General features: G+C 40.5%; 1 protein-coding gene across 14 annotated transcripts; it reads right to left on the reverse strand.

Annotated features, from left to right (window-relative positions):
• Positions 1-293: 293 nt before the first annotated feature.
• Positions 294-103,899, reverse strand: LOC129634852 (uncharacterized). Of its 14 annotated transcripts, XR_008705949.1 has the most exons (6): positions 102,945-103,017; positions 96,856-96,924; positions 91,079-91,156; positions 12,192-12,359; positions 11,419-11,503; positions 294-1,168 (listed from the first exon to the last, which is right to left on the reverse strand). XR_008705949.1 is itself a non-coding variant. In XM_055557230.1 (3 exons), exons 1-3 carry the CDS (start codon positions 103,269-103,271, stop codon positions 26,072-26,074), a joined length of 411 nt encoding a protein of 136 aa, XP_055413205.1. In that variant the 5' UTR covers positions 103,272-103,887; the 3' UTR covers positions 25,757-26,071. The 14 variants fall into 14 exon arrangements, 6 of the variants coding, with proteins under 6 accessions (XP_055413205.1, XP_055413207.1, XP_055413202.1 ...); XR_008705948.1 differs by lacking the exon at positions 96,856-96,924 and having other exon boundaries at positions 102,945-103,065; XR_008705951.1 differs by lacking the exons at positions 96,856-96,924; positions 102,945-103,017 and adding an exon at positions 102,778-102,935.
• Positions 103,900-104,844: the final 945 nt, after the last annotated feature.

The following is a 104,844-nucleotide window of genomic DNA, read 5'->3' on the forward strand; positions in this document are numbered from 1 at the left end:
ACTCTAGTGCATGACAGGTGGAGGCTCAGAGGAGACCCAGCTTATCTAATAAGTAGGTGTAAGATAGATGCTAACTGGCTGAATGATAATTGGTCATAAAGCCTAGGGTATCTGCAGGAAAAGAACCAAACAAACTTTGAGAGAAAGATCATCCAGAGAAGCTGAGCATATCATAAATGAAACATAATTTGAGTCCTAAATTCCCCTTTCCTCATTCCATGTAGGTATTCCCTTTCATATACAATATTTCTATTTATGATTTTTGTATTCTTTTTCTTAAAGGAATGCCCCAACTGTACAAGTTCAGGCCCCACAGACCTTGGCTGTGACTGATCAGCAATAGTGTCAAATATAGCATCCTGTTACATGTAACCTCTTCACGTAACATATGAAGAAACTGAAGATTGGAGAGTCATGACTTGATCTTTTTTGGCCCCACAATAAGGGTTGATAATAAGAACTTTAATCTCTGGTCCCTATATTTGTATCAGCAACAGTAATGAAGCAACAGATTCAGCCCTTCTTCCCTCCACCCCAAGAAACAGGTAAGATTTCTGAAGCAGTTTTGGGAAATAGTTAAGTGGTGGGCAGGGGGTTGGGGGTTGGGGGGCTGGAGTCAGACAGAGTTCAAAGTTCAAGCCTTAGTGATAACTGTACCTGTCTCATTTAGTTACTACAAGGATTCAATGAATTAACTCAATAAATGTTGGGAGAAGGATTGGAGCAGCATGCTTCTCAACTCTTTTTTTCCTTCTGGTACTAGATCAACCTGCACTGGGGATGAAATGAGTATTTTAAGCTCTATTCCTAGATAGTAGGGATGTAAGAGATGAGCCCCAGAGAAGGCAATGGCACCCCACTCCAGTACTCTTGCCTGGAAAATTCCATGGACAGAGGAGCCTGGTGGGCTGTGCAGTCCATGGGGTTGCTAAGAGTCGGACATGACTGAGTGACTTCACTTTCACTTTTCACTTTCATACATTGGAGAAGGAAATGGCAACCCACTCCAGTGTTCTTGCCTGGAGAATCCCGGGGACGGTGGAGCCTGGTGGGCTGCCATCTATGGGGTCGCACAGAGTCGGACACGACTGAAGCGACTTCGCAGCAGCAGCAAGAGATGAGCCCAGGACTGGCTTCAGGAATCAGGTTCAGAAGTTCTTTCTCTGTCCTAGAACAAGTGCAAAGCAGTAATTCCATGAATGCGAATTCTTGCTTGATGAGATGCATCCAGGTCTAGACTTGAGCAGAATACTTATGAAGTCTAGAAGTGGCTACAGATCAGGCTACTTTCTTCCGTTAACCTTTACCAACAAAAATAACTCTATTTAGATTTACTTTTTTCTCATAGGAGTCCATCTTCTCCTTACTTACCAATTGAGGGGAACAAAAGTAGGAAGAGAGTGCTGCTCTTTGGTTTCCTTCAAACAGAAGTCAAATCAACTCTGTAATTTAGGACAACCAATACCAAATGGAGTGCTCTTTTAATAGTTGAAGTCAGAGGCTTTCTGCTTCCCTGCTATGTTGCAAGGCAGAGGAATCTGCTGTGGCCAGAGCTCCAGGGCGAAGTGTCAAAGTACACTTGGTGCCTCCCAGGCCCCATAGAGCCATTCCTTGCTGAGGTCTTGCCAGCTCCACACTCCCCACCCAGGGCATGGCCCGTCGGTGAGCATGGGTTCTAGAGGTACTGGTGGGACACACAGATCCTTAGTTGTTGAAAATGCTGTTCCTTCTCTTTGGTTTTTTTTAAACACTCCTAGCACCTAGTATCATCAATTAGTCATAACCTAACTATTCTCTCTGCTGTGTCTGGCTGATTTTACCTCCCATGGGATTTTATCAATTGCTTCTATCCCAATCCAACCTTCTTCTTCTTTCCCTGAGTATGAACTCTGCAGTTGAACAGCCTGAGTTAAAATCTGAGATCTGTTTCTTACTAGCAGTGTGACTTAGGCAAGTCACTTAACCTCTCCGTGCCTAAGTATCTGGATCTGTAAAGATAACAATAATAATAGGGTCCATAGGGCTGCAAAGAGTGACACAACTGAAGCAACATGCACACAGTAGGGCCGTTGCAAGGATAGTATGTTAACATATATATGCGAAGCTTTGGGAACATCCTGCTATGTAGCCAGTTGCTGACTATCATCTCTTAGTCTGCACCAAAACCCCAAGAGGTAAGCTTTATAATATCATTTTATAGACTGGGGTGAGGATATACTGCTACTCTGGGAATTGTGTAGACATTGATTTCATTTATATTAGGTACCAAATTCCCATAGAGGTTTTTTAAAAGGGACTTAGGCAATATCCAAGTTTACTTTTTAAAGCTGGAGCAAATTATTCTTTAAGTATAATTAAGCACTTTTGAGAGTCCAGTAGGGATGATTATTCACTAATAAATGGTAATCTTAGTAGTTCAAGATAATTAAAAAAAATTTTCCCTCTGACTGATCCTCAAGGAAAAACAGCTTTTTCAAACAGCTGGAGGATAGTCTGTAAAGCTCAGGTAATGTTATTCCTGTAATTTATTATTTATTTACACTCGGGCAGGGGCTGACTCAACTGGCAGGAGTTAGGCCATTACTTCATTAATGTCTCATTATTAATCTCATTACTTCCAATATCTCTGTTTTGGTGACAGGTCCCCGGATCTTCTGAGACAGCTCTAATTTTAAAGATCCTATTGTGTTCTCCCTCAAATCATCAAAATCTCTCTCAATACAAGTGCCAGTATCAGAGCATCTCAAGTCATCTCCGAGACTGATAGAGGCACACACAAGTAGAATTGTCTTTTTACAACGTGTGCATGGATTTCAATTTGGAAAACACCCACCCCAGGCCCCATAAATTATTGAGGCAGTAAATTTAAGAGCAATCACAAAGGATGTCCCAGTGTTAGGAGTCTGGATTATGGAAGCTGAGACTCTCTCTTGGCCAGTTAGTTGAGGGACCATAAGCAAATTGCTTAATTCAAGTTTTCAACTTGGAAAATGAAGGTCTGTAGGCCCCTGCCCTTTGCCCTTTTTCTACTTTAAAGCAAAATGTCCACGTAACTCTATAAACTGGTAACAGAAAAACAAACACAGAAGCAAATGCTGTGTTTCTATCTTGGGCTTAGTCAGGAGTTCTTGGTTAAGACGGAGCTGATATTTATCTGGTATGTGCTGGTAAATAACAGCTGTCTTCCTTTCTGGTTAGGCCAGCATCTCTGCTGTCTGCTTATTCTCACCCTGCCCTGAATTTTATATATTTTGGTGACACCCCTCTTCTCCTCCTCCCCTCCCTAATTATGAGAGTTAAGGTGTATGTAAACTCTGGGGTCAGAATGACCTGGGGCTGAATCCTGACTCTGCATCCCACCAGCTCTGTGATCTCGGTGACTTAAGCTCTCTTGCTTCCACTTCTGCAGAGTAGGGACAACAGCAGGCACTCCTGGACATTAAATGAGCATCAAGCTCAGTGTCCGGCAAAATGTACACAGGTTTGCCATTATCATTAAAGTAAAAAGAAAAACCCTCAGAGTCTTCAGGTATAAAATGATAAGCAAAAACCTGTCCAATAGGAGGATTAAAGGAAAATCTAACAGTTGTGGAGAAAATCTACCATTATAAAAGGGAAAATTACACCAAAGAGAATAAGAAAGGTAACCAAAATTTAAAATTTGCCTCATCAGTAGATAATATTCAGTTCAGCATATCAAGACAATTACAGAATATCAACTTAACTAAATATATTGTAATAGATTTATATTGGGAGGGTGAGTGAAGGAAAATTTTAACAGAGCGAAGTTCATATGTGCCATAAGAGTCAATCATTAAATACCAAAACTGATTCATCAATAAAAAGCAGCAGGGCTTCCCTGGGGATTCAGTGGTGAAGAATCTGCCTACCAATGCAGGAGGCACGGGTTCAATCCCTGATCCGGGGAGACTGCTCTGCAGCCCATCCTCCGCAATGAGAGGCCACCAGTGAGAAACCCATGAACCACAACTAGAGAGTGGCCTCCACTCTGCAACTAGAAAAAAACCCATGCAGCAACAAAGACCAAGCACAATCAACAATAAATAAATAAATATTGTTATTTTTTTAAAAAGAAAAAGCAGCAAAAGCAAATCATTTAGAAAGGTGGATGGAAACACAGGAAGAAATAGCAGAAAGTGTTGCACATCGCTGGTGAGCTAGACACGGGTCAGGCAGCTCCTATTTTTTTCATCATTAGCCTCACAGCACAATATTAGTTAGGATTGTACAAGGCTGCAACAAAATGCATGCCAGTAACAATGTTTAAATGTAAGAAGGTCTATTTTTCACACCAACAGAAACAGAATGTATGCAGGTAACAATCACTTAAATATGAGAAAGTCTATTTGTTGCTCAGGTGAAATTTCATAGGAGTATACCTCAGTTCTGGTGTGGGAGCTCCACTCCATGAATAAAACTCAAGAGAGCAAAACTCCTCCCATCTCACCACCCCTTGGAAGCAGCCTTCCTTTTTTCAATCCAAAAACCACCTTTCTCCAATAGGGTGGAAAGAAAGAAAGTGAAGTTGCTCAGTCGTGTCCGACTCTTTGAGACCCTATGACTGTAGCCTACCAGACTCCTCCATCCATGGGGTTTTCCAGGCAATAATACTGGAGTGGGTTGCCGTTTCCTTCTCCAGGGCAATAAGGTAGGGAAGGGATGAAAAAGAGACATGTCAGGTTATGCCCACATTGAACTGTGAAGGAAGCTTAAGCACAGTCATTAGTGTTTATCTGGGACAGCCACATGCCTGCCTACAGATTTCCTGTTGTGGAAGAACAGGGGATTGGATATGGAATACAATTAGTTGTTCCCACAAGCACTTACAGACTACTTTAAATTTCTGAAACTTTAAATAAAATCTAAAGCAAACCAAATACAACACCATGTGTTATGTGGTAGTTAAGGGTTCAAGTTCTAGGATCAGAGGTCTGGGGAATGAATCCTATATTGTCCACTTAGCATTCCAGTTTTTTATCTGAGCCGACAATTAAAGGAGTTGATCCTAAAAAGTGCTTACAATAGTTGCTGGCATATCGTAAACATTCCTTTAGTGTTTGCTTGTTGTGTTGTCATAAACATTCCACAACTATGAAAATAAACAAGCACCTAAGCCTGTGTTATCTGAGAAAAACCAATAAATGGAAAAGCCAAGATAAACAGAACAACTGAATCTCCAAGAGACATTTAGAGACTCCTTGAGGGAGTAGATTAGATTAGCAAATCTCAGTAAATACCTTAATAATATTCAAGAAGATATGGTATGAGTAAAAAAATAAATAAATGCATAGAAAGGGGCAACGCAACAGTTTGAGATACAACTAATACAACTAAGGCACACACCCAGCTTCTCCAGGCTTTCTCATTTCCACAGACTCACAGTGGCATCCTGGGCCTCAGCCCACCGAACATTATAGCAACTGCCAGGCAATCACACCACGCGAGGTCAGCCAATCACAGCCCACAGTTCCTGGCTTCTCCCGCCATTTCTGGAAATGGTGTGCATTCTGGTTTCCCCAGAAGGGATGGATGGTATAACTAGTGCTGGAGGTGAATTAATTCCAGTGGAGTAAACTTTGACCAGTGAGTGATAAGAGATAGGAGAAAGTCGGACCACAAATATGATAATAATAAACATGCAATAAATGAGTTCATGAATTTTCTTTTCTGCTGAGTATGAAAATGTTACTAAACATGTTCAAAAATGTATATATTAACAGTGGAAACTTATATATACTATTAGTCAAAGCCCCTAAATTAATCAGTAGAAGAAAACCAAAAACATCAAGTTAACAAAAATTGGGACTGTCTTGGGTAATAACAAGCTAGCAAAGAGACAACAGCTATGCTGTGAAAAACTAACAGTTTAAACATAATATGGAAGTTATAATGGTAAATGCCAGGGGAAAAAAAATCCCAAATATTGTTTTGGCAATTTTCTCTAGGTAGTAAGACCAGAAAGAACATAAGTTTTCATAGTATATTATTCTACATTGTTTAGTAAAAACTTATAATACTCAGATATTATGTTTCTATAGCTTCAGATATAGATAATTATCTTTTAAATTATGGAAAACTACATAAAGTCTCATGCTGGTTAACATGCCAGGGGGAGGTTTTGTCTAAGTTCTGTTCCACGTTATATTGTTTTGGTTGTTTGAATATTGATGTGGATCAGGTATGACATTTATGAATAAAGTTATTAGGAGGGAAATTCATACAGCAATATAGACAATGCCCATCACTTCTAATACAGCAACATAGACAATGCCCATCATGAAGTGAGCAAACAGCTAAGAAGTAAATGACACAGTGTACGTGAAGCATTTAGTCCAGAGCTTGGTGCCTCTAAGTAAACACGGCTATTACTGTCATCTTGATATTGCTGATCTTTGGGGTTCTAGTTTCCAATTAACTGAATAGCATCCCACATGAAACTTTCAGAAACAAATCTAAAAAAATGTCTTCAACTCAGGGGCCAAAGATTTTACAAAAATTCTATGACAAATCCTGGTTCCTACCTTCACTTGTGATGAGGTTTTGAGCTTCAGTCCCCTTCTGAGAAACGGGGACAAGATGAAACTCAAAGGCTGTAAATGCAACAAGCCCCTAGTACACAGCTAAACCTTAGTATGTGAAAGCTACTGTTGTTGCTTTTGTTACAAAGAGCCGTGAATCCAAATCCAGCAAACATACTAAATAAGAAATACCCTGACAAGCATGCAGGTCAAAGACAGATTTCTTGAGTCCCTCCTGTGCAACTGGGAAGCACAAGGGATTCATTGTCCAAACTCCCCAAGGCTGCCATTCCCAAGGCTGCCAAGGCTAGGATCTGCTGCCTCCCTGTGGAATTCCACAGACGACACAGTCAGCAGACAGGCAGGGTTTCTGGACTGGGATTTCATCACCAAGCCAAGCTCAGAAAGACCCCCCCGGGGGCTTCCGACTGTTTTGTTTGCGGGTTATTAATACTTAAGTCTTTACACAACTGTCACCTTCTCAATGAATCCTATTCAGGCTCCTCTGTAAAAGGGCAACTCACACCCACTTGCTTGTAATCTTTCACACTGTTCTAGTGTTTCCCTTTTTTGTTGCATTTTATCACCTCGCAATATATTACCTAATTTACTTATTCCTATGCTTATTATTTATTTTCCATATTTTTCCTTTTACTTCACAAGGGCAGAGATTTTTGGAGTTTGGTCTAATTTGATTCCAAGTGCCTAAAACCCTGCCTTCTATACTGTTTACGGCAGAAAAGGAACTCAGTATTTCTTGATTGAAAGGATGAATGAATGCCTTCTCCTGGACCATGACATGAATTGCTTGGGAACTTTGAAGATATTAAGTGTTTTCGTTGCAATGAACATATGTGCATGGAAAGCCACAGTCCATGGTGCCACATGTAGCTTCTAATACAATCCATACTATATAATGATCAGCAACAGAAATGCAGCAGAAATGCAGTGACATGTATTCAGGTTTTGCTCCCCCAGGCAGACCCTGCTTTGTGTGCTTGTGTGTGTATGACCCATGCAGGATTTTGAAGATGAATAAAATGTGAAATGAAGAACTAATTTCTTCCATGATGATTAGAGGGTAATAAGAGAGAAGAGGGAATTTCATAAATCTTTAAGATTTTTATCATATACTTCTAGCCAATGTGAAAAACATATGAAACTGGCTTTTAAAAAGCACAATCTGAAAAAAAAATAAAAAATAAAAAGCACAATCCGAAAGGGGACAGGCAGATCTGAGTGAGATATGAATTCCTTTCTAGTCTAACATAATTCAAGTCCAGGATGTATGGCTTCAAAGTCAGGGCTGGGTTGAAATCTCACCTTGGAGATCTCACATGAGTCACTTTCACCACCGCTGAACTTCAGTATCCTCATCCTTCAAATGTGTATTACCATTTAATCACTGAGAAATACGTGAGATAATGAATTTGTAAATCTGCCGTTGGTGAAACCCAAACCCCAAGACATAGCTCTTTTTCTCCCTAATTATTAAAAAAAAAAAAACAAAAACTGGCTCAAGTCCACCTTCCCATCTACACTGTGAAATTAAGTCTATCTTCCCTGGACTCTTTTTAAGTGGGAGGAAGAGGTCACTTTTCTGGTAGTAGTTTCTTACTCTGGTTCCCTGTTTCCAATGAACTGTGACTGGTCTTTGGCTACTGTTTTCCTTTCTCTGTCCCAAGTTGAAAGAAATATGGAATATTTTGTCACTTGTCCCCCACACAGGGCAACTCTGTGGCTCATGTCCAGTAAAAACTGGGGGGAGCAGAAGGGATCCACCTCCCAGCAAAAGGCAGCTGCCGAGTAAACGTACCTGTTCTTTAAGTTTTATTAAACATCCGCCATGGAAATCTGTCACCAGATGTGTTTTGCTGGGGGTAACCGCCTCCCAGCTCCCATCGCCCCACCCCCAGCCTCATCCACTTTTTCTTTCTCTCGGCCACCTATAACCTCTTCCTGAATGTTTGTGTTTCTAGCTTCTCGTGACCCACCTTAAGTGAATACTGAACCTGTGTCTGTATTTTCAGACACCCATAAAGAGTGTCTGCTCTACAAGAAGCCATCTCACAGAGGACCTTCGCCTCCTCACATGGCGGAGCAGCCACAAAACCTGAGACATACATCCACTGTTTAACACGAGTACAAACATCTCAGGTGTGCTCACCATACCCTTTGCTCTCAGTATGAGGAAGAAGGTAGAACACTTATGCCAGCACCATTAGAAAAAAAGTTTCTTTGCAGTTACACTTTTTCCCTCCTCTGCACCTTGCTAAGCACATGGTCGGTGCTCAGCAAATGGAGCCCTTATGATGATGCTTTCCTTGGGTTGAGATATTTGCAGCTCTGAGAGCAGAACGCAGAAAGCAAAGCCTAAGAGAGAGAAATCAATGCCGCCTTGGCTGGGTTTTCCCAAACCAGGACCTGAGATAAGGACTCTGGAGCAGGTGGTTTATGTGGAAGCCAGGAAGCAGGGGGAGAAAATAAGGGGGAAGTGAGACAAGCTGATAATAGGCCTTGAAGACGTGGGTGAGTGCTCCAGGCCAAGGGGCTCCATCACACTGGGGAACCTTGGAGGAAGCAGGACAGAGATCAGGGGCCATTTGTCCATGACTCCTGACCTTCACAGATTAGAGTCTGCCTCTGGGGCACATTAACCTGTCTTTCATGCTGCATTTACAGGTTTGTCTTGCTATACGTGGAATCATTGCCACTGCTGTGGACAAGTCCAAAGGGGAAGGGCAGGGCCATTCCTTCACTTGAATCGGGAGCTCTTGTTCTACCCCAGGTGCAGGGGAACACGGAGGTGGGCACAGGGAGGCGGAGCAGGCTGAGAACAGTATCTGTGCTGGGAGGGAAAAGCAATAGCCCTGGATCTCAGTCCAGACGTGGCTGCTAATTACTGTTGACTAAGAACTTGAGTCTTCTGTATCCTTCACCATTTCTGTCCTACTATGGGCAAGAAGAAAGAACGACTTTCATTGTGAACACACACTGGGTATAGATGAATCAATCCCCTGGGAATTCCTGATGGGGATCTTGAACTATACAGGTAATAAGACAAGATATTTTTCTCTGGTCTACAGACAAAAAAACTAAGACCAGGAGAGCTAAAGGTACATACATATATGCCCAAGGTCACTCCGCTATACTACAGGAAAAAACTAAGCTTTGAGGCCATGCATTTAAAATTCCCAAGTCCTTGCTCTTTCAGTCATCCAATATGAAATGGGGAAATCCATCACAATCTGAACATACACAACAGAACACTGCAACACCAGGCAAGCAAAGGTTCTCTCAAAATGGTGCAGATCTGTTGCTGTGCTCAATAAAGCAGTCGCCCTTCTGCATTTCCTTCCTTCCTTATTAACTGTGCTGAGTGCAGTCTCAGTCCATCTGTGCTACTTGTAACATCTGCAGTCAAGAAGCAGGTGCTATTTACTCTAAGTCCATGCAGGCCCTTAACACCTTAGGGGCCCAGGAAGAAGGGTCTGGCAGGCAGAAGGACTGAGATGGACTCAGGGAGGCTGGGAGTTAGGTAACTGATTTGCTGAATTTTGGAAAGCTCCACATTTATATTACTCAGCTCTACACACACACACACACACACACACACATTTCCCCCAGCTAGCTGCTTCTGGATACACACACACACACACACACACACACACAGTACACATTTCCCCCAGCTAGCTGCCTCTACATACACACACACTACACACTCCCCCCAGCCAGCTGCCTAACCTTTCCAATCCAACGCAGTGAGTTGGGCTGGAAGCAAGGCTGGCAATTCTGTCCTGTGTCTGAGATTCCATAGGCCACAGAAACTTTCTGCTGGACCAGATCCTGAACTAGTAGAATTCATATTACTTGGATGTTTCTGTTTTTCTGTTAACTTTCCTTTTCAAGGGGTATTTTTATGAGTCATTTGCTGGCTTGTCTTCTCCCAAGTCATCTGATTTCCATTTAGATGCTGCTCCAGCTTCAGGATGAATTTTCTTTTTCTTTTAAAGTTGTTTTCGTTGGACTTAATTGGTCTGGTACTGTCTCTGACTGAAGTTTTGTTTCTGCTCGTTTTATGGGTGCTGGATGTGAGATTCATTTGGCTTAGTCAGCTCTGTATTTTCTTGTGTACTTTCTTACTTTTCATGCCTTTCCCCCCTACTGTTTTGCAGTCAAGTAACTTTAAATTTTCATAGATTTTTCATTCGGCTTTATTTTTCCTAGTTGAGTTTTACTGTTTTCTAAGTGTTTCTTTCTTCTTTATTCCTCAACATAGGTTGTTCCTCTCCTGCTTTGGGACTTTGCTGAGGGAGTGACGGCTTTTCAGTCTTCTTGTAAGAGATTCCTATAGCCTCATTTGTCTTGGACAGCCCTGTTGTTCTAGTGTCTGGTCCAATATTCTTTTGAAAATGTCCCAGTTAGTGGATAAATTACATGGTTGTTGTATTTGAAAGTGGGTTTGTTCCACTTTAATATGCAGACCAGGACTGAACATGCTTTGATTCTATGGATCCAATGCATGAAGACACATCTTTTTACATGTTACTCTCTGTGGGTTTACCTATAGTCTGAAAATGCTCCCTTTCTTTTCCTGAGAGTATATAACAAGGTAAAGTTGTTGATTTACCTTGTGAGTAAATTTAAACTTGTGACTGGGCATCCATGGAGAATATGTCCTTAAGAAAGTATGGCAACTGACTGAAGATGGGAAATGAAAACAGGTAGGGAGGGGTACACATTATTGGTTCATTTAAACTAAAGTGCTGAAATTAACACTGCAATATCTTAAGTTCTGTTTCCATATTTTCCAGGAAAACAGGGAACCCTGGGGTCCCTCCCTGCATTTATGCATTTGAAAGGGCTTTAGTTCACTCACCTGAATCTGAATCCCAGCTTCATTCCTCATTAACTGTCCAATCTCCAACAAGTTACTAATGGTTTTCTAAGTCTTCTTCTGCCACCTGAAAATGCAGATAACAAAGGGCTGACCATTCAGAATGTTGTGATGATTAAATAACATATAAGTGGTACCAGACAGTGGCGGCAGTTGCACAACACTGTGTATGTACTAAATGCCACTGAATTTAGACTTTGAAATTGTTGCTTCTATGTCAATCCACCTCAACAGAAATTTTTAACTGAAGGAAAAGACAATGTATGTGAAAAGTTCTAATGCATGATGGTTGCTATATGGCCCATTCTCTGCTCTTAATAAAGGGTCAAGCTGTTCTGGGGCCTGATTGTCATAGAGCCAGGTTAGCCCATGTGGGGCACCGCACAGGGTCAGCAGATGCCATTCGCGTTGCAGAGCAAGCAAATAGCGCCCCCTGTTGTTCTGTGGCAATCTAGCCCGCTGCTTATGAATCTGGATGGTTTGTATCAGAATTCCCTGAGTCAACAACTCATTAAAATGACAAACATGCAGATTCCACTTCTGGAAAATCTAATTCAATAATTCTTGGGTGGGGCTCCTGATTTTCATTTTCCAACTCCCTCCCTGGGTGAATCTTAAACGTGTGAGAATCAACAATTTAAACTCTTTACATCACCCTGTGATCCCTGAAACATAGTCCAGTGAGCACAGTAAATGCGTCGGCTGGTACTTTAACTAGGATACTACTAATAAAAATAGTTGTACTTTATACTCACGTGGTCCTCACAGGCCTTCTCTCAAGCACTGGGCAGCGCTTCTGATCCCGTTTCACAGATGTGGAACTGAGGTGCAGAGTTCCATCCACAGTCACACAGCTCTCCAAGGGTGGACCCAGGACCAGATCCCTGACCTCCTGACATTCATCCACTGAGACTTTCCTTCCTCTGAAAATAAAATTATTCTCATTAACTTCCAAAGCACTTTTTCTTGTTTATGCTTCTTGGGAATTTTTTCCCCATAGTCTTTCTATCTCTCCTCAGTTTTTTCTCTTTAAAGTGTTGACTTCCTCCTCAAATATCAGCATTATTCCTCTTCATTTATAATACTTTTTTTCTTTAACAGAGCATTCAGTTGTTTAGTTACTAAGTCATCCCCAACTCTTTGTGGCCCCAGGAGAGCATTCAGAGGGGGTGGTTATGTGAGTGACGGTTCAACTTTACAATCAATGCACATGCAATCACCAAGAAGACAGGCAGAGAAAAGGACTGCTTAATACATTGAGACAGGAGAAAAGTCACAGAGGCGTGTTTATGTGTGTGTATGTGTGTGTGTTTGCAAACAAATTTATGGAAGTACATTTATGCATTCATGTTATCTGTGATGCGCCTTCTGGGTGAGGTAAACAACTATTCCAGTGTGCTGGTTCCTGGAAAACAAGACTTGGTTCCAAAACTGGGAAAGTTTCAGGCAAATAAGGAAGCACTGGTCACCTTACCCCTGGGCCATGATGGGATTGCAGGTGGGGTGGGTGGGTGAGGGGCAGGCGGGAACAGACCTGTGGCCCTTCTACTGTTTTCATTAAAACAACCTCTACAAGACTTCAGGGCGCTCCAGCAGTTGCTTTGACTTAGCTTTGACTCCAACTGCCTGGGTCCAGCTGAGATGCTGGATGATCTTATCCCAGGCAACTTTCAGCTCAGGACATCAATTGCCCCATTTGCTAAAGTGGGATTAGTGATAACAAGCATTTCCATAGAATTCAGAGAACTGGATCAATTAAATCACTTACAATATTATTTGGTCCATAGCAGGTACTCAAAAAGTGCCAGGTATGCAACAGTTAGAACTGGACATGGAACAACAGACTGGTTCCAAATAGGAAAAGGAGTACATCAAGGCTGTATATTGTCACCCTGCTTATTTAACTTATATGCAGAGTACATCATGAGAAACGCTGGGCTGGAAGAAGCACAAGCTGGAATCAAGATTGCCAGGAGAAATATCAGTAACCTGAGATATGCACATGACACCACCCTTATGGCAGAAAGTGAAGAGGAACTCAAAAGCCTCTTGATGAAAGTGAAAGAGGAGAGTGAAAGAGTTGGCTTAAAGCTCAACATTCAGAAAACGAAGATCATGGCATCTGGTCCCATCACTTCATGGGAAATAGATGGGCAAACAGTGGAAACAGTGTCAGACTTTATTTTTCTGGGCTCCAAAATTACTGCAGATGGTGAATGCAGCCATGAAATTAAAAGACGCTTACTCCTTGGAAGGAAAGTTATGACCAACCTAGATAGCATATTGAAAAGCAGAGACACGACTTTGCCAACAAAGGTCCGTCTAGTCAAGGCTATGGTTTTTCCTGTGGTCATGTATGGATGTGAGAGTTGGACTGTGAAGAAAGCTGAGCGCCAAAGAATTGATGCTTTTGAACTGTGGTGTTGGAGAAGACTCTTGCGAGTCCCTTGGACTGCAAGGAGATCCAACCAGTTCATCCTAAAGGAGATCGGTCCTGGGTGTTCTTTGGAAGGACTGATGCTAAAGCTGAAACTCCAATACTTTGGCCACCTCATGGGAAGAGTTGACTCATTGGAAAAAGACTGATGCTGGGAGGGATTGGGGGCAGGAGGAGAAGGGGATGACGGGGGATGAGATGGCTGGATGGCATCACTGACTTGATGGACATGAGACTGAGTGAACTCCGGGAGTTGGTGATGGACAGGAAGGCCTGGCGTGCTGCGATTCATGGGGTCGCAAAGAGTCGGACACGACTGAGCGACTGAACTGAACTGATACCACATATCTTAGCTATTTGAATATTTCATATGTGGCATTTATTAATTGCATAATTTAAATCACAAAGTTTTTTGTTTTTTGTTTTTTGTTTTTCACTTTCAGGGAAACAAGCCTTTTAAAAAGGAAAACTGTCTGATATCCTGGCACCGCTTTTTGGTCTAAGTTGTAATGATAGCTGTGTGTGTGATTCTCTGTGCCTCATCTTCTAAATATTTTCCACAGCTGTTCTTCTTTACTCTGTCATTAAATAATCTGTTTGACTTCAATTTATTTCAGTTCTCAAAATATAAAGCAGACCCTCTCTTTTGTCACATGCAGGAATGGGTCCAGTCCTACTTATTTGCTTATTGAAAGACTATTGGTTTCCTTCTTTATCCAGTAGAAAGGGATGGCCAAAACAAGCACATTTCTGCTTTATTTAACTGCCAGCTGTGGCACTTCCTTTGTCTTGAAAACTGTTTCTCACCCAGAGGTGCTTTGAGCGAGACTCAACAATGGAAAACAATTCACTCATCCCTGCCTCGGGGTCCTGTTTATCCTTCCATTGTCCAGGAAATGACCTGTTTGCTTAACCAGAGGGCTTTCGGTTAAGCCTGTTCGTAAAAGTCCCCTGCTTAGAGATCACAAACATGTGACAATTTTGAATCTGGGGTTTCCTTAAAGATTCCTTACTCCAAATCTCTCAATGTTTTTCAATAGGACGGAGGGATTCAAAAGTAGAAAAAGTACAACTATTTATTCAAGCTGACAAACATTTTTTTCTTCACAATAGGACTGCAAACAGAACTTGATTTCAGGAGTTTGCTGCTCATTCCAACATTGCCTTGAAGGCAGAACCTGTTTCATACCTGTACTCTTAAAGAAACAAGTTCTTTTTTTAAAATCCAATACAAATGCCACCTGTGCAAATTGCCCAACTTCTTTCTTATCTTTCCATTACTTGTTTTTAATGGCTCTAAAGCAGAAGACAACAGAGCTGAATGGCTGAGAATTCAGTTTTGGAGACAGGTTGCCTGAACCTTGGCCTGGCAATAACAGGCAAGTTCCTTCACCTCCCTCATTTCTAATAATAATGAAACTTTAGCATACGGGGTCTCTGGAAGAACAAATGACATAGTAAACACAAGAGACTTAAAACTGGGCTTGGCACTTAGGGAACAAACAGTGCTAATTTCCACTGGACACGTGGATTGTATTTATACCAGACATGTTGCCGGCCAAAGCCTTGGCTTTCTCTGCCCACTGAAGCCAAATAAAAAACACGGAGACAGAATCTGGAGGAAATACAGGATATAGAAAGGTGGCTTTAATTCTCAGCCAGCAAAGAATTGTTGGGGGTGTGTGGCGCACGTGTCTCCAGATCTGCCCCCACCTTTCCATGAGGAGTCTAGGGGCTTATATAAAGAGGAGGGCTTGCAGTTAGGGGTCTGTGGTGTGTAAGGATCTTCCTTACACCTTTGTTCTTTACACCTTCTTCTTCTTGCATTGTTTCAAAAACAGTCATAGGATGGTGTCAGTTACCCAATAATTGAGTCTGGTGGCCCTGCTGCCACCTTCTTTCTGTAATGCAAAAAGAGAAAAACTAGAGGGGTGGTCTGTGAAGAGAGTGTTGTAAAGGAGAGCACCAGATACAGGATGTAATTAGCATCGAGTCAAAGGATAATAGGTGCAAAATGTAGTTCATGCAGAGTTAGGGGCAGAAAAGCAAATTTAGTTACAGGCCACAGATTAGGAACAGTTAAAGTTAAAAACTAGGAGTGACCAGGCCTGCTCACGGTTTCCTTCTTTTTTCTCAGGAAAGAAAAGAAGAACTCATTCGTCTTTTTTTTTTTTTCCTTCTTTTCACTGCAATGGACAGAGTAGGGATTTGGACACTCTCTGAAGCAGGGGTAGGCTACTGGGTAGCTAGTGAGTGTTCATGTCTGCCCAGCTCCCTCATTCCCATCCTCTGGTAACAACTTCAGTCTTTGTGAGAATTGCTTTTGGTGGGCTTGCCCACTCCAGCACCAAATGAATTCACTGACCTACACTTGGCAGATCAGGTCCTTCCTCTGGATTTTACAAATAGACACTATGATCATGATAATGACAGCAATGATTAAAACAGTGAAATCTTTATAAAAGGCACTTACTGTGTGTCAGGCTCAGCTCTAAGCACTTTATAAACTTAACCATCATGACTACCTAAGGAAGTACTAGATCCTACTGAAATAGGCTGGAACCCAGAACCCTTTATCGGAGTGCCTGCAACCTGGACAAAAGTCTCCTCCAGCAACTATATAAAGAATCTAAAGGGACTGAGAAATGGAGTATTTCCTGTCAAATCAGTAAAGAAGGATGTCATTGTTATCAGTGATTGCAGCCCTCCAACCTGAGCCAGAGAGCCCTGAGAAAACTAAGGAAGGAAAAGAATACCTCCCATCTAGCCGTCAAACCCTGCAGCCACTCTCTATGGTGAGCCCCGAGGAAGATCAGGATGTGAAAACACAGAATACTGGCCTCAGATAGGTGAGGTGCATATCAAAGGGATGACTTCAGTGTGCCCAGACTCTTGTGTCTTCCCATACAAAGAAAAGTGTTAAATTCCTTGAGATATCTGGTTCTCCTCTAATTAACAATAACCTTTTCATGTTCAGACTACCTGCCCTTTGTCACAAAACTGCTATAAAACCTGGTCCCCACCTCGGCCCCCACCCCCACCTCCTCGGAGCAGCTCTCTCATTGTTATTTGAGATGCTGCCTCCTGGCTTGAGGTCCTACAAACTCTCACCAAATAAAACATAACTCTCAACGTTTACGTTGTGAATATTTTTTAAGTCTACAGGACTAAAAATAACTGTCCACATACACAGTTGGGGCAATTATGAACAATCAGATACAAAAAGACCAAAAACCAATTTCTGAGGTGCTGGGAGCAAAAGCAAGGTACCTCCCTCCAACCCCTGGCAACCACTAACCTTCTTCATGTCTCTATGGATTTGTCTACTCTGGGTATTTCACATCAACAGAATCATATAATAAAAAGACTTTAAGAAATTATTATTTTCATGCAAGGAAAGGCTTTAGGGGTACTCAAAGCACACACCGACATGCATGATACAGAGTTCAATATTTAAGCATCTTCCTTCTGTAAAGCTCTTACTCAAGCTTTGGGTGTGACATAAAGAGGGATACTATTCACTTTCAGACTTCAAAAAGCATGTATATCATACAGACTATAATTAAGCTACCACAGTTAGGTTAAAAAAAAAATGGTGTAGTACAGACCATTCTATACAGTGCAACTTAATACATAAGCAGTTATTAAAATTCATGTGATTTTAAGTCTTTGGTGGTGTGCTATTTTCAGAGAATTTTATTGCTTAATATATATACTTGGGCTTCCCTCGTGGCTCAGGGGTAAAAGAGTACACCTGTCAATGTGGGAGACTCTGATTTGATCCCTGGTCTGGGAATATCCCTCAGGGCAACTGAGACCTCGCACCACAACCACTGAGTCTGTGCTCTAGAGCCCGGGAGCCACGCCTGAGTGCTAGCGCTGCAACTTCTGAAGCCCATATGCTTTCGAGCCTGTGCTTTGCAACAAGAGAAGCCACCACAATGAGAGCATTGCAACTAGAGGTTAGCCCCCACACACAGCAACTAGAGAAAAGCCTAAGCAGCAAGGAAGAGCCAGCACAACCAAAAAATTTGAAAATACATGTATTTAATTAAGGACATATTCAACCAAGTAACAAATATCTGGGGGAAGAAATGCCCTCCAAAAGTGTCAGACATGGTGTAAAGTGCTAAAAATACAGATCCCCAAGAGCTTACTGAGTCTAGTAAGAATCTGGAGCATTAGCCAGACCCCAAAATTTTCATTTAATGAAAAGAAGGGAAATATGCTGAAATGTTAGGAGGATCTCCTTCTACATTACTGGATTATGGGTCATTGTTACCATACTCTTCTTTTTACTCTCATATTTTCTAGGTGTTTTTTAGAATGAACTCACATTGTTTTAATAGAAAAACAGACTTTGATAAATCTATTCTCTACAGCAAGCTATATATAGAGAAAAAAATCCAAATAATTTGTGGTATGGCTAAATGGACATTTTTTATTATTAAGATGATCTTTCATAAAAAGGATTAATGTTTTAAATGAACTTTTTTCTTTTTTGGTTTTGTTAAGCCTAAAACTAACTGTTATTCTGTTGTTGGCTTTTAAGAATTAAAAATCTTTGAAAGTGTTGCCTAGCTATGGGATTGATATGTCTCAATTTCAAACATTTGTTTCATTGTTCCCCATACATTCATACTTTGGCCTCTTTTCATTCTGATGCTTAAGAGATTATTGCTTTGAGGAATGTGGTTACTCCAATTAAAACCTGGGAATAACTTAGGCTGTGTAGACCAAGTTTCTTGTTCGAGTAAACATCATTAATAAAAAATTTGCTCTGGGAAATGTGTGTTTTATGTAGTTTTGCAGATTTCTATTCCCTGAGGGGGGAAAGCAATTAAGAAGTTAAAGAAGTACATTTACAGTAGAATAAATGCATTCAAACATATATGCTTTCTTCATACATCCAGTTACTATTTATTGAGGGGTTCCTCCGCAATTCAGGAGCCACGGGTTCAATCCCTGGCTCAGGAAGATCCTTTGGAGAAGGAAATGGCAATCCACTCCAGTATTCTTGCCTGGGAAATCCCATGGACAGAGGAGCCTGGAGTGCTACAGTCCATGGGGTTGCAAAGAGTCGGACATGACTGAGCAACGGAGCATGCATGCATCCTGTGTGTCAGGCACAGCACATTGGTTAATTTGTGCAACCCACCTCATAACAAACCAGGATTTAGTTACTGCCATTTCAGACATGGAACTGAAGTCTCTAGCAACCTGTTAATCCCCTAAGATCATAGCGCTGGTTTGAGGAGGAAGTGAAGTTTAAAATCAACTCTTTTGGATTTCCAAATCTATGTTTTTCCTCCATGTTGTATTTTCTTTCATGGAGCAATGAGTAAAAAATATATTTTAAAGTAGACTGGGATTTCTTGATTAACACTACTGACATGCTGGACCAGAAGATTCTCTACTGTGGGGGCTGTCCTATGCATTTCAGGATGTTTTGCAGCTTCCCTGGCTTCCCTGTAAGATGCCAGTATCATCCCCATTTATGATAACCAAAAATGTTTCCAGACATTGCTAAAGCCCCCTGGGGTCAAAGTCATCCCTGGCTAAGAATCATGTACTAAATCATATTCACATTATTCAGTGGGAAAATGATCGGTTTTCAGAAAGATAGAACATAAAGGAATTTCCAAAGTCTGCTTGAAGGAGCTCATGATTATGTCAACATGAAACAAATAGAAACAGATATTGGAGATTTGACAATAATTGGTCTGGTGCAGACAGCTCAGTGAGGTAACTGAGACTTCAGAGCAGCTGTCTGCCAACTTTCCCCTTTCATTCACCACCCTGCCTCTGGGATAACAGCACTGAAAAGTAAGGATTATGTCATATTTACACAAGGAAAGAAGGCTTTTCATTATAACATAAAGGATAGCATAGTCCTTCAGAAACATTAAATCAAGTGAGATAAAAACCCAGAAAAGCAGTCAGGCAGTTAACAACTTTTTTAGAAATGCCAACTCAATGACAGTCATTAGTCCAGACCCCTGGGAATTCTCAAGGAGGGGGGAAAAAAGTAGACTCCTTCATAGAGTTTGAAGTCTAGTAAGGAAGAAAGATATTAGGCAAACGTATTGTGCACAGTTAATTAAATAATTAATAAAAATGTGTGGGCTGCAAAGGATGAATCCTCGTTATGTGTTTTGATGCCCTGCCAAAAAGCACACGATCACCATTTATGCTAGGTATTAAGCCATTATGTCTGAGCTCCAAATTCTTTTCTTTACATTATGCCCTCTGGCTAAGCCTTTTCCAGATGCTTCCATCAGGTGGCTTCCTGCTGGATTCTGTTAACAAGAAGCTTACAGGGAGCTCTGAAGGCAGGAGGAACTGAGAAGACAGTAGGCTTTGCTGGAGTAGGGATTTCCTTCTCTCTCTTTGCTTAGTGTTCTTGTCAAAGTTGCCCCAGCCTTTCAGCCCAATGCAGCAGCTAGTTCCAGCCTCCAGTTCTTTCTGGCAACCCCAGAACAGCTCCATACTCTACAGAGAAGCCAGAAGCAGATGGGAAGTGTCCTTCCTCAGAGCATCTCAATTCTGATAACCTCAAACTCTTTCCTTTTTTTTTTCCACCAGCTCCAGGGGATAATTCACTGGATTAGCTCAGTGCTATGGTTTTTCCAGTAGTCATGTGTGGATGTGAGAGCTGGACCATAAAGAAGCTGAGTGTAGAAGAACTGATGCTTTTGAACTGTGGTGCTGGATAAGACTCTTGAGAGCCCCTTGGACTGCAAGGAGATCAAACCAGTCAATCCTAAAGGGAATCAACTTCGAATAATCACTGGAAGGACTGATGCTTAAGCTGAAGTGCCAATACTTTGGCCACCTGATGCAAAGAGCTGACTCAATAGAAAAGACCCTGATGCTGGGAAAGATCAAGGGCAAAAGGACAAGGGAGCAGCAGAGGACGAGATGGTTGGACGGCATCACCAGCTCAATGGACATGAGTTTGAGTAAGCTCTGGGAGTTGGTAATGGACAGGGAAGCCTGGCGTGCTGCAGTCCATGGGGTCACAAAGAGTCAGACATGACTGAGCGACTGAACTGAACTGAACTGACAAAGTAGAAGCACAGGTATCCTTGTTGTGAACCAAGGCAAGGAGAAGACAATGGCTTCAAGTCATCTGTATTCAACGGGGCAACTTCATAAGACAGAATCAGTGGGCAAGGGGCTTGGGGACAGAGCAGTGAATGAGACAAAGTCCCTATCCCCATAAAACTTGTGATCTAGCAGAAAGAGCTAGACAATAAACAAGTCACAAATGAGTCACATGATTTGGCAGGAATATAAGGTCCACAAGCCAGGTGGTTTACAAGATAAATTCATTTTCCTACAGTTCTGGAAGCCAGAAGTCCAAAATTAAAGTTCTGGGAGGGCTGGGCTCCCTGCAAAGGCTCTAGGGAGGATACTTCTTAGTCTCTTCCAGCTTTTGGGAGCGCCAGGCATCCCTTGGCTTGTGGTCACACTAACTCCTATCTCTGCCTCCATTTTCACATCACCTTTTCTTTTCTGTGTGTCTTTTTTGAGGACACTTTTCTTTGGATTTAGGGCCCACCTCAACAATCCAGGATGGGCTCATCTCAAGATCCTTACCTTAACAACATCTGCAAAAATTCTTCTTCCAAAATCAGTCACATTCATAGCTTCCAGAGATTAAGATGTAGCCGTATTTTTCTGGAGCCGCCATTCAACCCATTACATGAGCAAAGGAAGAAGACAGTGATGAGGCCGGATTAAGGCAGGCAGTTTTAGGTAAGGCTAGGACACACCTCAGTGAACACGAGGGGCAGTCATGGACATCTGAGGGAAGAGCATTCCAGACAAGAGAAAGAACAGGTTGGAAGAGCAGGGTCTTCCACCCCTCCCTTCCTTTCCCACTGCACCCTAAATACATATTTTTTCCTGATTCATGACATATTAATGTTCCCTCTGCATGGAACTCTTTAAATCTGTCTCCATGTAGCAGAAACCTATCATACTCTGCTTTCCATTCCCTTGGCCATGTAGTGCCTTTGGCCCCAGCTGCAGTGGACACTCCTGTAAATTCAGATTCACCTGTGTTCACAGCATTGTGCCCCAAGCTCCCAGTCTCTCCTTCCTCTTTGTGCGTCAGCCCACCTCTGACTCTGTAGGAGCTGCTCAGCCAGAAGTGTGAGGAATTAATGCCCCCAGAGTCTGGAGCCGCTTGATAAATGCTCTTGATGCTTCAAGTAGACATTCTGGCTGGCATTTTATACACTTCCATCTCTTTCCACAGGAATGTAAGCACTGGGAGGGCAGGGACTTTCTGACTCTGCAAATCCAAATATCATCTGTTGAGTGACTCTGTGTGCATTGGTTATTTCAATCCCTCCACAACTCAGGGATTAAAATCTTGATTTTATGAGAAATCATCTCAATATTATTTAATCTTTGCTATTCTGAAATACACTAAAAGTATTATCTACTACACTTTATTCTGGAAAATAAATTAGAATTTCAATGTAAATTGCAGTAATTACACCTCAACCTAATCTTTATTAAAGTAATATAGGGAAAAGTGGAATAAGACTAATGCTATTTCTGTCAAATTAATTTATTTTTAAACTAAAACCCAAAGATTAATTTTAAAAACTCACCTATAAAGCTGAATAACTGGAGTCTTAGGCAACCTGTTAATTCACCAATTATACTCCAAGATCTTCTCCAAAACAGTAAAAAAATTTTTGGCAGTACCACACGTCATGTGGGAGCTTACTTCCCTGACAAGATATCAAAACTGTGCCCCCTGCAGTAGAACTGCAGAGTCTTAACCACTGGACTGCCAGGGAAGTTCCTAAAAAGTGAAATTTAAAATCAAGTTTTCTAGATCCAAATCAATACATTTTTCACTGTATTACACTTTCTTTTACTGAATAATGAAACATAACTTTGGACAACACAGGCCATCAAGTAAAACCTGATTAAATTGTGGAGGCTGAATTCCTTTTATTAAGCTGTGTTTTTCCTAAACCAGGATGCTGCTAAGTTGCTTCAGTCGTGTCTGACTCTGTGCGACCCCATAGATGGCAGCCCACCAGGCTCCCCCGTCCCTGGGATTCTCCAGGCAAGAACACTGCAGTGGGTTGCCACTTCCTTCTCCAATGCATGAAGGTGAAAAGAGAAAGTGAAGTCGCTCAGTCGTGTCCAACTCCTAGCAACCCCATGGACTGCAGCCTACCAGGCTCCTCCGTCCATGGGATTTTCCAGGCAAGAGTACTGGAGTGGGGTGCCACCGCCTTCTCTGAAACCGGGACAGGAAGTAATATTTATTAAGCATCTACATCAGCGTTATTTGATTTCCTCACTAATCACATAATGGAAGATGCACTTTACAAATCCTTTCAGTGATCTGGAAGCCCTCTATTTGACATAGAAGCACTTCCTTTTGCAGGGAAGCTAGGATAGCTGGTTTCAAAAAAAAAAAAAAAAATTAACCTCATCAAAGGCAGTTCAGCTGCCTTCAGTCAAATCAGGCCCAGTTATGATATGGCAGTAACATCATCAGAGCAGTTACAGGAGGTACCATGTGGCCACATGAGAGAATGCTGCCAATCATTAACTGACTCAAAATAAGTGCTAATACAAATGACATTCACTCTGGCTCTCATTTTTAACTATAGTTTTAATCCCTGTTCTGATCTCCTTTGACTCTGTGGATCACAATAAACTGTGCAAAATTCTGAAAGAGATGGGAATACCAGACCACCTGATCTGCCTCTTGAGAAATTTGTATGCAGGTCAGGAAGCCAACAGTTAGAGCTGGACATGGAACAACAGACTGGTTCCAAATAGGAAAAGGAGTACATCAAGGCTGTATATTGTCACCCTGTTTACTTAACTTATATGCAGAGTACATCATGAGAAACGCTGGACTGGAAGAAACACAAGCTGGAATCAAGATTGCCGGGAGAAATATCAATCACCTCAGATATGCAGATGACACCACCCTTATGGCAGAAAGTGAAGAGGAACTAAAACGCCTCTTGATGAAAGTGAAAGTGGAGAGTGAAAAAGTTGGCTTAAAGCTCAACATTCAGAAAATGAAGATCATGGCAGATGGTCCCATCACTTTATGGGAAATAGATGGGGAAACAGTGGAAACAGTGTCAGACTTTATTTTTCTGGGCTCCAAAATCACTACAGATGGTGACTGCAGCCATGAAATTAAAAGATGCTTACTCCTTGGAAGAAAAGTTATGACCAACCTAGATAGCATATTCAAAAGCAGAGACATTACTTTGCCAACAAAGGTTCGTCTAGTCAAGGCTATGGTTTTTCCTGTGATCATGTATGGATGTGAGAGTTGGACTGTGAAGAAGGCTGAGCGCCGAGAATTGATGCTTTTGAACTGTGGTGTTGGAGAAGACTCTTGAGAGTCCCTTGGACTGCAAGGAGATCCAACCAGTCCATTCTGAAGGAGATCAGTCCTGGGATTTCTTTGGAAGGAATGATGCTGAAGCTGAAACTCCAGTACTTTGGCCACCTCATGCGAAGAGTTGACTCATTGGAAAAGACTGATGCTGGGAGGGATTGGGGGCAAGAGGAGAAGGGGACGACAGAGGATGAGATGGCTGGATGGCATCACTGACTCGATGGACGTGAGTCTGAGTGAACTCCGGGAGTTGGTGAGGGACAGGGAGGCCTGGAGTGCTGCGATTCATGGGGTCGCAGAGAGTCGGACACGACTGAGCGACTGATTTGATCTGATCTGATCTCCTTATCTAAAGTAATATTTAAAGGCACCTGGCATTCTATCCAGGATATTTACCTACCTTAAACTATCCCCACAATCATCTAGAAGGTGTGTAACCATTAAAGTCCTCATTTAACAGCAGTATCACAGAAAGTCTTAACTATTGGTGAAGAGAGGGAGATAGGAAAAGTCACAGGCTACTCTTAGGGACACTCTGGGAACAAAAATGTATATAATCAGATGAAGCACAATCACATACACACACACAATGTATATACTTTCAAGGGTGTACACGGAACCCGATAGGTCCAAATATAAAGTTATACAAGAACTTAAGAAATCTTGACTAGGAGATTCAGGCTCAGAGAACCACCAGCAGCAGTAACTTGCCTGAAGTTACCTAAACATGAAGGCTCTAGGTGTGTGGAGATGCATATCTGTTTAACCCCAAAGTCTGCTTCCAAGGGGGCAATACTATGTAATTTCCCAAGAAATGTCAGTTAATTGAAACCCAAGCACATTCAGATTAACCTAGACAGCATAAGGGAGAGCATAACAAATATTAGTCCAACTTCATTAACCTTGGCCCAAGTTCTTCTAACTCAGGAAAGATCTGAAAGTGGGAGCCCTTTTGACTGGGGTACACCTCACGGCGGGACAGTCCGCTTGGCCAAGGGGCAAGTCCTGGCTTTGTCTCATCAATGCTGGTCTGTGGACCCCAATCAGGAGCGGCCAGCTGCCTTTGCTGTTGATTGACGTGATTCCCGTGGTCTGAACATTAGCGAAGCGCTAAGACACCGTGGACACACACCTCCAGGAGGAGACGCAACCTAGGACACCCTAAAGACCACAGTTACCAACAGGCTCTGGATCTAGCTCAACAAAGCCAAGCCTTTTATTTTAGACTTGTCAGTTTTCATTATCTCCACATGAAACGAATAGGGAGCCCCGTGATGGGCACTTGACTGAGAAAATTAAACGAATTTAGCTCTAATCTAGGAAACTGTAGAGAGGCTGGGGCTCTGGGATCTTTTAATTTGCTGATTTAGCCCCATGAAGATGCTTAAATTATAATGATGATTTTTTTATTAAGATGGGAAAAAAAAAACAAACACCAGAGATTGGCATTTCTTTCATAGAGAAACCACGCAGTTGTCTTGGTAGCTTAACATTTTATTTATATTACCTTAATATTCAAGCACACACACAATATTCAAGCATAACTCATTTGGGTCCCAGGTTTTACATTAATATGAATAACAAGAATTTTGAGTCCTGAAATATAGTTTTGTATAGTCCAAAGTTTCATGTTAGAAAATTACCAGCAGATGGCAGTATCTGACAAGGAGTTGGGACAGTTTTCTCCCGGCTCTCCCTCCAACGTAGCCAAAAGTTGCACTTAAAAGCCATGTCCAATGGATGCAAAAATGTAGGCAATGCCTTACAAACACGCACGGTAGCTGATATTAGTTGTTTCAATCCTTTTGAAAAAAATTTAAAAATAATTATTTGAATCCTTTCTCTAAATAGCCCAAATAATGGGTTCAATTTATTTCAATAAATACCATTAACTGTGACATTAACTTATGGTAATATAAATGAATGTCCATCAATAAGAACACTTTTTTAAAATATAGCTTTAATGGGAATGTTCCATCTCTTTGCCTCATGAATTTCTAATAACAATATCATCAGATTTTTTTCAATTCATTATTAATGTGTACCAAGCACTAAATTATATATATACATATATATATGTGTGTATATAGGTATGTGGAGCTAGGCAAACTGCTACACATCTCTCTTTCCCATAGGCACCAAGAAATAATAAACCAAAAGATAATAACCAAGGGTTAGGAGAAAGGAATTTGGAATTTAGAGTCTGTCGGTTCTGATTAGAACTCCAGTTTTAATTAACCTGAAAATTACATTTTACTATTACTACTTTTTTTCCACAGTGTCCTTTCTTTCTGTCTGGTTGAGATTATATCTCAGTAACTGTGCTTTGCAATAAAAAATGACACTATTTTATTCAATAAGTATACCTGAATTTGAGGATACAGTGGTGAAAAAAGCCAAGCCCTTCCTCTATGAAGCTTCCATGCTGGTTATCAGAGACAAACAATAAAGATGTATACAAATAACATACCGGTTGTAGAAGTGATAATTAGTACAAAGAAAATTAAGGTGGGAAAAGAAATGCATAGTGGATACGGAGGTGGGCTGGCGGGGCCTTTGAGAGTTGTTGGCTTTGGGGTTGAGTCCTGGGTGGTCAAAGTGGTGAAAAAATCTGACAGAAGAACATCCATGCTGAGAACAGCAAATGCAAGGGCACTGAGGCAGGAAGGGACTGAGTATAATTAAGGAACTGTGAAGAAGCTCATGGGATGCAGCAAACTGAGTGGGAAAGGGCGACAGAAAATGGAGCCGGAGAGGGAGGCTGAGGTCAGACCATGAAGGGCCTGGAAACCTAGGCTAAAGAATTCTAAGTAAATTTCATTCTACATGTGTGGGGAGACACTGACGGTATAAAGCAGGAGGGTGATAGGGTCTGAGTCACCCTTTGACAGGATGTCCCTATGAACTAGCATCTCCTCATTTTAAACTTAAAGAGATTGAGGTATTCAGTGATTAAGTGATTTGCTCAAGATCACCAAGCTAGGAAGGGATGGGTTCACTGAACTTCACTCATACATGCAGCAAGCTCTTACCACAGCCAGCTGTGAGATCCATACTTATAGTATTAAGAGATGCTATCCTTGCCTTTTAGTTTTAAAATCTAATTGAAGAAATGAGAGAGATTCAGAAAGAGGACACAATTTGAATAAAAACTATTATGTATCAGTTGATAGAAACAACAAAATAACTGGATTAACCAGAATGCAACCATCAATTAATCAGATTTGGGCTTCACCAAAGAAAACAAAGGCATATCTAAAATTTTTAGAAATGTACTCTGATGGACTCACCCTAAGACGATCCCCCAAAGTGCACACCTTGTATAATTTCCTTGCCTTGAACAAGTCCAGGACCTCTGACTTACTTCTAACCAACAGAGCAAAGCAGAAGTGATGAGATGTCACTCCTGTGATTATATTTCTTTATTAAGAATCTATCTTAACAAAAAGGGTAAAGCCTCTCCCTCGAGCTGGCCTTGAAGAAGCAAACTGCCATGATTTCTAAATGGAAATAAATTCTGCCAACTCTGTGAATGAGCTTGGAAGAGAATTCTTCCCTAATTGAGCCTCTGTTGAAACTTCAGCCCCAGCCAACCACTGGATTGCACCAAAGCAGAGAATGCAGTTAAGCCATGCCCAGAGTTGTGAACATAGAAATAGTGAAGTAATAACGTATGTTGTTTTAAGGCACTAAATTTGTGGCAATTTGTTATGCAGCATAAAAAACTAATACTTTCACCAATGTTGAGGAAACCACCGAGGGTTCATGTAGCTTCATCCTAGCTTTGTCTGCATCTCGTGATACTTGAGTGATGGGAATACCAGACCACCTGACTGCCTCTTGAGAAATCTGTATGCAGGTCAGGAAGCAACAGTTAGAACTGGACATGGAACAACAGACTGGTTCCAAATAGGAAAAGGAGTACGTCAAGGCTGTATATTGTCACCCTGCTTATTTAACTTCTATGCAGAGTACATCATGAGAAACGCTGGACTGGAAGAAACACAAGCTGGAATCAAGATTGCCGGGAGAAATATCAATCACCTCAGATATGCAGATGACACCACCCTTATGGCAGAAAGTGAAGAGGAACTAAAAAGCCTTTTGATGAAAGTGGAGAGTGAAAAAGTTGGCTTAAAGCTCAACATTGAGAAAACGAAGATCATGGCATCCAGTCCCATCACTTCATGGGAAATAGATGGGGAAACAGTGGAAACAGTGTCAGACTTTATTTTGGGGGGCTCCAAAATCACTGCAGATGGTGAGTGCAGCCATGAAATTAAAAGACGCTTACTCCTTGAAAGGAAAGTTATGACCAACCTAGATAGCATATTCAAAAGCAGAGACATTACTTTGACAACAAAGGTTCGTCTAGTCAAGGCTATGGTTTTTCCTGTCATCATGTATGGATGTGAGAGTTGGACTGTGAAGAAGGCTGAGCGCCGGAGAATTGATGCTTTTGAACTGTGGTGTTGGAGAAGACTCTTGAGAGTCCCTTGGACTGCAAGGAGATCCAACCAGTCCATTCTGAAGGAGATCAGTCCTGGGATTTCTTTGGAAGGAATGATACTGAAGCTGAAACTCCAGTACTTTGGCCACCTCATGGGAAGAGTTGACTCACTGGAAAAGACTCTGATGCTGGGAGGGATTGGGGGCAGGAGAAGAAGGGGACGACAGAGGATGAGATGGCTGGATGGCATCACTGACTCGATGGACGTGAGTCTGAGTGAACTCCGGGAGTTGGTGATGGACAGGGAGGCCTGGCGTGCTGCGATTCATGGGGTCGCAAAGAATCGGACATGACTGAGCAACTGAACTGAACTGAACTCCACAATCCTCAGGTAGGAAGACCCAGATGTCGTCCAACGAATATAAAACTCACTGGTATTCGAGGGAGGAGAGCAGTATTACTAGAAAAGATCATCCCAAAACAAACATGGAAACAAATGAACTAAAATACTTTCTGCTTAAGCCCAAACCCGTCAGGACTTCAGATAACATACGCTCTCCCTTTTCAAAGCCTTATGCAATGGAAATTGTTATTCAAAGTACAGAATGCCTACATGCTAAGTTGCTTCAGGTGTCTGACTCTTTACAATCCATGCATTATAGCCTGCCGGGCTCCTCTGTCCATGGGATTTCCCAGGCAAGAATACTGGAGTAGGTTGCCATTTCCTACTACAAGGGAAATGGCAGATTCCTCACTTACAGACTGAATCCGCATCTCCTGTAGCTCTTGCATTGAAGGCAGATTCTTTAACACTGAGTCAGTAATAGTGGTAATAATGTTTCCCCAATTATGTTGGGCAGAGAAATGTCCCCAAAGATCTCAGTAAAGAAGGCAAAAACACTTCATGTTACATAGTCTTTGTTGGGGATTCTCAATGCACATAATAAGCATGTTAAAGTTTAGCCTGGCAAAATATACCTTGTAACATGGGTTTATGGACTTCCCTGGTAGCTCAGCTGGTAAAGAATCTGTCTGCAATGCAGGAGACCCCGTTTCAATTCCTGGGTCAGGAAGATCCTCTGGTAAAGGGACAGGCTACCCACTCCAGTATTCTTGGGCTTTCTTGGTGGCTCAGACAGTAAAGAATCCACCTGCAGTGCAGGAGACCTGGGTTGGATCCCTGGGGTGGGAAGATCCCCTGGAGGAGGACATGGCAACCCACTATAGTATTATTGCCTGGAGAATCCCCCCATGGACAGAGGAGCCTGGTGGGCTACAGTCCATAGGGTCACAAAAAGTCAGACACGACTGAGCAACTAAGCACAACATGGATTTAGTCAAGAATTTTCCAAGTCTAATGTGGAATATCCACTTCTTCTCTTTTCAGAATTTCCTCTTGATATTCACCAGAACTAGTGTTACACGGGACATATTTTGATAAATGCTGGTAATAGTCATGGGTATGGCCTGCCTGACTGCACATAGAAGAAGTTTAGGTAACAGGAGAAAGAGAAAGAATTCAAAATTTGAAACAAATGTCCCCATGAAGTAGATGAAATATATGATGCAAAATGTGCTGAGATTATGCTCTGTACCTTCCTCAAAAGGTCAAAAAGTTGACTATTGGGTTATTTATGTTATGATGATAAGAAGTTGATTTGAAGCAAGACAGATTCAGCTTAACAAAGAACTAATTTTATGATTACTTACCACTTACATAGAGCTTACCATGTGCCAGATGCTACTCAAAGTATATTCAGTTCAGTTCAGTTCAGTTGCTCAGTCATGCCCGACTTCCTGTGACCCCATGAACCACAGCACGCCAGGCCTCCCTGTCCATCACCAACTCCCGGAGTCCACCCAAACCCATGTTCACTGAGTTGGTGATGCCATCCAACCATCTCATCCTCTGTAGTCCCCTTCTCCTCCTGCCCTCAATCTTTCCCAGCATCAGGGTCTTTTATAAGGAGTCAGCTCTTCACATGAGGTGGCCAAAGTATTGGAGTTTCAGCTTCAACATCAGTCCTTCCAATGAACACCCAGGAGTGATCTGCTTTAGGATGGACTGGTTGGATCTCCTTGCAGTCCAAGGGACTCTCAAGAGTCTTCTCCAACACCACAGTTCAAAAGCATTATTTCTTTGGCGCTCGGCTTTCTTTATAGTCCAACTCTCACATCCATACCATAGCCTTGACTAGACAGATCTTTGTTGGCAAAGTCATGTCTCTGCTTTTCAATATGCTATCTAGGTTGGTCATAACTTTCCTTCCAAGGAGTAAGCGTCTTTTAATTTCATGGGTGCAATCACCATCTGCAGTGATTTTGGAGCCCCCCAAAATAAAGTCTGACACTGTTTCCACTGTTTCCCCATCTATTTCCCATGAAGTGATGGGACCGGATGCCATGATCTTCGTTTTCTCAATGTTGAGCTTTAAGCCAACTTTTTCGCTCTCCATTTTCACCTTCATCAAGAGGCTCTTTAGTTCCTCTTCACTTTCTGCCATAAGGGTGGTGTTATCTGCATATCTGAGGTTATTGATATTTCTCCCGGCAATCTTGATTCCAGCTTGTGCTTCCTCCAGCCCAGCGTTTTTCATGATGTACTCTGCATATAAGTTAAACAAGCAGGGTGACAATACACAGCCTTGACGTACTCCTTTTCCTATTTGGAACCAGTCTGTTGTAGTACATTATAAACATTTATTTTCCCTATCTTACAGATCAAAAAAACAGCAGCAACACACCAGCTTAGGTACGTATGTCAGTTTCCTATGCTTATGAATCTGGAAAGTGGCAAGATTGGGATTTGAACCGGTGCAGTACAAATATAAAATCCAGCCCTGAAACTCTGCTGTAAAACTGCCTCTGCCATGTGAAACTCTCCTAAGAAGCTGTTAACATGAAGCTGGATTTACAGAAAGTGCCAATTTCCAACCAAGTACTACCATGAAAGAATAGAGTGAAAAAAAAATCAGAATTAAACCTATATGATTCTGTTTTTATTTACAAATAAAGATATATTATATATATATATATATATATATCTAAGACATTAACTCTTTTTCGTTTACTTACATTTTCCAAATTTTTCTCTAATGATTTTACAAACATTGTAATTTCTGTACAGTACTAGAGAAAAAATTTTAAAATGGTGTATGTATAGTGAACACTCCACTAAACACCTAGTCTAATCATCATTCAGAAACACTGTCATCCACACTGTCATTTGTTTCAGATTCTTTGATTGAATAAATAATACCTATTATAGCTCCACTGATATTTGTATCATATTCATTATAGAAAAAAGAAAATATAGGAAATCAAGAATAAAAATTAAATAGAACAAATTTATTTTAATCAGACTTCCAATAGGCAGCCATGGCTTTCACTTTAGCTGTTTAGTTTTCCAATCTTTTTCTATGCATTTTTCACATATTAAAAATAAAAGCCAATAGTCAATACTGTCATGTCAATTTATTTTTTAAAACTTTATATTTTGAAATCGTTTCTCTTTGATAGTGAAGGGAAAATACAAGTTTTTGAAGTAAAAAATAACAAGTTGTTTTTGATGCCTAGACCTGTACTGCTCACGGCAACCACTAACCAACCATATGTGACTCTTGAGCACGGAAACGTGGCTTGTCTGAATTGAGTTGTGCTGTGTAAACTACATGCTGGCTTTCAAAGACTCCGCACACAAAAAAAGAGAGAATATAAAATATCTCAATAGTTTTTCATGTTGATTACATGATGAAATGATAATATTTTGATGCACTGGGTTAAATAATACACTATTAAAACTGTTAAAATTAGTTTCACCCTGTTTCTCTGCGTTAGATAACATACTATCACTCATTAATATGTTACTGGGATTATTTTCACCCTGGTCCATCTTACTTTGTTTAGAGTGGGCTGCCAGAACACTTGCAATGCTCTATGTGCCCACATTCTATATCTGTTGGACGGCCCCCTGCTTTCTACATCCATGTGCTCGCTCATGTACATCCATGGCAGCCTCCATTCTGGGACGTCCTCTCAGTTCCTGTTCAGCACTAAAAAATAATGCAGAAAGAATAACCCCATTTCCTGATGTGGAAAATGGTGGGTCTGTTATCCTGGTGGATCCTGACTTTGAGGTATAACAGTTGTATGAAAAAACTCTAAATCTGGAGACTTCCAAAAAGTCTAGCAAACATACAGAAAGCTTACTGGCATCTTGGCTCCTAACCCTGGACCACATCACACCACAGTCAACCCGGCCACCTCAGGATCTAAGCCAGTCCAAATAATACTAGAGTGAGACACGGCATATCGGCTTATACTTGGGTAGCATTTGGGGTCTTACTGCCTCTTTCTGGCTAATCCCCAGCCCAGGAAGACAAGTGAAGGTTGTGCCAATGTGCAGGGAAGCCTGGCGCTCAATACCCACCCTAGGGCATTATCAGGATTTATACCTTCCTGCGATTCACACCATTTCCTCTCCACACCCAGCACACTTCCTACAGTGCCAATGGCAGGTGACAGCCAACTGCACCTCCTTCCTGCAATGCGTCCTCATTTTCCAGAAGCCAGAGGCAAAGAGCCCTGATGTTTGCTAGGAAACTAGCTCCAGGGAGCAGACAGAGGGCTCCAGAGTGTGCTAAATCTTGATTAATATCCCTACAGCTGCCAAGTCACCCACTGTCTCCCCCAGACATAATACAAATAAGCACTTCATGCGCTGAGAGCCCTCACAAAGACACACCACTGGTTTCCAGTTGGCGACTGGGAGCAGATTTCTGTTAACTCTCAGTGAATTGAATTAAAATAAAAAACAGAACCTGATGAATTTTCCAAAAGTCTAAATTTAATCTTTTGAAAGCCTTGTCCTTTATCCCTTTATTTTTAATACTAAGATGTCCTTACTTTTATGAAATAATGATCATAATAAATAGCATGGATTTGTATGTTTAACATCTTGACAACCTCATATAAGCCCCCAAATTTGGAAAGTGTCATAACTGCTCCAAGGACACAAATGTCTGGGAATCACTGGTCCAGGCTGACATTGAGCGGCAGCTTCTATACCTAATACACATAAAATCTCTGTTTTATATAACAAAGACAAGCCCTTAGATTTCCGTAACATCATTATCAAATTATTGCAAATAGAGATTGTCCTTTCCCTCTGCCCACCTTATTCCCACAAGATGGCTAGGACAGTGCCAGGTACATGAAGGTCCTCAGTAAATATGTATGGACATTGTGTAATGTGTCAGGCTTCCCTGATAGCTCAGTTAGTAAAGAATCCACCTGCAATGCAGGAGACCCCGGTTCGATTCCTGGGTTGGGAAGATCGATTCCTGGGCTGGAGAAAGGAAATGCTACCCACTCCAGTATTCTTGGGTTTCCATTGTGGCTCAGCTGGTAAAGAATCCTCCTGCAATTCAGGAGACCTGGGTTCAATCGATGGGTTGGGAAGATCCCCTGGAGAAAGGAAAGGCTACCCACTCCAGTATTCTGGTCTGGAGAATCTGATTGCAGAGTCAGATACAACTGAGCAAATTTCACTCTGTGTAATGCAGTAAGAATAACTGACAATGTTTCAAAACTCCATTCGACATGCTGATTTTCTTCTGATTCTACTTAATATTTTTGCATCCCAGAAAAGGCAGATTTAGTATAACAATTCCTTTTATAGATAACTTTTGAATATCAGTTGTCTTTACTAAAATTCTGTGTATAAATAACCAAATATAGACATAAAAGGTATAAATAACAAAATGCCTTGAGCAGTTTTCAGTAGTATCTTTAACTCTTTACAGATGCTGAAGAAGAGCCAACCACATCTTTATTAAGGGCCTAAACAGTTTTTTAAGTATCTATGGGTGAAATAAATGTTAAGCAAGTGATATCAAGACATTGTGCTAAGTTTTAAAGTGGTGGGATGGAATAGATCTGAGTTCAGAAAGCTCCTGGACAAAGTTATCTAGTTTTTAAAAAAGGGGGTGGGGGAATGAAATGGTTTAAATGAATATCTAATTAGTTCTCAGGTGAGTAGAGAAGGGAAAAAAAAAGAAATTTTGAGATGGGACAGTAGGATCTCTAAAAAAGAGAGAGGACTAGAGACTAGCGAGGTCTACTTTTATATCTTGTGGTTCTCTTGGTTGGAAACCTGCTGGGGGAACCAAGGGTTACTTTGAGATTTCAGTTTTGAAACCTTGAGTGAATGCAGAAGGCTGCCCAGCTGTGAGTGGATACATCTGTACAAACATCTGGAAGAAAAGGAGATTAAGCCAGATCAGTCGTGGACAGCTGTCCCTCGTAGTAAGTGTCGATGATGGTCACCTCTGCGCCGCAGGGAAAGAGACACATGACCTTAAGTCGACCTGAGTCCCCAGCTCACTCCCAAAAAAGCATCACTGAGAAGGCTATCATTTGGCAAAACACATTTTAAAGATGTGCTAACATACTGGATAACATAAAGACTGTTTTGTCTGAGTTAATTCAATTTTCCTGCATTCACGCTCAATAACAATGAAGTTTGGGAAATAACAGAATGATATTGGCATAAAGCAACTTCTTGGACCTATTTAGTAACATTCATGAGAGACTTTGATGTCTCCTGGTTTCTATCTGACAGCTGCTGGAGTTTATTTAATTACTTTGCTTATTCTCATCAGAGTGATGGTCTAATGAAAAGAGGAGGAAGAAATAATGGATCCTGCTGTCTGGATCAATGGGTCCCCTGAAAGCCTGCCTTGAAGGTGATAGGAGTCTAAGCACTGTAGGGGAGGTGGTCTGTTTTATCTATTTATTGTAAATTGGAGTAGAATCGACACTATTTACAAAGCATCATGTACTTTTTCCATGTTTGTGGAGCAATTAACCTAGTAAATAAGCCCGAAAAAGTGAAAATATAAACTGCTGGAGAACGGCTGGGGAGGCAGGGGTAGGACTTGTGTGACCAAGTGTGTGACAGGGAACCAAGGTTGAGGCCGTGGCTCTATGTGGCCAGCGATATGATACTGGACACAGACTCTCACTGGGCCTCAGTTTGTTCACCTACAACATGGGGATGAAAATCCCATCTCCCTCTTGGGCCACTGTGAGGAGTAAATGATATTAATATGCACATGATGCTCCTGCTGCTGCTGCTAAGTCACTTCAGTCGTGTCTGACTCTGTGCGACCCCATAGACGGCAGCCCACCAGGCTCCCCCGTCCCTGGGATTCTCCAGGCAAGAACACTGGAGTGGGTTGCCATTTCCTTCTCCAATGCATGAAAGTGAAAAGTGGCAGTGAAGTCGCTCAGTCGTGTCCAACTCTTCGCGACCCAACGGACCGCAGCCCACCAGGCTCCTCCGTCCATGGGATTTTCCAGGCAAGAGTACTGGAGTGGGGTGCCATTGCCTTCTCCCATGATGCTCCTAATGGTGCCTAATTTAGTAAGTACTCCATAAACTACTTTTAAAGATTGATTAAAAAAAATTTTTTTTAATCAGGGACTTCCCTGGTGGTCCCAATGGAGGGGGGCCAGGCTCAATCCCTGGTCAGGGAACTAGATCCCACATGCCACAACTAAAGATCCTTCATGCCACAACTAAGACTCCTGTGCAGCCAAATAAGTAAATAAATATTTTTTAAAAAAAATTTTAATCAAAAACAGGTTTTTTGTGTGTTTTTTTTTTAAGTTTTTGGTTGTGCCACAAGGCATTCAGGATCTTAGTTCCCCAATGAGGGATGGGGAATTTGAAGTGTGTAGTCTTAGCCACTGGACCACCAGAGAAGTCCCCATAAATGATTTTTATAGCGTCATCATTATCACCACCATCTTCATGCAGTTCACTGGGTTTTATCCTGTGTTACCAGGATCTCATAGGCGTCAGAGAGGATGATGACACCACCCTCCCTGAATATCTCTCTGGTGGTGAAGGGTCACTGCTATCTTTTAGTCTTCCCTTTCAAACCATGCAGCTGTCCTTATATTTGTTTCAGATATCGAACTTCTGTAAAGAGCTCATTTGAACAAAAGTATTTTTTGTTACAAAATTTTTAAAGTTTGTAAAAGCACTGATCTACCATAACTCCTTCAATTATAAGTAAAGAAACTGCATGAAGGAGTTAGGTCTTTGAGTTCCTCTTGGCCCTGACTTTGCACCTCTCTCTTTTCTTTATAACTTTTTATACTGAACTATTCTGAATAAACATAAAACTTGGTAGAATAATGAATGCCCATGTTTCCACCACCCAGCTTCTATAATATTTACTTTGTCATAATTTTAAAGTAAATACTACACAACATTACCATTTCATAAATACCACAGCATTTGTCTCTAAATGATTAAGGACTTTTAAAAACATAATCACAATGGCATTATCTCAATAGTAAAATTAAGGCTATTTCCTTAATACCATGAAATATCTTGTCAATGTTAAAATTTCCAGTGGTCCCATTACATTAATATTATTTTAAAATTTTGAGTCAGGATCTCAATGTAATCTACATGTTAAATTTGGTTAATAAGTCTAAATTTAAAAAAATACTATGGTTTTCACTTTCCCTGTCACTATTTATTTGTTAAACAATCATATCTTTTGACATTGAGTGTAGTAATAATAATTTGTAATTATTGAAGGACATGGCCATGTATTTTAATAATTACAGTGGTGGTTGGCAAATTTCATGCTGTGCCTCAGGGTTAAAAATGAGAGCCATCTACTTTAGCTTTTATGGAATGCTGATTAGATGCCAGGTTCATGTAAATGGGTTCATGTAAATCATTGTGAGGAAAATGTTGGTATTATCCTAATTTCACAGATGAGGAAACTAAGAAACAGAATGGTTCAATCATTTGCCCAACAGGTAAGGGAGTGATCCAAGCACTCTGACTTTAGAACTAGAGTCCCCAACACAAAGAGAGACCACCTTTTATATTTCCGGGAGCTCTGCAGGCATACACAGACTTCTCAGTCTTTTGGTTTTGTTGCTACCTTTTACTTACCCCAATTTTTCACTGAGGGATCCATTTCTCCCTCAGTCTCACCCTGGGACTCAGACAGTGAGCACTGGATACAGAGATCAAAACTGGGCATGTCAAGTCTTCCCTGGTGGCTCAGTGGTAAAGAATCTGCCTGCCAATGCAGGATACATGGGTTTGAGCCCTGATCCAGGAAGATTCCACATGCTGCAGATCCTACATGTGCAGCCTTCTTGGAGCCCAAAAAAATAAAGTCTGTCACTGTTTCCCCATCTATTTGCCATGAAGTGATGGGACCAGATGCCATGATGTTAGTTTTCTGAATGTTGAGTTTTAACCCAACCTACTTATTTAACTTATATGCAGAGTGCATCATGCAAAATGCTGGGCTGGACAAAGCACAAGCTGGAATCAAGATTTTTGGGAGAAATATCAATAACCTCAGATACACAGATGAAACCACCCTTATGGCAGAAAGCAAAAAAGAACTAAAGAGCCTCTTGATGAAAGTGAAAGAGGAGAGTGAAAAAGTTGGCTTAAAACTCAACATTCAGAAAACTAAGATCATGGCATCTGGTCCCATCACTTTATGGCAAAGAGATGGGGAAACAATGGAAATAGTGAGACCTTATTTTGGGGGGCTCCAAAATCTCTGCAGATGGTGACTGCAGCCATGAAATTAAGACACTTGCTCCTTGAAAGAAAAGCTATGACCAACCTAGACAGCATATTAAAAAGCAAAGACATTACTTTGCCAACAAAGGTCCATCTAGTCAAAGCTACGGTTTTTCAGTAGTCACGTATGGATGTGTGAGTTGGCCTATAAAGAAAGCTGAGCACCAAAGAATTCATGCTTTTGGACTGTTGGTGTTGGAGAAAACTCTTGAGAGATACTTGGACGGCAAGGATATCCAATCAGTCTATCCTAAAGGAAATAAGTCCTGAATATTCATTAAAAGGACTGATGCTGAAGCTGAAACTCCAATACTTTGGCCACTTGTTGTAAAGAACTGACTTATGGGAAAAGACTCTGATTCTGGGAAAGATTGAAGGCAGGAGGAGAAACGGATGACAGAGGATGAGATGGATGGATGTCAATGGACATGAGTTTGAGCAAGCTCCAGGAGTTGGTGATGGGCAGGGAAGCCTGGCATGCTGCATCCATGGGGTCACAGAGAGTCGGGCATGACTGAGCAACTGAACTGAACTGAAGAATTTTATGGAAATGTTGGAAAAATCTTTCTTCTTTTTTGCATTTGAAATTACTGTCCCTATCTTTCCATCTCATGCAGGCTGAGAAAGAAAGAAACACAGAGAGGACATTTAGGCCAAGCTGAGAGATGGAGAGAAATTAGATCCCGGTCACTTTGTTTAAGCCCTGAGCAAGCCATGCCTGCAAAAAGACCGGCCTTGGTCTTTTGAGTTACATGATTTAGTAACTTCAGTGCATGCGCGTGTAGTCGCTCAGTCGTGTATGACTCTTGCGACCCTCGGGACTGTAGACTGCCAGGCTCCTCTGTCCATGGCATTTTCTGGGCAGGAATATTGAGGTGGATTGCCATTTGTTCCTCCAGGGAATCTTTCCGACCCAGGGATCAAACTCACATCTCCTGTGTCTCCTGCACTGCAGCCAAATTCTTTACCTGCTGAGGCATCAGGGAAGCCCAACTTCCCTTTTGGCTTAAAACAATTTGGCTGAAGGAATATAAATAAACTAAAATGGACTCTGACAGAGAACACCGCATAATTAAAAAGGGGAAATCCTCATTCCCCGCCTTTCATGTGGCCATTCAGATGCTGGCCAGGGGAATCACATAAAATTTTGACCTCAACAGGATATTGTTAAATGCAAAGGCTAAAAGAGCTGTAGGAGAATAGCTAGTGACACCAAAAACACAATCAAAGGACATTTGCCAAATCCAAGTCCTTTATTGCCTTTCTCTTGTTGTTAGGTTGAGATACGGCTTTAATATCTTCTCCCTGTGAACTGGTTTTTTTTCCCACTGTGTGACTAATCATTCTCAACTTTGTGAAGTCCGTACAACACAGTTTGCCTCTTGCAGTAGATCTTAATACGATCTGTCCTGAGTGAGCGCAACCACAATTTAGTTGTCAGTTTGCTAAGTGTTGCTTGAACGTGTCCTAAACAAGGCACATATTCATTTTGGCTCTGTTTTTTTTTTTTTTTTAAATACACTTGCATTGTGATTGCTCATGGACCCTAGGCATTTTTGCTTCCTGAGCTCCTTCCTTCTTAAAAAGATATTAAAAATTCTGTGTACCCAGTGCTCCGTGACAACCTAGAGGGGTGACGGGGTACAAGGGAGTTTCAAGAGAGAGGAGACATATGTACATTTATGGCTTATTCATATTGTTGTATGGCAGAAACCAACGTAACATTGTAAAGCAATTATCCTCCAATTAAAAAAAATCTGTCTTATCACTACACTGGTATTAAGGCCAATATAGCCACACTGGGCTACATTCATTTTTTTTATGAGTTTATATTTTTTCCTTTTTTATTGAAGTATAGTTGATTTGCAGTGTACATTCATTTTTAATTCTTATTTTAAAATAAGTAACATTTTTGTGGGCTCTTAGAAATGTATCCTAGGGCATATGATACAAACAAGTCTGGCCTGAGTAATTGTCAAATGCTAATCAAGGTATTTTAGGATTAGCACAGTTGGAAAGCCCACAGTCTAAACCTGAAATAAGCTCCCTCTATGTCTTTTCCACGATGACTATTTGACAAAAAATTTCTCTTTTCTTGGTGTAAGAGCAGGAGCTTTAAAGTGAAATAGCACTGGGTCCCAAATATCAGCATCCATTCTCTTCAACTCTGTCAATCAAACTTATCTGGGTATCACTGAACTAAGTGTAAAGATCAAGATCATAAAGTTTGAGAGAGCACATAGCACAGCATCTAGCTCATAGGAAGTGCTTAGTAATAAGGGTAGTAGCATAATACCATTCGTGATCATTCCACGCAGAGGCAGCACAGCAAAGAGAATGAAACTGGAAGCTTAGGGATCAGGGTTTGAATATGATCTCTGCATCTAAGGGGCTTCCCAGGTGACTCAATGATAAAGAATCCACTTCGCAATGCAGGAGACTCAGGTTCAATCCCTGGGTCATGAAGATCCCCTGGAGAAGGAATGGTAACCCACTCCAGTATGCTTGCTTGGGAAATCCCAAGGACAGAGGAGCCTGGCAGGTATAGTCCAAGGGGTTACAAAGAGTCAAACACAATTTAGTGACTAAACAGAAACCACCACCTAAGTAGCAGAGTGGCTTTAAGCAAATAACTTAATCTCTCTCAGTCTCTGTTATTTCCTCTTTAAAGAAGCCACAGTAATATCTGTCTAGATTATTATTCTAAAGGTATGTACCTTAAAGGTATATATAGTGCTTGGTACTAAATAAAAGAAAAGTAACAGTGTTATTTATTTTACCATTTCTTTAACTGCTCTGTTTCCCCTATTTATTTAAGCTTTTTAAAAATGATATTTTTTAAAAGATACTTGAAAACTTTAAAAAAAATACAAAAAATGTCCTAAATTTCCTTTTCTTGGATTCCTTAATTGTTACTACTCCATCATCCATATTCTTTATACATATTCCCACTACCATTAGTCATGATAATGATAGACATGATATTCCATTATCCCTGAACAGTCTAGTGTGTTTCCAAAAACAGGGACATCCTCTTACAGAATCAGCATCTAAAGTTCCCAATCAGCACAGCACAGATTCAATGTACAGATCCCTTTCAAATTTGTCAGCTTCACAATAATGTTTCTTTGCCTTCTGGTCTGAGAATATGCTTTGCATTTAATTATCATTTAGTCGTCACTTCAGACTCCTCCAATTTGGAGCAGTGTTTTCCTGTACTGTACGTCAGTTATACTTGAACGTATAAAAGTATAGCAGACTTTTCATTCTGCAGAATGACTTTCAATCTGGGTCCACCTTTCTCATGATCAAGCCCTGTTTGTGCATTCTTGTCAGGAGACAATGTTCTTTTCTGTGCATTACAAAAGGGATTGCATCATGTTGATCTGTCCCCTCACTGATGATATTAACCTTGATTACCCGATCAAATTGGTATCTATAGTTTTTATACCTTAAGTTCACTCATTCCTCTTTGTTAATTGACTAGTATTTTGTAACTACACCCAAATCTTATTTCTTACCAAATCTGCACTCACCATCATTAGCATCCATTAAAGACTCCCACCTGAATTCCCACCTCTATTCCCTCATTACTTACTATTTTTTATGTCAGTATTGCGGAGAAGGCAATGGCACCCCACTGCAGTACTTTTGCCTGGAAAATCCCATGGATGGAGGAGCCTGGTAGGCTGCAGTCCATGGGATCGCTAGAGTCGGCCACGACTGAGCAACTTCACTTTCACTTTTCACTTTCATGCATTGGAGAAGGAAATGGCAATTCACTCCAGTGTTCCTGCCTGGAGAATCCCAGGGACGGCAGAGCCTGGTGGGCAGCCGTCTATGGGGTCGCACAGAGTCGGACACGACTGAAGCGATGAAGAAGAAGAAGGAAGAAGAAGGAAGAAGAAGGAAGAAGAAGAAGAAGTACTCAGTATTGTGTCATAGATTTCCAATTTATTCAATGGATTTGCACTGATAATTTGGTACCATCTTTATTTTCATGCTCAAAATGCCCCTATTTGCTATGTGGGATCTCCTTCAAGCTGGCTCTTGTATATTCTTACCTACAGACACAGTAAGATATTTCAGGTTCATCTTAAACATTTCCTGTCTCCAAACCTTGGAATTGGCTATTTGTCCAAGAAGCAGCGGTTCATTTTAGAAAGGAGGATATTTAAGTACCAAGATCTGAATACTCAGTGTACTCACTGCTCCTAGGGTGTCATTGCTTTTTGGCTCTCAATAGACAGAACTAGAAAATATATGTATATATACACATACACATATGTGTATACACACATACATTTAAACATATTTATATCCCTCTGTGTATATAAATATATTATAAAATCACAAGTGTATACTGCTATCTTCAGTTCTAAACCAACACCACTGGGTTCTTTCTAACCTTCTTTCTTCTGCATTTGTCAATATCTTCTCTGGCAGTGAGAAATTTGGCTACCATTATCCTCAGTATACTTATCTATTTATTTGCTCAGCCACCATGCTGACTTCAAGCCAGGGAGGAAAGGAAAAGGAAAGAAGAGCAAGAGGAAAAGGAAAGCAAAACAGGAAGAGGAAGAATTTCCCTTTTTATTTAAAAATAAATACTGCATTCTGGCTTCTTAAATTCAAACTTTACTCCTAAAGTTCTGCATGAAACTGGAGGGTAATTGTATCATACTCAGTTTAAAATTCTGCCTTGGAAATTTCTAGGTAAGGGAGGCATTCTTCACAAACACAAGTAATTATCTTAAGCAATGAAGCGAAAGAATAAGCTGATTCATATTGACCAATGTGGGAAAAACATTTTCATCAGTGTGGGTATAATTGGTTTCATATTTCCCAGGAAATGCTTTGAGAAAATCTGATTAATTTCAACAGAAATAAACTTGATATGCCTAAGAGTACACCGAAGGTTCACTGAATTTTTTTTTCAAAAAAGACAGCTTCTTTTATTTTAGAGAGAAATCTGAATATCTTTAATTGGTGTTTATTTTAATCTTCTCTCAAATACATTCACTGCAGATATTATAAAAAATTTTTTCACTATTAGCACAGCAGAGATAATAAATCACAAAAAAATCTATTTGTCCTAAAATGGTAATCTCAAGGTCCTCTCCTGATGTGTTCACTGGTCCCAAAGTACAGAATGGACACTGTACATCTTCAGGGAGGCATCAATCACATAATGTCTCGTAAGTCTCTAATGTAATGGTCTCCTTAATTCTAGATGTAAAGAGTGCAACCTGCAGAGATGTACACAGTGGCCCTGATGGTGATCATTATTTTCTCTGTCAATGCCTTTGATGCTTGTTGAGAGTGTATCCTGTGTATGGGGCAGGGGGCGGGGGAAAGCTCTTCTCACCTTGCCTTTCCATGAAGTCCTCCTACACTTCATGGTAATAGTCAGCCCTCCATATCTGTGAGCTCCAAATCCTCAGATTCAACCAACCGGGGACCAAAAGTATTTTTACAGAAAATTCCAAAAAGCAAAACTTGAATTTGCCACAAATGGACAACTATTTATTTTGCATTTACATTGTATTTACATAGCATTTGTGATTATTAGATATTATAAGTAATCTAGAGATGAATAGGAGGGTGTGTGTAGGTTATGTGCAAACACTATGTCATTTTATATACGGGACTTGAGCATCCTCAGATTGTAGTTTTCCCAAGAGTTCTGGAACCAATCCCCCACAGATACTGAGGGAGGCCTCTATTTTGTTCTTACTCCTCCTATCTTATGGCACTATTGCCCACGTGAGCATAAATTACCTTGCATTTATATTTAACTTTAAATCTACATGTTACTGATTCTCAATCAGGCCAAAGCTGTAATTCAGTATATTGAGTACAAGTCTGAAGATTTTGTGAGACAGGCCTAAGAAAAATCTATATACATGAATGACTAAAAAATTTTTTCCTAGAAAACTTGTCCCAAGTGGAAAAGGAAAAAGAACATGGTTCTCAAAGGTGAGTCTGGGTCTTGGCTTGAAATGAACTTAAGCCTTAAGTTAGTCACTTTTTTTTCTATGAAATGAAGAAGTTGAATCTGATCATTTGAAGGCATTTTCTAAATCTAAGATTCTTTAAAAATAATTTCTGTAAAAATAAATTAAGAAATCAACCCCATTCACCATTACAACAAAAATAATTAAATATATAGGAATAAACTTATTGAAGAAGACAAAAGGACTGTACACAGAAAATTATAAGACACGAACTAAACCAATGTTAATATTTTGGCATATAGCCATCCAGAGTATGTTATTAATTTTACTCTATTACTCCTTGGAAGGAAAGTTATGACCAACCTAGATAGCATATTCAAAAGCAGAGACATTACTTTGCCAACAAAGGTCCGTCTAGTCAAGGCTATGGTTTTTCCAGTGGTCATGTATGGATGCGAGAGTTGGACTGTGAAGAAAGCTAAGCGCTGAAGAATTGATGCTTTTGAACTGTGGTGTTGGAGAAGACTCTTGAGAGTCCCTTGGACTGCAAGGAGATCCAACCAGTCCATTCTAGAGGAGATGAGTCTTGGGTGTTCTTTGGAAGGACTGATGCTAAAGCTGAAACTCCAGTACTTTGGCCACCTCATGCGAAGAGTTGACTCATTGGAAAAGACTCTGATGCTGGGAGGGATTGGGGGCAGGAGGAGAAGGGGACGCCAGAGGATGAGATGGCTGGATGGCATCACCGACTTGATGGATGTGAGTCTGAGTGAACTCCAGGAGTTGGTGATGGACAGGGAGGCCTGGCGTGCTGCGATTCATGGGGTCGCAAAGAATCGGACACGACTGAGCAACTGAACTGAACTGAACTGAACTGATTCAATTCTAAATGTACATCCTTTAGCATCACAAATTCCTCAATAAAGTGACATGTGACAATGAAAAAAAAAATAAAAAATGTACATAAAACTATTTTGGGTATCAGGGCATAAATGGAGTAATCACAAATGGGGCCACATTATGTATACTCTTTTACATATATGTATATGCACACATATGTACAAAATTATATATATATAAATCATATACATATACACATGTTATATGTATATGTATATATAAACACACATATCACTTTTAGGTCTTTTGTATATTTTAAAAATTAATATATCTTGGAGATCTTATAATAACAGCAGTAGATACTATTTCACAGCTTAGTCTATATCTTAAAGTATTTCATGTTTATCTTTCCATATTAATATATATTTCCATATAATAATTTGTAATTGTATCATAGTGTTTCATTGTGTAAGTGGACCATAATTTCTTCAATCAATCCTAATCAATGCACATTAAAAATTTCAATGTTATAATTAACAGTGACATGGACACTGTTTGGAAGGAAAGCTGTTATCAACCTAGAGAGCATATTAAAGAGCAGAGACATTACTTTGCCAACAAAGGCCTGTCTAGTCAAAGCTATGATTTTTCCAGTAGTCATGTATGGATGTGAGAGTTGGATTATAAAGACAGTTAAGTGCCAAAGAAATGATGCTTTTGAACTGCGGCATTGGAGAAGACTCTTGATAGTCCCTTGGACTGCAAAGAGATCCAACCAGTCCATCCTAAAGGAAATCAGTCCTGAATATTCATTGGAAGGGCTGATGCTAAAGCTGAAGCTCCAATACTTTGGCCACCTGATGCAAAGAACTGACTCACTAGAAAAGACTCTGATGCTGGGAAAGACTGAAGGTGGGAGGAGAAGGGGACAACAGAGGATGAGACGGTTGGATGGTATCACTGACTTGATGGACATGACTTTGAGTAAGCCTCAGGAGTTGGTGATAGAGAAGCCTGGCATGCTGCAGTCCACGGGGTCACAAAGAGTCAGATACGACTGAAAGACTGAACTGAACTGAACTGGACACTGTTATGCATAATATATAGAAGTATCATTATATGTGTATAATATATAAATTAATTTTAATGTATAATATGTTAACAATATATAATATGACATTTATCTCATTCCCAAACATGTCCCAAAGATGGAACAGAATTTCCTGGAGAGCTATTCAGGATTGAGAGCAGTAGGTTGGTTTATCAGCAGTGGGAACGCATGGATTCCTTGTCATTACACTGAACCCCTCTGTCTCTTTCCATCACTTAGCAGCTTTTGCTAACTCATGTCTTGGCTTCCCTCATAACCCCAGATTTTTTATGGCCTTTCTCTGGACACTTCTGTAGCTTCTACTCCTAAAAGTAACTACCAGCAAGCCCTCTCCACGCATCTTAGTACTTGACAACATTTGAACACTGAAAGGAGTTTGGGGAGTGGCTACAATAAACAGAATGAAATTCTGAGTAACCATCAGAATTGTCTGGACAAAGCTTTCAACAGATCTCGCCTCACTGTTCTCAGGTGAACCACCCATTCAGTCTTAGGTGAACCGTCCATTGCGGTTAAGATGATCTGGCTATAAAATGTGTAAGGAATAGCTGGAGTGGAGATCCCCTAGAAAGGAGGGATGGCAAGTCCTATCTGCATGTCCAGTGCAGACTGGTGATGAGAAAGGGGCCAAAACAAAGGAGAGGTGGAGGCCTTAATGAGGGAGAAAACCCATGGATCAGTGATCTAGATAAGGACATCAGACAGCAGCCATGGTTAACCAGAAAGTATTACTGCTGTTCCCTGGACTCTGAAGAGAGAGGTAAATTGTACTTATAATCTAATCTCAGAGCTGAATCCCAGGTCTATCTCATACTAGCTGTACAATCTTGAAGCAAGTTCCATGTAGACTGTGAAAAGGGCTTAAAAATGCCCTTTTGCTGGGCAGGCGAGAAGGTTAAACAAGGTACGAATGCAAGGCACTTGCCTGACAGGAACCTAATCAATGATCTTGTTCTTTTCAAGCCAGTCCTTCTGGCATGTTCTGTGTGACTCCCAGCCTTCTGAAGCCAAATCAGAATCTGAAACTCAGCAATACCCAGGGAAAGCTGTTATGAGGCAGGATTCTTGCCCATCACTGTACAACGTGAAAGGGCTCAACTAAATTTAGCCAGAGGCTCTCCTCCCATAAAATGCCAAACCTTAGCCCTCCAGAGGTGAGCTCTCAACAGCTGCACAAAGCCAGGCCCCAGAGCCTCTAGATCTTCTTGGCTTTCCAGAGTTTTCTACAATCCCTTCACTTCTGAGCATCCTCTTCCACTTTCTATTGCTTTAGTCTTAAACATATCTGGGAGATGATGAAGGACACGGAGGCCTTGTGTACCACAGTCCATGGGGTCGCAAAGAGTTGGACACAATCCGTCAGTTGAACAACAACAACAAATACACACACACACACACCATCTTCCCATGAAGCAAGAAGGAAAAACAAGGGTATTTTTTAAATAGGGGAAAAACAATGTCATGTGGGTCTTGGAGATGAGATGTCCTTGTTAAGAAAAGAGTGTAGCCAGCAGTCTGTATCCTTTAGGGTTGCTTTTTTGAGGGTTTTATCTGGATTCTTCCTAAAAAGGAGAATTTCTCCCAGGAAATGGGGCTTAGAGTTAATCAGATGTGGGCTTAAGCATCACCCCTACTGTGTGTGGACGTTGGGCAAGTTACTCCATCTCTCTGAGCCTCAGTTACTCATCTGAAAGACAGAAAACAAGCACAAACCTGATCCACCCGCAGGATACTGTGATGCTTAAAGGAGGGCATTTATGAACACTTCCCAGAACTGTGCCTGGCAAAAGTGAGCCCTCAGTACACAGGAGCTTTTATTATTCACTAAGGGTTTCTTAGGACTTCCCTGGTGGCTTAGATGGTAAAGCGTCTGCCTGCAATACGGGAGACCCGGGTTCGATCCCTGGGTTGGGAAGATCTCCTGGAGAAGGAAATGGCAACCCATTCCAGTATTCCTGCGTGGAGAATCCCAGGGACGGAGGAGCCTGGTAGGCTACAGTCCATGGGGTCGCAAAGAGTCGGACACGACTGAGTGACTTCACTTCAAGGGTTTTTATCCCCATTGTTTTCATTGTGGCCTTAAAAAATCTTCAGATACGCTGTTAGAGTAACCTCAGAATCCTCAGGTGACATTGCTATTAAAATACAAGGTTTTCCAATAAGATAGTTCTGGGTTTGGGGGCTTCCCTGGTGGCAGAGTAGTAAAGAGTCTGCCATTAATATAATGCGGAGATGTGAGTTCAATCCCTGGGTTGGGAAAATCTTCTGGAGAAGGAAATGGCAACCTATTCCAGTAGTCTTGCCAGAGAAATCCCATGAACAGAGGAGCCTGGTGGGCTACAGTCCATGGGGTCACAGAAGAGTTGGATGCAACTTAGCAACTAAACAACAAAATAACAACAAAATTCTGAGTTTATGCACTGGCTCTGCCACTTACTAGTCATGTGATTTGGGCAAAGGAGCTCCATCAGCTGTAGTTTCTTTAACCATATTGTGGCAGTGACCACACTTACTTCAAAGGTTTGGCAGAGGTAAATGGTACCCAATATAGGACCTGGCATATTTATTAAGGGCTCAATAAATAGCAACTCAGGTAATGATGACAATACTGATGAGGAAGAAGAAGGCAAGAATGATGCTGTTGATATTTGCATAAAAAAACAATGGAATTTCATTTCTGGATCTTTCCAGCACGTTCTATAGAGATTGCAAGTTTTTGAAGGCAGGGACAATCTGGCTTGCTTTCACTTTGTTCTTTATACTTAGCAACTCACATATAACAGGTGCTCTATAAATATTTGTTGAATGAATCAGTGAGTTGATAAATAAATGAATGCTTTGGTGATAGAAAAACAAATTGTTCTACATATCAACAACTGTGGCTTCGGAGTCAGACAGATATGAGTTTGTATCTTAAGTTAATCATTTAATATGTGAATTTAGCTAAGTTACTTGTTTCTGTCTCACATTTCCTACTTGTAAAATGGGAATAATAACAGAACCTACCTCATAGGGATGTGTAAGTTAAATAAGAAACATGTATATTAAGAGCTTAGCACTGTGCCTGAAACAATTATGTGCTCAAAAAAAGTCAGCTACTATGTGCTCCATGGACAGATGGCCCTTTGACCTGAACAACAACCAGAAAGGGGATTAATGTAACTTGGCTCATTTGAAGTATGCCATGTTTTTTCCTAATGTGCCAAAACAGCCTCCCAAGTTGGAGGGGCACGTTTAGAAAGCCTCATCCTCTTGTAATACCCAACAAGATGGCAAAAATTAACGTGGAGGCCAATTACCTTCTATGAAGCACTCATAACCCCCACTCAGAAACTTGGTCTCAATGCACCATTACAATTAAACATGCAAATAGCAGGCCTTTTGATTCTTATCATTTCTGGTAAGGAAGAGTGTTTTCAATCTGCTGCATTTGCATCCATTTAGATAATGATGATGATGCCAAGAGATTCCTTCCATTCCACTCTGCCTTTCATTCAAAGAGTCAGGCCCAGGGGTGCTTTTAGAGACCACATTTATAGATTAATTCTATCATGATGGAGCTACAGGAATCCCTGGGGTAGCGAGAAGCACATATTAACTTTTGCCAGCGATACTGCACAAACACCAGATTATGAAAGCCAACGGCAAATAACTCACCCCATTGAAAATATAAGGAAAATTTATGAGGCCAGAAAGAAAGAAAGAAAAACCCACAACCAGTGGTACTATAATTTAGCTAAGGGTTTCAAATAACAAGGAATCCACAAACTAATGTTGCTTCCCCTGGCACTCTAAACATCATGGAGAGATTGTTTGGGGAAATGACTCAACAGGAAGAGAGACGAATTCAAATCATTTGTCACCACCCATACCCCCGTCATTCTGAAATTCCACAATGAATAAGACAGTGAATGAACTAAGCCTCTGGGCTTGCACTGCATGCTACTGAGGTATAAAATTTCCAAGTATGGATATTTTGAGCATCCCCTTCTCTTAAGACGGATACAAGGCAGTCCTGTTGACTTCATTCTTCAAGGACACTCGTGCCCACTTGCACATCTCTCAAAACCCCCCTTTTCCCGGGATTTGTTGGTTGTTTGTTTTAGTCATGAAATTGAAAAAAGATGGACCTTAGTTTACCGAAGAGATTGAATTATAGCAGTAACCCAGCTGTGACATCACAAATGGGAATATGATGGACACGTGGACCAGCTGCTCAGATAAAAGTGCACAAATATCCACACTCAGGTTCAATCACAACGTAACATTTATTTTAGAGGAAATTCACTGAACCCCTGCAGTTTCTCTGTGGAAGCCCTGGTCAAAAACACCTATGGCCAACTGAGTTCTAAGACTGTGTCTCTTGTGTTTATGTATTCATTCATTTATTCATTCACCTAGGATTTACAGAGCTACCATGTTTCAAGTGCCATGCCAGGTCCTGGACTTACAAAGGTTAAATAAAACATTGCTTCTGCTTTTGGTGCCCTCACAGACTGATAGAGGATGGTACATATGGTAACTGCCTCAGTCAAGGTATAACAACATAATGAGGACATGTAAGATAAAGGTGTGACTTTGACTTCCTGACTAAGCCTAGTCAGGAAGCCAAAGATGGCACTACTGAGAAAGTGATATTGGATCACCGTGCTTAAGAGGTAACCCATCAAAAGCAGGGGAACAATGACAGGCATTCCTGGCAGAGACCACAGCAGGGTCAAAGGCTTAGAGCTGTGAAAAACCCAGGCATGACTCAGCAATGTGAAGAGCTGGGTTGACTAGAACACAGAGTATGCAAGGGAGAGAAATGCTGGGAGAAGCAGCCAAGAACACACAGACATGATTAAGTCATGCTTATATGAAATTTAAACTTCATCCTTTGGGTAACAGGGAGTTCCTGAACAATTTTAAGGATGGAAGAATAACAAAATCAGATTTAAGTCACACAAAGACGATTCTATAATCTGTATAAGAAAAACAAGTCCAAGTGTATCTGATGTCAGTGTAACTATTATCATCCTCAACTGCCCAATACTAGTTATACAAAACAAAAGCAGGCAGCTAAACCAGTCTTCAGACTACTCAAAGAGCCCAGTGGAAAAGGAAGTATATTTTTAGAGTAATGCTGTGTCTCGTACCCGTGGGGATGGACATGCAATATTAACAGATGATGACAGGAGAGGCACAAATTCAAACCAAGAAAAAACAGCTGCTACCTTGAACTAGTCATGAATAATATTTAAACACCAGCCGATAGCATTTTGTGGATTCCAGGCCACCACTGAAAAGTGTCAAAAGTAATTTGTTATAAACACAGTGGAATTTCATCTTAAGATAGTGGTGGTGGTGGGAGGCCGAGGGGAGCTGTTGCCTAAAGCAAAAAATGGTTAGGGCCCAAATTACCCTAGGAATTTCCTTAAATTGCCCATAAAGCACAGTGAGACACACGCAGTATGGATCTGGAGTATTATTTATAAATGCAATCTGTACACAATAAGCTTTCTAAAGAAGCACATAGGAAAATGTAATTTTGCAGGACTTTTGCTATATCAATGGATATGGGAATTTGCATAAGTTAAATGCATGCATAATGTGAATGCTGCTGTAACACTTTAACAGTAAAACTGGCAAATAAATGTAATTTTAAAATATAAATTAGTAATGCTTCAAGGTTGTCCCCACAGTAATATAATGTCCTGCCAGCTGATACGCTGACCTGAGTGGGAAAACAGCATGGCCAGAAACTAAAGATACACAAGGATCTCACATTGCTCAGAACTGCCTTAGAATGTAATGAGGTTAATAGTTATTACGGAGATCAGAGATTACTGTGGGCCTTTATTTCCCATCAAAATATTTTGAGTTTCACCGAAAAAAAAACCTGGGTAAATCCATTCAGTGGTGCCTTGTATTTGAACAACATGTGTCATGTATCCTGAAGACAGTAGTTGAAAACTACTGATTAACTGGGGCTTGGTCTAAAGCCTTCCCTCTAAAGAGGGCAGGTAGAGTGGGCAGCTCTGTACCAGAGATCCAGGTAACACCAGGTCAACGTCCATGTTTCCATGGAAGCACTCTTGGAAGTCACCCAGAGGTCACCCTCCAGCTGCGTGCTGACAGGTGGCTGAGGTCCACCCGCTCCCTGGCGGGGGCTGGCGGATCTCCGCTGGGGAGGACTTCACTGCCAGAACAGCCCGTGGGAGACATCATTCCAATTTTAGGGGAGAATATCTTTTTTCTAAAACTCAGGAGGCTGATCTTAAGAGCTAGTTTTGTATAAAGCTGGGTTCAGCAATGATGGGAAGTTGACTTCGAAAGACCGTAATGAAAAGTGTTTTCCCATTGCAGAGGGCAAAGCAGGTCATGCCACTGAGACCTGTCATCCCCAGGAAGATCGACACAATCTTAAAACTGCATCGCAGTCTTCCTCTGCCTTCTCCTCTTCTCTCTCTCCTCCTCTCCCCCTCAACTCTTCCCTCCACATTCTTTCACCTTTTTTTACACAGACACACTCACATCATATAGTGATTAAAAGCCTTAATCTTGCATTCAATACATCTGGATTCAAACACATCTTTGATTCAACACATCTGATACATTCTCAGATGGATCCTGAATAAGTTATTTACACTTCACATTGCTCAGTTGTAAAATGGGGCTAATATAACAGTTCCTACCTCCTAGGGTTGTTTTGGGAAGAGAATAACAAAATGCACATACCGTGCTCAGCACAGTGCCTGTCACACGTAAACTGCTCAACAAATACTATTATTATTTATTTCTATTATTATTTTTATTGTAATTATACGCTGCTTTGTAGCCTGCCAATATTTAATTATAATATACACTGTGAACATTGTCTCATATCAATAATATTCTTTTAAAGTATGAGGCTGAATGACAGCATGGAAAGCCATTGTATAGATAATGTAATTAGCAATATAATTTATGTCTTCTTAATCCTATTTCTTTTTCTTAATTAGTAAGAAGAAATGTTACTAAGGCTGCTAAATGCTTAGCCATATGCACCAAACATATGGATTTGTTTTCTCTTCACTTCAATTACAGAAAGAAGCAGGGATTATATTTCCCTAGATAACTTATCTCTCCAGATCAGTTACAGATTTACTATAAAGGATACAATTTTTATACTTCTTGATAGTTATATCAAGTGAAACTTTTAATTAATTACTTCACCTCTAAGTGGTCCTGCCACAGGCTTTTAGTTTTGCAGTTAAGACTGGGGACAGCTTTGCCATTTCAGAGTTTCAGTGGATGATTTGAAAAGAGGATAGTCATCTGATCCCTGTGAAAATATTTAAACTGCTTAATAATGGCGATGATGCTGATAATATTTTTCTCTAGAAAAAACAGCTCATATGATTGAGCATTCACCAAATGCTATTTCAAGCATTTTACATGCATGAATTTACTTATTTTCCTCAAGAACTCTTTTGGAGGGACATATGATATCTCTTCACGGTTAACAGATGAAGAAACAGAGGTATTACTTCCTCATCTGAAAAAGAGAGATGTTACCGTCCAGTGGTGAGCATCACAGGGCAGAGGGAAAATGAAATGCAGTAACACTTTAGGATACTTTTCACATCTCATGCAGGAATAAATCAATGATTACAACCTTCGCTTTGTGGACAGAAAACAGACATTTTTTCACATGGTATTGATAAAGTTGGGGCTTAGGCTTGAGTGTCTCATGGCTCCCAAGTTCTCAGGTGCTTTTGGCAGACACACACTGTCTTGTTTCATAGGTTTCTCTCCTTCACAAACCAATACATCATTTGCCAAACGGAAGAACTCATGCCCTCGTGTCAGCAAATAATTAAGAAATAGTGTGGGCTTTGCAGAAAGAATAATTTTTCTGAATAAAAATGATTTTCAATGATAAAAGTGACCACATGATCTTTATAAAATGTCTACACAATGACAAAACATAAAGAAAAAAATAAAAGTCACATTTATGTCACGTAGAGGGGACTGCTGATTGCATTTTGGTGATTAGTCTGTCAGTTGTGTGGTTACACACACCCAACCACACACTGTAGTGACATGGAATTCTTCAGTTCTACAATGTGGGTTGCATGCAATAATATTAAGTTATTAATTTAATGTTGATGCTAATTAATATTAATTAAATCTAACATTAATTTATACCATTGTTTCTAATATCTGTACAATTCAGTTAACCACAATGTATTTAACCAGTCTCCTAGTTGACAGACATTATACTATTTTCCTTTTTTTAATATCATAAAAAATTTTATAAACCACTATGACATAATCCTTTGTATACTCTTCTGATTACCTCCTTAAAATAAACTCCTAGATGTGGAATTTCACAGTCAAAGAATACACCCATTTTAAATTTGGATTCATAATTAGGGTCTTAGTATCTCCATAATTGGGCTTCACTGGTGGCTCAGACAGTAAAGAATCTGCCTGCAGTGCAGGAGAGACCCGGGTTCAATCCCTGGGTCAGGAAGATCCCCTGGAGGAGGGCATGGCAACCCATTCAAGAGCCTGGAGAATACCCATGGACAGAACAGCATGGCAGGCTACAGTCCATGGGATCACAAAGAGTTGCACATGACTGAGTGACTAACACACACATCCACATAATCGGTCTTTCCAAAGATAACAGAGGAGAGCTGCCACTTCGTCCTGGTTTTGGGTAAACAGCAGAGAGTTATCACAACTGTACAACCTCTGAGTACAATTTCCCAGGTGAACAAGGTCAGAGGCCACAAATGCCAACAGGCCTGAGGATTATGCTCATTCCTCTCAGTCCACCTCTTCTCCCGCTCGTGTCTCCTGAGAGAATAACAGTTTGCAGTTTGGATTAACTCAGTAGCCTGACTCTGAAATACTGTTTCTAGCACCTGCCGAGATTCGTACTGGGACCCCAGGACAATACAAATGATGGATCTCATTGCACTCTAGGAAGAAACTATCTCTGCTGACTGATGACATTTAAAACTAAAAAAAAAAAAAAAAAAAAAAATTAGGTTGCTACTGTGAGGTGTCTTATGTATTTGCATTGTCGTCTTTGTTTCTAGCAAGAACCAGTCAAATTATTCTCAGACTATTCATTGTGACACCTGGACAGAAATAAAATCTCCATGGATCTCCTCAGAAATGCAGCTCTTGAAGTCTACAGACAAGCATCACTGCCTTGCTATGAGCAGGGGAAAAAACAACCCACCCCACGGCCTTACGGATGCCTTAAATTGTAGAATGAATCAGCTGTTACGAAGTCTCTCTTGTTGTAGTAACTCAGTATCACTGTATAAAAAGCAAGACTCTCAATGATTCTTCACTCTGGGGTGACACACAGCAGAGATGTACTAGGGACACGTGGGTGAGGACCATTTTTTATTTGACACGTACTGTCTCATTGCATTTTAATTACTTCACCCTTTGGTGTCCAGGCATGAGAAGAATATCAATGGCATCTGAAATGTTCCAACAGCTGAAAAATTTTAACCTCCAAATTGTGTGTTTTCCTAAGAGATTAATTCAGTGGTTTAGCATCAGAAAAAGCTGGTAAATTCTGACATTGGGGGAAAAAAATGATGCTTTATTTGAAATACAGCATTTTTATTGTTTACAAATTTTCACTCTGGCTCAAGCCTGGGTGGTAAATATTCTTCTCCCTTGCCACTCTCAGAGGAAGCCATAATAGGCTTCTATAAAATTGCAAATGATGAGCACACAGAGAAAAGAATAAAGGGGAAGAAAATTCAAAATCTGGGAGGTTGGGAGGCAATAAGCAACCTGTCCCTTTCAATTTCACCAAAGAAATGCATTTTGTCTTCCAAATACAGGTTTCCAGCACTTCCAGGGCACCCCAGCAAAGGTTTACAGAGAAGAATGAAAATATCTATCCCTCTGCTTGCTCCCAGATGGATATTTCAGCAGAAATTAATGACACTGCATTCGTTGAGCACTTTACAATTTTCAAAGGACATGCACTTATCTCATTTGGCCCTCACATTGGAAGGGGCAGGTGGTTATTAATAGCTTGGTTTTGTCAGAAAAGAAAAATTGAGCTCAGAAATACCTGCACAAAGTATAATCAGAAATAAAGCCTACAGATAATGCTTGGCACATAGTAAGCCTTCAATTAATGAAAGCTACTGTTATTGTTATCATTATTATTATGACCACCATAGATGACCTTAACAAGACCTCAGCCAGTGGTGGACTCTCAGAGTTCCTAATTCTTTCCTCCACCGTTTTAATGCAACTTGCAGAAAGATGCTGAAAAATCAATAGGACCTTCTATTGTATTAATATATCTTGATTTATAAGTATATCCTATATCTGATGTACAAGTCTTGTTATAAACAGAATACAACGGAATTATCTATCCCATGAGAAACCAGAGTCACCATCTAACTCATGATAATTTGAAAAAAAGACAGTGGAAAATTGTCTCTCAAATTAAATGACTGGATCATGGAAATTAATACTAAAATATTTTACTGCTTAAAATATCTTTGTTTAAATATGTATCACACACTTTTCTTGTTTTTTAGTCACATGTGTCCGACTCTTCTGTAACCCCATGGACCACAGCCCGCCACGCTCCTCTGTCCGTGGAATTCTCCAGGCAAGAATACTGGAGTAGGTTGCCATTTCCTTTCTCCAGGGAATCTTCCTGACTCAGGGACTGATCCCACATCTCCTGCATTGCAGGTGGATTTTTTACTGTTGATCTACCAGGGAAGCTCATATCACACACCGCTATATACAAAACAGACAATTAATGAGGACCTACTGAACAGCACAGGGAACTCTACTCACTGCTCTGTAATAACCCATGTAGGAAAAGAATCTAAAAAAAAGTGGATACTTGTGTATGTATATATTTGCATATATATAACTGATTCGTTTTGCACTACAGAAGAAACACAACATTTTAAATCAACTCTATATATACCATATTTCTTGAGCGTTTCCCACAGCTGTATTTTAAAGATTGGGTGTTTATTTTTGAAAAGTAACATGGTAATCGTTTTCATCTCATTCTAGTGCACATTTATTTCCAATTATTTTGGTGTAATAAGTGCAATATGTAAAAAATTTTAGGTAATATTAAATAGAAAGTGATGTGATAAATACTTTTCCATTTTTGCTTATGTCTCAGTGTGAACTTCAAAGAAAATATTTACCAAAGTACTTTGAAAAGCCAAAATTACATCTAACAAATTAGGTAATAATACCTATAATAAAAAGCATTAATTATCTAGTAATAGGTAATGATAATAATTATCTTTGTAATTATTTTTACAACAATAGGTGAAAATGAAGTGCATATGTAAAATACACATGCTTCACATGTGTCACTACATATTCTTTTTACAACAATTCTATGGAATAGAAACTGTTATAACCTTTTTTTATAGATGAGAAAACCAAAGTTCAGAAAACTGTAACGACTTATCAAGCTAGCATGTGGCAGAGCTAGGAAGCAAGCTCAACTCCCAAGTCCCTGTTGTTTTCCCCCTAAATTTATTATTAATTTTCACGCATTCACGAAAGTTGGAAAAAAAACACAATGAACACTCATTTGCTAATCACACAGATTTAACACTTTTAACTTTCTTCTCTTCATTTCCCTCCCATCCTCTCTTTCTGGACTGTTTCAAGATAAATTCTAGGCAGTATACACTTCACCCACAAATATTCCAGTTAACATCTTCTAAGAATGAGGACATCATCCTGCACAAACACAATCAAACCTATGGTAATTATCAACAATTCCCTAGTTATCATCTCATGCTCAGTTTATATTAAAATTTCCTGAATTATCCCCCAAATGACTGTATTTTTCAAACACAAACCAAGTTTCATACTTTGCCTTTGGATGTTACATCTTTATATTGTAGGCCACTTCCAACAATTTTTTAAACTGGAATATAAATGCTTTATAATATTGTGTTAGTTTCTGCTGTAAAACATCTTAAACCAGTCCTACGTATACATATATCTCCTCTTCAGCCTCCCTCCCACCCCACCCTCCATTCCACCACTTTAGGTCATCAGGGAGCACTGGGCTGAGCTCCCTGTGTTATACAGCAGCTTCCCACTAGCTAGCTATTTGACACATGTGAGTGTAAACAATCGGAGAAGGCAATGGCACCCCACTCCAGTACTCTTGCCTGGAAAATCCCATGGACGGAGGAGCCTGGTGGGCTGCAGTCCATGGGGTTGCTAAGAGTCCGACAAGACTGAGCGACTTCACTTTCACCTTTCACTTTCATGCATTGGAGAAGGAAATGGCAACCCACTCCAGTGTTCTTGCCTGGAGAATTCCAGGGATGGGGGATCCTGGTGGGCTGCCATCTATGGGGTTACACAGAGTCGGACACGACTGAAGTGACTTAGCAGCAGCAGCAGCAGCAGTGTAAACAATGTGTTTTTAATCCTGTTGATTTTTTGAAAGACTGAGTTGTTCTGTTGAAGACTCCCCACTATATTGTTGTGAAAATGTTTCCTTGTAACCCCTTTAGTCTTTTCTTCTACTCCCCAAATTTTCAATAAAGCATCTTTTACTGTTAAATGTCAAAAATTCTTAACTAAAAAGTGTATGTGTAAGTAAACAGCAAAACAATCCTTCTCTTTAATTCTACTATGAATTAATAATGTTTCTCCTGACAGTAGAACAGTTATTAGGGGCTCGATTCAAAGGAAAAGATAGAAGAATGAAGATGCTCCACACTTAGAACTCCTTTTGGTGTAAAAAACTGATGTCTGACATTTTAAAATTTGGCTACAATTTCATTCACATGCATGAATTCTGGGAAGATTTAAGCACTTGTCTTTTGAGGAACTTTGCCAAAGACACTTAAAAATCTATTGCTTCTGCCAATTATGGCAAGTCTGGTTAGATAATAGAGCCCTTTCTCTGTGATTTAAATGAAATTCAGGGGAATCATGGAGTTCAGTCCTACTCAAAAAGTCCCAGAAAAGCCTCTGAGCTACTCTTCACTACTAATCTGCTATGTTTACAAAACTAAATTTCTATTTGGACTTTATTCCATTGGCAACATTTAATTGACTGCAATATCCTGGACCTACTAAACTCGGAAATCTCAGGAAACAAGGAAAAAGGTAACATCAATTCACTTTGTGATATATTGCAAAACTGAAGAATAACTGTGAGGAAAAGGATGGTTGGTCTCAGTCTTCAGCTTATGCACAGGTGGAAACACTGCTGGTTGGAGGAACCAGACTCAGCCTTAGAGTCAGGACCTGGGACAAGGCTGGAGACCACGTGTGATAATCACCAAGAGGCAGGTCTCTGAGGGACAAGAGACCTGAGAAGACAACATAAGCATCGTCTGGACTAGAGCAACTGGGGTTGCTGGAATATAGAGGCAACTGCCCATGGGAAGAGGCAAGAGAGACATGAGACAAAAAAAAAAAACCTGCCACTTAAGATATACCTTGAAAACCAACATTTCAAAACACGGGAGGAAGGGAACACTGTGACACTCAATAAAACAGCCATTGGGAGAAAAATTCACTTCATTTATACATGAAAATGATGAAGAAATCTGTAACCACGGTGACATGGAAGACCCAGAGATTGTCAAGAGTGAGTGAGTGAAACTCTCTCAGTCATGTCTCTTTGCGACCCTATGGGCTACACAGTCCATGGAATTCCCCAGGCAAGAATACTGCAGTGGGTAGCCTTTTCCTTCTCCAGGAGATCTTCCCAACCCGGGGATCAAACCCAGATCTCCTGCATTGCAGGCGGATTCTTTACCAGCTGAGCCACAAGGGAAGCCCAAGAATACTGGAGGGGGTAGTCTATCCCTTCTCCAGCTCATCTTCCCGACCCAGGAATTGAACTAGGGTCTCCTGCAGTACAGGCAGATTCTTTACCAACTGAGCTATCAGGGAAGCCCAGAGATTGTCATACTGAGTGAAATGTCAGAGAAAAACAGGCATCATATGATGTCACTTATACATAGAATCAAAAAAAAAAAAGGCACAAATGAACCCATTTACAAAAGAGAAACACAGTCACAGACATAGAGGACAAACGTATGGTTACCAAAGGTGGGGGCAGGAGTGATAAAATGGGAGACTGGAATTGACATATATACACTACTATATATAAAAAACAGATGACTAATGAGTGTATAGCACAGGGAACTGTACTCAATACTCTATAATGACCTATATGGGAATAGAATCTAAAATAGAGTGGATATATATAACTGATTCACTTTGTTGTACAGCAGAAACTAACACAACTGAAACAATCATACTCCAATAAAAAATTAAGTAAAAAAGAAATCTGTAACCAACATAAAAATAATTGTTGAGGATTTCCTAAGAAAATAACATCCAGGAAAAAAAAAAGACCAAGAAAGTATGAAACAAAAACAGAGAAATGGGAAATGGAACAATAAAAGGATCTGAAAAGCTAGAAATCCTGCACGTGAAAGATACACGCACTGAAATAAAAAAGGGCCTCAGTAATTCTATAGTCAATGAGAACATGAACTGACAGTGCTGAAGATCTCACAGAAAGTGTGGCACTGAGACACCAAAAGACAAAAATGCCAGTCCTGAATTGTTATTGGCCGCATAACAAACTAAAGATTCCTGGGTTCTGCCTCTGTTCAAACACGCTGGCAAATACCCTTTTTCTAGATAGGATAGCAACTGTGCTCAGTCGCTCAGTCATGTCCGACTCTTTGTAACCCCATAGACTATAGCCTGCCAGGCTCCTCTGTCCATGGGATTTCCCAGGCAAGAACACTGGAGTGGGTTGCTGTTCTCTTCTCCAGGGGATATTCCCGACCCAGGTATCGAACCTGCGTCTCTTATGTCTCCTGCATTGGCAAGCAGGTTCTCTTCCACTAGCACCACCTGAGAAGCCTTTTCTAAATAATGTATTAATAAATTTACAAGTCCCAGGGATTACAGTATAGACATGGTGGGTAGGAGCACCATTTGTGAGCCTATCATTGTGGCTAAGAATTACCCTAGTTTTAGCACCAAAAGTCTCACACTCCAGATCTCGTTCAGTCCCAAACAAACTTGGACATGTTTGCTCCTGAAACTCTCCCTGTGCTAGCAACAGAGGTTGGGTGGTGGAAGTCTCTGTCTACCCGGATTTTTCTGAGTTTTAGCACTGAAAGTCCCACATTCCAGGCAATCTCTCCATTCCAGGCAAACAGGATTGGTTAGTCACTGTCACTGAGACTCCCAGCTTCAGAGCACCAGTCCAGGAAGAGCTATCCCCTTTATACTCTTCCCCAGAGTAGAGAATATGACTAAATATTTGGAACACACATCTTAGCCAAGATGAGCCTACAAAGATATCAACAGAGCAATGGACTGAGTAGATTGCTCTCTGCTATCATCAGTCAAACTTGAAAGCAAGGTTTATTTCCCAAGAAAGACACAGGAGAAAGACTTTATAGGGTGGTTTTTAATAAATGGTAACCAGCTGATCTGAAACATTTCTAAGGAGAAGGATAAAGAAATGGATAAACTACTGCAGGTGCAGTTTGAGGCAAGTTTATTATAGCCTTGTTTCTCTAGATGTGGGCTCCTGCCTACCAGGGCCAAAATCAACCATAGGGACTTATGAGAAATGCTGGTTCTTGGGCCTCTGAATTTATGATTCAAACTCTCTTGGGGCTGATGTTCAGAAATCTGAATCTTAAATCATCATCACGTTTCAAAAACATGTCCATACAGGTGTCCTCCAATGATTTCCTGTGTTGGATGTCCACACTTTTGTGTAATCTCTTCCTTCTCAGTGCTGGCAGGACCAGTGGCTTGCTTCTAACCAGTAGAATAGGGCCAAGCTGGTGGGCTGTCATTCACATGATGCCATGTTACATTATGCCCTACATTTCAGAAGGGGGGAAAATTCTCCCTTGTGATAGGCTACCTGGCAAGAATGATGGCAGTTTCTAGATACTAAGAGGGGCCCCCGACTGCCAGCCACTAAGAAAACCACCATTTCAATCCTGTGTTTGCAACAAGATGAATTCTGCCAACAACCTAAGAAAGTGTTGGAGGAAACTCTTTCCTCAGCTGAGCCTTCAGATCAGATGAAGCCCCAGCTGATGTTGGGGTTGCAAAATACTAAGACTGAGAAGGATTCCTGACCCAGAAATTGAGAGATAATAAACACGCATTGCTTCACACTGCTAAGTTTGTGGTAGTCTGTTACTCTGCAAAAGATAACCAACTAATTCAACATCTAGAACTTGAGAAGCATGGCCTGGTGGTGGAGGGCACCGGCTCAGGAAAAAACAGACCTGCTTTAAATTCCAGATCTGCTGCTTTTCAGCCTTGTGACCTTGGACAGTACAAAACCTCTTCAGGCTTCAGTTTCCTCATTCGTCATTGTGAAGGTCCAGTGAGGTAGAACCTGCCAACCCTGAGCACAAGGCCAGTCCTCTCATAAGAGTCCAGCACATTCAAATGCTTTCTTTATAAAATTAAAGTCTAACCTAGTCTAACAATGGACTATTAAAAACAGCTCCTCACAGTAAATGGGAATCCCTTCAGGAGGATTGTCTGAACAGAGTGGTAAGATCATTGAAGGCCCAATCGGATACCATCTGTCTACACAACTGAGTTGTTATTAGCCACTACTAGTACCGCTTCTTGGACCAGATGCTAGGATGCAAACACAGCGGATGAGTCATTTGATTTGAAGTGGGGGGACGGGTGGTGGAAAGCATCCAAAAGGCAACAGTGTGAACAGACTAAAAATAGGCAGTTCTGTAATGCTTGGCTGTGGTTCTTCTCAAAGGTGAAACAACCAACTCCTGAATGCTTTGAGAATTCCAAGTACCTCAAGTATAGGTCACTGGGCATTAGATGGCCCAGAAGAACAAATTATGCATTGCAGGTTAGGTGTCTAGGGAGACAGATTCTGAAAAGATAAGAGCCAGGAAGTTTATTAGGGAGTGCTTCTCAGGATCAGCTTTCAGGGGGGTGAGTGCAACAGAATAGGTGAAGAGAAATCAAGTTGCAGTTGCAATTTGAATAAAAAATCAAAATACAATTATAGTAAGATCTCAGTTCTGGAACTCCGATGTCTCTTTAAGTGTCAAAAAGGGGCTTGACCTTCAACAAGGGAACTTTCTCCAACCAAGGGAAATTTCTGGTGAGGGCAAAGTATTGAGAGCTATCGGACAGTCACAGAGGGAAAGTCCCGCCACACAGCACACCAAAAAGTAAAACAGGATGCATTTCAAACAATGTCTAGTTCATGGTTATTGTATTACTTTTTGTTACAATTCAGTTAATGCATGCTGAGCTGCACTTAAATGGCCACTGCTATCATAGTCTAAGTGGAAAAATTTATCATTGGTTATCTAGTCATCCACACAGTCAAAGGCTTTGGCATAGTCAACAAAGCAGAAATAGATGTTTTTCTGGAACTCTCTTGCTTTTTCCATGATCCAGCAGATGTTGGCAATTTGATCTCTGGTTCCTCTGCCTTTTCTCAAACCAGCTTGAACATCAGGAAGTTCACGGTTCACATATTGCTGAAGCCTGGCTTGGAGAATTTTGAGCATTACTTTACTAGCGTGTGAGACGAGTGCAATTGTGCGGTAGTTTGAGCATTCTTTGGCATTGCCTTTCTTTGGGATTGGAATGAAAACTGACCTTTACCAGTCCTGTGGCCCCTGCTGAGTTTTCCAAATTTGCTGGTGTATTGAGTGCAGCACTTTCACAGCATCATCTTTCAGGATTTGAAATAGCCCAGCTGGAATTCCATCACCTCCACTAGCTTTGTTCGTAGTGATGCTTTCTAAGGCCCACTTGACTTCACATTCCAGGATGTCTGGCTCTAGGTCAGGGATCACACCATCGTGATTATCTGGGTTGTGAAGATCTTTTTTGTACAGTTCTTCTGTGTATTCTTGCCATCTCTTCTTAATATCTTCTGCTTCTGTTAGGTCCATACCATTTCTGTCCTTTATTGAGCCCATCTTTGCTTGAAATGTTCCTTTGGTATCTCTGATTTTATTTGTACCTCTGATTTCTCTGGTATTTCTGATCTGCCTCTTGAGAAATTTGTATGCAGGTCAGGAAGCAACAGTTAGAACTGGACATGGAACAACAGACTGGTTCCAAATAGGAAAAGGAGTACGTCAAGGCTGTATATTGTCACCCTGTTTATTTAACTTATATGCAGAGTACATCATGAGAAATGCTGGACTGGAAGAAACACAAGCTGGAATCAAGATTGCTGGGAGAAATATCAATAACCTCAGATATGCAGATGACACCACCCTTATGACAGAAAGTGAAGAGGAATTAAAAAGCCTCCTGATGAAGGTGAAAGTGGAGAGTGAAAAAGTTGGCTTAAAGCTCAACATTCAGAAAACGAAGATCATGGCATCTGGTCCCATCACTTCATGGGAAATAGATGGGGAAACAGTGGAAACAGTGTCAGACTTTATTTTTTTGGGCTCCAAAATCACTGCAGATGGTGACTGCAGCCATGAAATTAAAAGACGCTTACTCCTTGGAAGGAAAGTTATGACCGACCTAGATAGCATATTGAAAAGCAGAGACATTACTTTGCCAACAAAGGTCCGTCTAGTCAAGGCTATAGTTTTTCCTGTGGTCATGTATAGGTGTGAGAGTTGGATTGTGAAGAAGGCTGAGCGCCGAAGAATTGATGCTTTTGAACTGTGGTGTTGGAGAAGACTCTTGAGAGTCCCTTGGACTGCAAGGAGATCCAACCAGTCCATTCTGAAGGAGATCAGCCCTGGGATTTCTTTGGAAGGAATGATGCTAAAGCTGAAACTCCAGTACTTTGGCCACCTCATGCGAAGAGTTGACTCATTGGAAAAGACTCTGATGCTGGGAGGGATTGGGGGCAAGAGGAGAAGGGGACGACAGAGGATGAGATGGCTGGATGGCATCACTGACTCGATGGACGTGAGTCTGGGTGAACTCCGGGAGTTGGTGATGGACAGGGAGGCCTGGCGTGCTGCGATTCATGGGGTCGCAAAGAGTCGGACACAACTGAGCGACTGATCTGATCTGATCTAGTCATCCATTCATTTCATTTTATATTAAAAAAAAACCCTGAAAGCTGTTCATTTTTAAGAATATATAAAATACAAAATGAGGATAATTAAAAATTGAAATGAAAGTTAAAAAAGCCAAGGATAGTGGCACGTTACAATCTAAGTGTCCTGCATTTTAAAATTTGGACCACTTACCACCATTTAGAGGACTCCCTAGGTGGCGCAATGTAAAGAATTTGCCTGCCAATGCAGGAGACACAAGAGATGTGGGTTCTATCCCTGGGTCAGGAAGATCTTCTGGAATAGGAAATGAAACCCACTCCAATATTCTTTCCTGGAAAATTCCATGGACAGAGGAGCCTGCCTGGTGGGCTATAGTCTACAGGGTCACAAAGAGTTGGATACGACTGAGTGACTGAGCACACAAACACACAGAACCTTTTAGAACTATATATTTATTTACATGATTTATTTAATGCCTGACTCCTCTAGTCCAAAAGATTCAGAGGATAAGAATCTTTTTTTTATGAGCATCTCAAACCTCTAGCACAGTATTTGACATATTAACACTTTAATATTTGTTGAATGAATGCATGCATGAAAAAAGAAACAAATGAAGCTAAGAAAAGGAATGTCTTAATAGACTGACACATTTATTATGAGCAGAGTGAAAAGGACACTACCTAATATCAGCAGCAACCCCAAAACAACACTCATAACATATATACAGTCATGATTCGTGAAGCTGTTTTTCAGGGCTCTCCCATGACATACACCAATGGTTTCTTAGGGAAGGGCTGTTAGCAACAGCAGGTAACCCCAAGTGCCTGCTGTTTTAGCTTGATCCAAAGTACAATTTGAGAATGTCTGGAAGAGCAAATGGTTGTATTCCCTGGCAACTACCTAGAGCCCTGACTCTCAGCCAGTGTGAAAGTCACACTGCTACGCTGAAGAGCTTGCATAGATGTGCTGTGAAAGCATGTCCAATATCTAGAATGATATGCCGTGTGATTATGGCAACTGAATGCCGCACCCAGTGGGTCCTAGGATGTTATGCAGAAAGAGGTACAATTTACCGCAAGACCAGAAGAAAGAGGAGCCAGTGGCTGCTGGAACCAGCTCAAGAGAGAAGCTTATGCCCATCTCTTTCCAAGTTCATATGCAGTGACTTCATGTTGGTCACTTATACCCAGTTCTGGTGGGTATATTTGGTTGCTGTTTAGTTGCTAAGTCGTGTCTGACTCTGCGACCCCATGCACTGTAGCCCACCAGGCTCCTCTGTCCATGGATTTCTCCAGGCAAGAACACTGGAATGGGTTGCCAATTCCTTCTGCAGGGGATCTTCCCAACCCAGGGATCGAACCCGCGTCTCCTGCATTGGCAGGCAGATTCTTTTACCACTGAGCCACCAGGGAAGCCTGGTGGGTGTATTTACACTGTGGCAATCAGCAAACCTGCAAATAAGAATTTTATTTCTCCTTCAAAGAGTCAATTTACCCATACGCCTCCACATATCACTTAAAGTGAAGTCTGGGATGAATCAAGACTGAGTGATAAATGTGTTTCTTCATTTATAAGAGAAGAGAGCTGATGACAGTTCTACCCAAATTGCAACACAGCATAGCACAAAGAGATGGTATGACAAATAGCGTTCTGGACATTATAAGATGAGGTTGACTGTAGCAGCTACGTGTTGTACCTGTCCCGTAATTTGTTTAGTGCCATTTTGAGTCTTCTAACTCCCTTTAAGTAAGCTGCCAAAACTGCTCTGCCAGTTAACTCTCAGAGCTCCGCTGGACTAAAGAAAGACAAGAGACAGAAAACAGTTTAAAAACAGTAATTCAGTAAATGGACATGCCTTCTATGATCAGCAAAGGTGGGAGACACTATTGCGAGTCCTTCACTCGGTTTCCCATTCCTCGAGTTCCTCACAAAGTGAGAATCATCTTGTCCGGAGGTGTGATTCTGGCATATAAAATGATGGATTTCTCAGACAACATGGCTCCTCAGCACCAGCCAACTACTTCATCTGGTGTTGACCACAGAACCAACCATCTGTTCCAGGGCTGGAAGAAAAACTGCCTGTTGGTCTTAATGATGGACAGAATAACACTGTACCTTATGGTTAACTAAAGGGATTTTTTTTTTCAAGGGGATTTTTTACTTTACACACTTTTTTTTAACCCCTGCAGAAAATGTGATTCCATGGACTAGAAAGCAGAGAATATTGAACAAGATCTTAACTGCTAGTCTGGGTGAATGAGACCTGAATGACTCAGGAGAAAGCTAAGTAGAGTCTGTGAGCCTTTTAGCATCCTCTTGTGAAAGCTGAGAAAATGCTAGAGCAGGGGTCCCCAATCTCTGGGCTCCAATGCCTGATGATCTGAGGTGGAGCTAATGGAAAATAATAGAAATAAAGTGCATGATAAATGTAATGTGCTTGAATCATCCCGAAACAACGCCCCCCCTCCCCCAACCCGGGTCTATGGAAAAACTGTCTTCCAAAATTGTCTTTTTGGCCCCTGCTGCCAAAAAGGTTGGGGACTGTGCTCTAGAGGATGAATGGAATGGAAGACAATCCCACTCCACTGCCACACAGAGAAGAGCACGAAGAATACCTGTTCCTCTGGAGTAATTAAAACCAAAGTGCCTACTGTGCAGGGTACCACCCTGATCATCACCCAAACACTAGCATTTCATTACATGCCTGTCACTGTTCAGTGTCAAAACACCTTCTCATAGAAAGCAAAGTCAGTTTCCTTTAATTTAGCCCTGTTTGCTCTGTCCAAGGAGATGCCATGCACAGACATCATCCTGACAGTATTCTACATTTTCTATCATAGACTCATTACACTGGTCTAAATGGAACTTCAAAATATAGTTGTCAAACATGACCATCTACACGAGAGGATTCTGTGTCAATGAAGACAGAGAGTGCTGTCTTCAGCCTTTTGGGTCCATGGAATAGGAGACATCCAGATTGAGGAGAATTATTTATGTCATAATTTTTTACCTTTCACATCTCTTCCTATCTTTTCTGCTTGGTTGGCACTATTCAACAGGGAGTAAATGGACAAAATTATGTGCTGAAAATGGCTCTTCACTACCTATCAATTACAGCATTGATTTTAATGACTCCTAAGAGTGCACATGACTTGATATAAATTTTAGTTACAGCTACCAGACTGATGAACACATTTAAGCCACCAGAGGCTTCTTGTGAGAAAAAAAAAAACAACCTAAAAACTTCAATTTAAGAGTTCATCTCCCCAGCCAATACATTGTCTTTTTAGGGTGGAGTTACCCTACCTGATTTATGGTTGTGGATTTGACTGAGTCTGTTGGAGAATATTCATTTGGTACAAAGGAATCTCTCGAGTTCACACAGTGACAGATCTCCTGTCCCATTAGGGGATAAAGAACAGGCGCAGATGGTGACATCTGAAATATGACAGCTCTAAAGAGGCTATGAGAACACCACCACCTCTATTCTAGGGAGGTCAGGAAAGTGCTTTTTTTTAAGTGCATGAGTAGGGAGTGGGATAAAAACAAACTTGGCACAAACAATGTTTAGCTAGTTAATAGCATTTAGAAATATGGCTAACATTTATTGCAGTGGCTTTCAAGTTTTTTGACTATGATTCACAATGAGAAATACACTTTACAAGGCAACTCAGGACACAAAAACACTAATATGAATACATATAGAACAGATCTAAGTTTCATGAAACAATACCCTGATACTTTCTATTCATTTCTGGTGTTAGTGCTGGTTATGACCCAATCAGGCCCAACCCACCTGGTGGTGCTAGTGGTAAAGAACACAACTGCCAATGCAGAAGACAACAGACGCGGGTCCAACCCCTGCGTCAAGAAGATCCCCTGGAGGAGGGCATGACAACCCATTCCAGCACTCTCACCTGGAGAATCCCATGGACAGAGGAGCCTGACGGGTTCATGACACAGTCCGTGAGGTTGCAAAGAGTCAGACATGATCAAGTGACTTAGCAGCAGCAGCAACAGCATGACCCAATTACTTGATTTCATGATTCACCAGTGAATCAAGGACTGCAGTCCAAAATACTGATTTATAGCATACATATGATGAGCAGAGTCATGAAGACCAAGATGAAGGCATGGTGGTAAAATGTGCTCTGGAGTCAGACTGCCTCTGAGTCCTGACTCTTCTGCATACAAGCAAGTTTCTTAACTTCACTGTGACTCAGTTTTTTCATCCATAAAGTGGAATTACTAATATGTCAGGAAGTGGTTATGAAGATGGAAGGATACATGAAAAGCTCCTAGAATGGTAGCCAGCACAGTGACAGCTTTCCATAAGTGTGAGCCCTTCTGTTGGCTATCTATGACCACAAATTTGCAAAAATTTATATTTGCTGTATAAATTATCCCCAAACTCTAAGGCCAATCAATTTAGTTCAGGAGTCTGTGGAGTTCAGATGGCTATTGCCTGATCAGCTCTCCCCCATGGGTTTCATCTCCCAACAGAATAGCTCAGTCATTTTCTTCTCATAATAATAAGAGAGACAGACACACAGCAAGTTCAATCTCCCAAGCATCATGTTTGCTAACATACAACAGCCAAAGAAAGGAAAAGTCAGAGTGGGAGGTCACTAGAATTACATAGTAAAGAGCATGGATATAAGGAGTGATAATTATTCAGGGTCATTAGCCAGAGCTATGATGATAATGGTGGAGTTTCTCTTTCTCTCTCTGCGCTAGGTGCTTTGCATTAATCAGGTTAAATCTTGACAACAATCTATTACTGTGATAATAAAGATTCTTGATCGCAAATGACAGTGTCCATATGAAAATTTCAAACAAAAGTCCATTTACCTGAGAAGTAAACCAGTCAAAGTGACTTAACACAGCTGAGTTAAGGTAAGGATAGCTAGACGACCCAAATGTGATCTTGGATGCTCTGTCTTCCTCCACCTCTCAACTGTTTTCCTCTATGTGTTGGATCCATTGTGGAGACAACTTCTGCATGAAGCGCCTTATAGCAAGTCCAGATTTAAACCGCTCATGCAGCTTGTGATTTAGATAACCAACCATCCTGGTGTGTCGAGAATTAAGAGGTTTCCTGGATGTGGGACACTCACTGCTAAAACTGAGCAAGCTCTGAGCAGACACAGATGAAGTGGTCCTTCCTTTTGCAAACTCAGGGGAAGAGAGGGCATCTTCTTAATGGATTTGGCAGAAAAGTCCCTTTGTGGACTCTCACTAGCCTGCTCTGGATCATATATCTACTCCTGAACTAATGACCATGGTCAGGAAGATGAAGCCTTTGGCCAAGATTAGGTCATTTTCCAACCTGTGGTGAAGTTAATGCTACTCTTTCTGAATCTTATGAAAAGTGGGTGGATGAGATAGATACCCAAAGGATCCAGGATATACAAACAATGGAATAAGTCACTGGAATACTACTGTTAACATTTTATAGATGAAGAAATAAAATCTCCAAAGAAATGGGAGTCTCTGAGAGGTTTAGTGACTTTCTCGGGTCACATAACAAAGAGTAGCTGAGCCAGTATTTGAACCATGATCTTTGTGGCTTTGAAGTCTGCCCTCTTTCCATGGTCCAGGCTGTTTGCCTACAGCAATAATAATACAAGTCTTCTGAATGCCTAATGCAGCACTTAAAAAACAAAACTGTAGTTAAGAAAATAGTGAGAAGCTATAAAGACCCTACTCTGCAATTCGCTGGGGAAAAATACAAAAATAAAGGCCATTTGCAGGGTATTTCTCCCCAAGAATATGCTTTGCCAAAATTTGTGCAATGAACTGTACAGCTTAAGAACTGTTTTTGCTGAAATATAAATAAATAGTTGGACCATTTAAAGGTTCTTCAGGTTATGTTCAATTTGAGCAGAGGTATCAGGAAAATTGTCTCTCCCTGACCACACCCATACCCGCTGAAGCAGACTGAGAAGATCTGCCATTGGATACATCTCAGCCACCTTCATGTTCCCACTGACTCTTAACAATTTAGAAGGTAATGGCACCCCACTCCAGTACTCTGGTCTGGAAAATCCCATGGATGGCAGAGCCTGGTAGGCTGCAGTCCATGGGGTCGCTAAGAGTTGGACACGACTGAGCGACTTCACTTTCACTTTTCACTTTCATGCATTGGAGAAGGAAATGGCAACCCACTCCAGTGTTCTTGCCTGGAGAACCCCAGGGACGGGGGAGCCTGGTGTGCTGCCGTCTATGGGGTCGCACAGAGTCAGACACGACTGAAGCGACTTAGCAGCAGCAGAAGCAGCCACCTTCAAGTTCCCACTGACTCTTAACAATTCAGAAACCACCACACCCCTTAAGAGCCCCCACCTCAGTTCCCTGAGTAGCCACTGGCCACACCTAGCCTCAGTCAACCCTCTTTTTAAGTGCTGAGATACTACGGACCATCCCCATTTGGGCAGCAGAGAGGAGAAAGGTTCGTCGCTTAGACTGTGTGAAACAAGGGCCCTACGTGTCCATTCTCCACAAACATTTCTAGCCTCCTTGCCTGAAATGACTCTCTTGGCCCTACTGAGAGATGAGCAGCTGCCAGAGTTGACAGTTGGTGGTTTGTGCACCAGAGAGGCTGGCCATGCTGGAGAAATACCATGTGGCTTATCATGACCATGCAGCATTTTGCCAGAGTAAAAATGACCAGGGCTCTATGAAAGAACAACAAGAAAAAGATGAATGGCCATCATGTCCTCTGTGGATCCTAAAACCACCAGTGCTCTGCCCAGCAAGGACTTGAAAGCAGCAGCTGGAGTCAGTGGCCAAAAGACAGAGGGGATGAAAGGAATGACAAGTCATTGTTCCTTTCAGTCCTGACTGCCTTGTGTAGAGCCATCTCCCCACTGTCAGCAAAGGAGATAAATAGCTGTGTGTGGCTTGAGTGTCTGTGTGCTTAAAAGCAGAGAGTGGTGAGGGAGAGGAGAAATAATTGTCATGGATGTAATGCTAAAAAATGATAGAGCAAAGCACGTAAACATTTCACTTTAATGTTTTACCCTGTATGTATATTTTTAAAAGGCTTTAGTTATTAAAGGCACTGAAAAATTATAAAAAGTTGATGAGTCCACAAAAAGTCCCCTTAACACAAATGGTCTATAAAGTAATACAGCTTTGAGAGGAAGAAGAAAGACATCTACTGAACAGCAGCTTGGTGCCAATCACATTATATTTAGCATCTAATTTAACCTTTACAACAGCCCTGTGAAGCAGTCATCACTAAGCATAATTTTACAGATAAGAAACTCAACTTACACAGGTTCAAAATCTTGCCTAAGAGCACACAGTTAGTAAACGCGGACCTAGAACTTGAATTCATGGCTACTTGACCTCAAAGCTCATGCTGCTGCCTCCAAGCAGACAGCCTCCCAGACACAAAAACCTCTGGGGAAATTTTAACAGGAAATGCGACTCAAGAGTCAAGATGATTTGTTACTGCCATGGACTGTTAACTTTCCTAGCACTTATTTATATCCCTATCTGATTGCTAAACAGAACTACATAGATAAACATAGCGGGCTCAAATGAGAACCTTCTAAAGTATTTTATTATGCTTGTTCACTCATTTGGTTTCTTCGAGACCCTTGCAGAGGTGAGATAACACACGCTCCGGTACAACCATGACCAGTGAGGTAAAGACTACATCATGACCTGAGTTACCAGGAACAAGTATTTCCTTCCAACACAATTAGCTTGGCCAGTCAACACTGCAACTGTCAAATATGGACTACTATTTTTCTATGCCAAATCAACGAGTGAGGATCCAAGATACTAATTACAGGGTAGAAATCACCTACCACATATTGCACCACACACTGCACAAGCAGTGTGAAGACTACCACAGGGATTCCTTCTGTTTGTAACTCAAAGCTGGGAGACATGTCAAAACAGAGGGATAAAAACTGTCAGAGCTCAAGAGCTGATGTTAAGCCATCCAGCTACTCATCTGCTACAGAGGATAATGGGTCTCATTTCAGGCAAGTAAACATGTCATATTCTCATTACTGGAAGCAGCAATGGGTAATTTGTACCTATGAAGGTAATTGAATGTGTGCATACGATTTCCTTCAGAGCCCGTGCCGTGAGTATGCAAAATCTTGGAATAGAAAGCTATTGTGTGGACTTCCCTGGTCGTCCAGTGGTTAATAACTTTCCTTGCAATGAAGGCGACACAGGTTCAATCCCTGGTCAGGGAACTAAAATCCCACAGGCCTCAGAGCAACTACGTCTGCATGCCACAACTAAGACCCACAGTATCCCACAACAAAGATCCATGCACTGCAGCGAAAGATCCCACAACTAAGACCCAACATAGACAAATAAATAATTATTTTTTTAAAAGAAAGCTATTGTGAATGTTAAAGGGTTGCTTTGGGGTCAGATAATTCTATAGTATTAATTCTGGGTCACCATCATTGCTTAGCGGTACTGACATACACCATGCCCTTGAAAACTTACCTAAGACCACGAGTGTTTCCCTTTTTCAGAAAATAGAGCTTTAAGCATTTGGGGCTAGAACTGTATGGTGTCTGGGGACATGGGGCAAATTTTATAATTCTTGGTTTCCCTAGGACCTGGTATATAGTGTATGACAAAGGCAGGCTTATAATACATGCTTCTTCAATGAACAAAACATTTATTTAGTTTGCTTTTCAAAGTTAGCTCAATAAGTGCTGCTTATTTCTGTTTAAATTATTACATCATATTTCGTGTAGTTGCCTCCAGGTGAGCTCGATAAAGGACTGAAATGGTATGGACCTAACAGAAGCAGAAGATATTAGGAAGAGGTGGCAAGAATACACAGAAGAACTGTACAAAAAAGATATTCACGACCCAGATAATCACGATGGTGTGATCACTCACCTAGAGCCAGACATCCTGGAATGTGAAGTCAAGTGGGCCTTAGAAAGCATCACTACGAACAAAGCTAGTAGAGGTGATGGAATTCCAGTTGAGCTCTTTCAAATCCTGAAAGATGATGCTGTGAAAGTGCTGCACTCAATACACCAGCAAATTTGGAAAACTCAGCAGGGGCCACAGGACTGGTAAAGGTCAGTTTTCATTCCAATCACAAAGAAAGGCAATGCCAAAGAATGCTCAAACTACCGCACAATTGCACTCTTCTCACATGCTAGTAAAGTAATGCTCAAAATTCTCCAAGCCAGGCTTCAGCAGTATATGAACTGTGAACTTCCTGATGTTCAAGCTGGTTTGAGAAAAGGCAGAGGAACCAGAGATCAAATTGCCAACATCTGCTGGATCATGGAAAAAGCAAGAGAGTTCCAGAAAAACATGTATTTCTGCTTTATTGACTATGCCAAAGCCTTTGACTGTGTGGATCATAATAAACTGTGGAAAATTCTGAAAGAGATAGGAATACCAAACCACCTGACCTGCCTCTTGAGAAATCTGTATGTAGGTCAGGAAGCAACAGTTAGAACTGGACATGGAACAACAGACTGGTTCCAAATAGGAAAAGAAGTACATCAAGGCTGTATATTGTTACCCTGGTTATTTAACTTCTATGCAGAGTACATCATGAGAAATGCTGGGCTGAAAGAAGCACAAGCTAGAAATAAGATTTCCGGGAGAACTATCAATAACCTCAGATATGCAGATAACACCACCCTTATGGCAGAAAGTGAAGAGGAACTAAAAAGGCTCTTGATGAAAGTGAAAGAGGAGAGAGAAAAGTTGCCTTAAAGCTCAACATTCAGAAAACAAAGATCATGGCATCTGGTCCCATCACTTCATGGGAAATAGATGGAGAAACAGTGGAAACAGTGCCAGACTTTATTTTTTGGGGCTCCAAAATCACTGCAGATGGTGACTGCAGCCATGAAATTAAAAGATGCTTACTCCTTGGAAGGAAAGTTATGACCAACCTAGATAGCACATTAAAAAGCAGAGACATAACTTTGCCAACAAAGGTTCATCTAGTCAAGGCTATGGTTTTTCCAGTGGTCATGTATGGATGTGAGAGTTGGACTGTGAAGAAAGCTGAGCACCGAAGAATTGATGCTTTTGAACTGTGGTGTTGGAGAAGACTCTTGAGAGTCCCTTGGACTGCAAGGAGATCCAGCAAGTCCATTCTAAAGGAGATCAGTCGTGAGTGTTCATTGGAAGGACTGATGCTGAAGCTGAAACTCCAATACTTTGGCCACCTCATGCGAAGAGTTGACTCACTGGAAAAGACCCTGATGCTGGGAGGGATTGGGGGCAGGAGGAGAAGGGGATGACAGAGGATGAGATGGCTGGATGGCATCACCAACTCAATGGACATGAGTTTGAGTAAACTCCGTGAATTAGTGATGGACAGGGAGGCCTGGCGTGCTGCGATTCATGAGGTCGCAAAGAGTCGGACACAACTGAGCAACTGAACTGAACTGAGCTGTAAAATACACCTCTGTCAGTGATATTTCTTATAGGTATCTCATATAAAAGACAAATTATTTTTTAGTTCAATCTTGAAGGCAAAAACAAGCTAAGAGTCATACACATACACACTATGTCTCCCTTCTGTATTCAGCCATGGCAGGTATCTCTGCTAACACTGATTCCTGTCCGGCTTTAGATGCTTCACAGGGTGGCGAATCCAGGCAGCTACCACCAATTGGCTGAATTTGGCATAAAAGGTAAAGCTATTGATCCTCCCTAATTTAGAATTTCCTTTTGGGATAGATATATTAGAGATTATCTAAGTGTACATAATAGAGCCAATTGGTGAATTTATATTTCCTACACAAAATGTAATTCTACTGGCAATGCAATTCTGTTACAAGATGAAGCTTTTAATTTCGATGTTTCTTATATGAACATGATAGGGTTAGAACTATGGACTCCGCTTTGACCAGTGTCCTACCTTAGCCTGCTTTCAAGTCGTGCTGGATTCTTAAGTGTCCTTATTCCGGCTCCTTATGAGTGGGGCATTTCATGAGACATGACAAATAAAGTCTACTGTAGGATTTGTTTTTCTAATGGGATTTTAGCAGGCACGATGAAAGAAGACACTTGAAATGGTCTCGGGCTACTGAGCTTGCTCTGACTCTGCTATCACCATGAGACAACAAGGGGTTGTTTCTTAAAGATTAGTTTCAATGTGGAATCTGAAACTGTATCAGTGATCTTTTCTGTTTCATTACACTAAGCATTCTGTTTCATTACAACCCATTGGACTAATTTGAACTTTGAATGGATCCTTTAATCATGTATGATTTTATAATATCATGGATCAATCATGGAACATATTGGTTCACTGAGTTATGTAGATCTTTCCTTTATTGCACATTTTATTAAAAAAAAAAAACACCTATGTAAATATTACCACCATTCTCATTAGAAAAATCCATGGCTTCAAACTTTTGGTCTCAAGCTCACAGTGGTGCTTATAAATATTTTACAAAATTCTCATTTTCACTTGAAACCTTGAATTTTATCATTGGCAACAAATACTGTCAGTTGTTTTCCTTGGAGTGACAGTCTAACTTTGTTCATTTGCAAGAAAATGTCTGCCAAATATCCAAGTCTGGAAAATCACAGTTTGTCTGTCAGTACTTTTTCAATCAGAGATACTGTTGCATGAAAACAGCAGCTAGTTCAGCTCATAACTCACACAATTGCACAAATGCTTTTCCTCGAGACACCTACAGTACTTTAAGATTCAGCGAAAATGCTTCATGCACACTTCCCATTTTGTCACACAGAATACCAATGGTTAATATTTAATAATGATTTTTAATGTTAAAATTAACGATAAATAATTTGCTTCACTGAGGACACTCTTAAGTGAAACTGGCATTTGTTAACTTTACTTTTTAAATTATTGTTATTTATTCCTCTGATTGATTGTAGTGAAGAATGTAATGATTTCTAAAGGTTTGGTGCCACTGCTTTGATTAAAGCTCAGGCCAACTGCTTTTGTGCCAGATGGACAAATGTCATAACTATTGTTCCAGGACTAAACCATGAAGTCCAAAAACTTATTTAAGATTTAAATATTTTAGCACAGTTTTGTATTTGTTGCTGAGCATTCACCAAAAAGATAGTATGTGATGATGAGTCGATGCTGATAACACAGAAATGCAAGCCCAGCTTGTCTTTATAGTCATCCATTTATAAGATTTAATGCAATTTCACAGATGAGATATTGATACAGTCTTTATGTTTGCAACTAAATTTGTTAATCGATGAGATACTGTATCACTGGAAACTGGCACTGCCACTATTCCTTGCACTGACTTTTCAGGAAGCTGGCATTCAGCAATGTCAACTGTAGGGGATTTATTCGTTTATTGGCTATTGTGTGTGCTTCTCTAACCAACGAAATACTTATCTTGTAGGATATTAAATAGCTGTTTCATTTCCAGTTTAAAAATCTGTAGCAAACAACTTTTTAAATTTTATTTTATTTAACTTTACAATATTGTATTGGTTTTGCCATATATCAAAATGAATCTGTCACAGGTGTACATGTGTTCCCCATCCTGAACCCTCCTCCCTCCTCCCTCCCCATACCATCCCTCTGGGTCGTCCCAGTGCACCAGCCCTAAGCATCCAGTATTGTGCATCGAACCTGGACTGGCGACTCGTTTCATATATGATATTATACATATTTCAATGCCATTCTCCCAAATCATCCCACCCTCTCCCTTTCCCACAGAGTCCAAAAGACTGTTCTATACATCAGTGTCTCTTTTGCTGTCTTGTATACAGGGTTATTGTTACCATCTTTCTAAATTCCAAAAGCTCATCACATCTATGCTTAAAATTTTGAATTCCTTTTTCTTCAAACTCTTAATGACTACTCTCAAAGTGATGTCTCAACTGACACCAAAATACCATTTGAAAATGTTCTGTTGTCAAACCACAATAAGGTAAATTGCTAACATCTACAAATATGGCTCCCCTCATCCTCAAGCTTCATCTTCTCCCACCATCCCATTTAATTACAAGTTCCACAAAGGTGGAAACCTTCATATTTATCTGTGCGTATCCCAGCATTTACTAAGCAAAGCAAATTGATACTCAATAACTGACCTGTTGCACTGGATTCAAGATTTGGTGATAAAGGATTGCTTCTACATATTGATGTGAAAATTAAGGCTCAATTAAAAATGACCATTTTTTTTGCTGCAGACTGTGTGAAGTAATGGTAATCATTCATCAAAGAATTAATCTTTGGCCACAACACACAGTCTTTCTGTTTTTAGTAAAAATAGCTACAATTACCAATGAGAGAATCCTGGTTGAATGTTGCTTAAGCCACAAATGAGTTAGTAACTGTAAGTCCAGTGATGGGTTTGGCTTCAGAACAGGTGGATCCAGGAGATTAAAGATGCTGCCATACACTGCTACTGTTTGGGTCTCATTTCTCTTCTTGTGGTATTTTGGTTTCTCTCCCAGAAAGATGACTTCCACAGGTAAGGGAAGAAAATTTCTCACAGCCCAAATCTATATTCCTATAGCTCATAATTCAACAAGGAGAGACATACTTTCTCTCTCCCAGCATTCATCTCTCAAGCCACCCAAAAGGATTTGTATTGGTACTTTCCAGGGCTCACGTTTGTGAACTTTCCAGTGATTCACATACCCCTGTGTGAATCACAAAGTTAAGGAGGAAGTGGTTTTATGATTGGCCCAGACTTAAATACATGCTCACCTCTAAAAGTAGAAATAGAACAGACCACACTGGTAACTACTCCCCTAGTATTACATGGAGTGGAAGTGGATATTAAAGAAAAAAAAATCTGCTGCATTTTAGTTCATAATATACTTTTCCTGATTATATGTATATATGTATATTAATATATATACTTGATAATACAAAAAATAATAAGAAAACAGTATAATGTTATCACACAGAGAGAAGGCAGGAGAAATTTTTGTGTGTATTTTCCCAGTTTTTCTATGGGTTGAAAATTTAAAAAGAGATCTGCTTTTAAATTTAAAGTGTATTAAACCATTTCCTCATATTCTAAAATATTCTTTTACAACTTAACTGCAATGACTGGTTCAAACAGCAGTCTTGGGAGATGTCCTAATGCTCACAAAACTCCCTCTTTCTTCAAAGTAATTTCAATCTTCTTGTGGGTAAAGTTACTATTTTCTCTGCAGTACTCCTTGGTGCTTAAGATAAGGTTACAGGGCAGAATCTGAGCCTCCTATGTAAAGCATTTACTTTCTAGGCATAAAGATAAATCCACATTAAAATACTGAATCTAGAGAAAATTGGAGTCACATCAACACAGACTCAGGCTTGCAGAAATTTGAAATACAGCTTGGCTACATGTTTCTCCAAGTCCTGCATGTTTCTGAGCAGGCTGAGAGGCCAGAATTGAGTGTGTCCCTGAAGGCCAGAAGTGATGACCATGTTGCTGACCTAACTTGCTATTTTTGATTCTACTTTCTACTTGTTAAATAATGGAACAGTAAAACTATACAGTAGACATCCTTGAATTTGCATGAGCTGGATGCTAAGACGTTCAGTGAAAGTGTCATGAGTGAGGTGTGGAAATGAATGGGTTGTTTATGTTGTACTGTTAGGTAGGATTCAGTAAGTGGTATGCTGGGGAATGTTTAACAACTGGTTCTCCAATGAAACAGTCATTATTTGTAGTGTTTGCCAATTTCTATGGAGTAAACACTTCCACAATGGTTGGTCTTAAACTGCCAACCCGACATCACTGAATATGTCACGAGGCTAAGAAGAAAACTGCTCCATTGGTTTTCACAGCAGCTTCAGCACAACACTAACCCAGTCATTCCTTCTATCCGGTATTTAGTGAGCCCCTTGGGCTTCCCTGATAGCTCAGTTGGTAAAGAATCTGCCTGCAATGCAGGAGACCCCAGTTCAATTCCTGGATCAGGAAGATCCACTGGAGAAGGGATAGGCTACCCACTCCAGTATTCTTGGGCTTGCCTTGTGGCTTAGCTGGTAAAGAATCCGCCTGCAATGCAGGAGACCTGGGTTCCATCCCTGGGTTGGGAAGATCCCTTCGAGAAGGGAAAGGCTACCCATTGCAGTATTCTGGCCTGGAGAATTCCATGGACTGTATAGTCCATGGGGTCACAAAGAGTCAGACACAACTGAGCGACTTTCACTTTCACTTCATTCTATGCTAGACAGTGTGCTAGGCTCTGGGGATACCATCATGAGCAAATACAGAGGTTGTGTCTACTTTCTTGGATTTGTAACCCAATCAGGAAGATAAACATGAATCAAATACAGAAATGAAAGTTAAACTAAAGTGATGGAGAGCCATGAAAGCAGGTAGTAGGTGTTACCTTGTCTGGAGGTCAATAAAGACAAGTCTTTGAATGTTAGGAGGCTACTGGTTTCAAACCAGAGGAAAAGCAGGTTCTGATATCTGAGCATATCCCCTTTTCTCTTGGTAACCAATTCCTCATATTAAATCCCCGTGTTCGGAATACTTAGAATGGATTCTTTTTCTGATGAGACTGAATGATACATTCAGGAAGTGAATGAACTGAAATTTGTTACTTTGGGATTTTCCCCGAGCAGACAAAATCCTAAGAGAAGGATCTGAAGGTAAGTAGAGGAGTGGAGAAGGAAATGGCAACCCACTCTAGTGTTCTTGCCTAGAGAATCCCAAGGATGGGGGAGCCTGGTGGGCTGCCGTCTATGGGGTTGCACAGAGTCGGACACGACTGAAGCGACTTAGCAGCAGCAGCAGCAGCAGCAGAGGAGTGGAGAAGAAGAGAAGAAAGTGAATAAAGAAGGGTGCATTTTCCACCCCTGTGTTCACAGCAGCACTATTCACAATAGCCAGTTCACGGAGACAACCTAAATGTTCATTGAAAGATGCATGGATAAAGAAGATGTGATGTGTATATATATACACCACATCATACACACACACACACACACACACACACACACACACACACACTGGAATACTACTCAGCAATAAAAAGAATGAAATAATGCCATTTGCAGCAACATAGATGGACCTACAGATTATCATACTGAGTTAAGTCAGTCAGACAAAGACAGACAAATACCATATGATATAATGATACTATGATATCACTTATATGTAGAATTTAAAATATGGCACTATAGAACTTATCTATGAAACAGAAACAGAGTCACAGACATAGAGAACAGATTTGTGGTTGCCAAAGGGGAGGATGGTGGGGGAGGAATGGATTGAAAGTTTGGCATTCAGTTCAATTCAGTTCAGTTCAGTCGCTCAGTCATGTCCAACTCTTCGCGACCCCATGAATCGCAGCACACCAGGCCTCCCTGTCCATCACCAACTCCCGGAGTTCACTCAGACTCACGTCCATCGAGTCAGTGATGCCATCCAGCCATCTCATCCTCTGTCGTCCCCTTCTCCTCTTGCCCCCAATCCCTCCCAGCATCAGTCTTTTCCAATGAGTCAACTCTTCGCATGAGGTGGCCAAAGTACTGGAATTTCAGCTTTAGCATCATTCCTTCCAAAGAAATCCCAGGGCTGATCTCCTTCAGAATGGACTGGTTGGATCTCCTTGCAGTCCAAGGGACTCTCAAGAAGTCTTCTCCAACACCACAGTTCAAAAGCATCAATTCTTCGGTGCTCAGCCTTCTTCACAGTCCAACTCTCACATCCATACATGACCACTGGAAAAACCATAGCCTTGACTAGACGGACCTTTGTTGGCAAAGTCATGTCTCTGCTTTTCAATATGCTATCTAAGTTGGTCATAACTTTCCTTCCAAGGAGTAAGCGTCTTTTAATTTCATGGCTGCAGTCACCATCTGCAGTGATTTTGGAGCCCCAAAAAATAAAGTCTGACTCTGTTTCCACTGTTTCCCCATCTATTTCCCATGAAGTGATGGGACCAGATGCCATGATCTTCGTTTTCTGAATGTTGAGTTTTAAGCCAACTTTTTCACTCTCCTCTTTCACCTTAAGTTTGGCATTAGTAGATGCAAACTATTATAAATAGAATAGAATGTAAATAGAATAGAATAAATAGAATATAAAGGTCCTACTGTACAGCACAGGGAACTATATTCAATATCCTGTGATCAAACTGTAATGGGAAAGAATATGAAAAAGAATGTATATGTATTGGCAATCCACTCCAGTATTCTTTCCAGGAGAATGCCATGGACAAAGGAGCCTGGCGGGCTACAATCCATGAGCTCACAAAGAGTGAGACACAACTGAAGCGACTTAGCACACACATGCATATATTAATATGTACAACTGAATCACTTTACCATACAGCATAAATTAACACAACACTGTAAATCAACTAGTGTGTGTTAGTCGCTCAGTTGTGTCTGACCCTTTGTGACCCCATGGACTGAACCCACCAGGCTCCTCTGTCCATGTAATCCTCTAGGCAAGAATACTGGAGTGGGTAGCCATTCCCTTTAGCAGGGGATCTTCCCAAGCCAGGGATCAAATGTGGGTCTCCTGCATTGCAGTAAGATTCTTTTCTGTCTGAGCCACTATAGAAGCCAGAAATCAACAAACAATTTTTCAGTAAAATAATTTTTTCTTTAAAAGGGTACATTATTAAGAAAGTTACCATTGCAAGCAGCCAGGGCTTAATTCTGCCTGAGACTCTGGGAGACAAGGTTGACAGTGTATCTTAGACTTAATTCATGCAAGGGGAGAGGGTGTTGGGGTATGTATCCACCAACTCCCAAAAGCCATCTCTTAAAGACTGCTTCTGAGAGGTGTAATTTCCAGCATTTCTGGACTGCTGTGCATATGCAAAGTGTACACTCTTGTGGCAAAGAAAGACCTCAGGCAAGGAGAAGCAAGGAGACTCAAGCACGGGTATCTGGAAGTTAGGCTGATGGACCCAAACTGCTAAGTGTCAAAGAGAAATGTGCAGGGCACTGACCATGACTGCTCAGTTCAGTTCAGTCCAGTCGCTCAGTCGTGTCTGACTATTTGCGAGCCCATGGACTGCAGCACGCCAGGCCTCCCTGTACATCACCAACTCCCAGAATTTACTCAAACTCATGTCCATTGAGTCGGTGATGAGGTAAGTAAAAATTAAATTGTATGTGTGCAGATGCATGAATGGTAAATGAATACCTTTGTAGACAATGTGTTTGAGGTTGTTTCGAGTTCGCTCCAAGACTACAACTAGGGATGCATAAGCAGTTCATCATTATATGCTGGAGTTCAACAACTAAATATGTTTGGATATCTCTATAGTAATGTGTCCCCCAAGCCAACACGAGTTTCATTTGTTACTCTCAAAAACCTGTGATCTTTGAAAATGTGCAGTTGAGTGGCATGATATGTGTTGGTTGAATAGAATTCTTCAACTTCATTTCTTGACACTTCCCTCTTTTCCACGAAACCCCTATATATGTCATCACCAAATTACATTCACTTCCTCTGCTTCCTGCCTTTGAGTTTTCACAAACCATTCTACCCATCTGGTGAATTCCTACTTGTTCTTCCACATCCAGCTCAAGCATCAGCTCCTCAGTAAAGCTATCCGTGACCCTGAGGATCAGCTCAGCTTGGGTTTAGTACTCTACATTTCAGAAGGAGAGTGGGAGGTGAAAAGTAGTAACTCTAAAAAAAGAAACTGCTCCCCTTTTTACTGAGATAAAACTGATATAAAATTACTCATTTTAAAGTGTAGCATTCAGTGGCATTCAGTATATTTACAGTGCCTTGCAACCATCATCTCCGTCTAGCTACAAAATATTTTCAACCCTTCAAAACACTTTCAACTCCTGTATCCATTAAGCAGTCACACCCCAATTGCGTCCTCCCTTCATCTGCTGCATTAAACGGCCTTCTATGAGTTTACTGTCCTAGATATTTCATAGAAATAAAATTTTATCAATATTGTCACTGACAAGACCTATTAACAATCCCCAGGGAATAAAAACAGACTCTGGGTAATAAAATAAAGCCTAACCTTTTTTTTTTTTTTCTTTTGTGCTTCATCTAGTTTCATTTGGTCACGGGGTACCCCAGGCAGAGTTCTTGCCCTCAGCACATCAGACCAGAGATCCTAGGGTAAATGGCTATACCCAGCACCTCATCCCTGAGGGCCATCTGCAGGCATGATATTGCAATTCAAAATGACGGTAGCTGGCGGAGTGTAAAGGCTTGCATCTGAGGAGCCAACACCTGTGCCAGACTCACAAAAACTTCACAGCCCACCCCCACTATCCCCCAAGTCCCCATAAAGTCCACAGCCCTTCCAGGAGAATGTATGCTTGAGAGCGTGAGCTCACAGCTCTCATTCTTTGATTGAAAAACAATGCTTTCCTGGACTTCCTTGTTGGTGCAGTGGATAAGAATCCGCCTGCCAATGCAGAGGACACAGGTTCATTCTCTGGTCCGGGAAGATTCCACATGCCGTGAGGCAACTAAGCCCACACACCACAACTACTGAGCCCACACTCTAAGGGCCCCAAGCCACCAATACTGACCCCACATACTGCAAGTACTAGTCTGCATGCTGCATGCTGCCCGTATGCCTAGAGCCTGTGCTCCAAAACGAGAAGCCATCACAATGAGAAGCCCGTGTACCACAAGGAAGAGTAGTCCCTGCTCACTGCAACCAGAGAAAGCCTGAGCAAAGCAATGAAGACCCAGCCCAACCAAAAATATAAATAAATAAAATTATTTTTTAAAAAACAAGGCTTTCCTTTGCTTCTGAACCAAAGGAACTTCGTCTTGGTCTCATTCTGTTGGCCCAAATGACACTGCAGGAAGACCTTTATTAGGGACCAACTCAGAAAGGTCTGTAACAATATGTGACTGATTTTCATGTCTGGCTTCTTTCACTCGGCAGGTTTTTGAGGTTCATCTGTGTTGTAGCATATGTCAGGACTTCATTCCTTTTACAGCTGAAGAACATTCCATTTTATGGATACACCATATATATTTGTTTTTGTATTCATCAATTGATGGAAATTTGGGTGGTTTCTACCTTTTGGCTGTTGGGACTAGTGCTACTATGAACCTTCATGTACAAATATTTGAATACCTATTTTCAATACTTTCAGGGATACACTTAGGAGTGGGGTTGCTGGGCCATATGGTGACTACGTTTAATTTTTTGAAGAACTGTCAAATGTTTTCCACAATGGCTGCATCATGTTACATTTTCACCAGTAATATATAAGCATTCCAATTTCCAGTACTGCCCAGTTTTTATTTTAGGCTCTGCTACTTACTAAGTGTGCAAGCCTTGGGCAAGTTATTCCCTGTACCCACTTTCTATCATGAATAAAAAAGAATAGAACTTACCTCAGATGATTGCTTTGAGGATTAAACCTGTTAGTATATGTAAAATACTTAAACAGTGCCTGGCCCAGGGGTAATATTAAACATCAGTTATTTAATTATTATCTGCTATTATTGCACTTAAACATTTTAGCGTTAAAATGCAAAGCCTGTCTAGTTTTTCAGATTTTTATCTCCACTTCTTGGCACCAAACCTGGCAAACATAATATAATCAATGAATGTTTGGAGAATGAAATGGATGATAAAAGCTAAGAAACTTTTAAAAAATATTGAAACATGTAAAATATCATGTATGAAATGAGTTGCCAGTCCAGGTTCGATGCACGATACTGGATGCTTGGGGCTGGTGCACTGGGACGACCCAGAGGGATGGAATGGGGAGGGAGGAGGGAGGAGGGTTCAGGATGGGGAACACATGTATACCTGTGGTGGATTCATTTTGATATTTGGCAAAACTAATACAATTATGTAAAGTTTAAAAATAAAATAAAATTTAAAAAAAATTAAAAAAAAATAGTGAATAAAAATATAAGCCATATTAAATATTAGAATATATAGCAACAAATAAATATCTAAATCATGTGGTACTCATATAATAATAGACACAGAGCTGAATGTATAAGTAAGTAGTCCACAATAACCCCAACTTTTATAATTTGCATAAATTTTTTTAAAATTTCAGAATAAGTTCTTGATATTTGATGGACAGATGATAAACAGAGAAGAAGAGATTATCCCATTGGTGTTGCATAATCATCTATATACAAAAAAAGGATGAAGAAGGTTATATTTGATACCAAATACCAAAGCAAATCCAAATGAATATAAATGTTAATATAAAAGTTAAATTATAAAACATTACAAGAAAATTTAAGCAAGTATTCTTATATTTCTGCTTCCAGAAATAAAAGCATGGAATAAATTCCCCTTAAAATATCAATAAATTTCCATGTGTTAATTTTGTATCCTGCAACTTTACTATATTCACTGATTAGCTCTAGTAATTTTCTGGTGGTGTCTTTAGGGTTTTCTATGTAGAGGATCATGTCATCTGCAAACAGTGAGAGTTTTACTTCTTTTCCAATCTGGATTCCTTTTATTTCTTTTTCTTCTCTGATTGCTGTGGCTAAAACTTCCAAAACTAAGTTGAATAGCAGTGGTGAGAGTGGGCACCCTTGTCTTGTTCCCGACTTTAGGGGAAATGCTTTCAATTTTTCACCACTGAGGATAATGTTTGCTTGCATTCCTCTATTCTAACAATGAGAAAACAGAAAGAGAAATTAAGGAAACAATTCCATTCACCACTGCAATGAAAACAATAAAATACTTAGGAATAAATCTACCTAAAGAAACAAAAGACCTATATATAGAAAATTATAAAACACTGATGAAAGAAATCAAAGATGACACAAATAGATGGAGAAATATACCATGTTCATGGATCTGAAGAATCAATATAGTGAAAATTAGTATACTACCCAAAGCAATCTATAGATTTAATGCAATCCCTATCAAGCTACCAATGGTATTTTTTACAGAACTAGAACAAATAATTTCATAATTTGTATGGAAATACAAAAAACCTCAAATAGCCAAAGCAATCTTGAGAAAGAAAAATGGAACTGGAGAAATCAACCTGCCTGACTTCAGACTGTACTACAAAGCTACAGTCATTAAGACAGTATGGTACTGGCACAAAGACAGAAATATAGATCAATGGAACAAAATAGAAAGCCCAGAGATAAATCCACGCACCTTATCTTTGACAAAGGAGGAAAGAATATACAATGGAGAAAAGACAATCTCTTTAACAAGTGGTGCTGGGAAAACAGGTCAACCACCTGTAAAAGAATGAAACTAGAACACTTTCTAACACCATACACAAAAATAAACTCAAAATGGATTAAAGATCTAAATGTAAGACCAGAAACTATAAAACTCTTAGAGGAAAATACAGGCAAAACACTCTCTGACATAAATCATAGCAGGATCCTCTATAACCCACCTCCCAGAGTAATGGAAATAAAAGCAAAAATAAACAAATGGGACCTAATTAAACTTAAAAAAGTGGAAAGAAAAAATTCTTTCCACAAGTATTACAGGGCTTATATCCTTAATACATGAAGAATTCTTACAAGTCAATAACTTAATACAGCATGGTGGTAATAGAGAAATAGAAATAGATAAAAACAGGTGAGCAATAATTTCCAAGAAGAGAAATCAATGGCCAAAAGAAAAAAAAGCATGAAAATGAAAAAGACTCAACTTTATTTGGAAACAAAGAAATGGAAATTAAAAAGTGAAGAAGCCATTGTTACCTATCTAATTAATAGATTTTAGAAACTGGTAAGCCTTAGTGAATGATGTGAGTACACTAAGATGGGGACTTTCAAATGTTGCTGATAAGTGTGCAAATTGTTGCAAATTTTATGAAAATTCTAGAATTTCTTTTAATGGAATCATATAGTATATTCTCCTTTATATCTGGTTTCTTTCTTTTTTTTTAATGTTTGATGTTTTTGAGATTTATCACTGTTTTGGTGTACAACAGTAGTCCTTTCTTTTTTACTACCAAATAATTTTCCATCCTGTGAATGTGCACAAATTGCCTATTTATCAATTTCTTGATAGACATTCACTTTTTTTCCAGTGTGGGACTATTACAAATAAATCTGTTATGGACATCCTTTTTTTAATTTTTAAAAATGTATTTTATTTATATTTTGGCCACACCACATGACTTACAGGATCTTAGGTCCCCGACCAGTGGTCGAACCTGCACCCCCTGCAGTAGAAGCACAGGATTGCCAGGACTGGATAACCACTGGACTGCCAGGGAAGTCCCAGCTACTATGAACATCCTTAAACATATCTCTGTATGGACATATGATTCATTTCTTTTAGGTAAACACCTAGGAATGAAATTGCTAGACTGTTCAATAAGTGAGTGAGTGTTAGTCGTTCAGTTGTGTTCAACTCTTTTGCAACCCCATAGACTGTAGCCTGCCAGGTTCCTCTGTACTTGGGATTTCCCAGGCAAGAATACTGGAGTGGGTTGCCCTTTCCTTCTCCGGGGGAATCTTCCTGACCCAGGGGTGGAACCTGGGTCTCCTGTTTTGTAGGCAGATTCTTTTCCATCTGAGCTACCAGGTAAGCCCCAGATCGCATAATAAGTGCATATTATACTTTGTAGGAAACTACCGAACTAATTTCCAAAATATTTGACTACTTTACATTTCCACAAGCAAGTCCAAAGGTTAGAGTTGCTCTTTGCCTTCAGCAACACTTCCTACTGTCTTTTAAATTTTAGCTACTCTAGTGGTCACATATGTTTCTTTTTGAAGCAAGAATATCTTATGGGCAGTGCAGTGTTCACATTGCTCCAGATCTTGGTACACAATATCTGGTTATTTCACTCTTAACAGGTTATAGTAGATCAACAAGTTTAGGTAGCAAAAGCCTGATCCTTTCCAATCTTTCATCAGTTGATTCATCTCCTAATGATTTTTGAATCAATTATTTCATCAGGGAATACAAAATGGTAATTAAAAAATTATCATTCCTTCTGCATTTTTAAAAAAATTTGGCTGCACCAGGTCTTAGTTGTGGCATGCAAGCTCTTAGTTGAGTTATGTGGAATCTACTTTCCTGACCAGGGATTGAACCTGGGTCCTCTGTGTTGGGAATGTGACATCTTAACCACTGGACCACCAGAGAAGTCCCCTTTTCACATTTTTAACCAGAATTATTTTATAAGCAACAACTTTCACATATTGATCATGTCTACTGGTTTACCCTGAAATAGAATTTATACAGGAAACAGGGTAAATCCTTAAATCTTTCTCTACAGCCAATAAACTAAATTGTCAATAATTTTTCAGAGTTTCTATTGACATGGAAAATGTTCACAATATAGTGTTAAGTGAACAAATCAAGACAAAATTATATTTATTAACAGTACTAGTTGTCTCTGCTTTGTGGGGTTATGGATAGTTCTTATTGAAACTACATTTTGCTTTATTTTCCAAATTTCTATAATGAAGATACAATACCTAAAAGATCTGTGCCATGAAAGTCATAAATTTGCTGGCCTAATCAATGGATGACAGGGTTAACTTGCAGCTATCTATTGTATACTTTGTAAAAGAGCATGGAACATATTATTAATAGAGAGAAGGTAGAGTTTCAGACAGGCTAGCTCTTGAGTCTCTCAGATCTAATACATTTTCTTTCATCAGGCCATAACATCTTTTACAAAGAAGTGAAATATTGGGTTGGCCAGAAAGTTCATTTGGATTTTTCAGTATGATGTTATGGAAAAATCTGAATGAACTTTCTGGCCAACCCAATAGAATGTGCTAGACTAGAAACAAAACTACTGGAAAAAAGAAAACATTAGGGGATTGTTACCATAAAGTCCTAAAATAAGACCTTGACAAAAAATCCAACAGAAAAAAGGCCTTCTGCTCCTCTATTTATTGATAAATAATGATGGAGATTTTATATCGTCTGATCTCTCTGATTTTATGACTCACACTAATGTTAGATACCTGTGATATGTCAGAATCCCTTCCTTTCACATATAGAATCACTCAACATGCCCATAATAGTGCCATTTACCAATATGTGTCTTGTAAGGGTTCAAACCGTTACACCAAAAAGAAAGATATTTTACAGGAAAACAACTGATCTAGGAAATCTGACTTAGGAACAAAGCTGATTACAAAATATGGCCCCCCCGCTTTGATTCACGCATTCAGATTTTTCCTGGAGCCACAACTTATTTACAGAAATTGAACTCTTGCATTTTCATCTTCGGCATCTGATTACCAGAATCTCAGAATGGCATACAAAAACACCTGAACTCACATCTTTTCCCCTGACAGCCTTTCTGTTCTTTAGAGCAGTTTTCATTTCCTTTTAGAGACAGTCTCTTTGGCCCTTTCAGAACTATCAGACTGAAACATTCCTTAAAGCTTAAAATGATGTTTACTGAGATTGACAGTCTATGGAAGTCAGGATTTCCTGCTGGTTTGACTAAATAAAGTGTCTCCTCTATGACTATCACCATGCACTATTACATGGTCAGAGATGTTTCATGCTGTTCACCAGTGTAGTTAACCCAGAAGTGAGGACCATAAAAAGACTTCTTAAAGTAGAAATATAAAGATATCAGTATTTCTGAATAGCTGCTCTATCCTATACTTTACATTTGGCTATTTGTTTTATCCCAGCATGTATCTCTCTCTTCTACCACCAAAAACATCCACTTTTCTTTTGGAGAATCAATGCTTATTTGTATCCATAAGGTTTAGGTAGGATTGACTTTATCCTTCTGGGAATGGGCTCCCCTCACCTTCAAACAAAGGTATTTCTTTCGACCACTGTGATTTGTGAATGGATGTGTAAATAAAATGCATCAATTCCAGCTACTGAAAAAAGGAGCTATTTCCCTCTCCCATGGAAGCCATCAGAAAAGATAACTTACCTTTAGCTGGAGGATATGGTGGGAGGCTGTGTGGCCTGGAACTTCTACAGCCGTTGCTGCACGATAAGCTGAGTCACTCTGGGGACAAAGCCAATACACAGAGGAGAGTGAGACACAGATCTAGATTACCCATGATTCCATGAATCCTGTATCAAACAGTTGTAGTGGAAGTATTAGTCATTCAGTCATGTTTCACTCTTTGCAACCCCATGGACTGTAGCTTGCCAGGCTCCTTTGCCCATGGAATTCTCCAGGAAAGAATACTGGAGTGGGTTGCCATGCCCTCCTCCAGGGGATCTCCCCAACCCAGGGATTGAATTCTGGTCTCCCACACTGCAGGCAGATACTTTACCATTTGAGCTACCTGCTGGGCTACAATTCAAAACTCCACTGGACTTTTTAAGTTGTGAGTGATTATGCCTGCTTTTCTTAAGCTAAATTGGATTGAGATTCCTTTTGTTTACAACCCAAGGTTCCTAGCTGATATACTGTCTATAATTTACCATATTTCCCTCATTATAATGGGCTTTCCAGGTGGTGCTAGTGGTAAAGAACCTGCCTGTCAGTGCAGGAGATTTAAGAGACTCAGATTCAATCCCTGGATTGGGAAGACACCCTGGAGGAGGGCACAGCAATCCACTCCAGTATTCTTGCCAGGAGAATTCCTTAGACAGAACAGCCTGTCAGAACAGCAGTCTAGAGTCTAGAGTCTAGAGTCCATAGGGTCGCAAAGAGTTGGACATGCCTGAAGAGACTTAGCATGTATGCATGCGCTTCACCATACGCTTGTAAGATAGGTATTATTAGTACCCATCTTACAGTTAAAGATTTCAACTCTCCAAGAATCTCAGTAACGATACAGCTAAGAAGTGAACTTTAGTTGTCTAAAGCCCACATTGTCAACCTCTGTGCCAATATTTCTCAAAGTGTGGTCTGGGAATTTCTGAAGGGGATGTCCAAAACTCTAGGGATTTTAAAGTCAAAGCTACTTTTATTATAATACTAAGATATTATTTGTCTTTTCTACAACCATTATCTTATGAGAGCATAGTAGTGTTTTCCAGAGGCTTCATGATTTGTGATGATATTACAAATCTGGTGGCAAGTAGAATATGTGCTTTTGTGTTCTATTGTTTTCTAGAATCTTCTACGGCAAACCCTTTGGGGTTCTCAATATTAGAGTGTAAAGAACTCTCGAGATAAAAAAGTTTGAGAATCAGTGTTCCAAGCTCAAAGTGTGATTCAAAGTGCTCACAGCATTTGCAGTGATACTTTTTCTCTAACATATATCATTTTCATCAGTATTTTACATAAATCAGGTATCACCTTATTACCATTTCATGAAAAGTGGAATGACTGTTACCTTAGATTTTAGTGAGAATTTATAATTTTCTCTGTGTTTTTTCTTGGGGAATTCTAGAATTTGTGAATTTTAGAGAATTAAGGGCCCTTTCTTTTAAGGCTCTAAATTTAAACTGACCTCTTGGCAGAAATAAAAAATTTTCCAATTTAGAATTTCTAAACAGAGGTGTAACAGAGTGGGTGCATTAAGCCTGTGTGTGTTCTAAGTCGCTTCAGTTGTGTCCGACTCTTGCTACCCCATGGACCGTACCCCGCCAGGCTCCTCTGTCCATGGGATTCTCCGGCCAAGAATACTGGAATGGGTTGCTATTTCCTCCTTCAAGGGATCTTCCTGACCCAGGGATCAAACCTGTGCATCTTATGTCTCCTGCATTGGCAGGTGGCTTCTTTACCACTAGTGCCACCTGGGAATCCCGCACTAAGCCTGGATATAATCAATAAAGGGGTGGATTTTCTGTAGAGGATTTAAAAACAATAGTAAAATCAAAAAAAATTCTGTCTACTTTAAATCAGGAACATGCTCTGACAATCCAAAACAATGTCAAGAATAAAATACTTTGATCAACAATTAAAAATTAAAAATACTTGTACTTGAATTGATATCCTAGAATTTGGCATCAGAACTCCTAAATTCTATCCCACTATGATCTCCCTGACTTGGATATAAAGTCTCTTCCTTCAGTTCTTGCCTTATAAACTCAAAATAATGATTTCAAATACTCCATATTTGTATAGTATCTCTGACTCAATATTTACCTTGAGAAATCTTCTCTGTTCCTCTGGGTCCACCCTCCTCTGATGGTCTCAAGACATTCTTGATGTATAAACAAAACTCCAGTGGAACTCCAGAGATGCTCAGGATTGTAACCAATGTCAGGTTTGCAGATGCGAACTGCAGAGAATCTTCCAGTACATTGCCTTTACGCACTCTCCCATCACATCATCTCCTCCTCTCTTTCCCTTCTCACAAATCACTGTAAGCACCCTGGTCTTCTCTTGGTTTTCCATGCTCTCTGCTCTCCCACCTCAGGCTTTACTCATGCTGTTCCTCTGGCCTAGACTGTTCCTCTCCTGTCTCACCATCTGGCTGGCTTCTTCTAACCCTCCAGGTCTCAGCTTACATACCACTTCCCTTAGGGGCCAACCCTGTCCAACTCTTCAGATGACTGACTCCCCTGTTATTCTTTCATCATCTCCTTTACTTTTCCTTCACAGCACTTATCACCATTTGTACACATACTTGGTTTTTGTCTCTCTCCCCCACCCTTGTGGCTCAGCTGGTAAAGAATCCGCCTGCAATGTGGGAGACCTGGTCCTGGGCTGGGAAGATCCCCTGGAGAAGGGGAAGGCTACCCACTCCAGTATTCTGGCCTGGAGAATTCCATGGACTGTACAGTCCATAGGGTCCCAAAGAGTTGGATGACTGAGCGACTTTTACTTTTCCCACTGAACTGTGAACTCCTAAAGGTGGTCACCATGTCTGTCTTATTCTCCATTCTCCCAACTCCACTAACACTGCCCCTGGCATATGATAGGTAATTAATATATATTTTGTGAATAAATAAATAAATGAGTGAAGAATGCTTCTTTCTCCAAAGAGGACAAAACGCCACCCAAAACTTTATGAGGAAGAAGCATGTTATTGTTTTCAAAAAATAAGATTGCACTTGGGGAGCCAGACATCCTGGAATGTGAAGTCAAGTGGGCCTTAGAAAGCATCACTACAAACAAAGCTAGTGGAGGTGATGGAATTCCAGTTGAGCTCTTTCAAATCCTGAAAGATGATGCTGTGAAAGTGCTGCACTCAGCATGCCAGCAAATTTGGAAAACTCAGCAGGGGCCACAGGACTGGAAAAGGTCAGTTTTCATTCCAATCCCAAAGAAAGGCAATGTCAAAGAATGTTCAAACTACCGCACAATTGCACTCATCTCACACGCTAGTAAAGTAATGCTCAAAATTCTCCAAGCCAGGCTTCAGCAATACGTGAACGGTGAACTTCCAGGTGTTCAAGCTGGTTTGAGAAAAGGCAGAGGAACCAGAGATCAAATTGCCAACATCTGCTGGATCATCGAAAAAGCATGAGAATTCCAGAAAAACATCTATTTCTGCTTTATTGACTATGCCAAAGCCTTTGACTGTGTGGATCACAATAAACTGTGGAAAATTCTGAAAGAGATGGGAATACCAGACCACCTGACCTGCCTCTTCAGAAACCTATATGCAGGTCAGGAAGCCAACAGCTAGAACTGGACATGGAACAACAGACTGGTTCCAAATCGAGAAAGGAGTATGTCAAGGCTCTATATTGTCACCCTACTTATTTAACTTCTATGCAGAGTACATCATGAGAAACGCTGGGCTGGAAGAAGCACAAGCTGGAATCAAGATTGCTGGGAGAAATATCACTAACCTCAGATATGCAGATGACACCACCCTTATAGCAGAAAGTGAAGAGGAACTAAAAAGCCTCCTGATGAGAGTGAAAAAGGAAAGTGAAAAAGTTGGCTTAAAACTCAACATTCAGAAAACGAAGATCATGGCATCTGGTCCCATCACTTCACGGGAAATAGATGGGGAAACAGTGGAAACAGTGTCAGACTTTATTTTTTTGGGCTCCAAAATCACTGCAGATGGTGACTGCAGCCATGAAATTAAAAGACGCTTACTCCTTGGAAGGAAAGTTATGACCAACCTAGACAGCATATTCAAAAGCAGAGACATTACTTTGCCAACAAAGGTCCATCTAGTCAAGGCTATGGTTTCTCCAGTGGTCATGTATGGATGTGAGAGTTGGACTGTGAAGAAAGCTGAGCACCAAAGAATTGATGCTTTTGAACTGTGGTGTTGGAGAAGACTCTTGAGAGTCCCTTGGACTGCAAGGAGATCCAACCAGTCCATTCTGAAGGAAATCAGCCCTGGGATTTCTTTGGAAGGAATGATGCTAAAGCTGAAACTCCAGTACTTTGACTACCTCATGCGAAGAGTTGACTCATTGGAAAAGACTCTGATGCTGGGAGGGATTGGGGGCAGGAGAAGAAGGGGACGACAGAGGATGAGATGGCTGGATGGCATCCCCGACTCGATGGACATGAGTCTGAGTGAACTCCAGGAATTGGTGATGGACAGGGAGGCCTGGCATGCTGCGATTCATGGGGTCGCAAAGAGTCGGACACAACTGAGCGACTGAACTGACTAACTGAACTGGGCACCTAAAAAGAAAAAAAATTGGAGAAACTAGTGATTTGGCCTAATTCCATCAAAGAATAATTGAGTGAAAAGAAATCAATCTTATACTGGCTCTTTTGGCAAGGTAGATTAAGAGTTCATGCTGTAGAATCTATTTATGAGTTGCAAATAGGAAAAACTAGTATATGGTGAAAGAGTAAAAGTATTTTATAACTGGGTGGCTGTCTTGATCTAGATACTGAATACATGAGAATGCACATATATAATCAATCAACAAGCTGTGTACATATTGCTGCATGCAATTTTTATCTTGAAAGTGAAAGTCGCTCAGTCATGTCCAACTCTTTTCAACCCCATGGACTATACAGTCCTTGGAATTCTCCAGGTCACAAGGGAAGCCCATTTTTATCTTAAGATAAAATTTCCTATCTCTAGTTAAAAAAATCTTTATCTAAGTTGGGCTTCCCTGGTGACTCAGCTGATGCCTGCAATGCAGGAGACCTGGGTTTGATCCCTGGGTTGAGAAGATCCCCTGGAGAAGGGAAAGGCTACCCACTCCAGTATTCTGGCCTGGAGAATTCCATGCACTGTACAGTCCATGGGGTCACAAGAGTCAGACACTACTGAGTGACTTTCACTTTCACTTTAGCTAAATTTACAAGTAAAGATTTGAACAAAATTGTTGACCAGACTAAATTGATGCTATAGCTTTTGAAAGTATCAAGAAGCAAAGTGCTTTATGAAACTTCAACTAAAAAATCATGTCATGAGTTGCATTCCTGGTAGGAAGGTATTGCTGTATACATCACATAATTTAGATACATATCCTTTGGAAAAACAAAATACGTATACCTTTTTAGGAATATTACAGCGTCAAACCAATACATAGTATCCAAAAAGAACTCTGCTTTGAAATAAATAATTTTAGTGCTCACTCTTGAAATCATTTTCTTTGTCAAAGAGCGTAAGAAGATGTCATAACTTTGAGCTTCTATGCTTCCAAAAGAAAGAAACAATGCAATTCATGGACATATTCAGTTGCTTCCAAAAGATGCTTGCCTTTGATAGACAGGTGGTTCATAAATTGATCTTTTCACATGGAAATTATGTTGCACTTAATTTTTCTCAGGGCCAAAACTATAAATAGAAAACAGGTCATTGTATCATGACAATAAATTATTATTTATGCACAATGGAGATGAAAGAGTGACTTGCCTTCATAAATTACCTTTTCTGCATGATTCATTGAATTCTTCCTGACCCATGAATAATGAGTCCCCTAATTTCCTACAAAGAACTGGAGAAGTGAAGACAAAGCAAGGGTGGGAGGAGTCAGAGAAAAATTATTGAATTAAGAATTTACATTTTCACATAGCAAAACATGAAGAATGTTCCACGGCCGTCTACATGAAATCGATGCTGCGTAATTTGAAAAATAGCAGACTGATGCCTCTTTATTCCCCTTGACAAGTGCAAAGGTTATTTTAACAATGGCACTGAATACTTGTTCCATGAAAACAGTCTCCTTAAGAAGTACTAGTGTTAATAACATGTGGGATCCAAGTGTCTTTCATGTAAAACCAGCAAAAAGTCTATTTTGCCTGTATAAGCTCTTTTCGTTTGCCCCTGAGTTTAAAAGAAGCATATAAAAATGGTGTTTTCATTAAAATCACAATATGCTCAAAACAACTATACTCTGCAATGCAACATTCAACAGCAGAAAATGACAGTCTGTGATTAAGAATAGTTGACAATTTTATCATATGATTTTAAGGGGAGAAGAAAGAAACAGTTGGCAATTTTTCCCAAAATATGTACTAATAAATTTATTAAAATGTGAGATGCTAGAGTCATCCTTTGTCTTCTCTAGGGAACCAGAAACACAGAAGATGAGCATTTACAGAAGAGAAATCAGTAACACTATTACCAAGTAATCTCACATTTATGATGTCAGTAAATTCCCATAGTGTCACAATCATTTCTAATTTATAGAAGAGCTGCAGTGTAGTAAAATACAAAGCAAAAATGAAGATTCTTTCACTTTAAAAGTACTACTGGATCCATAATAGATAGAATTTTTTTCTTCTTCAAGAAAAGGAAAACAATAAATGCAGTGAAGCTTAGATGGGAGCCTTGTTTAGTTAGAAAAGATTATTTTTTGCTCTCATACATTAAGATCTCCTTATTTCAGACTTCACTGACTTGACATTTATCATCATTTGGGTAAATGCTCAGTTAAGAGTCTTCCCTTGTGGTGTCAGATTTAGAATAGCATCTGAGTAGCACACACTGATTCACACTCTCACAACTTCTCCTTAAAATACATATAAACATTAGGAATGAGGTGAAAATCAGAGCGATAATTCAAAGTAGATCTGATGGTCAGTCTACACCAAAACCTAGTATACTTACTCAATATAATAATTGTTTATAAGAAGTGTGTGCACGCTCAGTTGCTCAATTGTATCTGACTCTTTGCAACCCCATGAACTATAGCCTCCAGGTTCCTCTGTCCATGGGATTCTCCAGGCCAGAACACTGGTTTAGTTCAGTTCAAGAATACTGGAGTGGGTTGTTATTTCCTCCTCCAGGGGACCTTCCTGACCCAGGGATCAAACCCATGTCTTCCTGTACTGGCAGCCTGATTTTTTACCACTGTGCACCTGGGAAGTAGATCTTTATCTGTCCAATGTTTCCAAAATACCAGATTAGACTTACTAGTAAACTATGTGCCCTCCTGCACTACAGGTGTGTGTGTGTTAGGCAGTCATATTGGTATTGTTTTCTTTTCACTCATCTTCAATTCCCTTCCTCCTCAAGTAAGATCTCTCTCTCTCTCTCTTTTACTTCTACTAAGAGACCAAAGATCCCAGAAATCAAATAGATAATAATCTAAGGAAAATGACAAAAGAAGACATAGGAAACGCCCCACCAATAGCTGGGAATTGCTGTTTTTCAGTTATTTCATCAAACACTAGGTTGTGGTAACAGGGTAAGATAATATCAGACCAACAAAGATGCATTTGAAACCATGCAAAGACACTGAGAATGGAGATGAGGATTGAGGGTATGAATTAACTTTCCAAGGTTATACCTTAGTCTTTTTTGAAAGTTGCTCAGTCACCTCATTCCTGTCCGACTCTGTGCGCCCGTATGGATTGTAACCTGCCAGGCTCCTCTATCCACGGGATTCTCCAGCCAAGCATTATAGAGTGGGTTGCCATGCCCTCCTTCAGAGGATCTTCCCAACCCAGCGATCGAACCTGAGTCTCTTACATCTCCTGCACCCACAGGCAGGTTCTTTATCACTAGTGCCACCTGGGAAGTCCTTGTTTTGTTTTGAATGTTTCTCCCCCCAAAACAAGAGACTCTTTTAAGATTCTCATAATTTAAGAGCATGTACAACAAAGAGGACAAAGCATAGATTCACTAGCAATCCTTACACTCTATGAACAAATGAGATCAGTGGACTCCATCATTCTTTTAAATGAATAAGCAGAAAAAAAAATAGGAATCTATGGAAAAAAAGGCAGGAAAGGAAACACTACCTTACAGACTCAGAAGAACTAGCCTCTGGAATGATTTACCACAAAAACGGGGGAGGGGGGGAAATCCCTTTTTCCCCTGCACAAAAGTCCATTGTCCCCAAATCACAAAAAAAAAGACAGAACATTTATGGAAGCTTTCTTAGAGAAGACTGTGGAGAGGACATATATATTTAAATCACACACCATTTGGGGGCGGGGGGAAACGATGAATCTCCATTCACTAGTCATTTCTAATCTCAGCAGATTCCCATTTTGGTTGTACAGCTATCAGGAGGTCTTCTGGCTTCACCTTTCCTCTAAATGGAGCTTTGTTCTGTTACTACTCTCCTTGAGATTCTCTCTGCCCATCCCCAACACACTCCAGATCCAATTTCTTCCTTCCCTTAGCCATGGAGACTTGAGCTTCCCTTTCCCTGGTGAAAACTGGATTCAAAAATCTAAAGCAAAGACTTGCAATGGGTTTTGACAAAACATCTTGCAATGTTGGGTCTCTCTCTACACAGAGATAAGGAAATAAAAATGTCTTTGAAAGTTAAGCTCTTTTTATAAACACACTCCACCATCCTCTTTAGTGACGTGCCCCACAAAAGTACCATAAATTCTTCAGAAGGAGGGAGAATGAGGTTAGATTTTTGTGCATATCTACCTCCAGATACGTAGCAGTATCTCAAAACTGCATTTTCCTGGGAAAACATGGAAGCTTTGATTTCAAAGAGTTGTTATAAAATTCTTTGAAAGATAACAACTATTTTTTATGGAGTGCTGACTTTTATTAAGTGCTAGGAATTCTGCTACATACATCCTTTAGATAGAGTATCTCAATTCTCAAAACAAACTTACAGACCATGATTTAATTAATATAGTCATTTTACAGATGAGAAAACTGGGGCTTAGAGAGATTAAGTTGCCTAAGGTCATATGCCCAGTAAATTCTAGAGCTGGGATTGCCTAAGAAAAATGACTGTTTGAGAAATAAGAACTGTTCAGTTTTCATGATAATTTAAAGCTCTTTTTATTTTGTAAGATATTTATAGTTAATTCAGTCCTTGGTCTGCAAAAGTTTTGATAGTTTCATTTCTTTTATACACTGAATACTTGCAAAATGGTACAGTCAGTCTTTATATAGTCATTCCCCTTAATATCTTTGTGATACCACTATGAGCATTAAGAAATTTATACTCATTTTGTAGAACAACTTTGTTTAATTTCACTTAGTGCTTGATAAAAGGATGTTTTAATGTTTCAGGCTATGTTTCGTAATATAGGAAATGCCATGCCAACACATCATTAACAGCACATTTCTGCCCACTGACTTTCCATCTAGAATAAGGAAATATGTGTTGTGGTGATGACTGTACAGAGAGAATCAATGTCACTAATGTATCAACCAGTGAGTAGCTATATAAAACACACTATAAACAAAAGCCTAGCATAAATGGAACAGGCAGGTCTCAGCTCCATCTTGGCCTAACAATTGCTGCATTTATCAATTTTCAGGCAATTATATGTTATAAGAAATCATTTCCAGGACTTTAACTCTTAATGACTTATTTTCACATTCCTGATGGTGTGGATTAGCTAATCGGAAGAAGAGAGACCTGTGTGGTTAGTGTGTATTAATGCGGAGCTTGTTCATGGCTGGGTTTCCACTCCCTATGGCTACAGTCACACACGTGGTCAAAACCACTCTGCCCCATCACCTATGATACTCTTGCTAATTTTTAAAGAAAAAGCCTTTTAATGGGTCCCTATTTTAAAGAACAAATACTTAAGAAGAATGGATTGACTTTCCATGTTGTGAGGGGAAAAAAAATCCAGTTTTTAAAAGTGAAGTATAGTTGACATGTAATATCATGGGAGTTCCAGAAAAACAAAAATTTTAACCTCGTCTAAAAGCTCCTACTTGCTCTAGACTAGTCTAGGTTAATACCACTTGCCTCTCCTTGAGAACCTGGGTAAAGAATGAGGTTTTCTCTGCCTGCGGCTCTCTGCCATACTTCTCCCTGCCACCTGTTACCTCTCCCTAGTTCTCAAATTGCAGCTGGCGCATTACTCCCTCAGAGAAGCCAACTAACTCAGGACTTCCATCATAGACTAACTGCAAACTGAACTCATATTCGGTAGCACTTATGAATAGGATTGGGCATGCCCCCTGGCTCAGTGGTAAAGAATCCACCTGCAATGCAAGAGACGCCAGTTTGATCCCTGGGTTGCGAAGCTCTCTTGGAGGAGAAAATGGTAACCCACTCCAGTATTCTCACCTGGAAAATTCCATGGACAGAGGAGCCTGGTGGGCTGCAGCCCATGGGGTCGCTGAGAGTCAGAAATGACTCTGTGCACTGGCATGCACACATATGACTAGAATTAGATATTTATAGAGCAGGCACTTTGTCTGGCAGACAAAACAACAGATGTTCTCTCAAGCCTACCTGCAGAGAGGGGAGAGAAGGAGAAGGGGAGAGACAGGGAGGGGAGGCAGAGAAAAGGAGAGGAGAGAGGAGAGAGGAATGATCTAGTGTTTTGGTAGCATTTACTGCTGGGGAGCAGGTGACTGTGCCTGGTGAGGAGGAATGTTTAACCAATGTCTGTCATTACATAGTATAGCTCACACTATTGTCACAAATAAATTTACTGCTTAGGTAACATATGCAAAGCTGAAAAGATAAAACAGAGTTTGTAATGAAAAATGAGACTTCTGTCTGTAGTGGACTCACTTTCTGACCTGGACTTCAGAGGAAACCACTGTTAGCAGCATTCTGTGTATGTTTTGAAACTTGAGCTCATGTGTGTATATATATATATAATATATGCATGTATATATGTGTACATATATAACAATATTACTTTTGTATGTTATTTATTATATATATTTCCACATAAACAGAAAAATGGTAAATTTTGAAAAAAAGAGATAAAACGTGAAAGACCTCAAATTATTTGTGTGTGGAATTGTAAATCACTCTAATTAACCTAGTCTGATTTTGTACAGGGTTTATATCACAGAGGCTCTCGGTCTGAATCCCTTCTATTTTGATATATTCCCAACATAATTTCAACTTTCCAGATATCCATCACGGGGACTTCCCTGGTGGTCCAGTGGTTAAGAATCCGCCAGCCAAAGCAGGGGACAAGGATTCAATCCCTAGTCTGGGAAGATCCCACATGCTGCAGAGCGACTAAGCCCGAGAGCCACAACTACTGAGCTCTAGGGCCCTCATGCTGCAACTTCTGAAACCAGCTCGCCTGGAGCCCACGTTCTGCAACCAGAGAAGCCACCATAATGAGAAGGGGGCAAGGAAGCCCCCTTCCTTGCACAGCAAGGAAGACCCAGCACAGGCAAAAATAAATAAGTAAAAAAATAATAATAATATAAGTTTTTAGACAATAATCTCTCATTGATAGACATTTAAAAATACATATATATAATATATATATCAGGAGAAGGCAATGGCACCCTACTCCAGTACTCTTGCCTGGAAAATCCCATGGACGGAGGAGCCCGGTGGGCTGCAGTCCATGGGGTCGCGAAGAGTTGGGCATGACTGAGTGACTTCACTTTCACTTTTCACTTTCATGCGTTGGAGAAGGAAATGGCAACCCACTCGTGTTCTCGCCTGGAGAATCCCAGGGACGGGGGAGCCTGGTGGGCTGTCGTCTATGGGGTCGCACAGAGTCGGACACGACTGAAGTGACTTAGCAGCAGCAGCAGCAGCATATATATATCAACTACAGAGAACCTTTTCATCCTCTAGGGTGCTTTCTCCCTTACCTCCTCGCAAGCACCACTGGTGTTCCAAACCACGCCATTCACCCCGTGCGTCTGTGTGCGTGCGCGCGAGCGTGTGCGTGTGCACGATTTTGCGCATGCGCATGTGCACGCACGAGTAGTTAAGGTGGGAAGTGACCCCCGGGGAGCAGGAGTGAGAGACGAGGAGTGATACACGGAAGGTGGGACACAGAATGTAAAGCCGCCACTCCTGGTGACAGTGCAAGGTCCGCTGGGACCTTCTGAAGAGCCTCCTGAAAAGCCTCTCAGAACCGTCTGTGGTGGGGTGCAAAGGAGGGTGCATTTCTCCCTGAGGCACCCAGGGCTCATTCACTTTTGGATTTGCTTCTCAATGGTCCGGAGGCAAAATTGTCTTGTTGCACAGATGTTAATTATTCGAGACTACCCTTAATTAGTTGTGTGAGTTATTCATTCTGGAACCGTAACAGAAAGCCTCAGCTGGTTTGGTCTCTGAAGACAATCCCAGGAGCTTTCCAGAAGCCTGGATTGTGGCCCCTCCCCCGCGTATCTCTTCCTTCTTGAACCAGAATATTTTGATTTAGTCAAGCTCACAGAGGCCATCCCCCCCAGGGGGAACTTTAAAATTAAATGTTCAGGATGTACAAGATTTTCAAACGCCCTTTGCCCGTACAAACTAAAGGCTTCAGTGTCGCTGTCCAGGAAAATTATTCAGCTCGTAATCAAGTGGCATTGTGGAAGACCTGTGGGCTCTGACTGTGAGCTGACCATTCATTTTCCTTTGACTTGTAATTTCCCTTGCTCCGGTGATTTGCACATTGCGCTGCACAGTGTATTAAGCACGTTGGCTGCCTTCAAGACCATCTAAATAATTAAAGCGTTATTGAAGAGAGCACGGTACAGATTAGTGTATTAAATACTAATCTGCTTGTTCATTACTGCCTCCTACAAGCACAAAACTGGGAGGCACGAGGCCCCAACTAGTATTAAATCCTCTGTTCCTCACAGAATACTTGTATGGACAAAAGGGATTGCCTAGTTGGTCATTTTGAAAGGTTACTGGAAGATATAGCTGGTCTGTCCATCTTTTTTTATTTTTTTTAACAGAACCATTGGTAGCAAAAAAAATCTTCCTTCACACTAAAGACCAGCTTCAGGCAGGAAGAAATTAAATGCTCCAGGTAATAAAATACATGCACGAGGAAAATGACTTCCACTAGAGTTATACCAGGAGGAGACATAGACCAATGCTCATTTTAAAGAAATTCAGATCTAGCATTTTTTTTATGAGTCTGTACACAAGAGTTTGGTCAGCAGGGAGAAAAGGAAAGTATGATGTGTTATAATCACAATTTAAACTCTGCTTTACAAAATAAAGTGGCTTGTTAAAGAGGTAGTTCTATAAAGACACCCAGAATACAATAAAAGGACAAACAAGAGACAGAGCAATAGCCATGATATAATCTCATTTGTGTAAAATCAAATTATTAAAAACTTTATATAGACTATCCATATGTTTATAAGTGTATCAAGTAATTTCTGTAAGGTAACATAACCAGCTATTTTGGTGTCTCCTCTGGGAGAAGCAATTGATGCTAGGGAAGGAGAGAATAAGATTTTATTCATTATATTGCACCAAAAATTTCAAAATAAATGAGAGAAGAATACATTTTTAAAATAGGCTGAAGAATAAGATGAATATCAGATTATATTATAATAAAAAATTAGCTGAAGATTTTTATACTTCCAAATACCCTTGTGATAGTTAAACTAGAGCCCTAAAACATTTTATACCAAAGTAACTGTAGGGAAAATTGGTTTAGATTTCATAATTTTCAAAGAATCTTAAAAAGATGAAGCTCTTAGGTAGCAAGAATTTTAACCTGCAGATTTGAAGAAAAGCTTATTTTTTCAGAAATCTATG

This window comes from Bubalus kerabau, chromosome 20, assembly GCF_029407905.1.
Source record: "Bubalus kerabau isolate K-KA32 ecotype Philippines breed swamp buffalo chromosome 20, PCC_UOA_SB_1v2, whole genome shotgun sequence".
NCBI classification, from domain to species: Eukaryota; Metazoa; Chordata; class Mammalia; order Artiodactyla; family Bovidae; genus Bubalus; species Bubalus kerabau.

Bases quoted from the DNA above. Each gene is read 5' to 3' on its own strand.
- LOC129634852 (XM_055557226.1), bottom strand. From the start codon at position 103,271: ATGAGCCCTGGGTGCCTCAGGGAGAAATGCACCCTCCTTTGCACCCCA. The intron at 91,157-102,944 runs GTAAGGGAGAAA...CTTTGTCCCCAG, and splicing joins CCAGTGGTGCTTGCGAGGAG to AGTGACTCAGCTTATCGTGC. The intron at 86,844-91,078 runs GTAAGTTATCTT...TCTCATTGTTAG, and splicing joins ACCATATCCTCCAGCTAAAG to AATAGAGGAATGCAAGCAAA.